At 44.8% G+C, this 109,672-nt stretch overlaps 4 protein-coding genes across 4 annotated transcripts; 3 read left to right on the plus strand and 1 right to left on the minus strand.

Annotated features, from left to right (window-relative positions):
* The first annotated feature begins 46,247 nt into the window (after positions 1-46,247).
* Positions 46,248-51,454, plus strand: ttll9 (tubulin tyrosine ligase-like family, member 9). The gene is made up of 14 exons (XM_056275115.1): positions 46,248-46,262; positions 46,553-46,599; positions 46,723-46,815; positions 47,153-47,264; positions 47,409-47,594; positions 47,841-47,909; positions 48,219-48,309; positions 48,579-48,619; positions 48,796-48,883; positions 49,379-49,437; positions 49,568-49,764; positions 50,488-50,601; positions 51,054-51,178; positions 51,384-51,454. Exons 1-14 carry the CDS (start codon positions 46,248-46,250, stop codon positions 51,452-51,454), a joined length of 1,308 nt encoding a protein of 435 aa, XP_056131090.1.
* An 87-nt stretch (positions 51,455-51,541) lies between these two features.
* Positions 51,542-55,305, minus strand: fam217ba (family with sequence similarity 217 member Ba). The gene is made up of 4 exons (XM_056274710.1): positions 55,208-55,305; positions 55,002-55,101; positions 54,795-54,859; positions 51,542-54,702 (listed from the first exon to the last, which is right to left on the minus strand). The coding sequence occupies exons 1-4, from the start codon at positions 55,300-55,302 to the stop codon at positions 53,268-53,270; spliced, it is 1,695 nt and encodes a 564-aa protein (XP_056130685.1). The 5' UTR covers positions 55,303-55,305; the 3' UTR covers positions 51,542-53,267.
* Positions 55,306-55,911: 606 nt separating this feature from the next.
* ppp1r3da (protein phosphatase 1, regulatory subunit 3Da) lies at positions 55,912-58,785 on the plus strand. Its single transcript, XM_056274727.1, has 2 exons — positions 55,912-56,214; positions 56,567-58,785. The coding sequence occupies exon 2, from the start codon at positions 56,595-56,597 to the stop codon at positions 57,516-57,518; it is 924 nt and encodes a 307-aa protein (XP_056130702.1). The 5' UTR covers positions 55,912-56,214; positions 56,567-56,594; the 3' UTR covers positions 57,519-58,785.
* A 499-nt stretch (positions 58,786-59,284) lies between these two features.
* Positions 59,285-108,766, plus strand: sycp2 (synaptonemal complex protein 2). Its single transcript, XM_056299195.1, is given in 38 exon segments — positions 59,285-59,332; positions 59,499-59,639; positions 59,741-59,869; positions 59,982-60,086; positions 60,198-60,222; positions 69,358-69,443; positions 69,549-69,643; positions 69,807-69,841; positions 69,925-70,067; positions 70,193-70,245; positions 74,022-74,067; positions 74,303-74,407; positions 75,372-75,432; positions 75,800-75,948; positions 76,322-76,393; positions 76,601-76,661; positions 78,563-78,697; positions 81,239-81,396; positions 81,593-81,661; positions 82,294-82,360; positions 83,259-83,545; positions 83,633-83,757; positions 85,461-85,497; positions 86,707-86,811; positions 87,399-87,560; positions 87,902-88,073; positions 88,399-88,700; positions 89,127-89,408; positions 89,538-89,571; positions 89,868-90,002; positions 90,120-90,254; positions 98,939-99,120; positions 99,962-100,056; positions 101,571-101,670; positions 101,888-101,946; positions 105,590-105,668; positions 106,068-106,124; positions 108,671-108,766. Coding segments are annotated over 38 exon segments (4,179 nt in total). The 5' UTR covers positions 59,285-59,308; the 3' UTR covers positions 108,743-108,766.
* The last annotated feature ends 906 nt before the right edge of the window (positions 108,767-109,672 follow it).

Raw genomic sequence — 109,672 nt, forward strand, 5'->3', positions numbered from 1 at the left:
ACCTGCTGAAAAAGAGACACAGTGGAAGTCTTGGAAGAACTCACTCAAGGCACTTGAGGAACTTCACATACCAAGGCCATACCTACCTGTTTCCTTGCTCTCCACACAGCACAGGGAACTATGTGTCTTCTCCGATGCGTCCACCATGGCCATCTCTGCGGTGGCCTACCTCAAAGCAGTCGATGATGAAGGACACAGTCATGTAGGATTCTGCATGGGGAAATCCAAATTAGCACCACGTGACTCTCATACTGTGACTCGTCTGGAGCCATGTGCGGCCATGCTCGCAGTCGAGCTAGCTGACATGTTAGTGGATGAACTAGATGTCAAGATCCCCACACAGTGAAGTTCTACCCAGACTCTAGAGTTGTGCTGGGCTATATCTACAATACCAACCGGAGGTTCTATGTGTACGTCGCTAACAGAGTCACACGCATTTGGAAGTCATGACAGCCAGAACAGTGGCACTTTGTCAGCACGGAACACAATCCCGCGGACCATGGTACACGATCAGTACCAGCTACACTTTTGGGAGAGACAAATTGGTTTTCAGGGCCCTCCTTTCTTAGAAAAGACTTGTATCAAGCATCATTCACAAGTGTGTCACCTGCAGGAGGTTAAGAGGAAGCATGGAAAAACAAAAAATGTCCAACTTACCTGCTGATCGGCTCACCCAAGCTCCTCCATTCACACAGGTTGGACTAGGTGTATTTGGTCCATGGACCATCTGTGCTCGACGTACCAGGGGAGGCCTCTCAGAAAGCAAGCGCTGGGCCGTCATGTTTACCCCTTTGGTCACAAGAGCAGTTCATATGGAGGTTGTGGAGTCTCTGTCTACATCGAGCTTCATAAATGCGCTTAGAAGGTTCACTGCCATCAGCGGTCCAGCAAAGCTCTTTCATTCAGACCGAGAGACGAACTTTGTTGGCGCATGCAAAGAACTTGGTAAAACACCTGAAAATGCAGAGCTTCAGTCTTACCTCAAAGACCAAGGCTGTACTTGGGACTTCAATCTTCCACACTCTTCCCACATGGGCAGAGTGTGGGAAAGAATGATAGCGGTTGCTCGGCGCATTTTAGACAGCATGTTGCTCAAGGTGCATTCCCCCAGTCTTTCTCATGAAGTTCTCAGCACGCTGATAGCAGAGGTCGCTGCCATAATGAATGCACGGCCAATAGTTCCTGTGTCATCAGATCCAGACATACCCACTGTACTCACCCCTGCCATGCTCTTAACACAAAAGGCTGACTCTGTGTCTGCTCCTTCAGGAGACCTTGACTTTAAGAATCTCTACCGGAGTCAGTGGCAGCAAGTACAGGGCCTTGCTGATTCATTCTGGAGATGATGGCGTCAAGAGTACCTGGCGACAATCCAGCCAAGAAGGAAATGGCAAGCAGACCAACCTAGTCTGCAAACTGGAGATGTTGTGCCTCTAAAGGACAGCCAGGTCAAACGGACTGAATGGCCTACAGGACTTGTTGTAAATACCTTTCCTGGTCAGGACAACAGGGTGCGTAAAGTGGAAGTGAGAGTTGTTAAAGGCGGCTCCCCAAGGGTGTATTCAAGACCCATCTCAGACGTAGTGGTGCTACTCAGAGGGACATAGTGGTATAGCACATTATACCAGGCGGGGAGTGTGCTGACCCTTTAAGAGAAGGTGAATGTTGACTGTTGTGCTGCGCTGTTTGTTCATGTGGACTTGCCGTAGTTTCCTTTACACGGAAGAAAGCCTTGAAGCAAACCGCTGTTTTTTACTCCTCATTTGTTCATTTTTCTCTGCTGAACCCTAAAGAGCATATATCTGTAAGTAATACTTACCTATTTATGTTAAGCTTACCTGTTATGGTCTTCTGAAACAGTTAATAGATGTGTGGTAAACTTAAAAACGCGAGCGATGCTAACGCGTTAGCCTGTCTATGGCGTTTTCAATGTTAAGTTAACATTAAGCTAATCGCTAGTTAGCTGTAGTGGCTAATCCATGATAATTTCAGCACGTTTGTGTATATTTGTGTTGTGCATGATAATTAATGACTCAGCGTTTGCTGATATAAAGAAAGAGTCAAATACATAACAAATTGTAACATTTTATTCATTTATGTTTTATCTCTGTATTGCAGTTTCACAGTGCTTCTGAAAGTAAACATCTAAACTTACCTGCTGACTCCTGGATGTTTATTGAGGAACCCTGTTAGCTATCTGCCAAGCTATAAATCAGCTATATCCTAGTAAGGGCAGAATAAACAGTTTTATAAACACTTTTATAAATTCTTTATTACTCGTGAATGAGCAAACCCACCAATGCTACATCACTTGCAATTCCTTTTGAGGCTTTCAGCGCGCTTCATTTTTCAAATGAGATAAGGTCAAAACCTGGTATATGGCTGGACTGTGTATGGTCAATGTTGGAAATTGTGGCCAATTTGTTTCAGGGATAGTCAGTGGTAGTGTATATAATGTGAATTCCTGGATATTAAAATGTTCATCTGCAATTTTCTGTAGTGGTCCTAGTAATATTTGTTGTTAAAATGTACTGAACTTGCATATCACATGACATGGTTAAGCTACGTTTGAGTAAAAAAAAAGAAAAGAAAAAAAGGCTAAAAATGCAGTTGCAAGAACAACAATTTCCTCTCATATCTTGGGATGTTTGATTTGAAAGAGAGCTTAATTGTAATCATACCTATTCTAATTATTTGTTAACTCCCCTTCCTTTTTCATGTTTCTATCTGCGGATGTCTCGTTTTTCTAAGACTCACTCTGTATTGAGTGTTTTGTCAGAGTGGTTGGTATTTGGGATGCCTTAACTGTGCATGCTCCCTCATGCCTCTCAGTGCATGGAGAGGTTTTCTCTCCTACTCTGCTCCATGCTGGACTGTTACAATGCGTAAACAGATGTGGAAAGAGCAGCAAACTACTCCGTACTTGGCATTTCTCATGTTTCCCAGGGAAACTGGCAGACGAGAACCACACACACAACTCACAGACAGACAAGTCACAGTGACACCCCGTTTAATAGTCAAAGGCAGGCAGGGATCAGTACACAGGAAAATCAGTCCAAACAAGCAATCAGATCCAATGAGGGGCAGGCAAGAGTCCAGAAACAGGCAAAAGACGTCAAACACGGTAAACAGGTAGCTGGTTAGCTGGATAGCTTGGCTGTACACACAAGACAATCTGGCAAAGGAACAGGAAAACCAGGGGAGGATATGTGCTAGAGCTAATCAGGGAATGGGGAACAGGTGTGGGATACACTGAGGAAAAACCAGATGCAGGAACTGACATGACAAGATGGGTGAGGACTTCCAAATAGAACAGAAAGAACAACAGACAATGACTAAGGTAATGAGCTGACTGAAGCTATTGGGGACAATGACTGCCAGAAATGACAGTGAACTAAACTAGGAGACATAGTAAAAAAATTGAACTTAACTGGGAGAGCTTAACTGGGAGAGAGATCATGACAGCGTTTCAGTAGTATCCATGAGTAGCAATAAATTCCATTCATTAGCGTGAGATATCTACCTACTGAGCAATTGTGTAACTTCAGTGACATAGCTGGTCATCTGATCCAGCGGCTCAATCATGTCAAACTGATCACTTAGTCAATGAGATTCTCAGAAACATTGTAGGGCTGGCCTGCTGGCTGGTCCAGCCAAAGAGTGCACACTGTTGGCTCAGTGCCAATTATACTATATCATGCTTCTTCTTATTCACTTGTGTTGTCACGGGACTCCATGGCTTGTTCCTTTAAGATTAGATTAGATACTACTACTACTACTACTATTTTCGGCTGCTCCCGTTAGGGGTCGCCACAGCGGATCATCCGTTTCAATTTCTTCCTGTCTTCTGCGTCTTCCTCTGTCACACCAGACACCTGCATGTCTTCCCTCACCACATCCATAAACCTCCTCTTTGGCCTTCCTCTTCTCCTCTTCCCTGGCAGCTCAATATTCAGCATCCTTCTCCCAATATACTCAGCATCTCTCCTCCACACATGTCCAAGCCATCTCAATCTTGCCTCTCTTGCTTTGTCTCCAAACCGTCCAACCTGAGCGGTCCCTCTAATATAATCGTTCCTAATCCTGTCCTTCTTCGTTACTCCCAGTGAAAATCTTAGCATCTTCAACTCTGCCACCTCCAGCTCCGCCTCCTGTCTTTTCGTCAGTGCCACTGTCTCCAAACCATATAACATAGCTGGTCTCACAACCATCTTGTAAACTTTCCCTTTAACTCTTGCTGATACCCTTCTGTCGCAAATCACTCCTGACACACTTCTCCACCCACTCCAACCTGCCTGCACTCTCTTTTTCACCTCTCTACTACACTCCCCGTTACTTTGGACAGTTGACCCCAAGTATTTAAACTCAAATGCCTTTGTCACCTCCACTCCTTGCATCCTGACCATTCCACTGTCCTCTCTCTCATTCACGCATAGGTATTCCGTCTTGCTCCTACTGACTTTCATTCCTTTTCTCTCCAGTGCATACCTCCACCTCTCCAGGCTCTCCTCAACCTGCACCCTACTCTCGCTACAGATCACAATGTCATCTGCGAACATCATCGTCCATGGAGACTCCTGCCTGATCTTGTCCGTCAACCTGTCCATCACCATTGCAAACAAGAAAGGGCTAAGAGCCGATCCTTGATGTAATCCCACCTCCACCTTGAACCCATCTGTCATTCCAACCGCACACCTCACCATTGTCACACTTCCCTCATACGTATCCTGCACCACTCCTACATACTTCTCTGCAACTCCTGACTTCCTCATACAATACCACACCTCCTCTCTCGGCACTCTGTCATAAGCTTTCTCTAAATCTACAAAGACACAATGTAACTCTTTCTGGCCTTCTCTATACTTCTCAATCAACATTCTCAAAGCAAACATCGCATCTGTGGTGCTCTTTCGTGGCATGAAACCATACTGCTGCTCACTGATCGTCACCTCTCCTCTTAACCTAGCTTCTATTACTCTTTCCCAAATCTTCATGCTGTGGCTGATCAACTTTATACCTCTGTAGTTGTTACAGTTCTGCACATCACCCTTGTTCTTGAAAATCGGTACCAGTATGCTTCTTCTCCACTCCTCAGGCATCCTCTCACTTTCCAGGATTGTGTTAAACAATCTAGTTAAAAACTCCACTGCCATCTCTCCTAAACATCTCCATGCCTCCACAGGTATGTCATCAGGACCAACTGTCTTTCCACTCTTCATCCTCTTCATAGCTGCCCTCACTTCGTCCTTGCTAATCCGCTGAACTTCCTGATTCACTATCCCTACATCATCCAACCTTCTCTCTCTCATTTTCTTCATTCATCAGCCCCTCAAAGTATTCCTTCCACCTTCTTAGCACACTCTCCTCGCTTGTCAGCACATTTCTATCTCTATCCTTGATCGCCTTAACTTGCTGCACATCCTTTGCAGCTTGGTCCCTCTGTCTAGCCAATCGGTACAAGTCCTTTTCTCCTTCCTTAGTGTCTAATCTGTCATACAACTCACCATACGCCTTTTCCTTTGCCTTTGCCACCTCTCTCTTTGCTTTACGCTGCATCTCCTTGTACTCCTGTCTACTTTCTTCATCTCTCTGACTATCCCACTTCTTCTTTGCCAACCTTTTCCTCTGTATACTTTGCTGTACTTCCTCATTCCACCACCAAGTCTCCTTGTCTTCCTTCCTCTGTCCTGATGACACACCAAGTACCTTCCTAGCTGTCTCCCTCACTATTTCTGCAGTGGTTTTCCAGCCATCTGGCAACTCTTCACTACCACCCAGTGCCTGTCTTAACTCCTGCCTGAACTCCACACAACAGTCTTCCTTCTTCAACTTCCACCATTTGATCTTCGGCTGTGTCTTCACTCGCTTCCTCTTCTTGGTCTCCAAAGTCATCCTACAGACCACCATCCGATGCTGCCTAGCTACGTTCTCCCCTGTCACCACCTTGCAGTCTCCAATCCCTTTTAGATGGCGCCTTCTACATAAGATATAGTCCACCTGTGTGCACTTTCCTCCACTCTTGTACGTCACCCTGTGTTCCTCCCTCTTCTTGAAATATGTATTCACCACAGCCATTTCCATCCTTTTCGCAAAATCGACCACCATCTGCCCTTCCACATTTCTCTTCTTGACTCCATACCTTCCCATCACCTCCTCATCACCTCTGTTCCCTTCACCGACATGTCCATTGAAGTCCGCTCCAATCACCACTCTCTCCTCCTTGGGTACCCTCTCCACCATGTCGTCCAACTCACTCCAGAATTCTTCTTTTTCATCCGTCTTACACCCAACTTGCGGGGCATATGCGCTGATAACATTCAGCAATAAACCTTCAATTTCCAGCTTCATACTCATCACTCTGTCTGACACTCTCTTCACCTCCAGCACGCTCTTGACATACTCTTCCTTCAGAATTACCCCTACCCCATTACTCCTCCCATTCACACCATGGTAGAAGAGTTTGAACCCACCTCCAATACTCCTGGCCTTACTCCCCTTCCACCTGGTCTCTTGCACACACAGTATGCCTACCTTTCTTCTTTCCATCATGTCAGCCAGCTCTCTCCCTTTACCAGTCATAGTGCCAACATTCAAAGTTCCAACTCTCACCTCCACATGCCTACCCTTCCTCCTCTCTAGCTGCCTCTGGACATGCTTTCCCCCTCTCCTTCTCCTTCGCCCAACAGTAGCATAGTTTCCACCGACACCCTGCTGGTTAACAGTACCGGTGGCGGTCGTTGGTAACCCGGGCCTCGACCGATCCGGTATGTAAGTCTTATTTATGATCCGCATATTTGATTTGGCAAAGATTTTACGCCGGATGCCCTTCCTGACGCAACCCTCCCCATTTGTCCGGGCTTGGGACCGGCACTAAGGATGCACTGGCTTGTGCATCCTCAGTGGCTGGGTTAAACAAGCATAACAACAACTGTATAAAAAACAAATTGAGGGCTTTTCCCCAAATTAACAGGGACTGTTCACCATACCAACAACTTTAAAGCTTGCAACCATTGGCGCAAAATATGGGGGGGGGGTCAGGGGGGACAAGACCCCCCCCCCACTTTTTGCAAGTTCGATTTTCCACCACTACTGGATACATACATATGTATAATATTAGACATACACTCCCTGTATGTGCCATCATTCATGTCATTCCCATCCCACAATATGTAAAAGTATTAGTTATTAACAAAAAAAAACACCTCCCCTTCCATGTATTTGGTACTGGCCGCAGCCCTCGCATCATTTTCATCTGATGTGACTGGCCGGAGGCACGCACAACTTTTTAACAGCATCTGGCTGAGGCACCACTGATGGCTTGTCTGTGTAATACATTTGTGTAGGGGTGATAAATCTGTGATAAATGTGTGTAGGGGTGGGGGAAAAAGGGGATAAAGGCCTGAGACCCATCAAGTGCAAAGGGGTCCTTAATGGCAGGAAAATGCTCTTAGGGGTAGGCCTATTACAAAAAATGCAAATTGCCTTGTCTTGGACCTCCCCCTAAAAACAGTCTTGAGAATATAGTTGAGGAAAAAAGTAGAAGGTGTGCAATGTAGTCTACAATATTCTCCTCAGAAGTCACCAAAATCAACTAGTTCACTACAGCTGACTCTTTAGGCTATTGATATACCTGCCATTGCTAGATCATTAGTATGGAGTACTGATAATAATTTATGGAACATTATAGAATTCATATGTATTATTCTGTTTGTAGTTTTACAATCAACTTAAGTAAACTGTATACTCTATTCAATTCAATTCAACTTTATGTATATAGCTCTAACAGTCAAAAGTTTGAGTACACCTGCAAAACCAGGTTGATTATTTAATCCATTTAATCCAAATGGATTAAATTCCTTTTTTTCCATCAATCTACATACAATACCCCATAATGACAAAGTGAAAAAGGTTTTCTAGAATTTTTTGCAAATTTATTAAAAATAAAAAAACGGAAATATTGCATGTACATAAGTATTCACACCCTTTGCTATGACACTCAAAATTGAGCTCAGGTTCATCCTGTTTCCACTGATCATCCTTGAGATGTTTCTACATCTTGATTGGAGTCCACCTGTAGTAAATTCAATGGATTGATTAAGATGATTAAGAAAGGCACACACCTGTCTATATAAGGTCCCACTGTTGACAGTGTATGTTAGAGCAGAAACCAAGCCATGAAGTCAAAGGAATTGTCTGTGGACCTCCGAGACAGGATTGTATCGAGGCACAGATCTGAGGAAGGGTACAAAAAAATTTCTATAGCTTTGAAGGTCCCGAAGAGCACAGTGGTCTCCATCATTCATAAATGGAAGAAGTTTGGATCCACCAGGACTCTTCCTAGAGCTGGCCACCCAGCCAAACTGAGCAATCAGGGGAGAAGGGCCTTGCTCAAGGAGGTGACCAAGAACCCGATGGTCACTCTGACAGAGCTCCAGCGTTCCTCTGTGGAGATAGGAGAACCTTCCAGAAGGACAACCATCTCTGCAGCACTCCACCAATCAGGCCTTTATGGTAGAGTGGCCAGGCGGAAGCCTCTGCTCAGTAAAAGGCACATGACAGCCTGCTTGGAGTTTGCCAGAAGCACCTAAAGGACTCTCAGACCATGAGAAACAAGATTCTCTGGTCTGATGAAACCAAGATTGAACCCTTTGGCCTGAATGCCAAACGTCATGTCTGGAGGCAACCAGGCACCTCTCATTACCTTGCTAATACCATCCCTACAGTGAAGCATGGTGGTGGCAGCATCATGCTGTGGGGATGTTTTTCAGCGGCAGGATCGAGGGAAAGATGAATGGAGCAAAGTACAGCGAGATCCTTGATGAAAACCTGCTCCAGAGCGCTCAGGACCTCAGACTGGGGCAAAGGTTTACCTTTCAACACGACAACGACCCTAAGCACACAGCCAAGACAACGAAGGAGTGGCTTCGGGACAAGTCTGTGAATGTCCTTGAGTGGCCCAGCCAGAGCCCAGACTTGAAGCCCATTGAACATCTCTGGGAAGACCTGAAAATGGCTGTGCAGCGACGCTCCCCATCTAACCTTACAAAGCTCGAGAGGATCTGCAGAGAAGAAAGGGAGAAATACCCCAAATATAGGTGTGCCAAGCTTGTAGCTTCATACCCAAGAAGACTTGAGGCTGTAATCGCTGCCAAGGGTGCCTCAACCAAGTACTGAGTAAAGGGTGTGAATACTTATGTACATGCAAAATTTCAGTTTTTTATTTTTAATAAATTTTCAAAAATTTCTACAAAACCTTTTTCGCTTTGTCATTATGGGGTATTGTATGTAGATTGATCAGAAAAAAAGGAATTTAATCCATTTTGGAATAAGGCTGTAACATAACAAAATGTGGGGAAAGTGAAGGGGTGTGAATACTTTCCGGATGCACTGTATATATATGCCTTTTTTCTGAGAATGACTGGCCATCGCCGACGTTGCCCCCCACCCCCACCTGTCAGACCAAATTTGCAACCCTGCTCGCAACAAAGAGCGAACTGGCAGTGCAAAAAGTAAAAACATTTGCAGAAAACTAAAGAAGTCCTCTCCGTGGGAATGACCGATATAAGATGGAAAAGTAATACACAGGTTTCGAGCAGCCACACCACTCGGACAGAAAATGTACAATGTTAATAATGTTATCTGGACAACTAGACAAATCTAATCAGCATGAGTGGGAGAACCGGATCTGTAATTAAAAAATGTTAAAGATGAGCCAACCTGTGCAATTGGTCCGTGCTCCGGGCGATTGTGATCTAGGCAGGGAGTCTAGGTAGTCGTGATGAACCTCTTCTTGGAGCCACCATGGAATACCTCTAGAATAGCTGTGACGAGCATAGTTTACGCCGTACGCTATGCTCTTCACGCTGCCGTAGCGGCTGCTTCACCGTATCATAAGCCTTGCCTTTCTTCATCACTGTCGCGGAGAAGTCGCTGTAGAATGAGAGCCTGGATCCCATGTACATTACGGCACCCTCTTGACTGGCACGATGTGCCGTTTCCATCACCCTTTGCTTATCCTGAATTTGTGAAATCGCAGCAGCAGCGACCTGGGGTTTTTATTCGGGTCCGGTTTCGGTGCTAGCTTTATTTCCAGCTTTATGCGCCCGGCTTTGGTAGTTCTGTAAACTACTAATAAGACACGCTAGCCCCTAGCTGACGGGTCTGACCCTTTAGCATAGCGGTTAGTGATGTCGCCTTGTGGTGCAGTACACCCCGTATTGAATCCCGCACCGGGCAAGAAAATAACCGGTTACATTGGGGGCAGCGGTGGGATCCGATAGTGTGCAGATCCTCAGAAGTCTCTTCGGAGCGCGGGAAGAACAAGCGCGAGGGCGCGCTTCCGGGGAGGGTGACGACTGTAAACTACTAATAAGACACGTTAGCCCCTGTAGTCCATGGGCCAGAGCCCAAAATTTCCTATTTCGGTACACTCAAGGTGGCAAAACTTACTTATAATTTTTGAAAGGATCCATGTCTGTAGATGATATTTTGGTATGATAACCATTCCTGAGTGGCAGCTGTATCACAGTTATCAGCTCATGAAGTTAACCACCCCCTAAAGTAAATTGCATTTTAGACGCTGGTGCATATCCTGGTTTAGCCTCATGGTCAGGACATTTTTCAATGTTCTATAATATTGTCTTTGGTATCATTTTAAAGGGGACCTTCTTAGCTTTCATTCAAGCCCTGTTGTGGATATTTCTCACAAATATAGAGGTCACTTGAGCTCTTCAACCCGTCAATAACACACATCTTTCTGCAATGTTCGCCTAAACTATATACTTTCTTTTAGCCCTGTGGCATCTAGGAATATCAGGGACACAAAACACAAAAACTGGAATACTCACAGGACTGTAAAGATTCAGGAAATGTATAATATACCCATACTATTTCATTGTGTGAGGTGATTGTGAACCTTAAATTAGAAGGGCATTATTACTAAGAAACTAACTAGACCAAAGCCAGTTAGTCCATGGGTCAGACCAGATATCGATATCACCCAAGGTGACACAACTTCACTGGTGCCATTTTATTTGGTACACTAACAGAAGTAAAATAATACATGATAACCTTTCCAAATGAGCAGCTATTTCATTTTTCTTTCAGGAAACCTGTTTCTGTGCCTCTCACGATTGTGTATTTGCCCAGATTTTTAAAAATATAGCATTTCAACACCCCTGGTACTGATTAGCCTTGCTTAAACTCTGGGACAGTTCTTAGTTGGCCAACAACCAAGGATAACCAGTACTGTGTACTTCCATTCATTGTGCTAAGCTAGGCTAACGTGCAGCCAGATAGCTTTCTACTAAACACATATAGAGGAAACTGGTATCTATCTTCTTGTCTCACTCTGGAGAAGATTGTAAGCTAATTTCCCATAATGTTAGCATGTTCTTTTAATGTATATGTTAATATGATTAGTTAAAGTGGCTACGAGGAACTTTCATCTTGTGTTGATTTTAGCGGCCTCATGTGGACAAAATACAGCTGTTGCATAGCAACTAGGTAATGTATCTATTTGTGGCTATGTAAGATAAATAATGGTAATATGACGCTGGTGAAGCAAAGTAAACTTTGTTTTAGTAGTGTTCATACACCTAAGTTACATGTATTTGTTTGTATGTGGCAGGTGAAAACTGACTGAATATGGCCACTGGTGAACAAGCAAGTTTTTACCCAATACCAAAGCGCCCACGGGTGGAGTGCATTATCCACTGTTCTGATGATACAGATAAGCTGGTTTCACTACAAAGTGTCGACTCATGGAGAACTCTGCTCAGGGCAGCTCAGATACGAAATCATGCACCAGTTTTGAAACTGGCAAAAGACATTCCTGAGGGACAGATTCCAGCAATCTACTACCACAGAAAGTGTCGCAGTATCTTCACTATGAAGCAAATTCTTGATGGCCTCCTTGCAAAAGAAAAGAAAAGTTGTGTCTCTGCTGAAGAGAAACAATCTAAGAGAGTAGCTCGACATGCTCCAAGTACATCTAGGACTTATGATGCAGAGTGCATATTTTGTCAGAAAAACAGCAAATATTCCAAGAGACAGAATACGAGAGAAGTACTGGTGCAGTGTTGAGAACTGCGAGCTGATGCAAAGATCAGGAGTGCAGCCACAAAGAAAAGGGACAGCAGAATCCTTGCCATTGTGAGTAGAGACCTTGTAGCAGCTGAAGGGCACTACCACAGGTCATGCTATAGACTTTACACCAAAGAAGAGGTTTCCAAAGGAGAGGTTGCCAGCAATGAAGATGATGATGCTGCAGCCCAGTATGAAGCTGCTGTGAATAAGGCATACAATGAGCTGTTCCTCTTCATCAGGATGGAGCTTTTTGGCAATCCTCAAGTGATGACAATGACTGATCTCTCTTCTAGACTGGTAGCTTCAATGAACTCTCAAGGCATTGCCCAAGTCAAGGAATCAACCAAGAAGCACATAAGGCGAAACCTGGAGAGTGAGTTTGCTGGAGCCTTGCAGATATTCCCTGATGAGAAAGGAAAATTCCTCCTCTATCCCGATAACTTGTCCATGAGGGAACTTGCCAAAGAAAATCAGTCTCTCAAAAGGGAGCTGCAGACCCTGAAAAGTGTCAGTGCACAAGATGTTATAGCCAAAGCAGCCATCAAATTGAGAGCAGACATTAAAAGTCAAGATGTTCCTCAAACCTGGCCGCCTGAAGTCAAACCAGAAGCAGAATGTCCTACCATTCCAGAGTCGCTCATTATCTTCCTGTACTCTCTACTCACAGGCTCAAATGATCCTGATCATGCATCCCAGAGAGTGCAGTGCCTTCTGCAGTCATTTGGCCATGACATAGTATATGCAGTGACATGTGGAAATACCAAGCCTTCCAAGCACATTGTTCTGCCATTCAGTGTCAAATCGTTGACAGGAAATGTAGAGTTGATAAACATCCTCAACCGACTTGGTCACAGTGTGTCCTATTCACAGATGGAAGAGATCAACACTGCCCTGTGTCTCCAGAAACTCTCATCATCAGGGAGTGGCATTGCCCTTCCAGCTAACATCCATCCTGGCATATTCACAACTTTAGCCTGGGACAATATCGACCGTCTTGAAGAAACTGTCAGTGGTGAGGGAACATCTCACAGAGTCAATGGGATTGCTGTGCAAGCAAAGCCAGTCAACCCACTTCCTGTCCAACCCATGCCCACTGTTCCCAAAACAAAGAAGAGAAGCATTGATGGACCCCCACCAATGTTACCAACTTACAATGCTGGACAACGGGTAGGGCCACCACAAAGCAAAAAGTCAGATGCCGATACTGCAGCCAATACTAAGCTTGCCAGAGAGAAAAACCTTCTTTGGGTCCTAGCACGCATGTCACAACAAGAAGAACAGTCAGTCAGCAGCTGGACAGGCTTCAACATCCTGACTCGAGGAGAGATGACGGTCATCCCCGACAATATAGGCTATCTGCCTACCATCAATGCTCCAGCGACACAAATGTCTACTGTCAACGAGGTGCTTAACCAGTCACTGAGCATCATGCAGTGCTTAGGCCTGAGGAAGATTGTCTGTGTCTTTGACCAAGCCCTGTATGCGAAGGCTGTCGAGATCACATGGAAACACCATGACAAGTTCCATGATATCATCGTTAGGCTAGGGGTATTCCACACCATCTGCACACTGCTGGCGATAATAGGAAAGCGTTTCCAAGATGCTGGACTCAAAGACCTCTGCATTGAGTCTGGCATGATTGCAGAAGGCTCAATTGCTGGTGTTATGGATGGCCAAGTACAACAGGGCAGTGCGACTACACAAGCTCCTGTATGAGGCTCTCATGCGACTGACCTTGAATGGTTTCCTGTCCTGGTTGGAAGAAACTCACAGGAATTACATGGTTCACCTGAATGAGACACTGAAGACCATTGACAGCCTTGGGAAAGAAGTCTCACAACATGCTTTGAAGGAGGTCCTCGAGAATAGCTCTTGTACACGCATCATGGATCTATTTGAAGTCTACCGTGAGTTCCTTAGAGGTGGAAATGGCAGCCTCTCGAACTTCTGGATGTCCTATTTGGACATGGTTGAAATCTTGTTGGGGCTCATCCGAGCATCCAGAGAGGGAGACTGGATGCTACACTTGGCTAGCATTCGAGCAATGATCCCATGGTGCTTTGCTTATGACAGATGAATTATGCACGCTACCTCCCCTACTACTACGCCCAGATGTCTGAGCTGCCCATCACACACCCAGATGTGTACACAGAATTCATGGAAGGAGGCTTCTCAGTCCAACTGGGCTCCACCAATCCCTTTGGCCGAATCCCTGTTGACCAAGCTATAGAAGAAACGGTGAACAAAGACACCCAAACAGCTGGAGGGACAAAGGGATTCAGCCTGAAGCCAGGAGCTGTGACCAAATATTATCTCACAGCTGAGTATAGAAGCATGTACCTCAGACAGCTGAGAGACCTGACAGGTCAAGGCAGGTGCAAATGGTCTCATCCAGATCTACAGAGTCCAAGGATCAAGAGAGATGAAGCAGATGTCCAGTCTCTCATTGACCTTATGGAGAATAACTGGCTCAATCCTATGTCCCCTGATGAGATTGATTTGGTTAGCCTCTCCACTGGCAACATGGCTCCACCTGATGTGACCATAGATCTCTTGAGAGCTCTTGAGAAAGGAGAAGAGGCCTACCAAGCATTCCAGCAAACAAGGTTAGATGCAGACCCACCACCTGTGAAATTCCACGACAAGATGACCAAGCAAAGTCTGAAAACATTCTCCAATGTCAGCACAAAACAAGCTCATGGAAAGAAAGCACAGGATGTGGTTCTGAAGGCAGATAGAAACCTTTTCAGTCACATGATCCTGGTGGCTGAAAGCAGGAAGGTGAATCTGAAGGATGTCCTTGCCTACCCATTGGGCCCACTACCATGGGCACTGGCAAATGCTGATGGGTCCTTACGAAAAACAAACAAGGCTGCACTTGCCAGAGAGCTTGAAAAGAATGTATCTCCTGCAGAAGACATCCCAATCCCATCTACTTCCATCATTGATGGGATGAGCCTGGTCCAAAAAATGAATGGCAACAACAAAACCTTTGCACAGGTGGCAGAGTCAGCCTTGACCCAGGTCCTCCATGAGGGAGCACAGAGTGGGAGGATTGATGTTGTTTTTGATGTCTATCACCAGACTTCGATCAAAGATGCTGAACGACTGAACCGGGGTGGAGACATCACTCTCCAGTACAAGAATCTTGCAGGGGGACACCACGTCCAGCAGTGGAGAAAGTTTCTGTGCAGTTCCTCCAACAAGACCAGTCTCATCAAGTTTCTGGTGGAAGAGTGGAAACTCCCACGATACAGAGCTATGCTGCATGGCAAGGTGTTGTACATGACCTGTGAGGAAACCTGCTACAAGTTGACAGAAGATGGGTGTGAGGAAGCAGCAGAACTGCACTCCACACATGAAGAAGCTGACACCCGTCTGCTCCTGCATGCATTGCATGCAGCAAATGCGGGCTCAAAGTCAGTTATCATCACAGCTGAGGACACTGATGTCATGGTGCTTTGTCTTGGCTTCCAGAAGGACATCACCTGTCCCATCTACCAGAAGTGTGGGACTCAGAACCGCACACGGTTTGTCGACATCACCAAACTGGCAAGTTCACTTGGAGACAGCATCTGTGACAGCCTAATTGGCTTACATGCCTTCACAGGCTGCGACACTGTCAGTGCATTCGCTGGTCGAGGGAAGCTGAATGCCCTGAAGATAGTGAGAAAGCACACTTCCTGCCAAGAGACTTTTAGTCAACTGGGACAGACATGGAATGTGAGTGATGAGCTGTTCCAGAAAATTGAGCAGTTCACCTGTCGGATGTATGTTGCTAATAGCAGCACTGCTGAGGTGAACAAACTGCGTTACCAGCTCTTCTGCACCAAAAGGGGAGAGGTTGAGTCCAGCCAGCTGCCACCATGTAGAGACTGTCTCTTTATGCATGTTCAACGAGCCAACTATCAGGCAGCAATATGGAAGTGCTGTCTGCAGGCTAACCCTGTGGTGCCAAGCCCTACTGAGTATGGATGGACAGACGATGAAGGCAAGCTGGCCATTTACTGGATGCGCTCCCCACCTGCACCAGATGTGGTCTTGGAAATGCTAACATGCAAGTGTGTGCATTCATGCAAAATGCCAAGCTGCATGTGCCTGTCAAATGGACTTCCATGCACAGACATGTGCAGGTTACAGACCTGCAGTAACCAAAAACAGCAGGATGGTCCAGAACTGGACTTTGAACTTGGGGAGTCAGATGATGAGAGAAACGAGCAGTTTGATGAATGACAGTGTGATGATTCTGATGGTATTACTGTGGTAGTAGTCTATTGATGCACAGGATGTTGATTCTGGACTTGGTTACCCAGAGCTTGATAACAATAATGTAACCATATTCACATATACCCATTACCCTACCCATTACCATTACATATACCCACTAATGATATGGGATTACATGTATCATTGACTAAGTATATGTAAATGTCAATGTTGTTTAAAATATTAAAATACTTCATTACCTCACTATGGTATTCCTTTTTATCATGTATTTTGATTGTGTATTTAAACAAATATATAGAGACCAGTTTGTGACCTAACTGGCTTTGGTCTAGTTCTCATTTAAGGCTCACAATCACCTCACACAATGAAATAGTATGGGTATATTATACATTTTCTGAATCTTTACAGTCCTGTGAGTATTCCAGTTTTTGTGTTTTGTGTCCCTGATATTCCTAGATGCCACAGGGCTAAAAGAAAGTATATAGTTTAGGCGAACATTGCAGAAAGATGTGTGTTATTGACGGGTTGAAGAGCTCAAGTGACCTCTATATTTGTGAGAAATATCCACAACAGGGCTTGAATGAAAGCTAAGAAGGTCCCCTTTAAAATGATACCAAAGACAATATTATAGAACATTGAAAAATGTCCTGACCATGAGGCTAAACCAGGATATGCACCAGCGTCTAAAATGCAATTTACTTTAGGGGGTGGTTAACTTCATGAGCTGATAACTGTGATACAGCTGCCACTCAGGAATGGTTATCATACCAAAATATCATCTACAGACATGGATCCTTTCAAAAATTATAAGTACGTTTTGCCACCTTGAGTGTACCGAAATATCGTCTGGCCCATGGACTACTAGCTAACGGGTCTGACCCTTTAGCCGAGCGGTTAGTGATGTCGCCTTGTGGCACAGTACACCCCGTATCGAATCCCGCACCGGGCAAGAAAATAACCGGTTACAGTTCTATTGAGAAAGCGGGGCAGCCATCCACCGGCTGCCCCGTCTCGGTGCCTTCTGCTAAGCCAACAACCCGAATATTCAGACGCCTGCTGTAGTTCTCTCTGCCATATCCAAACTCTCCGTTGGAGCGCTGATCTGCTTTTCCAGCTCGATAATTCTTGGTTCTTGTACTGTGGCGGAGTTTTCAACTGTTAGGATCCTAGCCTCCGCTTCAATTAGGCTCTTGCTAGCAGTCGGGAGCTCCGCAGAATGCTTATGAATAGTCTCAGCCAGGATACTGAGTTCCTCGTCAATTACTTTTATAATGTTAGCAGTCATCAACTTAAGGGTTTTGGCGAGGACTGGGTCGAGTTCGTCAGAGATGTCTGGTCGCCATCGTGTGTGCACTCGCCGGCAACAGACGGGGTGTCCTTTTCGTCTCTATTCTTTTGGTTTCTTCCTATTTTGTCAAAAGACTGTGGCCAGAAGTTTTCTAAGGACATAGCACGAAATGTTCATACCAAAAGTGGCTTTCAAAGCACGGTTGTTGTCAGGAGGTTCGGTGCATAAATGTCGCGCTGCGAAACTTCCGGGTGTGTCTGTTTGCATAAGAACTTCCGGTACAACCGGATGCTTACGTCCTACTGACTCGTTAGTTAGCTGGTAAATTATCCGTCCGAAATCTTAATTTTGTCCAAAAAAAAAAATCAGTGAATCAAACAGGGCAAAGGGGGGGGCGTTTAAGTATTGTAGTGGGAAATGCCTGGGGATGTACTTGGAATGTTGCACTGGGCTCGTGCAGCTAGAGGACCAATCACAGGTTAGCTCGCGCTGTCACAGACGCAACTATATTAGACACCGCGGGAGAGACAAAGCGCCAGAACTGTTTAGTAACCATATCGTAGACTGTCACCTTAGCGTGGGATAGAGCAGGGAAACCTAGCGTATCCTGGGCTGGACAGTAGATACGGTGGCTAGCAGTGGTAGTGTTAGCAGCAGACTGCCTCGGTACCTGTAGCTAGCTGACTACCCCCGAGAGCTTCCCCAGAGAGACTGAGAGAGACATTCACCCGGTCACACCGGAGCCAGAGTACAGAGAGAGAGAGAGAGACGCACCCCGGAGAGCAGCCATCCATCTCCCGCCCCGCCTAGAGCTCAGCCGCCCTGTTCCATCACCAGCCCTGGTCCCAAGGTGAGCTTGCTAACCCATTAGCACACGGCTAACTAGCTAACTAGCAGGCTAGCCCTAGCATTGGCGCAGCTATCTAGCTAACGGTGGTGAAGCCCGGTTTGTCGCACCTAAAAGTCCCCGCCTCCATCCATAGTTATCCGGGCTATAGAAAAACCGCGACAAGTGGTGTCAGAAGTGGGATAAAAGGTTGGGATTCGCCATAATCTCAACACCGGAGGATCCTGCCCCGGTCACATGGCGGCATAATTCAGCCTGCACACTGTGAGCTAACCCAGCTAGCAAGAAGCCATTTTGTGAAGCACTGTAATTTCTTCAGTAGTCACGTAAATCAGTGGAAAAATAAAAATGTCACAGGACAAAGAATATGTAAAAGAACAGTCTGAGTTGAGTCTGGATGGTGCTGGTGTGGGGACAGAAGACCCCGGAGAGCACGCCTGGATGAAGCTCCTCCTGGCGCAGATGGAAACCATGAACCAGACCCAGGTTCAGATGCAACGCCAGATGGAAAACATGGAACGCCAGACCCAGGTTAAGATGCAACGCCAGATAGAGATGCAGATGGAGGCCCTCACAGCGCGTATCGATGGACTAGCGGAAGCGGTGGCTAAGCGATCTCGTCCCCCCACACCTCCCATTCAGCGCACCGATTGGGCCCGTCATCGTTCAGATATCCAAGGTGAGCCTCCCGGTTTGTCGCCCATCGCTCAAGTAGTGAAGCAAGGGGTTTCTCCTAGTAGCCCTCAAAGCGATAGTGGTGTAGGGTCGGCAGGGGCTGTGCTCGGAGAACGAACTAGCAGAACGGTGCAAGACATGAGCCTACTCTCGCAGTTCACCCCGGCCCGGGAGAACCCAGGGGCCAGACAGCGAGACGGCGCTGATCACCTGTTGCCAGCAGCTATGGCCGCAGTGGCTAACTTGAGCGACCGGCGCAACGAGGAGACGCCAGCCAGGCCGAGCAGCAAAGCGGCCCCAGCAGCCCTGCGCTATACAGGAAATGGACCCAGTGAGCCCGCACCACTTACCAGCACTCCGATCGGTCATGGTGGAAAAAATGGAGCGACTGCAGTACCACCCCCCGGCGGGATGAAGGGTGGCCAAATGTCCCTGGACAGCAACGGCGGCCGAAACCTGCTGGATGACAGCGTTGGAGGGCAGGCAGGTTCCTCTAGAGGTCAACAGAGCCAGACAGGAGACCTTCAAAGTCGGAGCGGCAACCGAGGCTCACAAGGTCCCGACCGAGGACACGAAAATGACATCAAGCTCCTCGCCACTTTTGATGGTAAGGGCGACTGGGATAGTTTCGTTGGACCATTCGAACGGATGGCGAGAAAGAGGGGCTGGACCGACGAGACCTGTTTGGACGCCTTGTATCTCCGACTGAGGGACAACGCCATGTCTTTTGTCATCGCGCAGCCGGCTCCGATAAAAGATGACTACCACGCGCTCATCACCCAGTTACGCCGCCGCTACGGTAAAGAGCTGCCTGAGGGAACTGCGCGCCGTAAACTCAGCGAGGTTAAGCAGGCCAGAGAGATGACCCTCTATGAGTTTGGCGAGGAAGTGAGGAGACTTGTCACACTGGCATACCCGCAGGTTGGTGTTACACTGCAGGAGGCCTACGCTGCAGAAGCCTTTCTGCGCGGGCTGAAGAACCAAAACATCGCGTATGAAGTCCTGGGGGCAGAACCCAAAACACTAGCTGAAGCAATCAGGAAGGTTGAGGCACGCGAGTATGACTTTAAAGCGACGCTGGGGCGAGAGGTTGAAGGAAAAGGGAGAATCCGGCGAGTAGCATGGGAAGACGAGCGGCGTCGCGATAGCTCTCCAAGTCCTCCGCCGGTAGGAGACAGCATGAGCACCCCCGAGCTCAAGACCCTGGCCAGTGGCATCGACAACATTAACAAGGTGCTCTTAAACATCGAGCGGTACATGGCCAAAGAACAAGTAGGAGTGGAACGGGGAAGGACGCTTGAGCGGGCTACCTACGCGCACACGGGGCAACGCGCGCAGCGGTCCCCGAGCCCAAGTTGCCGCAGCAAAGGGACCTGTTACCAGTGTGGAGAGGAGGGCCATTTCAAGCGAGAGTGTAACTCACGGTCACCAAGCCCGAGGGCTCCGAGGAAGGTCAGCGAGCAGCCATCAGTCAATCTCGGCCGAGCCTCGGGGAATGGACCCAGTCTCGTCATTCCCATCACCGTGAACAGCCTGCAGCTGAAGTGCATCGTTGACACAGGGGCCGAAGCCACGGTGATGTCCCGAGACACATTCCAACGATTAAATCTGGCCGACCAGCCGAGCGTCGGAATCGCCATTCTGCGTAACGCTGAAGAGGGTAAAGACATGGCTGAAACCCCGAAGTATAGGGTGACCATCCGCTTGGGCCCCAAGACCATCGAATGGGATGTGTTCGTCGCGCCCATCCGCGACCCCTTCCTCCTGGGCCTAGATCTCATGTTGGCCGCTCATGTCACTGTATCCGGGGGAGGCCAGGTCTACGTCGAAGGGGAGCCAGTGGCCACAGTTATCGTGGGTACGTCCGTGGGGGAGTACGCCGTCTCTCGCGTACTGCTGCAGGACTCTTTGACACTATCAGCGGAGAGCGAGCAGGACGTCTGGGGTGTGGTGGAAAGCCCCAAGGCAGGTATCTCCGCCGTCCTGGAGCCTGCTGGCCTCACCGAGGGAGTTTCATCTGGCAGTGTGTTGGTCAACGTTGCCCCACACGTCCCTGTGCGACTGTGTAACCTGATGCCGAAAGAAGTTAGGCTGAAGAAAGGAGCCTGCCTCGGCGTGCTAGTGGAGGCGGAAGAGGAGCTTCAGGCCCCACAAGAGGACGACATGAGCCGAAAAAATGAACCAGCCACAGTCCGACGGATGGAGTCGTCACCAACTATGGGTCTGCCCGACCATCTGTCGTCCCTGTATGAGTCCGCCAGTGAAGGGTTGGATGAGGATCAGCGGAGGGCCCTGCAACAACTCCTGATTGAACACCAGGGCGTGTTCGCGGCCAGTGACGCGGACCTGGGGCGCTTCGATGCGGTCCAGCACCGAATCAACACTAGCGAAGGCCAACCTGTCCGACAACCGGCTCGGCGCACGCCCCTGGGCTCTCAACAAGAAGAGGAGCGGCACCTGAAGAGCATGCTAGAGGCCGGAGTGATTACACCATCCACTTCGGAATGGGCCTCTCCAGTGGTGTTAGTTAGAAAGAAGGATGGAGGTGTGCGGTGGTGCATAGATTATAGAAGACTCAACGACCTGACTCTCAAAGATGCATATCCACTGCCGCGGATCGAAGAGTGTCTGGACACCCTCGAGGGGGCCACTGTATTCTCGACTTTAGATATGCAAAGTGGATATTGGCAGATTGGAGTGCACCCGGATGATCGTGGGAAGACAGCCTTTATAACACGCTATGGGCTGTTCGAGTACACCCGAATGCCCTTCGGGCTGTGCAATGCGCCTGGCACATTTCAACGTGCGATGGAGGTGGTGTTGAGAGGGTTACAGTGGAGACACCTGCTTGTATACCTCGACGACATCATTGTGCTGGAGCGTGGAGTCGAAGAGGGTCTGCAGAGCCTGGGGAAGGTCTTGGAGCGCATCCGGGCGTACGGTCTCAAACTCAAGCCATCTAAATGCCACCTGCTGCGGAGGGAGGTCCTGTTCTTGGGGCATGTCGTGAGCGGAGACGGAGTCAGCCCGAACCCGGAGCTTGTGAAGTCTGTGAACGACTGGAGGACCCCAAGAAACCTCACTGAGCTCCAGGCTTTTCTCGGCTTGTGTAACTACTACAGACGGTTTGTGCGAGGATTTGCCCATCTGTGCAGCCCCCTCTACGAACTTCAGAAAAAGGGGGAGGAGTTTAAGTGGGGCGACACACAACAAGTAGCCTTCGAGGAGTTAAAGGCAAGACTCACCACGGCACCTCTTCTGGCATACCCCACTCGAGATGGACTGTTTCTGCTCGACACTGACGCGTCCAACACATGCGTCGGAGCTGTCCTGTCACAGATGCAAGCAGGAGAAGAAAAGGTCATAGCCTACGCCAGTGCACATCTGCAAAGCACACAGCAGCGATACTGCGTCACACGCCGAGAGCTTCTGGCTGTAGTCCGCTTCACACGGCAGTTTCGCCACTACCTGTTGGGCCGGTCGTTCATCATCCGGACGGACCATAACAGTTTGATTTGGCTGTTTCGGTTCAAGAGCCCAGAAGGCCAGCTGGCGAGGTGGATCGAGGAGCTGAGCCAGTACGACTTCAAAATCGAACACCGGCCAGGAGTCAAGCACAGCAACGCGGACGCGCTGTCCAGGTCACCCAAACCCGCCTGTGACTGCTATCATGCTGGGGAGAGTCTGGACTCGCTGCCTTGTGGAGGTTGCTCCTACTGTCACCGTGAACACCACCATTGGGCAAGGTTCAGCGACGATGTGGATGATGTGGTCCCGCTAGCGATCCGTCGAACTGACTCGGAAGAGAACACCTCCGGAGCGGCAGAAGAGGGCGTTCCACCATTGGCTCCAGGAGGAGAGGCAGGAGGCCTAACGATGTCACAACCTGTCAATGAACATCAGAATGGTGCTGAAGAGAGTGAACCACCTGCTATCAACTGGTTAGCCCAGTATTCGACCAACGAGCTAGCGGAGCGCCAGAGGGGAGACGCCGTGCTAGCGAAGTTGCACCAGTGCAAGGATGAGGGGAAGCTACCGTCACAGGAGGAGATGGCGCTGGAAGGACCTGCTGCACGGAAGTACTGGTTGGTCTGGACGCAAGTAGAAAGGTGAAATGGAGTCCTGTACTACCGCTGGGACGAAGGAGCTGACACGCCATCCATCCTCCGTCTCATTGTTCCAACAGCGCTCCAAGAAGAGGTCCTACGTTTGTGTCACTGCGCCCTGCTGTCCGGTCACTTGGGCCGTGAGAAGACCTACCATGGAGTTCGCAGAGAGTTCTACTGGGTTGGTCTGACTGACAGTGTGAACCAGTTCGTCTGACGCTGTCCTGAATGTCAGGCATGTAAATCCTCTGGAAGAACAGGCAGAGCTGCCTTGCAGATGTACCAGGCCGGCGCTCCTATGGACAGGGTTCACATCGACGTGGTTGGACCGCTCCCAGTATCCAAGATGGGGAACCGATACATCCTTGTGATGGTGGACCAGTTCACCCGCTGGGTGGAGGTGGCCCCGATCCCCGAGCAAACTGCAGAGATCACCGCTCAGAAGCTGCTACAGGAGTTCCTCTCCAGGTTTGGAGTACCCCTGGAGATCCACACAGACCAGGGACGCAACTTCGAGAGTGCCCTGTTTCGTGAGCTCTGTGAACTTCTCCAGGTGGCCAAGACCAGAACGACCCCCTACCATCCTGCGTCGAATGGTCAAGTCGAGAGGTTCAACCGAATTCTCCTGCAAATGATCCGCTGTTACGTGGGGAAACACCAGAGCGAGTGGGACCAACACCTCCACCTCCTCGCCGGGGCTTACCGAAGCTCACCCCATGCCTGTACGGGTTACACACCAAACCGGATGATGCTTGGGCGAGAAGTCAACCAGCCGCAAGGACTCACCCTGAGGGTGCAGGAAGCCAACGTTCATCGCACTTCCCCAGCCGAGTACGTTGCTGACCTGGAGGCGAACATGCGGGACACCCACGAAGTGGCGCGCCAGCATCTCCGTGCTGCCCAGCTCAGGAACAAGAAGGACCACGACCTACGTGCTCGACAACGCACATTTCACCCTGGAGATCTAGTGTATGTCCGGGACGACACCAGGAAGAAGGGTCAATCTCCAAAGTTGAAGCCACGGTGGAGAGGTCCCGGCCTCATCACAGAGAAGATGGGAGACGTCTTGTGCAGAGTCCAGGAAGGTCGTAAGGAGAGAGCCCTCCACCACGATCGACTGCTACCCTACCTCTCAGACGACGTGCCGGTCTGGATTCAGCGGAGGCGCCATGCTCTGTTGTCTGCTCCAGCACCAGCCATAGGGCTGCAGGAAACACCTGAAGGAGGTCCTCCCGCTGCTGACATGGAGGAGCCGGGGGCGCAGAGAACAGAGGAGTACGAAGGAGTGACAGAGCAGGAGGAGATCGATGAAGACCTTGATCTCCGGCTGGAGGACCTGTTCCACGCAAACGACGATGGAGGACCCAGCACACCAGGCTCCCCGGCTCGGTTCCAGCCGCTCCAACACACTGCTGCCAGCTACTCTTCAGGCGAGTCGACAATCACCCAACGTCGTGGGACAGCAGCCTGTGCTCCGGGCGGGCAGTCCAACGCCCCTGACCCAGAAGGAGACGAAGCCGACGCCGCTGAGTCCCATCTCCCGTACACCACCAGACGGGGCCGGCCAGTCCGGAGGCCCGCTTGGCTCCTAGACTAACTTTGACGGACGTGACTAGTTGACTTGGGGGTTACTAGGCTAGTCACAAGAGTCCAGTATGGATAGCGACCACCCACATTTGTTTGACGCCCTTTGTTCCGGGCCTAGTTCATTTCGCGGGTGTTCTGTCCCGTTTATCGTGTTAGATTAATCAGACTGATCTTTGTAGTCTGTTGTTCATTTATGTTGAAGGGACTCAACAGTGCTGGAGGGGGGCAGTGTAGTGGGAAATGCCTGGGGATGTACTTGGAATGTTGCACTGGGCTCGTGCAGCTAGAGGACCAATCACAGGTTAGCTCGCGCTGTCACAGACGCAACTATATTAGACACCGCGGGAGAGACAAAGCGCCAGAACTGTTTAGTAACCATATCGTAGACTGTCACCTTAGCGTGGGATAGAGCAGGGAAACCTAGCGTGTCCTGGGCTAGACAGTAGATACGGTGGCTAGCAGTGGTAGTGTTAGCAGCAGACTGCCTCGGTACCTGTAGCTAGCTGACTACCCCCGAGAGCTTCCCCAGAGAGACTGAGAGAGACATTCACCCGGTCACACCGGAGCCAGAGTACAGAGAGAGAGAGAGAGACACGCACCCCGGAGAGCAGCCATCCATCTCCCGCCCCGCCTAGAGCTCAGCCGCCCTGTTCCATCACCAGCCCTGGTCCCAAGGTGAGCTTGCTAACCCATTAGCACACGGCTAACTAGCTAACTAGCAGGCTAGCCCTAGCATTGGCGCAGCTATCTAGCTAACGGTGGTGAAGCCCGGTTTGTCGCACCTAAAAGTCCCCGCCTCCATCCATAGTTATCCGGGCTATAGAAAAACCGCGACAGTATTAACGCCGTGAATCAGGCTCCACTGAGCACTGTTGTGTGCCACAGTGTGCGAATTCGGCTCTTTTAAGTTTCCATTCATTCCCTATTTACTGCGAGTGTAACCAGGTTAAAATTAATGTTTTTATTTTATTTTGTTTGAGTATGAAATATCACCAAATCCTGTCTGTGTGCTGTTATTTGTGTTTACTAAATTTTATTTTATGTCATTATTTACTTTTATGTATGTTTTCCAACGACCGTCATATACGTGTACTGTCGCTTTAAGAGAGCGGTCTTGTGGGTACACGGAAGAGGGAACGCGGGAGAGGCCATTTTTGTTTTGTGGGAGGAGTCTCAAGCAGCAATCGAGCCGAGCCACACGTGTTTCTTACCGTGGGACAGTTTTGCTGGTTGAGGAGAACGTAACCTTGAGTATCCCTGTAAGAAGATACTGCAAGCTGTGGGATAAAATACTTGTTTATCCTTTCTTACATCGGAGTCCCGTGGACGGTTTCTCCTTCCAACGCACACGAGTGGAGTCCGGGCAGTGGTTGAACTTCGACCCCCACGTCCGTAAGAAACACCGCTCCCGCTGGAGGACTGGACGGTTGTCGAAGGGTTTGAATCCAAAATAAATGGCAAGGTGGGCCAAATAGAGTCCTGTGTGTCCCCGCTCCTTCCTTGATCATGATGATGATGATGAGAGACTGAGGGCCCCCCACAACACCTGGGGCCCCACCCAACTAGAACACAACGCAGAGCTACTGATGAGAGTGACGGGCATGCAGCAGGCTGACCAGCATAGAACAGCATAGGACTGCCCCCGTTACATTGGTGCCGTGACCCTCCTGGATCCTGAGAGTGACATCAGTTGCTCGCCGCGGGAGGCTGCTGTCGTCATCAAGCCCCAGACGTCCTCAGGTATTTCTACAGACTGTACACTCATGTTACAGTGGACTGGAGTTGAGCTGTGTGGACACTGGACAGTCATAGCTGTGGTTACCATGGACTGGGCTTGTGAACAGGACATTTGTATATACTGAAGGAAGAAAAACACACGAAAAAAAAAAGAAAAAAAAAGGTTAATGTTGATGTGATTGAAGGACTGTATTGATCTAAACTACTGGATATGTGCATATGTGAATAATCTATTGGTGAATTTGTTGATTGTGTGTGATTGTTTCAATCTCTTAGTGATTTCTAGATTCAATTATTTAAATGAATTGAGCTTTTCACTTTTTTATTTTATTTTTCATTTTATCTGAGTGTTAGAGGTAGGAACATGGCAGAGGGTGGTTCGTACGTAGGTGGGGGTAACATTGCTGATCAGGATCTTTTGGATCGCCAGTGTGCTATGGAGAGGGGGTACCAGTTAGATGTGGGTGGGGGTTTACGGCTAGGTGTAGGTAGGAGTTTCGGGCAGCTCTTAGAGGGCGGGGAACCAGACACCAGAGCACCAGGACCTAGAGACCCGACCACATTTGGCACTCCTCAGTTCACCTCCACACGCTACGTAGAACGGGCCAGGCCAGGTATCAGCGAAGGGGCTGTGCTAGGTAACAGCGAGCAGCCAGTGGGTGAGTTAGCCATGCTCATTACTCGGTTAGCAGAGAAGATAGGAGAGCCAATCACTGCTAAGCTGCAGGAAACACAAGTGCTTAGAAACACACACACAGACAGTGCTAGGTCTGCTGAACAGCGTTTGGAGACAGCTCCTAGTGTTAGAGTAGTAATGCAAACATACGCTAGGGAGCCTCCTATTTTCAGGGGCGATAGCTCTGATAAGTTTACAGTTCATGAGTGGGAGAGCCTTATGACTTTGTATTTGAGGAAGCGAGCCATTCCAGTTAGTGAGCAGTCACATGAGATTCTAGCTAAGCTTATGGGGAAAGCAAGGGACGTGGTGAGGATAAAGCTGCGCAACACATCTGTCGACCACATAGCGAACCCCCACATTATTTTTGATGTACTGAAGCAACACTTTAGTGACCTCACATACTCGAGCATGCCCCTGGCGGACTTTTACAGTACGCTGCCCAAGCCAGGTGAGGACGCTATGGAGTATTGGATTAGGCTTAATAAGACAGTGGAGGTGGCTGACGAATGCTTGAAGTGGCAGGGCCGTAGTATTGAAGAGCCAAGCCACGAGGTAAGCATGATGTTTATCAAACACTGTCCAGATCAGTCTCTTGCCAATGTTTTTAAGTTCAAGTCCGCAGGGAAATGGTCTGCTAGCGAGATCCAGGAGAGGCTTGATGAGCACATGCTGGAGAGGAAGTCCCGTGTTGCTGCAGGTGGACAACGTGAAGCAGGCGCGGTAGAGCGTAGGTTCCATTCACAGGTTCATGTCCCTGTAGTCGACATGGCTCCCGACTTGAACACGACCGTGCCGGTGGTGCCATCTCCCGTCCCGGCTCATGCGTCATCTCCTATACCATTTTTTGCAAGGTCTCCTACACCGTCTCCCGCACCGTCTCCCGCACCTGTCTCTGGCGGTGATGACTATATGAGGAGTTTGGTGAGCTTGCTAGACCGTTTGGTCACAATGCAGACTCAGGTTCCAGTTAGCGCTGCAGTCCGGACACCGACGCTGACTCAACCGCCAGCTAACGCCGTAGGGCGGGTGCCATACGCACCACAGAGGTTGTGCAGGATTTGTAAGTCTCCGGATCACTCCACATTTTCCCACTGCAGCCGGGAGAACCGATGTATAAACTGTTTGTCTCCTGGTCATTGGAAGAGGGACTGTCCTCACCCTCAGCCGCCCAACCAGCTCCGTTCTCAGCCTGGTGGAAGAGCTGGTCGTCAGTCTCGTCCGTTAAACTACTAAACCCACACCTAGAGAGGGATGGTGTGGGTAAAGTAGATGTATCCCTCACTGATGTCTCCGACCTGGCTCACTTGTATGAAGACAAGTGTGCCAAAGCACCCCAGGGTTCGCGTATGGTCATTCAGGCGACACAGAGGATTCAGGCTTTCAGTGACTTGTTCTATGCTCCTGTTCTTGTCAACCAGAGTGTGCAGCTTAATGGCATGTTGGATACTGGCTCTATGTCATGCAGTATCAGTGAAAATGCAGTAGAGAAGCTCCGCTCTGGGGGTGTTTTACCTGAGAAGCAGCAGCCTGAAGAGAACATTGTCTTGATTGGCTGCGGTGGTCTGGAGACTAGGCCTGATGGTTTTTATGACCTCAACATGCAGCTTTATGGTTTTTCCTTTGTCATACCCACTCTGGTCGTGCCCGGTCAGCATGATGATCTGATAGTCGGCACAAACGTCATTAAACATGTGGCCCATGTACTCAAGAGTGGTACTGAGTACTGGGACATCGCGTCCGGACAGGAACATTCGTCTAGTCCTGACGTTGAACAGTTCTTGTCCATGTTCACGAATGTAGAGCGCTGGAGGGGTGGTGCAGTTCCTGAGAAGATAGGTACTGTTAAGCTCACCCAGGCCGTGACACTCTTACCGAGGCACGAGCACTTAGTCTGGGGCAGACTTCCTGCTAAGGTGCCTATGTCAGCTGGAAGCACTGTTGTTGTGGAGCCGACAGACTCCAAGGCCATGCCACGCAGTGTCCTCGTAGGTCGACTTGTCACACCGCTCTGGGGTGATAGGTGGGTACCCATGACTGTTGTCAATCCATCTGACAAAGCCATCACACTGAAAAGGAACTGCAAGTTGGCTGATGTGTTTCCATGCTTGGCGATTGAGGACTTTAATGTTTTCCAGGGACTGCAATCAGTTGCAGGGAGGCATGAGTCCAACGCCACAGATAGTGCCTGTCCCCCTGTCCAGCCGGCTAGGAGTTTGTCAGAGCTCGGACTCAGTGACATTGACCTCAGCTCCTGTCAGGTTAGTGAGGCATGCAAGTCCCAGCTCACTCAGCTGCTCACCGAGTACCATGACATCTTCTCCAGGGACTCTCTGGACTGTGGCGAGGTCACAGGATACACACATCGCATCCATCTGGTGGATGAGCGCCCCTTTCGCTTGCCCTACAGGAGGGTTCCCCCAGCCCACTATCAGAAGTTGAGACAAGTTCTCACTGATATGGAGGAGAAAGGGATTATCCGGAAGTCCTCGAGCGCATACGCTTCACCGCTGGTTATGGTATGGAAGAAGGATGGCGGGCTTCGGATCTGCACTGACTTCAGATGGCTGAATGCTCGGACCTTGAAAGACGCTCATCCCTTGCCACACCAGTCGGACTGTCTTGCCGCGCTGGGTGGTAACTGCCTCTTTAGTACGATGGACCTCACCTCTGGCTTCTTCAACATCCCAATGCATGAAGATGACAAGAAGTACACTGCTTTCACGACTCCCCTTGGGTTGCATGAATACAATCGCATGCCACAGGGCCTTTGTAATAGCCCTGCAGCCTTCATGAGAATGATGATTGGGATCTTTGGGGATCTGAACTTCACGAAGCTTTTGTGCTATCTTGATGATCTTCTTGTCTTCGCGCCGTCAGAGGTTGAGGCTCTGCCGAGGCTCCGCACTGTGTTTCAGAGGTTGAGGGAGAACAACTTGAAACTGGCTCCGAAGAAGTGTCATCTGCTGCAGAAGCGGGTGCGGTTTTTGGGCCACGTGGTTGATGGCGGAGGTGTGTCTGTCGATCCCTCCAAAGTAGAGGTCATCTCCAACATGACAGTGCAGGATCTCATGGAAGGTGATGGGTGCACGCCTTCTGTTCGTAGGATCAAATCTTTCCTTGGTATGGTATTTTACTACCAGCTTTCCTCCCGAACTGCTCCTCCGTGGCTAAGCCCCTGTTCGCCCTTACAGCTGGACAAAAGAGGAGGGGGAGGTCAGCTAAGGATAAGAAGCCCCCTGGCAGCTTCCGTAAGCTTACCTCCGCAGACTGGACGGTGGAATGTGGGGAAGCATTTGATCTGTTGAAGACGATGTTACTGGAGTGTGTGGTGCTTGCCCATCCAGACTTTGAGGTGCCTTTCATTTTGTCGGTCGATGCGTCTTTGGACGGACTCGGCGCGGTGCTGTCTCAAGTGCCCCGAGGAGAGTCCAAGGCCAGACCTGTTGGTTTTGCAAGCAAGTCCCTCAGTGCCTCACAGCGTAAGTATCCAGCTCATAGACTGGAGTTCATGGCGCTGAAGTGGAGTGTTTGTGAAAAGTTCAGCCACTGGCTGAAGGGTCAAAGCTTCACCGTTTGGACAGATAATAATCCGCTGACTTATCTCCTAACGAAGCCGAAGCTTGACGCGTGTGAGATCCGCTGGGTGTCTAAGTTGGCGTCTTACACTTTCGATCTCAAACACCTGCCAGGGAAGAAAAACGTGGTGGCGGATGCCTTGAGTCGCGACCCTTTTTCCAAGCCCGTCAGTCAGAGGCTACTTAGGGAGCCCTACCCGGCCCTTGTTCAGGAAGCCGACGGGGTTGAGGGGGACTCTGTGCAGGATGTTTTCAGACTCAGTTGCCAGTCCCAAACAGTGAGTAGTGCGCGATCTGGGTTTGCTTGTGATGCAGCTGAGGTCAGGGCTTTTTGTCAAGCCAAATGTGACTGGCCTGATGCATCAGTATTCACAGCACTCAGTTTGGTCCAGCACGTTCAGCATCTGTCGGGTGGTCAGGATACACTGCCAATGTTATCCACCGAGGAGCTCAGGTTGAGTCAGGAGCAGGACCCCTGCATCTCCAAGGTGTTGCCCTTTGTCGCTGTTCGGAAGCGGCCATCAAGACGTGAGAGGCATGGTGCTGACCAGAAGGTCCTCAGGCTGCTGAAACAGTGGGAGAAGTTGGAAGTCAATGATGGTGTCTTGTACAGGGTGACAAAGGACCCAGTGTCCAAGCAGAGGAGGTCTCAGTATGTTTTACCTCTGAGTCTGAAAGACAAGGCACTGTCTGGCATCCACGATCACGCTGGTCATCAGGGCCAGGACCGTACTCTCTCTCTTGCAAGGCAGCGTTTTTATTGGCCTGACATGGAGAGGGATATCAGAGCATATGTCAGATGCTGTCGGAGATGTGTGTTTGGGAAGACCCCAGAGCCAGCTGCTTGCGCGCCCCTGGAGAGCATTAAAACCTCCGCACCGATGCAGCTTGTGTGTATGGATTTCTGGTCCGCTGAGGACAGTAAGCAGCAGTCGGTCGATGTCCTAGTGGTTACTGACCACTTCACTAAGCTTGCTCACGCGTTCCCCTGCGCCAATCAGACAGCGAAGCAGGTCGCCAAGAAACTCTGGGATCATGTATTCTGTGTTTACGGGTTTCCGGAGAGAATACATTCTGACCAGGGCACAAACTTTGAGAGCAACCTGATTGCAGAGCTTCTCAGGTTGGCGGGTGTAGCGAAGTCCCACAAGACGGCCTACCATCCTATGGGTAATGGCGGGACAGAGCGGTTTAATCGCACGATGGGGAATATGCTCCGTTCCCTTCCGCTTCAGCAGAAGCAACAATGGCCTCAGCAGATCCATTCTCTCATGCTCGCGTACAATGCCACTGTTCACGAGACCACGGGTTACGCGCCTTTCTTCCTGATGTATGGGCGTGTCCCAAGACTGCCGGTGGATGTTATGTTCAGGCAGGTTTTGCATGACCCTCACGTTGTTGATTATGACTCTTATGCTCAGTCTCTGCTTTCCTGTCTAAGGAGTGCAATGGAGATCGCTCAGAAGCACTCCACGGCTGAGCAGCAGCATCAGGCGCGACAGTACAACAGACATGCCAAGGGCACTGTCCTGTCTGTCGGGGATCGTGTTTTGGTTGCGAACCAGAGTGAGCGAGGGAAGAGAAAGTTGGCTGACAAATGGGAGAACGGAGTGTACACGGTTGTCGGTGTCAACCCCAATATCCACGTCTACAAGATTCAGGATGCAGAGGGGCACACCAGGGTGGTGCACAGGAACCGTTTGTTGGAGGTCAACTTCTTGCCCCTTCCTGAGTTAGATCAGGGTGAGGAGTCCAGTACAACCAGTCAGTTGCTTGACTGCGCAGGGTCCAATGAGGAGGACAGTGCAGATGGCCTGACGGTCTCAGGGGATGCAGTGGGGCTAGCAGTCTCATCACTCGGAGACTCACCTAGATCTGAGTGGGCAGAAGCGGAAGAGTTCATTCCGTCTAGTCTGGTAGTCAGTCCTGTGGGGGCCACTGCTCAGACTCCACCCAACACACACGAACCACACAATACACATGCACCACACATAGAGGCATCACACTCACTCGATGTAGGTGTTATATCTCACACTGATTCGCACACAGAAGCACCACACTCACTCGATACAGATGTTGCAGCTCGCACTGTCTCACGCACACAAGTAGAGAGCGATGGTCGGGTTAGGACACGCACAGGGAGGGTGGTGACGTCAGTGAACAGGTTAATAGAATCTATGGCTCAGATGCCATTTCTACGGAGTGTGAGGGTTTGAACTTTGATGGAGGTTGGAGTCATTCAAACTAGTTTAATGTGAGTTATTAGGTGTCTATCAGACAGGGTTGTTTTGGGCCAAGTGCATGGTGTGGCGTATCAGGCGTCACATTGATCTAGGGGAATACTGAGACTTGATCAACCTCATTATTTTCTGAACCTCGTAACCGAGGTAGCTCCTAAGTTGACTGGAGGACTAGGTCCTTCTTTTCACTTGTGCCAGTAGTCAGTGATGGGCTTTTCCTTTCCTCTTTCTCTTTTTATCCTGCTGTCAGGATGTTGGTGAATTTCAGGAGGGGTGAATGTAACCAGGTTAAAATTAATGTTTTTATTTTATTTTGTTTGAGTATGAAATATCACCAAATCCTGTCTGTGTGCTGTTGTTTGTGTTTACTACATTTTATTTTATGTCATTATTTACTTTTATGTATGTTTTCCAACGACCGTCATATACGTGTACTGTCGCTTTAAGAGAGCGGTCTTGTGGGTACACGGAAGAGGGAACGCGGGAGAGGCCATTTTTGTTTTGTGGGAGGAGTCTCAAGCAGCAATCGAGCCGAGCCACACGTGTTTCTTACCGTGGGACAGTTTTGCTGGTTGAGGAGAACGTAACCTTGAGTATCCCTGTAAGAAGATACTGCAAGCTGTGGGATAAAATACTTGTTTATCCTTTCTTACATCGGAGTCCCGTGGACGGTTTCTCCTTCCAACGCACACGAGTGGAGTCCGGGCAGTGGTTGAACTTCGACCCCCACGTCCGTAAGAAACACCGCTCCCGCTGGAGGACTGGACGGTTGTCGAAGGGTTTGAATCCAAAATAAATGGCAAGGTGGGCCAAATAGAGTCCTGTGTGTCCCCGCTCCTTCCTTGATCATGATGATGATGATGAGAGACTGAGGGCCCCCCACAACACCTGGGGCCCCACCCAACTAGAACACAACGCAGAGCTACTGATGAGAGTGACGGGCATGCAGCAGGCTGACCAGCATAGAACAGCATAGGACTGCCCCCGTTACACGAGGAAAGAGCTAAGTGGCTAGTGAAGATTCGGAAGGATGCATTTACCGTCGCCAAGAGTACAAAGGTGTGTAGTCGGCATTTTGAACCGGGTGATTTCGCTGTGCCAGCTACATGTGTGTTAAGGAGTGTAGCGCCGCATTATGTAATAACGCCGGAGGCTCAAGAAAGGAGCTGTCCCCGCACTCTTTGCGTGGAATGAGTACTCCAAACCCGCACCCAGACTAGGTCTGTGGGAGCGCCGGGAGCGTCCTGTTGTCGCCCCTCTGCCAGCTCTGGGCTCTGATAATGAGATGGATGTCAGCAGCTGCCTACAAGAGCATGACTATTGCGTGACTCCTAATCCTGCCGCTTTGGGTGATGCCCCGGCCCAAAACGAGTCAACGAGGAAGCAAATAGAAGTGTGATCAGAGAAGCAGAAAGCCTTACTTTCACCCCAGTGCTCCAGAGTTTGCTGAAGTCTGCCAGTAATCAGTACAACGATGCATCCTCTGAGGATCATCCAGGTATTGAGTTAAAGGCCAAATTAAATGATTTTCAATGCATCAGGTCATACACAGTACTTATGATGTGTGATGAGAACTACAGTGCCCAGCATGCTGTGTACGTAAGAGGAGGGGCACGCAACCATATATTTTAGCGCGGTTCTGTACTGGGCATTCTGGGGATTGTCCGGGTCGGGGATTGGAAGCAGATGGCTGAATAAAGCACGTTATTAATCGCGACTCCCTTGCCTGTCGTTTATGCACATGACATGGTGTCAGAAGATCTTCGAATCCACTTACCTCAATAATCGGGAACGGAGTTGGTCCGGTGAGACGAGGAATGGCAATATTTAATCCCCTCGAGGCATTTGATTTCACGCAACCGGCGGCATGGCCGATTTGGATTCAGAGGTTTTCCCGGTTTCGACTAGCAACCAAGCTAAATGCGGAGGATGGTGAGATCCAAGTCAATTCCTTGATATACGCACTGGGGAAAGATGCAGAAGCTATTTTTTATTCGTTTACGTTCGAAGAGGCTTCTCACGCTAACGATTATGGCAGGGTGGTCGGTAAGTTCAACGAGCATTTCGTACCACGGAGAAATGTCATCCACGAACGTGCATGTTTTCACCAGCGCTCGCAGAGAGCTGGAGAGACTGTCGAGGCCTTTGTGAGGAGTTTATATGAGTTGGCAGAACACTGCGAGTTCGGGGCATTAAAGGAAGTGCATATTCGTGATAGAGTTGTGATCGGAGTTGCTGACCGAGACGCGTCACAGAAGTTGCAGATGGAAGATGAGCTCACGCTAGGAAAAGCGGTGCAAATGGCCCCCGTCAGTTCGAACTGGTTAAACAGCAAAATGCGGAAGGAATTACAGCTCAACTGAATGCAGTTAGCAAAGCACAGGGCGCCAATACCAACCGTGACCGCAGCAACCACTACAATAAGGGCAACGGAAACGCACAGCGGCCCAAAACAGCCTGCCCCCGATGTAATCGCGTGCACGGGCAGCAGCAGGAATGCCCGGCACGCAACAGGCGTTGCAGGAAATGCGACAAGCTGGGACATTTTGCTGCCGTATGCAAAACCAGAGACGTGAGGGAGGTCGTTTACCAGGATGATGCGTATGAGGGCAAAGCGGAAAGTGAAAGCCGCCCCTACTTCCTCGGTTGCATAGAGGGGATGGTATTGTATTTAGAAATCACGTCAGGACACAGCGCTGTCGCTCGACACAACCGCTACGTTGCATTCTTTATTTACACTGACACAGCATCACAGGCAGACCCGATCAAACAACCCAGAGTCCGCAGGCATCACTAATCGATCCCAGCACAATAGAACAGCACCAAATCAAATGCAGCACTGTCGATGTGTGCAGACATAACAGATGGATTTTGAGAAAAAGTGGCAAGTGGAGTTACCGATCTGCGGCAAGTTGGTTAATTTTAAAATCGACACGGGGGCGGACATCACTACCATGTCACAGACTGCATATAGGTCACTGCCTGAACGGCCACAGCTGGTTAAAACATCAATCGACCTGAGAAGCCCAGGGGGAGCACTGCAGTGTGCGGGGAAATTTGTGGCGTGCACGGAGAGATGGGGGAAGATGCACAAAATTGGGATTTTTGTGATAAAAGGGCCAAATGCCAACAATCTATTGAGTTGCAGAGCTGCATGTGAAATGGGCCTAGTTTTTAGAACAGATCAGGTTAGCGAAGATGTTTTCAGGGACATTGGATTGCTTAATTGTGAACCTGTCATGATTGAGCTTAAACCCAATATACAGCCTTATGCCCTCAGCACGCCACGCAGGGTCCCTTTCCCTCTCATGCCAAAGGTGGACGACGAGCTGCAACGCATGCAGTCCTTTGGGATCATCCCAGAAGTGACCGAGCCCACAGAGTGGTGCGCACCCATGGTGCCCATAGTCAAAAAGAACGGCAAGATACGGATCTGTGTGGACCTAAAGCGGTTAAACCAGGCTGTTAAGCGTGAGCGGTTTATGCTTCCCACGCTGGAGGACATTATGCCCAAGTTAGCAGGGGCAGGGGTTTTTACAACGCTAGACGCATCGTCTGGCTTCTGGCAAATTCCGCTAGATCCCAGATGTGTAAAACTAACCACTTTCATTACTCCCAGAGGCCGGTTCTGTTTCCAGCGGCTCCCGTTGGCATCACATCGGCACCGGAGATCTTCCAGAGGGAAATGTGCATTCTGCTGAGAGACCACAAGGGCACGGTCGTCGTCATGGATGACATACTCGTGTACGGCAAGGACCAGGACGAGCACGATAGAAACTTGGAGGCGGTACTGCAGACAATCAAAACATCGGGGCTGAAGCTCAACCGGGAGAAATGCCGCTTCAGCAGGAGTGAGTTGCAATATTTCGGGCACATCATCAGCAAAGACGGCATCAAACCAGATCCAGGCAAGGTGAAGGCCATCTCAGACATGCAGAGCCCCGAGAATGTCCCTCAGGTGAGACAGTGGCTGGGTATGGTAAATTATCTGGGGAGGTTTCTACCCGAACTGTCATCAGTGCTACACCCGGTGAGTGAGCTGCTGAAGAAAGACGCAGAGTGGCAGTGGGGGGAGCCCCAACAGCAAGCCTTCACCAAGGTAAAAGCAATGTTGTCTTCCACTCCTGCCCTGGCATACTATGATGTAGCAAGGCCCACCATTGTGAGCGCAGACGCTAGTAGTTACGGGCTGGGGGCAGCACTGTTGCAGGTTCAGGGGGACAAAGTTCAGCCTGTTGCCTTCTGCTCCAGAACTCTCACAGATGCAAAGAAGAGATACTCTCAGTTAGAGAGGGAATGCCTTGCAGGGGTGGGGGCCTGTGAGCGGTTTTCCCGTTATCTGTTAGGCTTAGCTGAGTTTAGCTTACAGACAGACCACAAGCCCCTGGCCCCCCTCATTAATGCATATGATCTGGACAAAGTGCCGCCGAGATGCCAGCGGCTTCTAATTCGTCTAATGCGTTTTAACCCCAGAGCAGTGTATGTTCTGGGTTCACAGCTGGTGGTGGCCGACGCCCTTTCCAGGAACCCACTCCAGGACGGCCGCGGGGCAGACACAGACGGGGATATGCGTGCGCATGTCGAAGCTGTGATCGAAACCAAACCGGTGTCGAGCACGAAGCTGGACATACTAAAGCAGGCCACGCGTCAGGACGACACAATGCAGAGGGTGATCGGGTACACCAGAGAGGGATGGCCGAGGCACGTGCCCTTTTATCTGCATGGCTACCATGCTGCGAGGGCATCGCTGTCCAAGGCAGACAGGCTGCTCCTGTACCAAGACAGGATTGTAATTCCCCCCGCGTATCAGGAAGACATCCTACACAGGATTCACGAAGGGCACCAAGGCCTTACAAAGTGTCGTGAAAGAGCCAGGATGTCTGTCTGGTGGCCCAGCATCGGATCGGACATTTACCGGAAAGTTACACAGTGCACATTCTGCCAAATCAATAAGCCCTCACAGTACAAAGAGCCCCTACGTACAACACCACTGCCGCCCGGCCCATGGCACAAGATTGGGGCAGACCTTTGCGAGCAGGATGGAAAAAACTACCTGGTAGTGGTTGATTATTATTCCAGGGACATTGAGATCGCCCAGCTACGGACCACCTCCAGTCTACAGGTGATTGAGCAGCTGAAAGGTATGTTCGCACGATGGGGCGTCCCTGGGGAACTCATTAGTGACAATGCCACACAGTTTACGTCAGCCGAATTTAGGCAGTTTTGTAGGAACTATGATTTCCGCCACACAACCTGCAGCCCCCACTTCCCCCAGGCAAATGGAGCTGCCGAAAAGGCCGTCGGGACGGCCAAAAGAATTTTGCAGCAGCCTGACCCTCACCTAGCGCTGATGTGCTACCGCGCCACACCAATTGCTGCCACAGGTGCGAGCCCCGCGCAGCTCATGACCGGCCGCCAGATCCGGACCAACATGCCTGTGCTGGAGAGGAAACTCCAGCCACAGCTCTTCGACCACAAGGAGGTGGAGAAGAATGACAGAAGGACAAAAGAGGCTTATAAGTTTTTCTTCGACAGGAGACACTCTGCACGTGCCCTAACCGAACTGCACTCAGGTGAGAGGGTACGAGTCAAACTAGACGGGCAAAAGGGGTGGAACATGCCCGCAGTCGTGGTGAATCCCTCAGGGGAACCACGCTCCTACACGGTGCGTACGGAAGATGGGGCTGTCTTCAGACAGAACCGCAGGCACCTGCAATCCGTGCCTGCCCGTGCAACTGTTGCAACCCAACCAGCCAGAGACAGCAATGACTTGCAGCAGGAACAACTCAGCCCACCGGTTGCCACCTCATCGGGCACTCCAACGGAGCCGGACGTGCCAGCAAGACCCTCTGGGTTCACCATCACCTCCAGTGGCAGAGTTGTAAAACCCCCGAAGCGGTATGATGTTTAGATACTGAGTGAACAATGGGGCAGAATAATCCCCACACTCAGTCGAAGGGCTGGGCAGTCTACCCCAGCCTTCAGATTAATTTTTGAATTTTGAAGTGCATGTCTTCATTGTTAGCTGGTTATGCTGTTAATTAGCAAATTGCTAATATGGTATTGCTGTTGCTATGTTTTATAATCTAGCAATGTTATTGTTTCCATTGGAACATACATGTTCTTTAAAAGGAGGGAGATGTGATGAGAACTACAGTGCCCAGCATGCTGTGTACGTAAGAGGAGGGGCACGCAACCATATGTTTTAGCGCGGTTCTGTACTGGGGCATTCTGGGGATTGTCCGGGTCGGGGACTGGAAGCAGATGGCTGAATAAAGCACGTTATTAATCGCGACTCCCTTGCCTGTCGTTTATGCACATGACATGATGTAACTTAAAGTCCCCATGAAATCAAATCACGTCTTGCACTGATCGTCACCTATACGGCAGTATCTGGCCCAACATTGACACCAAAAAAGTTGTTTTGTAGGTATTTTAGAGTTTGTTATTTCCTAGAAAATGATAATAAAATGTTAATGACTTATCCTGCACTCGGGAGCATTTACTAATTTTGCATCCAATGAAGCACTTTTTGAGTTTTTATGTCCCTCCCTGTGGCGGAGCCAGAGTGAGGGCATGGGGGCGGTCGCCCCAGGGCCCACAAGGTCGGGGGCCCCGTTTGGAGCTCTGTTGCCGAGTTTACGAGCGCCCGTGAACGCACTGGGTCTCGGGACTCTGACGCATTCAGTGACACACTCGTAAAGTCGGCTAATGATAAAAAATACAGTGCAAGCATTTTTACACTTGACAGAACTGGACAGTTTTATGAATAAATTTGAGGGAACTTCAAAATGGAGAAGAAAAAACATGAACCAGGCTCATTCAAACGCAAGAAGCAAGAAAGTAAGAAGAAGCTAATTGCATTGTGTCCGCTCCGCCCCCTTTGTGCTGAGACCCACGCTCTGCCGCTGGTCCCTTCCCATGACTATGAAGCGTGCCATTTACCGACCAGCGCACAGGATCTATGAGCTAGCTAGAAGTTATAGGTTGTTACTGTGTTTTTGGTTGTGCTAGCTCCTGCAACCCCCCAGTGGGTTGATTCAGCTAGGAAGATCTGCGAGAGGGGCCCGGTGTACATCCAGAGTCAATGCTGCCCACCTGCCTTCCGGCACAGCGTCAAACACCATCTCATGCCCCCCCCTCCATCTGTGGTACATCACGCACTATTGCTATTGTAAATGCCAAATATCTGTGACAAGTTCCTCCCTAGCTTCCTGTTTTTACAGGAAACACGTCAATTTGCGGAATCAAATAGCACTCTGCTAGCCGTTTCATGGGGTCTTTAACACAGGCCAGAAAGCCTGAAGATGTCATGGGCAGAAAGTTAAATTGAGGTTTTAATAAAAAACATAATTGTGGTTCAAATAAAGCTGAAGCTGGACTTTTTTGCTTCTTACAGGGTGGGACAGTCATATGGCATCTTTCCTACTGCTCTTGCAAATCCTACCACCTCAGTCCATGAAAAAGAAAGCAACGAAGATAAGCACATCCCAAGCTATGGGCCACCGAGCTGTGTTTCACATGGTATGTAGTGGGCCACAGTATGTGCTTTAAGCAGAAAATGTTGGTTAGACTAAAAGAACACATTACAACGTAACTGTAATTTTCCCCCCTCAGTCCTGCAGGAGCCTAGAAAAACACCAAGGGAACCAGGAGAGGCATCAGCAGCCATACCTCCTTGCTTCTGGGGCCAGGAAGTAGGCCATCAGCACTCTCTGCATCATGATGGATAAAAAGCTCATCCCCTGCCAGGGAACCACTTCATTGGCAGCCTTTGATCAACTCTTTAAAGTGCACTTCATTTTCAGTGTAAGCTATGAAAACGCTCTCAGCAACCTGTACACATTCCTCCAGACAACAATCTACAGTATCGATGTCAACACCACTAAAGAAAGCCCAAAGGTAAAAGAATTAAGGGCCAAGTTCATCAACAGGAGCTAAGAGCCAAGTTCATGAACAATGTATAGGTGTCATGTTTGTGGATCGTTGCATGATGCACCTACTGCATTAATTCAGCACCTTAAGTTTTTATACTGATCAAATCCTGGCAAAAATGTTGTTCTTTTTTATGCTCAAGAAGGCTGTTCATTGCAGGTTTTTGAAAGTATCTAAATAGTTGTCATAGTAGTGTTAACATGGGCTCAAGCAATGCAAACATTACATCAGTCAGACACATTCAACACTCGGCTGCAAACGGAGAGAGACTAATCTTCGGTGATGTTGTCCCAGAAGGTGACAGACACTGGCATCTATTGATAGTATTGTTGCATATCATTAACATTGTACTTTCCGTATATATTACAGAGGGAATGACATTATTTTTAAAAAAATTTATTGACAAGCATCATCGGTTATTTAGAGATTTGTACCCTAAACATAAATTGATCCTAAAACATCACTTTATGGTCCACTATCCTGAATGTATACTCAAAATTGGTCCTTTACATGTTTTGAGTATGAGGTATTTCAAGAACATAACAAAGTCCCTTGCCAAGAAACACCAAATAGCTGTTGCCTATAATTGGGAATCACTGTCTGCCAAAGGTATCGAGTCTGGGCCAGTCAAAACAAAAATACTGACTGATGTTGAAAATAATGATTTGATTTCAGAACACTTTCAAATTTATATGTCAAGTGAAATAAGTTCACAACTTGGGATACCATAATGGTACTGAATATCACACAGGTCTTGTTGTTTTCACAGATTTTGTTCATGAGATGCCAATGTTCAGAAAGATCGTTTACATTTTTCTGAGAAATTAAGTCTATTTTTTGGTATCAGAAATTGAGACTACATTTTTAGAGCGTTTTCGTGCTTTAAATGTTGACCAAGTGCATAATATTTCAATCATTCCACCTCATCCGATACTTTAAGCCCTCTGATGTCCCTTATAGTACAGACCAATTTTTATATGTTGCGCCCGAAAGCTGCATGTATAGAGCAATCAACTGTTATGAGCTACCTCGTGTTTTTGGCAGTATTTTATTGTACAAGGTCACTACAGGTTGTTTTTTTTACATGAGTGCCCTGTTTGTCAAATATGATGTGAAGCCCATGTTACAGTAAAATATAAATTTTCTTTCATTGCGTACCTATTTGGAGTGATTATTGCACATGGGTGGTGGGAGGGCTAAACTTACAGAATGTACATTTTAACACTATTCTAGACCATCTACCCTGTATAAGTACATTATTCAACAATAGTTTAGTGTAAATTTTAAGTGATAAATTAAAGGACTGTAACAGTCTACAGTATCAATGTCAACACTACTAAAGAAAGCCCAAAGGTAAAAGAATTAAGAGCCAAGTTCATGAACAGGCACTAAGAGCCAAGTTCTTGAACAATGTATAGGTGCCATGTTTGTTGATCGTTGCAGCATGATGCCCCTAGTGCATTAATTCAGCACCTTAAATTTTTGTATGGATTAAATCCTGGCAAAAAGCGGCACAGTGGTGCAGCGGTTAGCACGGTCGCCTCACAGCAAGAAGGTCCTGGGTTCGAACCCCAGGGTTGTCCAACCATGGGGGATCATCCCAGGTCGTCCTCTGTGTGGAGTTTGCATGTTCTCCCCGTGTCTGCGTGGGTTTCCTTCGGGTGCTCCGGTTTTCTCCCCCAGTCCAAAGACATGTAGGTAAGGTGAATCAGCCATACTAAATTGTCCCTAGGTGTGAATGTGCCGGCCCTGTGGTGGACTGGTGGCCTGTCCAGGGTGTCTCCCCGCCTGCTGCCCAGTGACTGCTGAGATTGGCTCCAGCATCTCGTGACCCTGAGTAGGATAAGCAGCTTGGATAATGGATGGATGGATGGATGGATGGAAATTAAAGGACTGTCACCCCTAAATGTTAGATGAACGCTGGTGTAGTGTTGGTCAGTTACTCCCTGAGTGTCTCTAATGAGTGAATTTTTAACACTGACCAGTGGTGTTGTTATCCATTATGGTGTTAATAATTTACACTGTAAAAGTTTGTTAAGTAACACTGTCATAGAGTTTATAATGTTCACATCTTTTAGAAGGGTTAATCTGACACTTTCAAGGTGGTTCCCATATAAACATTAGGTCAGTGTTAATTTTAACTCTGAGGCTGTTAAATTGCAATTTCAAATTTGTAGTGTGTGTGTGTGTGTGTGTGTGTGTGTGTGTGGTTACTGAGTCTCTCTCAGTTTATGTGTATATGTGTTTAGTAGGAGAGAGAGACCATGTGCATGTGTTGATATGAGTAAAGCAGTTGGGGGGGGCATTCACTGGACCTTTTCAGGGGCCCAGCCATTTCTGTGGTTGGGCCTGAATGAATGTACACATAATACTATACATATCACAGGATATGGATAGAGAACAAGGAGACAACAATATGTTAACACAAGCATTTAGAGCAGGGGTGGGCAATCTTATCTAGAAAGGGCCAGTGTGGATGAAGGTTTTTGTTCCAACCAAGCAGTTAAACACCTGATCTCACTAATCAACCAGTAGAGTCTTTGCTGAGGAACTTGGTTAGGAGACACAGGTGTGGAATTGCTTGGTTGGTACAAAAACCTTCACCCACACTGGCCCTTTCTGGATAAGATTGCCCAATTCTGATTTAGAGGTTCCGTGAGTTTAAAACTTCAATGGCAGAAGGAACAAAACTTATTTTAAAGCAACCCATCTCCAGGTGAGGGACCTGTACCTGCAACCAAATGGAAGCAATGTGAAGAATGTTTTAAAACAACTGGGATTTCACTCCTACCTAAAACGATCATGGGCAGTCAAAATGACTAACGGTTTTTAAACTCTATATTCTGTCAAGATAAATGCCCAATTGAGATATTAATACATTGCCACAGACCCTGCCCAAAGGTGAAGGTGGTCTTTGGTCTTGCATTGGGGGCCAGCTCCACCTTCCAATAGCCACTGTGCAGGAAGAGGGAGCTGAACCAGCTGGACCCCGCGATGTGGTTGAGGGCGTCATCGATTTGAAAAATTCATTTTTTTGTGACGGCATTAAGGCGTCGATAGTTCACACATAACCACCAGCCACCGTCCTTCTTCCTCACCAAGACAGCCAGAACAGTCCATGGACAGTCGAAGGGCTTAAGGGGGTGAGTGGGAACCTGAGTTATTGTTAGTGCTCTACCTAGCATCCTATCATTGCTTTGCTATTGAGGTGTGATAGGTGGGGGGTTGCAAACTGTTGGTCAGACGAAATGACTCAAAAATGTCCCTACCAATGTTGAAATCAAACCTATGCCCTTGACCAATTTCCCCAGCTGAGAGGCCCGGCCTGTGTTATGCAACTGAGGGGGTTTGCCATTCACACCATCTGTTTGGGGCGTAAGCCATGCTGCACATCAAAACTCAATTTTAAGTGGTCTTAATTCTTGCGTGTCCACATTATTTATGTCCAGGCGTAACGTACAGCTTGGTGTTTTATTAGTGGTGGGTGGCGGAGAAACATCTTGGGAGGCAGTAGTGCAGACGTTTATTTGTCTTTACTCAGGAATTTGACATAGCTGTTATCTCATCATTAATCACCTCACGCGGTAATGGCAACAATAATATCCGAAGCTTGAAAGAGGCTGTTGATGTAGAAAGCTAAGACGATAAGTGCATAGACTGACGAGGGCTCTGGCGATGTCTTTTAACAGGGATGAGTAAGACTAGGACATTTCAATGCCGCTGAAAGGAATTTTTGTCTAACTTCATACTTTTCATGAGGTCAAGGTGGCAGAAACCAGTAGATAAAACAGTGAACCGTAAAGATCGCCTCACTAAATATTGATTGTAAAAGAAACGGGGTCACTGAGATGTTTTTAAGAGATGTAATGTCCCTCTTTTTAAAGGAAATGTCCAAATGAGAGTATGCTGTAGTCTCCAGACAAGTGTGACGTTGTCACCAAATTGACCCATGAGGTATTAATTAGCCATGACGAAAGGAAAGGTGCCTGTTACACCCCAGTGCAGAAGGCTACACTTCAAGCACACTTCAGCTTTAGACTGTTTCCTAACACGAACACACACCTGAGACGCAATCATTCTCGCCAGACAAACTTTTTGTTGCCCCCATGTGGTGATCTTCATTATGAAAGTTACCACACTGGCGTCATCCATTCATTTTTTTTCAAGACATTTTTTATTTGCAACAAACAGGTATACAATTGTCAATCAGAGAGAGAGAAAACAACAACAAACAAACAAGCAAAACACATTTGTACAGACAAGGGGAGTTCAAAGTCCTCTCGTTTTAAGTGGGGTAATCCATAGGTGCCTGTTGTCTTGTAGCGTCGTGACATCAGTTGTGCGGTATGCACAAGAAGTCTCCAGTCATGGAAATTATGGTTTTATAAGACAGATAGACCTGATAAGACAGATGGGATTTCTGATGTAACGCGCACCACGTATCGGGCTATTCACTCACATTTCTGAACATTAACAGTAGATCATTTAGGTGTCTCGGGGTTGCAACCCAATCATGGGAAATCCCCTTTCTGTAGGCAAATTAAACCCACGAGATCTTTGACCGCTGTGACAACTGGGATTGTCAACTGAACCCTGTCATACTTAGAAAGAAATATTTTGGAGCTCAAAATATAATATGGAAATGCCTACGGATATGAATTGCCAGTGGCCACACTCCACACATAAAGAACATACGTACACTTAATGTAAAAAAACAAAAGCAAAAAACAAACAAACTATTGAAAATATCTATGTATAAGTGGCCTACAAAACATTTTGTACCACTACTAAATATTAAGAAAATATAAATTTAAACTTTAACTGAAACATAATTCAAACATATGATTGTATCACAGCGATTGGACGCATGCCTAAATATAATAGTGTACTTTATTGGGTCTTTGCTATTCATATTTAGCGATTTGATATCTTTTACAGCATATTATTCTTTAAATTTAAACTGTGAGGAAAAATGTAATGCAAATTGTTTCAATATGGTTGTGAGTCACGCGTTTGCGGTACCGATACAGCGGCTTCTTATTCATGCACAGAATATGTCCCCCGCCCGACTGTTTCTACGGAAAGCAACAGAGGTCATTCTGATTGTCGGCGCTCTGTAGTTACCATGACGACACGTGTTGTCAAACACAAGTGAGGACATGCGCTAACCTCTCTAGCCCTACCAGCAGCCTTCTACTGGTGTGACTGTGCCTGTCATTTAGCTAGTATGTGGTTATTTGGCCTTAACTGAGCTGTCCCCAGAAATGTCAAAGAACAAGGTAAACGGTGATTGTGATTTGGCGATTGGGTTAAGAATGTCAGATTGTTTGCCTGGAATGACGCTAATTTTATAATCCTATTATAAATTGTTGCTGTCGAGGTAACGGTAGCTACCTGACGCAAACTCCATCTTAGAATTTTTATTAGCGTTAGCTAGTAAATGTCTTATTTACTGATTATCAGCAGGACCGTTGTTTAACTAATAGGATGAGAAGACTTAATAATTAACTGCCTCCTTTGTTGAGACCTCAGTGGTTTAGCCTGTGCCTTGCTTTATTCACCTTTGCAGACTTCAGGACACAAAGGTGCATATGGCTATCAGAAGAAAGTGGAGCGGTAAAGATGGTTTGCGGTGTAAATAGCTAACCTAGTTGTTTAGCTTTATATGTTACCTGAGAATATATATCAAATAGTAACAGTAAAGGTGAGAAATAACAAACATGTCCAATTTCGATTCAGGGAAGGTCGAAGCTGTGTGCGGTATAAATGTGGCCTGCTAAACACCATCCAGGAAGTTCTCCGCCACAGACCAGGCTGGATGGAAGTGAAGGAGTGAGTGAGACGTGTGTGGAAAAATTGCAACGTTACGCTTATTGTATCTTGTGTGGATGGTTACAAGAGAGGTATTTAACAATGTAAAATTTTGAGAATGTTAAAAGAGGAATCACAGAAAAGGAGGAAATTTGCTAAAGAGGAATTTGCAGTACATTACAGCGGCATTCTTCTACTTGTGGGATGAGGAATGTTTGAAGGAATAATTCATACCGGAATATTTTACTACACTGAATCCAAATAATCTAAAAAGAGGTGCTTCTGTTATAATTTTGGCTAATTGTTGAAGAAGAAGAGTTCTCATTGTATGTTTTTTTTTCATTTTGCTTTGTAATAGTGAGGGAGAGTGGGACTTCAACTGGTGTGATGTGGGATGGTTGAGAGAAAATTTTGATCATTCCTACATGGAGGAACATGTAAGGATATGCCACTTTCGCAATCATTATGAGGTGGGTAAATAATGTGTACATGTTATGCGATAACAACCAGGAGTTGCTATATGTATGCCATAGCCAAGGAATTATTTATGTTAAATGAAAGACATTATTCAAAAACAACTTACACCGTGTTTTCAACTTTGTTTTATGAATTAGCTTACCCGCAAAAACCTCATGGTGAAAAATTTGAAAAGGTATCGCAAAAACCTCGAAAGGGAAGCTGGTCGCATAGAAGCAACCAAGTGTGACTTTTTCCCCCGCACCTTTGAACTGCCCAGTGAGTATCATCTCTTTGTAGAGGAGTTCAAAAGAAGTCCTGGCAGCACCTGGATCATGAAACCGGTGAGCTGGAGTAGACTGCAGATTTCATGCAAGTACAACATCCATCCAGCCATCATTTATTATCTATACCAGCTTTAGTCATGGTGAGGAAATCACTATAAAATAAAAAAGTCATTCAGATTTAGGGATGTTAGTGCAGCTGTCTGTGTACTAACCTTGTGCTACTGTGGCACTTTATGAAACGAAAGGAATGTTCCACTGAACCTATATATACATTTAAGATTTCATTGTGGTATGTTTGTTTAGGTGGCAAGATCTCAAGGAAAAGGTATTTTCCTGTTCAGAAAACTAAAGGACATCATGGATTGGAAAAAGGTAATAGACTCAATTCTTTCAGTTAAAACAATGATGTTGATTTGATGAAGGCAGTGAATGAATAAAGGAATGACATTTGTTAGTAAAATGTTTTTATTTATTCTGCATGAAGATGATTTTGCAGAAGATTGAGGAGATGGTGGAAAGAACTGAGTGAGCCTAAAAAAATTCACAAGCACTCTCTCTCTCTCTCTCTCTCTCTCTCTCTCTCTCTCTCTCTCTCTCTCTCTCTCTCTCTCTCTCTCACACACACACACACACACACACATACTCTCATCTCTCATTACTAATATTAATGTGTTTACACAGGATGGAACACGCTCAGAAGATCAGAAAAATGAAACTCAAGTGGAAAGCTACGTAGCACAGCGTTACATAGAGAACCCCTACCTCATTAGTGGTAATTATTGACAATAATAAATGTGTATTGATAAACCACTTTAAAACTAAGACATGAAGAGCTGGACAAGCAATAAAACAAAATTAAACAAACAATGAAATTAGACAAACAATAAAAATGTCAGACATGAATTTAAAAATATGGCTTCAGGACAATAAATCGGGTAAATAGAATGAGCATTAAATTAGTACTTAGCACACCGTGTCAGTGTAGATTTATTAAGCAGGCTGCCCATCCCACAATTTTTCATGTGTTTTTATTTCCCACAGGCAGAAAATTTGATCTGAGAGTTTATGTGCTGGTAACATCAGTAAGTATGGAACTTTATTTTGTATGATGAGTCATACTTTTCTCTTGTTCCCTGGGGCAAATTGTAACTCTGTGTGTTTATGTGTGCATTCATGCACATGCATGAGTGTGTGTGTGTGTGTGTGTGTGTGTGTGTGTGTGTGTGTGTGTGTGTGTGTGTGTGTATGTGTCTTTCAGTATATCCCATTAAAGGCCTGGTTATATAGAGATGGCTTTGCCCGCTTCTCCAGCACCCGCTTCTCTCTCAGCAGTATTGATGACCAGTGTATCCCTCTCATAATCTCATTCAAACTCTTACATAAAGCACCATTAATTTTAGTGCACGCTTTGTACTTACCTCACAGTCTGGTCCTGAATTTTATTTCAAAATATTTGTTTTTGTCATTTTCAACTCTTTATTAGAGAGGATAGTAGAGACGGACAGGAAAAACAGTGTGACAAGAGAAGAAGACATGTAACAAAGGTGCCTTGGCAGGATTCACTCCAGGACTCTGCAATCAGACCTAAGCCTACATAGTTTGCGCATAACTGCCTGAGTCAACAGGTTGCCCTGGTCCTGAATTTTACATTGGAATAGCAACAATATTGCTTTTAACAAGTCAAGATATCTTTTTTGGCATATTCAACAAAGGCCATTGTAGCCCACATTTGACCCAATTTCAGAGTCTCTTGTTCTTGATAGCTTCTCCTCCATCCCTATTCTCAAGGAAGACTTGATCACAGTTATTGTCTCCATATTCTCCTTAATTCCTTTATTCAGATGTGCACCTCACTAATGTAGCTGTTCAGAAAACAGCACCTGACTATGATCCTGAAAAGGTGTGTAGTTTAAACCCCCTAGCTCTTGTCAAGGGTAAAAATCATTTTCTGGAATTGTCTTGTAAATCTCTTTTTCAAATGCTGGCTCCCTCTTTACATTCATTTTATTCCTCTGCCCACCTTTAAATAGGGGTGTAAGTGGCAGATGCAGCAGCTTCGTAGGTACCTGACTGCCAAGCATGGGACAGACAGAGTGCAGACCCTGTTTAAGGACATGGACAACATTTTTGTCCGCAGTCTCCAGAGTGTACAAAAGGTCATAATTAATGACAAGCACTGCTTTGAGCTCTACGGCTACGACATTCTGCTGGACCAGGAGCTTAAACCGTAAGACCTTATACGCACTTGCATATATATATATATGTGTGTGTGTGTGTGTGTGTGTGTGTGTGTGTGTGTGTGTGTGTGTGTGTGTGTGTGTGCATATAGACATAGATACTTTCACATACCCACTGTACACATAGACAGAAACACAAGTGTGATGTCACCTGCACACAGAAGTGCATATTCACATGAGCATGAGCATGCATGTTCGCACACGTACACACGCACACGCGTGCACGCGCGCGCGCACACACACACACACACACACACACACACACACAGAAAAGCACATGCACAGACATGCATATCCACATACACATACAGACATGCACTCCACACATCTCAATCAACGCTTGTGTCACATTCCAATCGACACTTGTGTTGCCTTCCTAGATGGTGCAAAACAAAGCAGTAAATCTGTCAGTGTCAAGTCTCAGAATTTACTCCAGACTTTCAATTACTACATAAATCCATATTGTACTGGAAAAAAATCTGGCAGGTATGCTGTGATCATGTCATAAATAATATCACCCTTATGATTAGGCGCAAATGTCTCAATTTTTTTCAAGCAAATTTGTTTTGAAAGGGCCATTCAGTTTCATGTGCTACACTCACAGTGTCAATGACAGATGCCCGTTGTTATGGATTGGTTTAGCGCTGGGTAACCAAAGGTTCTGTTAAATGTTAGGTGAATGTCATCATCCTCTATTTTTCATCTTCCTGTAGGTGGCTAATCGAAGTAAATGCCTCTCCGTCACTCACAGCTAGTAGCCAAGAGGATTATGAGATGAAGTGTCGGCTCCTGGAAGACACACTACATATAGTTGACATGGAGGGAAGGTAAAGGAACTTCAAAATCAAATTCTGTTCATATTTGCCGAATAAGTTTATACATACAAGTAATTTGACTTGGTGGGGTTTTCCCATGAAATGTGCAAGGTTAAGGTTTGTTAGTGTTCAAATTGTAGATTGAACTTCTACATGTGGAAGAGTTATTAGCTCTCAAATTTAAGGTAGGGATGCCCTCTTTTCTGCATCATGACATCATTGCTTGTATTTAGGCTACAGACATGATGGGGGGACCCAAGAGAAACATTACTTAACTTGCCACCTTCATTCCCTTTCTTTCCATTAATCAGTTGGTGAAAATAATGTGACAGAAACAAGTGACCCAGCATTGTTCTTTCATTCATCTGTTTACCAAGAGCCCAAGAGGATATAAGGAGCAAACCATGAACGAGCATTGGGCCGTGCTATCCTGTGTCCTAATTAGTTTTGGTTTGTTTCATCAGACTGACCGGCAGAGAGAAGAGAATTGGTGGCTTTGACCTTATGTGGAATGGTGGAACGGTCTTCAAAGAAGATGTCAATCTTGAGACAATGGGCAGTTCTTGTTTCACCACCAATACTCATTTAGGTAACCTGGCTGACAAGTTTGCAATAGCAGTGCTGTTGCACCCAACTTAAGACATTTCAGGGAGCTCAGAGATGTTCTAATGTTTATGTAAAATGTGATTACTATGGTTCTTATGCAAATTCACTGGCTATTCTAATATGGTCTTACTGTGTTTTTACCTACATATATCTTAAGCTTTTGTGTTTGCTCTTGTTCTGTGTTCAAGGTTGTGTGAATGACAGGGAGGAGCAGCTCCGACAGCTTCTAAAACCATTTCCCAGCCAGAAGAGGATATGATCCATATCCCATACACATTTATATGCATTAATGTATCCACTGTCATTTCATTTCAGCTCCTCATTCAAAGCAGCAAAAAAATTCAAATGAGTGCAAAACATATTTATTTTTATGCTTTACAAATACTCGCATTCAACACTGAGAAAATACATACCACAATCTTTCCACGTGCATGTTAGGATTATATACACATCAATAATGAAGACTGCCACCCGTTTCCCCTGATCTATGGCTTTGATACTTACATGAATAGTTGGAGAACAGGTGCAATGTGAATACACATCACAATATTTACAATGATGCATTGTTAACATGAATCAAATTCATATGGTAAATTACAAGAAATGGGTAAGACATTCTAATGTAAACACAGTATTTTTGAGACTGTTTAAGAATGCAGCCTGATATTCAATACATTTCCTGTGTTACAGCATAACTGCTATGATGTGGACTACATTGGAAAGTCCATTGAATCACATGATTGACCAACGCTGCAGCACAGGAATACTGGAAAATATACATTCAGCTCTTTAGCTAAATCTTTTTCATCTTGCACATTAAAATGTAAACACAGCAATGATAATGACCAAGACATGTTTAACACGTCACTTATCATAAATAGAACTATGTTATACAAAAGTTGAAAAAATATGCATTTACATTCGTAGCAAACATTACACTGTCTCGCTTGAACAACAGAAAGAGCTCAGCTTGAGGCAAAATACATTGTCATAGACCATTCCAGCCTATTCAAACATGATAAGCCCTTATAACCAAACTTCCCAAACCACTGCGCAGATATATCTGAAAGAAATTACATTAGTTACAATACAACACCATATATTGCCCATCTTTCTTTTCAGCCAATGATAACTTAATTGAACGCACATCTTAAAACATGAGGCACCAAAGAGTAGATGAAAAGCAACGTCAAGAAAAAAAGTAAGGTCAATCAAGTACAAATTCATTCCAACATCAAAAACTATACTGAAAATGGCAGAGGTCTTATTCAATGACAAAAATTCCATGATGATTGAACTACACTTAAAATGACTACTGTTGAGAACTGTTAAAAGATAGATGCTAATTTCATACCTATTTCAACATTAATAGCATATACTAACAAAAATAACTGCACAGTCCAACGATGTCCTGCTATGCAATACAAAACCTAGTATTGTGTAGAATCACAGTAAGTTTTCTATGTCAAAATCGATTTGTTACAGTGCAACTTTATGACTATAGAAGTACTATGCATCTTAATGAGTTCTGCATAATTTTGTTCTATAAAAGAGTTGTGTTATGCGCTGAAATCATAGCTAATTTATCACTACCGTATTTCCTGGTCTATAAATTGCTGCTTTTTTTCCATTCACTAGGCTGGTCCTGCGACTTATATTCCAGAGCGACTTATACAATGTTATTTTGTTGGAAAATGTATTGCATTTCAAATTTCAAATGCTGCATTTCAAGTGAGGCCACTATATGGTATTGTTTAATCTTGTGACTCAATTGAAAATACTGTACCACCAAATAAATGCGACTTATACAGCAAAGTGACTTAACATTGTGTTTTTTGTTCCTCACAACAGCGCATTTTTTGCTGAGTGTGACTTACCCTCTGGTGCGACTTGTAGTCCGGGAAATACGGTATTTATTTTTACCTTTTACGAGTCTGCAAACAACTGGCTGGTTTAGACTGCCATAGAATAGTTACATAATGTTAGCAATACACTAATACACGTTAAGCAAGCATAGATTTGAGCACTTCTACCCAGTAAATATTAAGTAAAACGTTTTGGGTATAGGTGGATTACTTTGTGACAAAGTGCACATTTTTTGCTTTGCCATTTTGCTTACTGCCAAGGGGGGCTTTGGAGAGAGATTGTTGATCTTTAGCTACTTTTTTCATGCCAGTTTTAGAAACCTGACCTCCAGCATCTGCCCTCTGCCATTCCCTCTCTACTCCTTTGGAGCCACTGACCTCTCGCTTACTTCCAGAGTAAACTCGTTTCTCTGTGCTAGCTGCTTTAGCACCACTGGGCTCCTTTTTAACATCTGTCTCTGAGTTTGCTCTGATGCGGCCTTTCTTCACCTGACCTTTGCTGTTAGTACTAGCTCCTGGTTCCAGAGAGGGCTTGCGGACATTGCCTGCAGCCTGCATGTGCCTAAGATGACTCTTTCCCGCCGAGGGGCTAACCGGGGTCTGGACGCCTCCTCCAATTCCTGCTTGTCCTCCTGTTGCCCTACCTTCTGAGGAGGTGGCCCGGCTCTCACTGCTGCTCCTCTTGGCCGGAGCTCCAGGCCTGGCTCTGCGCTCCATCAGCGGGCTGAGCCGCGAGTGCCGCTGGTAGGCGTAGGCTGAGCAGCTGCCATTGCAGAGCGGATAACGGATGTGACAGTGAGGACAGACTGGGAAGCGGGAGGGCTGCTGCTGGGCAGAGGCAGGTGATAGAGGGTTGTTGACGGGGATAAATGGGAAGGCTCGTGGGCTTTGTCGCAGTCCTTTGGGGGAGTTGAGTCTACTGGGTGGGGCTGTGTGGGGCCTTGGTGTGTGGACAGTAGTGGCAGAGGGAAAACCTTGTGGCCTGGGACGGCTTCCAGGCAGGCGACTACTCTCAGCCTGCACGGTCTGGATCTGGAGCCACTCCAGCTGAAGCAGCCTCTCCAGGTATTTCTCTAGGGGCCCTACAGGCTTGGGCCTGGGGGCTCCGCGACCTTCTGTGTGGAGGAACACTGCCAGCTGGCGCAGGCTCCAGCTGTTGAATGGAGGTGGAAGGAAGTCTGGATAGCTGTAGCCTGGCTTCTCACTCTCATCCCCATCACTCAAGGCCCCATGTGGTCCTGGGAATTCTGGTGGGAAGTCATTGGTGTTGATGACCTCAGCTCTGAGATTGAGGTGAGGAGGGGTGCAGGGAGTACAGGGGGAGGGGAGTATAGGCAGCCTCTCAGAGTCTGATAGGTCACTGGCGCTGTCAGTATCATCTTCCCTCTGGTTGTAGTGCTGTTGTAGTGTGTCTGGGATAGGGCCGTGGGACTGAATTTGAGGATGTGTTGGCACCTGACTTAGCCCAGCAATTGTGGAGAGAGGTAGGGAGAGGTCTCGCCGATTTCTGCCCATTCCCCCACGATTCTGATCCACTTCACTGTAGCAAGGTGACATCCGCTGTATTTCTCGTTTTTCTTCTTTCCTTTGTGTGGATGAGTGTTTCCAGAGTTGTGGTTTCAGGACTTCTTCCTCTTTAGGACTGTAGAAAGTAAAGAGTGTGAGGCTTTAAGTCTCAACTAGTTTTTTTTTTTTGTGGTAATGTAAATTAAGCAAATATTGAGATCCACACACCTGGATAGTTTGCTTGTATTTCGTATGGTGCCAGATTTGACTCTACCGCCTCTTGATTGAGTTCCCTGTAAACAATCAACATCATGTAACAGAGTGGATCAGGGAAATATATTTTTTATTTCACAAAGTCATATTAAATTTCTGATTCATATTAAATATATAACATGTAGGACATTACTGCAGGTCACCCATCAACCAATAACTCACCCTCTGGCCAGTAGGCTCTGTATCCTTATCCTGACCTGGCCCTGGGAGGCCATTTTTCACCTGTCCCCCTGCTCTCTTCACCTTGTTACTTTTCTTTGAACTATACAAACAGGAAAGTGGTTAGTCAAGCTCACCTCTGAGACAAAGTAAAAAAAAATGCAATTCCGTCTTAAACGTGTCAGCAGATTATTAGAGATGAGGCCTACCTTGTTACTGGTCCAGTATTTTCTGCGTTTTTACCCCGAATCTTTTCCTTGGAAGCGACGCGTTTCAGTGTCGTGGATGCTGTGCGCTCCTGCATGGGTCCCATACTGCGGGTCGCAGGAGTGCTGTTGTTTTCAGTCCGGTGTAAAAAATACAACACTTTAGCTAGAGAACCCAACCTACATCTCGAAACACAGATTCTGTTCTTACAACAACGCTAAAAAAATGCATTTTCTCACAAGTGCTGCAGTGCATCATGCGCAGGTCGATTTTGCACTGCAATAAGCCCTACTCGTTCTTGGGGGTGGTGGTATTTGTCGTCGAGTCGCGTCTCTCTATTCAACAGTGACGGAACCTATTTTCAGTGAAATTGAGATTGTAAACGTGCCAGTTTTTCGACTGGCATCCTCATCGACATTAATAATACAATGAGGTCGTACCGTGAAAACGCTTTGTTTGCCTATCCGTGCCTGTCAAAAAGGTTTGTTTACCTGCCGCTGACTGGTTCCCTGCCTGTTTCTGTAGACTCGTCGTAGCAGCAGACGAGCATTGTGGGACTTGAAGTGCAAACTATTTTGATGCATTTTAAACACGAAATATCTAAACGCCATTCGGTATATGTCATGACGTGTTTTTCACAACAATATCTCATAAAAGGAACAGGGGATTAGTGTGCTCCGAAAGGGCCCGATAGTTGAAAGAAACACCATTGATAGATAATAACCAACTCATTTTCCCATTTAACTTCCTCGAAGCAGATCCGTTGGTACGGTCCTAGTCGCTGCGCGGATACACGCTGATTTATAAAGAAAACGATGTCAGCACAAGCGCTATGGTAAGCACGCATGAGCGCTATTATTTAATATATCTCAGGTCTCCACGAAGGCCGACGATACAGGCTACATGACGCACGATAGTGCGCAGCTGTATTAAAATATTGTTTATGGAAGGTCAGGTTTCGGCTTCACCCTGTAAATTGTATCGGATAATCGCTTCTTATCGTTCAGTGGTGAGCTGTTGTAATGTTAACTACTGTGCGAGAACAAAATATAGTGTTATCTCAGATGTAATTTCAGATATGGATGAAAATATGGTCGTGCATTTTTGCACGTAACGTAGTTAGTCTGTGTACAGTACACGCCCACTCGCTTCCCCACTGCAAGTTCGAGCAAATAAACAAAAAAACAACCCTGATATAATGGTTAAAGAAAGATTTATGTATGGAGGGGGGGGTGTGAACTTGTCTTTTCAGTATTCCGACAAGACCTATAGCCTCTACTTTTAGTGTGAATACAATTTTGACTTATCTGCTTCGTTGGGGGCGTGAATTGTTCATCATGCCACGTCTAATTTCTTCCTAGGTGAGCAGGGTTCCAGTTATCACAGAACATGGATAGAGGGTGGTTTATCGGACAGGAGAGAATTCCCTATCAGAAATGTGAGCAGGAGCTCTCTCGACCCTGCAGCAATGTCTCAAGGCCCTGCCGGACTATCAACTTGACTGAAATGCTCCACGCTAGTACGCCTGATGCAAAAAAGAAGAATGTTCCAATTCGACCCCCAAGCCCCAGAATTTCTCGGCCCAAGAATCTAGAGTTCAGCCATGGTCTCTCCTGTGAACCCATGCCCAAATCGATCATCCGAAGACGGTCCCACTCTTTGCCCTCCGCCACAGAGAGGAAGAAGCATACTAGTAGTGTTGGTGTGCGTTTTATAGACTCTCTGGGGCTTGACCTTGAAGACGTCAAACTCTTCACAGCCAGAGAGGATCCGTTTGTCCCTTATCATGTCGCCTTTAGATTGTTGATGAGTGCAGAGTTAACAGATGGAAGGCACTTGGAAATCTCTTTGCCATACCTGAAGCCAATTTTTGCCCACCAGCCTGGCGACCAGCCTGAGTTTTTAGATCAGCTCCACTTTCAGAAAGTTTGCCTTGAAAGAGTCCTCTGTTTTGAGCTGGGCGTCGTTGGAATCACCCAAGTCCTCAATTTGGACTTTGAGAAAGAAGTCAGTGTACGCTATACTTTCACAGAGTGGAAGAGTTATACGGAGACCAAAGCCTCCTGGGTAACCGGAAGCACCAAGCCCTTGGATGGGAGTGAAGGCCATCTCAGTTTTGACACTTTTCGTTTCCACCTGCCAGTCCCACCATTCCTGCAGCCAGGAGCAGCGTTGGAGTTTGCCATCCAATATAAAGTCTGTGGGGCTGAATACTGGGACAACAATGGTGGCCAAAACTATAAGTTAGTTTGCCATAATCACAAGCTGACAGTGCCCAAAGAATGTGAGGGTAGTCTGGTGCACTTCATTTAGGATGCTTGAAAAAATACAGAAAAGGAACAGCAAGCTCTTTCCTTGCAGCATTAGAATTTGTTTACATGCTGAGTAATATTTCACATAGCAGCAACTTGTCTCACTAGGTTGCTCACTCGGGACACTTGGACGTTGAAAATTAGCCATTTTCAATTGCTATAAGATAATGTTAATTGTAATTGTTAACATGTTTGTAGTTTATTATGGGCAGGCTTCTGTTAAAGCAATAATATTTAAAGTTTACATTCAAACATTTCGTTTTTAATACTCTATAACCACTACTGAATTTTAGATAATAGCTGATCCATGAATATCCAAAGTATAAATACTTTTGTAGTTGCTCATTTTAATCACTGCCATTGGGCAGTTCCTCCTAGTAAAAATGATATTAGCACATAGCATCGTCCCCATTGTAGCCACATTTAGAAAAAAAAGATAGCAATCAGCAAGTTCAAAATAGAAGTTGTGACTAACAACTAGGCCAATGGCAGACACCAACCTTATAGAGGACCTTTACTACATCTGGGATTTAGAGTGGTCACACTCTTATCAGTATCACCAATGTTTTCAGTAAATTAAACAAAACATGACAGTCTTCAGGATTGTAGCTTCACCAAGGGATTTATTTGAATCAAATTATTGTAGGCTCAGGGTAAATATGTTTGGACTACTCTTCTTCTACATAGATGAAGCCAAAGTACTAACTACAGAAGAAATGTCCATTAAGTAATATCTGACTCTTATCTTAGTGCCATTGTTTAAAGTGAGCATTTGTTACTGAGATCACACAATCCATCCGAGTCCATTTTATTACAACAAAAGGGTACTTTATTAACCCGGCATCTATGAAGTTGACACAACTCTGAACAAAGTCACTCACTGTTAAATGTTCAGTAATAATTCTAATCCAAGCACTTTCGCCCCCTGGTTTCTACCAGTCGGGTCTTTTATATGGAAAATGTGTACAATGTAGGAGCTCACCTTTCTTAATTGCCTTACATCCAGAGTACTATATTTTAAACGGAAATTTTCGAGCCAAATGTTTACATTATGTAATACATGTTACAATAATGTCATTGCAAATCACGGATGCTTTCACTGTTTATACCTTTTAGAATTAAAGCACAGTGATTCCTGTTAAAGCGTTTTTATTAGGGAGTTGTTCCTTATCCGATGCGAGGTCTAGGACAGGATGTTGTGTTGCTGTAAAGCCCCTTGAGGAAAATTTGTAATTTCTGATTTTGGGCTACACAAATAAAATTGACTTGACGAGAGCTGGATTTGTAAATTTTCCTGATTCTTGTGCGCCTGCGCCTTTGACGCGCGCGCGTGCGTAAATGTGACGATTTCGCGGTCATCTAAGAAACACGGCAGATTAAACCGTTGCTGGCGTCATAAAACTCGGAAGTAAGTGTTATGTTCAGTACACACATATGAGCGAACTATTTAATCATAGACGTTTTTATTCTTCTAAAATACCAGCAACTGGTAAATTAAAGTTAGGCTTTGAGTTCGCGCGTTAAAGCTAACGTTTCAGTTGACCCTAAGCTAACAGGTTAGCTAGCTGTGCCCCCCCCCCCAACTAATTGTTAAGTAACGCTCAAATTCTGAGTAAAATATAGTATTTTAACTGCTAGGTTACAGACTCGATGAATGGCTATGGCGATGGTTGAGATCTTGGCACTGAAATGCCGTTTCTCCAACTGGTGATTTATGTTGGCCGTTAATTCCTTCATCATGGCGTACTGGAGTCTGAACACGTTGTCAAATCCTGTTTTTCAGTGAGAGGCATGGCACCTGGTCAGGACCAGCGGGTAAGAAGCTTGGTAAAACAATTTTACTCTGATAGAATATAATTATGTAGGACTGCACAATATTTAACTAGACTTATTAACTATTACCTTGGCGTTTGGGTATTCTAGAATTTGATGTTAAGATAATCTATAAAGAAGATTTTGATAAACCCCTTTTCACGCGAAGCTAGAGAAGCTGATCGATGAGGTGCTTGGAGATGGCAATTTCCAGGCAATGGATGTGTTCTTAAAAGGGGGTATTCAGGACGGCGCCACATTAAAATGTTCGAGACGTTTTCTCACTAAATTGGACAAACTTGTCAACAGGGTAAGATCTATCCCAGCATACTCACTTGTATGCCACACTAATTTTCCCTTTGTTGTTGTTGTCTATAATAAAGTGAAATTGTGCATTTATTATTGAACCAGAGTTTGGATCACAATGAAGCCAAACCTGCCAGTATAGGTATCGCCATCCTCTACAAGTGTGGAAAAAATCTTTCGCTATTTGGAGTTCAGGGGCTATCAGGAATCGTAGCCCAGGGCCTCGTCAGAAAGATAAGTCTTCCAAGACATCAACAGCCGCTCACTATTTACTTGAGGCACACAAATCATGAGTAGACACATCTTCTCTGGCAAGTTGTTGATAGAATCCTGTTTCTTTGTGCACATGGTGAATTGGTTTGAAAAATGCAGGCAACTTTGGGTCCAGGGCGGCCCACAGAGGGATGAGACCTTGCTGAACCTTGCTGAAGACTTTTTTGAGTCATTGATGGTGAGCTAATCAGAAATTAGTAAAGTACAATTTTAAATGGTGAAACAGTGGAAATTTACATGACAAGGTAAATTAATGTTGTAACACAGTGTACTCCCTATTCTGTCATAGGTTGTCCATGAAGCAAGCAATGAGGGTATGTCTATATTTTCTTGAATCCTACACATTTATTTGTGGTTCTTCCCCTGATACATCATGAGCATTATGTTCTCTATAAATGAACCTTTAGAAGCCCTTTAACCACCCAGTGTTCAGTAGTTGAATTCTTGAAAAACAAAATTCAAAGAGCACAAATTATTCATAGGTTATGGAAGACCTCATTGTAGGATAACCTAGAGCATTTCACCTTAGTGTATTCCAGTTCATTTTCATCAAGTCTGGTAATTCCTGTGTCAACAGTTTCTAAGAAGCACTTTCAACACCATAGAAATAAAATAAAAAACATTGAGCCAAGAGGGGCATGGAATCGGTGCATTTCTCTTCCTACTGGTTTGAAAATTTGCACTTCAGACGCCAGTGATTTTATTTTAAGCTCAAATGTTACCTTATAAGTTTGGTTAAATACACTGCTCAAAAAAATAAAGGGAACACATAAGCAATGCAATGTAGCTCCAAGTCAATCACACTTTTGAGATATCAACCTGTCCAGTTAGGAAGCAACACTGATTTGTGAATCAATTTCACCTGTTGGTAAATTGTCTAACTTTCACCAGGTGGAAATTAGACAATTTGCAAGACAACCCCTATAAAAGGAATGGATTTACAGGTGGTGGCCACAGACCATTTGCCTGTCCTCATCTTTTCTGGCCGATCTTTGGTTAGTTTTTCATTTTGCTAGTGCCCTCACCACTAGAGGTGGCATGAGGCGGTATCTGCAACCTACAAAAGTTGCTCAGGTAGTGCAGCTCATCCAGGATGGCACATCAATGCGTGCTGTGGCAAGAAGATTTGATGTGTCTCCCAGCACAGTGTCCAGAGCATGGAGGAGGTACCAGGAGACAGGCCAGTACACCAGGAGACGTGGAGGGGGCCGCAGGAGGACAACAACCCCGCAGCAGGACCGCTATCTGGTCCTTTGTGCAAGGAGGAACAGGAGGAGCACTGCCGGAGCCCTACAAAACGACCTTCAACAGGCCACTAATGTGCAGGTTTCTGCTCAAACAGTGAGAAACAGAATGCATGAGGATGGTATGAGGGCCCGACATCCACAATTGGGGCCTGTGCTCACAGCCCAACACCGTGCAGCCCGATTGACCCTTGCCAGAGAACATCTTGGTTGGCAGATTCGCCATTGGCGCCCTGTGCTCTTCACAGATGAGAGCAGGTTCACACTGAACACATGTGACAGACGTGAGAGAGTCTGGAGATGCTGTGGAGAACGTTCTGCTGCCTGCAACATCCTCCAGCATGACCGGTTTGGCGGTGGGTCAGTGATGGTCTGGGGAGGCATATCCTTGGAGGGCCGCACAGACCTCTACGTGCTAGCCAGAGGTACCATGACTGCCATTAGGTACCGGGATGAGATCCTCAGACCCATTGTCAGACCATATGCTGGTGCAGTGGGCCCTGGGTTCCTGCTCATGCATGACAATGCTCGTCCTCATGTGGCCAGAGTGTGTCAGCAGTTCCTGTATGTCGAGGGCATTGATGCTATGGACTGGCCTGCACGTTCCCCAGACCTGAATCCAATCGAGCACCTCTGGGACATCATGTCTCGTACCATCCGCCAACGCGATGTCGCACCACAGACTGTCCAGGAGTTGACCGATGCCCTGATCCAGGTCTGGGAGGAGATCCCTCAGGAGACCATCCGTCGTCTCATCAGGAGCATGCCCAGACGTTGTAGGGAGTGCATACAGGCACGTGGAGGCCACACACACTACTGAGCCTCATTTTGAATCGTCTTGAAGAATTTCCACAGAAGTTGGATCAGCCTATGTTCTCATTTTCCACTTTGATTTTGAGTATGATTCTGAATCCAGACCTTAATGGGCTAATGATTTTGATTTCCATTGATCATTCGTAGGTTATTTTGCTCTAAACACATTCCTCTGTCTAATAAATAAAGATTTTCAGCTGAAATATTTCATTCATCGAGGTCTATATTGTGTTTTTAGGTGTTCCCTTTATTTTTTTGAGCAGTACATTGCCAAGTAAGAGTTTGCTGTTCAACACTTTTTAGTGGTGAATATTTCCATTTCACATTGCAGAATCTTTTTTTTTTAAAACAATATATTTATTGAGGCGGCGACACGGTGGCGCAGTGGTTAGCGTGGTCGCCTCACAGCAAGAAGGTCCTGAGTTCGAGCCCCGGGGTAGTCCAGTCTTGGGGGTTGTTCCGGGTAATCCTCAGTGTGGAGTTTGCATGTTCTCCCCGTGTCTGCGGGGGTTTCATCCAGGTGCTCTGGTTTCCTCCCACAGTCCAAAGCCATGTAGGTCAGGTGAATCGGCCATACTAAATTGTCCCTAGGTGTGAATGTAAACCGGGCCCCTGTAATGGCCTGGCAGCCTGTCCAGGGTGTCTCCCTGCCTGCCCCCCCCAGTGACTGCTGGGATAGGCTCCAGCATCCCCGCGATCCTGAGAGAAGGATAAGTGGTTTGGATAATGGGTATCCAAAACCCAACCCCAGAGACACCCACAGGTATGAATCCAGTCCCATCCCCACAGATGCCCCCAAAACCGGGCCCCAGAGAACAGCCGCGCCCCCTGCCCCCAACAACCCGAGCCATCCCAAGCACAACCAGCAGCCCCAGGGAGCACCCAAGACCCCCGCAGAGAACTGCAGTATAGCTTCAAGTCTGACCATGGACATCATAATTAAGAGAAACGTTAAGTTTTATCTTGTAAAAAAGGTTACAAAGCCTCCACATTGCAGAATCTTAAGAACAGTGTTGGGGTAATTAACTGTGAATTGATAACAAGAATTTTCACTGATTAATACTATCAGTTAAACGGTTTAAAAAAATAATATATATATATATATACACTACCGTTCAAAAGTTTGGGATCACCCAAACAATTTTGTGTTTTCCATGAAAAGTCACACTTATTCACCACCATATGTTGTGAAATGAATAGAAAATAGAGTCAAGACATTGACAAGGTTAGAAATAATGATTTGTATTTGAAATAAGATTTTTTTTACATCAAACTTTGCTTTCGTCAAAGAATCCTCCATTTGCAGCAATTACAGCATTGCAGACCTTTGGCATTCTAGCTGTTAATTTGTTGAGGTAATCTGGAGAAATTGCACCCCACGCTTCCAGAAGCAGCTCCCACAAGTTGGATTGGTTGGATGGGCACTTCTTTGAGCAGATTGAGTTTCTGGAGCATCACATTTGTGGGGTCAATTAAACGCTCAAAATGGCCAGAAAAAGAGAACTTTCATCTGAAACTCGACAGTCTATTCTTGTTCTTAGAAATGAAGGCTATTCCATGCGAGAAATTGCTAAGAAATTGAAGATTTCCTACACCGGTGTGTACTACTCCCTTCAGAGGACAGCACAAACAGGCTCTAACAGGTACTATTTAATGAAGATGCCAGTTGGGGACCTGTGAGGCGTCTGTTTCTCAAACTAGAGACTCTAATGTACTTATCTTCTTGCTCAGTTGTGCAACGCGGCCTCCCACTTCTTTTTCTACTCTGGTTAGAGCCTGTTTGTGCTGTCCTCTGAAGGGAGTAGTACACACCGGTGTAGGAAATCTTCAATTTCTTAGCAATTTCTCGCATGGAATAGCCTTCATTTCTAAGAACAAGAATAGACTGTAGAGTTTCAGATGAAAGTTCTCTTTTTCTGGCCATTTTGAGCATTTAATTGACCCCACAAATGTGATGCTCCAGAAACTCAATCTGCTCAAAGAAGTGCCCATCCAACCAATCCAACTTGTGGGAGCTGCTTCTGGAAGCGTGGGGTGCAATTTCTCCAGATTACCTCAACAAATTAACAGCTAGAATGCCAAAGGTCTGCAATGCTGTAATTGCTGCAAATGGAGGATTCTTTGACGAAAGCAAAGTTTGATGTAAAAAAAATCTTATTTCAAATACAAATCATTATTTCTAACCTTGTCAATGTCTTGACTCTATTTTCTATTCATTTCACAACATATGGTGGTGAATAAGTGTGACTTTTCATGGAAAACACAAAATTGTTTGGGTGATCCCAAACTTTTGAACGGTAGTGTATATATTTAAAAAATTAAGAAAAGTTTGCTGCATAGTAAAAGAAAAATAGGCTATACATATCAATCAATGAAGCGAGGAAAAAGAAGTACTGTGGGACCATCTCGACCAGAAGGACGATGAGGTTATTTGTGAAATATGCAGTGCAGTACTGGATATAGGGGTACTACAAGCACAATTTAATATACCACTTGTGAAGCAAACATCCACAAGCATCGGGTGTTGGAGGACAACAAACTCTGGCCTCCAGGTTAGCAGGGAGAAGATGTGATGCACTGCGGTCGGAGGAGATAACTTGAGAGAATGTGTTCAATGGTGGAGAAAGACATTTTGCCCATCAGCGTGGTCTGTAGTGAGGGTTTTTAAGAGGTACTGGGCTATATCGAGCCTAAATACCAAATCCCATCAAGACTGACTATTACCCGTCGAACTGGAGCCCGTTTTGCAGAAGAAGAAAAAAAAACAGCTTAAAATGCAACTTGCTAGCACTACGTTTGTGGCACTTACGACCGACTGCTGGACGGCGCTCACAACGGAGAGCTGCGTGACAGTTACATGCCACTATATCGATGGGAACTAGCAGGTTAAATCGGCAGTCCTATTAACACAGAGTATGCCAAGCAGACACACGGCTAACAACCTCACAGCTAAACTAACTTGATGTGGTGGAGACTTGGGGACGTACTGGGAAAGTGTCTGCATGTGTCCACGACAATGCACTTAACATCATTGCCGCTAACTCTCCCGGACGGGTGAACTGGGACTCACGTTGCCTGTTTTGCGCATACACTGCAGCTGGTGGCAAATGATGGATTTAACGTGTATGTGCATCGAGTTACCGTTGGAGCCGGGCGGCTTATGCGACATGTTCGCAAGACTTCTTGAAAAAAAGGTGGGCCGTTACAGCGGTTCTGTCTGACCGAACAGTAAAAAAGCTAACAAAGCTAAGTAACAAAAATGCGACTACAAGTTTTCGTTTTGATAATCTGTTGGCTGTTTTTCTAATTAGCCAGAGGATTCAATGTGTGTTTTCGTATTGTTAATCTGTTTAAACATTAGAAAGTCTAGCTACTAGCTCTTTATTCCAATAAATTGTGAAGTACTTTTCTTCAGATGTCATGTATTGCGTTTGGATTTGACCCGTGTGGGTACCCGTAAGGAGTGATGTCATACCCGGAAATGTAACAAGGGAATTCACTCAGTAAAGTGTTGAAATGCGAGTATGCGTTTGTCGTTTGTTTTGATTCAATTCAGTGAATATTGTGATGGTCTAATTTCAAGTATTAAGACGTAAACACAACAATGGCGACGAGGATATAGCGAGCATATTCGCTTTAACTGGCAGTGATTAGGTTTGAATTGTTAACATGGAGAAATCCGGGATTCAGAACATTGCATGCTTTGGCGAACCAGCCACGCTTGGTCCGAGATGGGCAAGATGGTTGACGTCGTTCGAACTCTATGCTGATGGCAAATGACTAATTTTAACTAACGACGCTACGGACGCCATAAATCAGAGAAGAAGGGCTCTGCTCTTACACCTTGCCGGATCAGTTGTACAAGACATCTTCTCAACGTTAGCCAACACAGGGGGAGGTGACGGATTATGCGGCGGCAGTCCGCGCTTTGAATCAGTACTTTGTACCCCAAGTTAATGCAGCGTTTGCTCGGCAAACTTTTCACAAGTTATCTCAGAATACTGGTGAGACCATACAGCAGTTTACTACTTGGCTACGACAGGCTGCCAGAGATTGTGACTTTGGGGGGGATGCTGATAATCAGATAAGGTACGCTGTCCTGAGCAGGTGTACGTCGATGTACGTGAGAAGGGAACTGTTGTAGGAAGGGCCAGGTTTAACACTCGCCCGCACATTGTAACTGGCCTCGCAGTGCGAGAACGTGGAGGAACAGCTATCAGCCATGACGAGCGTGACGAAGGCGGAAACAGAGACTGTCCATCATGTTGCACAAAAAGGAGGGAGACACGTGAAACATTCCAGAGGGAAGCCAAAGACCAAAAGCGATGAAAATGAAAGGAAGTGTTACAGATGTGGACATACAGATCACCTGGGCAGGGACCCGAAATGCCCAGCATGCGGACAGACATGTCATAAGTGCAATGGAATGGACCACTTTTTATGTCGCACCAAGCCTAAAGGTGCAAAACAACGTGTGAGTAATGTTGAGGAACAAGGTGACTATGTATTCATTGTTAAAGAGAATAACACAACTGAGAGACTTACCTTTTCTTTGGGGGGAGTAAAACTGCAGATGTTAGTTGATTCAGGGGCGACCCGTAATGTGATGGGTGAAAACACATGGGAGAGACTGAAATCACAATGTATAAAGTGTCATTCATACATTCCCAAGACGGAGAGAAAGCTGTTCTTTTATGGTGCTAGCCAACCACTATCTGTTAAAGGTGCATTCTCATGTGAGATTGCAGTTGGAAATAAAACTGAGCAGGCAGAATTCATTGTGGTTAATGGCATTGGAGAGGCATTGCTAGGAAAGGAGACAGCCATGAGACTTGGGATTTTTGAAAATAGGAGCCGATGTTGCAGCTGTATTGAACATAAAACAGTCACTTGAATAGCAGTATCCAAAGCTATTCCAAGGGGTTGGAAAACTGAACTCCAAGCAGGTTAGCTTACACATCAACCCAGACGTGAAGCCTTTCGCCCAGCCTCTTAGGCGCATACCGTTCAACCTCAGAATGGCAGTAGAGACCAAAATGAAGCAAAATATCACAGACCCACTGTCACGATTGCTGGGTGAGACAGCACAACGTGAGAGACACAATCACGGCTCGGACGAAGACATGAGGTTTGTTGCTGTCAGCGCCACGCCAAAGGCACTCATGACCAGAGTGGTGGAGGAGGCTTCTGCGACCGACCCAGAGCTGATCGAGGTACGAAAGCCAATCACAAATGAGCGGTTTGAGAACTGCAAAGTATTTGCAGCCATAGCAAATGAACTGTGCATAGTGGGATATTTGGTCCTCCGTGTGACATGTATTGTGCTACCCCGTGTCCTACATGCACAAGCACTGGCTTTAGCACATGAGTGACATCTTGGGATAGTGGGGACAAAACAGCACCTGAGAATCAAGGTTTGGTGGCTGGGGATGGATCGAGCGGCTGAAAAACACTGCAAAGCAGACTGCCACGATTGCCAGATAGTAGCCAGACCCGACCCACCAGAACCACTGAGACCCACACCCCTTCCGGACGGGCCTTGGCAGCATGTGGCCGTAGACTTGCTTGGACCCCTGCCATCCAACCATTACATTCTTGTAGTATCTTGACATCTACAACAACAGAGGTTATTGATCACCTAAAGTCAATATTTAGCCGTCACGGCTTACCAGTCACCTGTAAATCAGATAATGGCCCACAGTTCAAGTCTGAGCTATTCAGAGAATATTGTGAAAATAATGGCATCACACAACTGAAGACAACAGCTAAATGGGCTCAGGCCAACGGAGAGGTCGAGCGCCGGAATGCATCACTAATGAAGAGAATCAGGATTGCTCATTCAGAAGGACTGGATTGGAAAACGGAGCTGAGAAAATATGTGAATGTGTACAGGAGCATCGACCATACCACGACAGTGAAGAGCCCGGCAGAATTGCTCTTTAATCATAAAGTGAGAGGAAAACTGCCAGACATCACAGAGTCACGCACAGACATGGAAGTGCATGATCGGGACAGTGAGGAAAAGGGCAAATCCAAACTGTACACAGATGAAAACTGGAGAGCACAGTGCTCAGAGATCTAAGTCGGGGACACCGTGCTTGTAAGGCAAGACAAAGTGGATACGTTTACCACTCCCTTTAACGCTACACCACACAAAGTTGTGAGTAAAACAGGGAGTCATGTGATTGTAGAATCCCCAGCGGGAGCACGGTACGCAAGGAACAGTACTTTCGTGAAAAAGTACAGGACCACTGGACCAGAGGAGACAACCCATGAGCAGGATGACACACAAGGGGTTGAGGACATCACAGGGTACTCTGATAAGGACACAGTGACCTCGCCAACACCCACTGGAACCAGCGTGGCACACGTGCCTAATGCAGGCAGGCCTCAGCAGGCCAAACGAGCGCCTCAGAGACTGTCTGATTATGACTTAACTTGATTATGTAAGGGCACGGGTGACGTGAGGATTGAGGACTTTTTAGTTTTATTGTCAGACACACGTTTGTAAGATGTCTGGATGCAAAGTAATTACAGAATTCAATTATCAGACACAGGTTTGTAAGATGTCTAGATTTTCAAGGAAAAAAGGGATGTCATGTATTGCATTAGCATTTGACACCTGTGGGATACCCATAAGGAGTGATGTCATACCCGGAAATGTTGTAACAAGGGAATTCACTCAGTAAAGTGTTGAAATGTGAGTATGCATTTGTTGTTTGTTTTGATTCAATTCAGTGAATATTGTGATGGTCTAATTTCAAGTATTACGACGTAAACACAACAACACGGGAGATCTAGGCTATTATACCGATTATACAGCGCACTTGGCGCTGCAGGATTCAGTGTGTGTTTTTGTTTTGTTAATCTGTTTTTGTTCTTTAGAAAGTCTGGCTACTATTTGGAATTTACTTAAACATTTAAGTTAAGTATTTTTCATGTAGGACTGCTGGTTTATTTTATTCAGTCTGTTTTATTTTGTTCACAGCAGAACTGCAGGTGTGTGATGCTGTGACAGTGTTCTCATGTTCTGTTGTTGTTTATGCTGCTATTTGCACAAGTAAAAATAAAGCCCTTCGTGTGAAAAAAAACATTTGTTGTATTGTTTTTATTTATTTCACAGACATTAGTCCATTGTAAATAGTACATTTTAATCTTGTCGGTTAACTGTTAATGATCAGTTAATAAGTGTTGGTTATCGGTCAGGAAAAAAATTCAAAATGAGCATCCCTGGAACAACGTATTGAATGCATCATAAATTAGATGAGACTAGATTCTTACAACCATCTCAGAGCTTGAATTTCAGTAGTGACATAATAAATGAGGGCCATTTTGTCTGTTTTCAGTAGTTTTGTCTCCGTGCATGGTATTAAGTTACCATATCTTTCACAGGAACATATCAGATCACCGAATCTCTTCTCTATCCCATTGGCAAATTGGCTGCAGACCCTAGAATCTACATTATGATCCAAAAAGAGGTGTGGGGCAGTTTAATCAATCGTTCATCTTATTGTGTTGAAGTAACAATATGCTGCGATGGGTCATATATTTGCTCACAGACTAACATATTAATGTCCTCATAGGCAATTCGCAAATTCAACATTATTCTTGACAAAATACCTGTGCAGCTGAAAAAAGGGAAGAATATTTTGTCATCGCAGGAAGCAAAGGATGTAATGTATGTCATTGGAAGCGTTTTGTCAACAAACATTCTTTAATGGATATACGTATATGGTTATGTCTCCCAGGGGTTATTTTCAAACAGAACTGTGTTTTGATAAAGTATCCACACATTCTCTTTGAGTTCCCTTTGGTACTTTTTGTTTGTCATGCTTCTGCAGGACCAAGTTGGCTGGAAGGATTTTGGATGGTGGTGGTGAGTTATGAATCCTATACTGTCTGTAACGCAAACCACACTTGAACCCAAGCACATACTAATGCAGCCCTTTTGTGTATTAGATTATGACCTGCAGACTGCCCTGATTGAAGCACTTTGCAGAATGGCCACGTCTGAACAAAGGAAAGAATTGGCTGACCAGTGGTTCACGCTGGGATATGTGGCCAGCGCTTTCATCAAGATCCACGACTCTGAGTTTGAGACGGTAAATCTATACAGTTAAGCCAATAGCACTGCCTACATTTTTATTTGCTTAAGCAAGAATGGTATAATAGAAAATAATATCTCTTGATCAATTAAATAGTATTTGATATAAAAATGTGATTTCAGGACTGCCGCAAGTTTCTGAACCTGGTGAACGGGATCCAGGGAGACAGAAGAAGGTATACACACTACTATAGTTTGTTGGTTCCCAGAGGGACAAACGTTAGTGATCTTGCGGAGGGAATTCCAGAGTGTTACCAAGGAAAGTAGAGAATAGTTTAATTTAAATGTTTTTTTTACATTTTATTTTATAGATGTTGGTACAAAGAGAGACTATAGGAATTGTTTCACACTCTGATCAACTAGGGGTCTAGGGTTTAAAGAGTAACTAAACCCTAGATGATTTTACTGATCTCTATAAGTTAAAAAGACTAGGTCAAAACCTAGTATATGGCTGGACTATATGGTCAATGTTTGACGTTGTGGCCAGTTTGTTTCAGGGATAGTCAGTGGTAGTGTCTACAATGTGAATTCCTGGATATTTAAATGTCCATCTGCAATTTTCTGCGGTGGTCCCAGTAATATTTGTTGTTGAAGTGTACTGAACTAGCATATTACATGACATGGTTAAGCTACGTTCAAGTAGGGCGGTGTGGTGGTCCATTCCGTTGCCTACCAACATGGGAATCAATGGTTCAAATCCCAGTGTTACCTCCGGCTTGGTCGGGTGTCCCTACAAACACAATTGACCATGTCTGTGGGTGAGAAGTCGGATGTGGGTGTGTCCTGGTTGCTGCACTAGCACCTCCTGATTGGTTGGGGCACCTGTTTGAGGGGGAGGGGGAACTGGGGGGAATAGCATGATCCTCCCACGCACTACATCCCCCTGATGAAGCATTGTTCAGGGACCCATTCTCAAGGACCACGACCCTGCCCAGAGCTGTGACTGAAGAGGAAACACCATAATCACCAAAAACTCCACTGCCATCTCCTAAACACTTCCATGCTTCCACAGGTGTCATCTGGACCAACTGCCTTTCCACTCTTCATCTTCTTCATAGCTGCCCTCACTTCTTCCTTGTTAATCCACCGCACTTTCTGGTTCATTATCCCCACATCATCCAGCCTTCTTTCTCTCTAATTTTCTTCATTCATCAGCCCCTCAAAGTACTCCTTCTGCCTTCTCAACACACTCCCCTCACTTGTCAGCACATTTCCATCTCTATCCTTGATCTCCTTAACCTGCTGCACTTCCTTCCCAGCTTGGTCCCTCTGTCTAGCCAATTGGTACAAGTCCTTTTCTCCCTCCTTAGTGTCTAACCTCATACAACTCACCATACACCTTTTCCTTTACCTTCACCACCTCTCTCCACTGTATGCCACATCTTGTACGCCTGTCTACTTCATCTCTCTGATTATCCCACTTCTTCTTTGCCGGCCTCTTTCTTTGTATACTTGGCTGTACTTCCTCATTCCACCACCAAGTCTCCTTGTCTTCCTTCCTTTGTCCAGATGACACACCAAGTACTGTCTCCCTCACTATCTCAATTCAATTCATCCATCCATCCATTATCCGAACCACTTATCCTGCTCTCAGGGTCGTGGGGATGCTGGAGCCTGTCTCAGCAGTCATTGGGTGGCAGGCGGGGGGACAACCCTGGACAGGCCGCCAGGCCATCACAGGACCGACATACACACACGCACACATTCATACCTAGGGGCAATTTAATATGGCTGATTCACCTAACCTACATGTCTCTGGAATGCAGGAGGAAACCGGAGCTCCCGGTTTCATATCACATCCTTGATAGGGAAGAACACTGGTTTGAACGGTGAGTCAACGGGGCAATCTATGTTAAGAGGGAACGACCATCCCTGAACCGAGGGGGGGGGGGGCTGAGAGTACATCTGTCACCAGCTTTCAATGCTGTCATCGCAAACATTCCCAAATCCTCTGAATAGTACACATGGCCATTGAAACTCTAGTTAATGGTCAAAGAAGGTTGAATCATTTCATCTGGATACAACGTTTAGATCAATGGTCACACCCATATTTGCATATGAAACTGGTCATTTGTGTTGGTCATTATGCACCTGTTGCCATCCTACATTGCTGTGATTGCAAACATTCCCTAATCCTCTGAATAGTACAGTTAATGGTTAATAGTACAGTTAATGGTCATACCCATATTTGCATATGAAACTGGTCATCGGTTTTGATCGTTATGCAACTATATTGTTTATAAGGGGTGGGGATACCTGCAGTCAGTTTAGACTGAATATGTCACTTAGTTAAGTGATGCAACGTGTCTGTCAATAAAAGTTGTATCCAGATGAACTGATTCAACCTTCTTTGATTGACAGTGAGGAATTTCGCCAGGGGGACATAGTGCGTGGGAAGATCACGCTATCAGTTCCCCCTTCCCCCTGAACAGGCGCACCGACCGACCAGAGGAGGTGCTAGTGCAGCGACCAGGACACATGCCCACATCCGGCTTCCCACCTGCAGACACGACCAATTGTGTCTGTAGGGACACCCGACCAAGCCGGAGGTAACACAGGGATTCAAACCGATGATCCCCATGTTGGTAGGCGACGGAATAGACCGCTACGCTACCCAGACACCCTCCCTCACTATTTCTGCAGTGATTGCCCAGTCATCTGGCAACTCTTCACTACCACCCAGTCAGTGCCTGTCTTAACTCCTCCCTGAACTCCCACACAAAAGTCTTCCTTCTTCAACTTTCACCATATAATCCTTGGCTCTGCCTTCATTTTCTTCCTCTTCTTGGTCTCCAAAGTCATCCTACAGACCACCATCCGATGCTGCCTAGCTACATTCTCCCCTGTCACCATCTTGCAGTCTCCAATCCCTTTCAGATTGCGCCTCTTACGTAAGGTATAGTCCACTTGTGTGCACTTTCCTCCCCTCTTATACATCACCATGTGTTCCTCCCTGTTCTTGAAATATGCATTCACAACAGCCATTTCCATCCTTTTCGCAAAATCCACCACCGTCTTTCCTTCCACTTACCTCTCCTTGACACCATACTAGCCCTTCACCTCTGCTCCCTTCACCAACATGCCCATTGAAGTCTGTTCCAATCACCACTTTCTCCTCCTTGGTTACACTCGCCACCACTTTATCCAACTCACTCCAGAATTCTTCTTTCTCTTCCATCTCACACCCAACTTGCGGGGCATATGTGCTGGTAACATTCACCCCCACACCTTTGATTTCCAGCTTCATACTCATCACTCTGTCTGACACTTTTCTCCTCCAAAACACTCTTGACATACTCTTCCTTCAGAATTACCCCTACCCAATTTCTCCTCCAGTTTGCACCATGGTAAAAGAGTTTCAATGTTTTTAGCCTTTAGATGGGTCCCCCCCTCCCCTTTTCTCCCCAATTGTACCTGGCCAATTACCAAACTCTTCTGAGCTGTCCTGGTCGCTGCTCCACCCCCTCTGCCAATGCGGGGAGGGCTGCAGACTACCACATGCCTCCTCCGATACATGTGGACTCGCCAGCCGCTTCTTTTCACCTAACAGTGAGGAGTTTTGCCAGGGGGTGTGGGAGGATCACGCTATTCCCCCCCCCTCCCCCAAACAGGCGCCTTGACTGACCAGAGGGGGCGCTGGTGCAGCGACCAGGACACATACAAACACCTGGTTTCCCACCCGGGACCCGCAGACACGGCCAATTGTGTCTGTAGGGAAGCCCGACCAAGCCGGAGGTAACATGGGGATTTGAACCGGCGATCCCCATGTTGGTTAGGCAGTGGAATAGACCACTATGCTACCTGGACGCCCCCCATTTTAGATGGTTTTTAATCTGTAATGTCAGTGAGCTCACTAAAATGATCTTGGGTATCTATTAATGGGGCCTCTGGGATGTTTTTGATGTGCTCTTGTCAAATGTACATAATAACACCCTTGTTTCTCTGCCTCCAGAGTCTATTCCTACCCTTGTATGGATGTATTTCTGGATAAACATGAGGTCAGAATCAACAGTTGCTACAGTAATCAAAACTGGAAAAATCTTGAAATTGTATAATTGGGAGATTTTGTAGAACTTAAAAAATAACAATAAAAACTAACTTGCTGATTAAGAGGAGTAGCAAAGAAGGGATCCGTTTGTACTTACCAACATCACAAAAAATAATCATGAACCTGGCTTTTGCATGTGGAACTCAGATGTCCCAGCATGTGTTTAAGTGTGGTTGTGTTTTCAGTTACTCATGCCCTCTGATGAGAAGCTAGAGGAGTTCTGGATTGACTTTAACTTGGGCAGCCAGAGCATCTCTTTCTACTTCACTTTGGCTGATGGGGAGGCACAGGTATGACTTGAGGGCAAATACTCGAATCTGAAAATCAGAAGGACTAACATTTCTTGGTATTACTTTTATTTTCAATAAGTACGTCAATGGCACAGCTTTGTCTGGTGCTACGTAATGTTGGAACACAAAAATATATCTTAACTTCAGATCTATGTTCAGATGTAAAGATAAGGTTTAAAAATAAAGTTATTTGTCAGCATAGTACACACCCACTCTTCGTTATTGTGGGGATGAGCAACAAACAAGCCAGATACTAAAAAAGTTTTGTTGGGGCACAAGTGGGAATTTTTCTTTTTGAATTCTGGCCAATATGCTTCTTGTGAAAATGCATTTTTGAATAAATTATTGTGAAATGCTACTGATTTGTATTATGTTACTTAGACTGACACTCCCACATGTGCGCCTGGTACACTCTGTGAACACCTTAAGTTCCAGACATTAATTCTTTTTACCATTAAATAATTAAAGTTAAATAAAAAATGTGATTGCCCATAAAAAGTTGATCACTGCCTAATTCCTTGCATTGCATTTGCCACCTTCATTATATGTTTCAGGGTGAAAAAAAATATTTGAAATGTAAGCAGCTTCTATGCATGGCAATGGCAAGTTGGATATCCTAGTGTGGGAAATATGGCAAGAGTGCTATAAACATCACATCTGCCAGAGCAAAGCGACTATATTCTGACCTATTTGCTGTTAACTTGCTTAATCAATAATACGGTGTTTGTCATTAAATAGATGATATTAGATAAGTACAACAGTCATCACTTGAATATGATCAGCCAATCCATAAAGACGTCTGTACAAATAAGTGGAATGAGCAACTGCCACCACCATGATATAATTACATAATGAATGTTGGTGTAGTTCTGTGCATTATATATTTTGACAGACTACTTTCTGTTCTGATGGACAACTGTTGAGTTCTGCTGGTAAATACCCCGCTTATTTTTTCCCCACTTAGGATGGGCAATGGGACACAATCTGCATCACTGAGAATGAAGTCCAGAGCTACACAGTTACAGGTAATTGATGCACTGTGATCATCAATGTGAAATGTATTTTTGTCTTTCAGCTCATTTGCTGTAAGATAAGCTCCAAGTAGTCAACCCTTGTAATTTTTCAATAGGCACAGAAAATAAGGTTTTACTGTGAAACCCACAGCTGTTTTTTTCCAACTTAAGAAAAAATCTAATTCCTTCTGAAATTGGTTTCACAAAGACTTAAAAAAGGTAAAAATCAGGTCTATTAGCCTTGACCGCTTAACAACATAGCATGCCCTAATGATTACTCACCTGTGTGTGTGTGTGTCTGTGTGTGTGTGTATGTGTGTGTGTGTGCGCGCGCGCGTGCGTGCGTGTGCGTGTGTGCCCATGTTTTTTTCTCTCCCAGACATGGGCAGTCAGCGTGTCTTGAGGCTGAAGCTGTCAGAGTTGGTGTGTGTGGGTGTAGTGGAGGGGGCCAACCTCACCATCCACTTCAGCTCCACCCTGGACATCCTTCAAGCTGCCCTCGCTGTCTACGGACACATCAAGAACAAAGTAGGGAGGCCATGGCTTCCATCACTTTAATACTAATAAAACACAACACCTGTCAAGATTTTTTAGATATCTTTATCCTCTGTAAATTAGTCATAAAGAAACAGTAGTAGTATAAAGGGGAAAAAAACTTGGCAGGATTTGAAATGAAAAAAGAAATTTTGGCACAATATAATTAGATTTAATGAATTTGTCAATCTTAAAGATTTGTGCAATCTGTAGCTTGTATCATCTTGCATTACTTGAACTGTGCGGCATTCCTGCTACTGCTTCAGGCATTCAAGAGTTTGTTCATGTTCCTGTTTACCTCCAACTTGCAGTAGGACTTTATCTGCTGGTAAAGGGTTTTGATTTTCATCAACATGCTTCTCCTCAGAGCTTTGTGGGCAAGAGCAGCACATCTGTAGCGAAGACAGCCATTAAGCTTATAATGGATGATAGCTCCCAGGTAAACAATGGCCTCATGCAACCATTTATGTATTGTTTGCAAGAGACAGTTACCTGGGAAGAAAAGTAGCCATCCTTTCAATAAGTGTGATTATATTATATTTATAGAGCTTGAAATTTCTAATCCAGTAATGCAATTACATTTGAGAGACAGACAGACAGAGCCAGAACTTAAAGGTTACGTTAAGCCACTCTCATCACTGTACAGGATGTTGTTCCAGAGAGCCAGGTCAGACTTGGTAATGAAAGGGAGAACAACAATGCCCTCTGCTGGCAGCCTCCTCCACCTGCACCTTTAAAAGTAAGCCACTAAGAATTTATATTCTGTTCTTGATCATTGTATTTAATGTCATATTTTGGTGTTTGGGCGGCACGGTGGCACAGTGGTTAGCGCGGTCGCCTCACAGCAAGAAGGTACTGGGTTTGAGCCCCGGGGTAGTCCAACCTTGGGGGTCATCATGGGTCGTCCTCTGTGTGGAGTTTGCATGTTCTCCCCATGTCTGCATGGGTTTCCTCCGGGGGCTCCGGTTTCCTCCCACAGTCCAAAGACATGTAAGTCAGGTGAATTGGCCATACTAAATTGTCCCTAGGTATGGATGTGTGTGTGTGTGTGTGTGTGGGGGGGGGGGGGGGGCCTGTGATGGCCTGGCGGCCTGTCGGGGTGTCTTCCTGCCTGCCACCCAATGACTGCCGGAATAGGCTCCAGCATCACCGCGACCCTGAGAGCAGGATAAGTGGTTCAGAGAATTGATAGATGGATTTTGGTGTTGAAAACAACAAATAGTTCTGCTAGTCTCTCTGTATTGGTCATTATGCAGTCCTATGGTATCGTATGGATAACTAGTATAATTGAGATACATTTTGGTGTACAACAGCAGTGGTAATTTATTTCATTTTGTCTGGATTCAAGTTTCAAGTTTTTATTTATCAAATAAACAATACAGTGGTGGCAGACATTGCTAGCAATGAAATGCTTTGGCATCAGGCTGACCTCAAAAAAGCTAAAAAATATAACATTTAAATTTAAAGTCAAAACTAAAATCTGAAATCTAAAATTTTTACAGTATTTACAGACTAAACGACATAGAAATATAGAAGTGGAAAAAATGAATAATGGTAAAAGAATAGTACAGTGGCTGTGGTAAATATGGTTGTGTATAAATATGTAAATAAATGTGGAATATACGTATATACTTAGCACAAAAAGTAAGGAAATTTGTGTTTGGTAGATTATTTCTTTGTTGTAACAATGCTTCTTGGCAATACATTTTATACCATTGGAAAGCCTGTTTATTTCCCTTTTAAATGGTGCCACATTTGAAAGGAACATGCAATTGTGGGATGAGCAGCAGAGCTGAGTATGTGGGTTGCGCCCATTAAAAATTTGCCAAATCTTCACTGCCAGTGCCAAACAGCTTATTTTGTTGTTGCTTTTGACTCTTGTTTTGAGCTTCTGGTACCCCAGGTGCTGACAATCAGGTGCCTGATATAAGATTTATTGCAAAGAAGCATTGTTACAACAAAAAAATAATCTACCAAACACAAATCTCTTTACTTTTTGTTCTAAGTGTGTGTGTGTGTGTGTGTGTGTGTGTGTGTGTGTGTGTGTGTGTGTGTGTGTGTGTGTGTGTGTGTGTGTGTGTGTCTGTGTACATACGGGTACAGCAGAGAAAGGGAGAAAAGGGTCCAGAGTCTGGATCCAAATTAAAGCACAGAATTCAATGCTGGCAATTGTTCTATAAGCTGTAAGAAGGGAACACCTATTTTGCTAACAGAACTCTGATGTTTTTTGATAATCTTATACAGTTCAATGAATACTTTACATGTGAATACATACAGGCTTCTAAATAGATGTGTCATTGAAGGTAATTAAAAGGCTGTCCTTGTAGAGTTTTATTTGCAAAGTGTTTGAGCTTTTTAAGATCAAAGTAGCTGTTTCTGCCCTGAAAGGAGAATCTTGGAACTATCATGGTGCCCACAAAGTACAACGTCTCCCACATATTGTCTGTGAAACAACACTAATTGGTGATGGTGATATCATATATAAAAACTTGTTCTGAGGTCAGACACATGTGGCTGCCCTCTCCCAAAATTTCTTCACTTTAAAGGATTACCTCACTAGATTGTCTAGCTCACAAGGCTACACACACACCTGTCATGTATTGTATAGACTTCCATACATTGTGATTATCCCTCCAGGTCATTACGCCAGCCAAGAGGAAGATCTCGGAGTCCACCACCTTTATTACCAGCAGTGCTGGAAGCAGCGTGTGTGGCGCCAGTCCCTTCTCTGTTATGCCAGCAAGTATGTGATGCTAGAAATGACCTTAAAAAGAGTGCTGTAAGGCCAGGATTTGATGTTCATCGTGGTACTGAATGCTGCACATAGAGTATTCATATAAAAATTGCAGACAAGGGTAGAGCTGTGGTGATTCAAGACTATGAGGAAATTCTTAGACAACTATCAGATCACAACTCGTATGTTAAACTGAGATAGGACCCTAACCATCAGGTGCAGCTACCTATTGAGATAGTGTTGAAGGAGGGTCTGGACCAAGGGGAGACTAACAATAAGGAATTCTGTTTTCTACTGCACCCACATGTCGGCCCCCATTAGATTCACATTACTTAAGACTCATAAAGGCACATTTCCTACACCGGGATGCCCTACGGTATCTGGCAACAACTCTTTACTTGAGCCTTTATCTAAGTTTGTTGATGCTTACATTATTAACACATGCATACATACAGTCACAACCATTTTCTATCAGGGATTCTATAGATTTAATCACAAAGCTTCAACCTTTAGAGGGTGTCATACGTAAATTATACTATATTAGTCACATTCAACATGGAGCACTTACTTACCGACATTCCCCAGTCTGAAGCAATTGAGGTCATGAATCAGGTCCTACTCACCAACAGACATACAGCCCCTCCCTCCAATGAATTCATTTCCAAATTGGCAGCTATTGTCTTGTACAATCATTTTTTTTCCCGGTTTGATGAAAACTACAAACAAATTGAGGGTGTTGCGATGGGTGCAGCACTGGTACCCTCTATAGCCAATATTTATGTGGCCAAGTTTCAAGTTGACTTTGTCTGCAACCCTATTATTAATCCTTTTCTACCTCACATACGAGGTTGGTAACACTACATAGATGATGTACTCATCTTAATCCACATACCTCCAGACAGGCTCCTTGAGTTCCATTCCCTTTTAAACCAAATTTGAGGTTCAGTATGAGCTATGACCCCAAGAAGGCTATTTGTGTTATTTGTTACCTTAGACATTTCCTCATTCACTACCTTTACCTGTATGATGTTTTAACTGCCTCTAAGTTACATAGTTTGTGCAATGTAACAGTTTCTCCAATGTTGCCTGAAGAGGAGAGCTTGGTCTCAAAATGCGTTGCTCACAGTTAGACACAGCAGTACATATATAGCCTCACTTCCTTCACAGCCATGTATTAGTTTTTTGCTTAATAGAACCAAGTGCAAATTAGTGCTGCATGAGTAATCTAATTGCAATGTCAGCCTGTGCAATTATATAACCGCAAAAGGCTGTGATTTGATTAAATAATAAAATGTACGTATGTGAACGTCTGTTTGTGTGCAGTCTGCATATCTACGCCCATAATTAAGAGATGACCAATACGTCTCTGGTTAGACAGAGAAGCGTGTGCAGTCTATGGTCACACGACTATCCGATGTGCTGTGTGCAGACCAGAAAGAGGGAAAAAAATGGATACCAATGACAACGAGCAGATTAATGCAGATGAACTGGTGGCAAAAAATAAAAATAAATGCGACCTCTGTTATATGGCGATATTTTGGAATCAAGCTCAGTGACATTGAGCAGAAAGAGGTACTGTGTAAAACATACAAAATGAAAGTCACTATATGTTGTGGCAACACAACAAATTTGTATTATTTGTTTATGTATAAATTTGTTTATTATATCGCAAATCGCAATATTGTCCACAATAATCACAATATGACTTTTTCACCAAATCGTGCAGCACAAGTGCAAACTCTTGATTTGATAACAAGTAGTTACTCAGCCTGTGTGTTTTTTGCCTATTTAACCTTAAGGAGCTGTCAGGTAGCTAGCTAGGAGGAATGAGAACCCCCCCCCGACACACACACGCACACGCACTCCAACCTTCAAAGTGACACAAATAAATCAACATGTTCATTTCATGCATGCTGTGTTCCTCTGTTCTCAGACATTGCAATTACAGTTTATTCATTTTCGCATTTCCGAGCTAGTCCTCATTTTTGTTGTAATTGTTAAAGGTCCAATGGAAAAATATTTAATTTTTTCTCTAATCCATATCACACTTGACATCTCAGCTTTAATGGACTTGAATGTTCAAAGCGTGGAGAAGAGAACAGGAAGGGCTGGAGGCTGAAGCACAGACAGACCCCTCACTGTCTGTTTTAAATTTACTGAGCTTGTGTCTGTGCAATGTGTTTTTTTCCCATTTGCTAAATTCAGAGTGTTGTGTACAGAATGTCTGTTATCTAGATTATCTTTGTAGATGAGACCTATCATATGATTCTTGCGCACATTAGTTGTAGATTAAGGTTGTTGTTTTTTTGTTTTTGTTTTTTTATTCCATCAATTTGTCGAAAAACATTCCCCCGGGCAAATAAAATTCCCCATCAAATTTTAAAGTGGATCCAACTCTACAACTCTACATAGGTCTCACACCTGGGCTTTTCTTCTACAATGTGTTTATATGTGGTTGTGGGGAAGGGCGGTGTTTGTCTTAAGCAGATTTTCTTCCCTTTTTCCATTTGCTTAAACCTAAACCCATCTCCAATATTTTATTGTTGTCAGACACTCCAAGCAAGGGAAAGGTCAAGCCAGCTCTGGAAATGGTCCATTCATGTAAAAGACAGGGCCAGTCGAGCCTGGGAGAGCTGAACGTTACTGAGAAGACCACTCGTCATGGCATGATCCCAAGCAGCACAACAATGAAAAGCAGGACAGAGCTGGTACCACTCACACATGTATACACAAACATAAATACATTAAAACATACTACATAAGCAAATGTTGAAAAAAAAACTCAATTTAATTCCTTTAATTACTAAAAGCTGTTCAATTTAGACTGTTAATGTGTTCTGTTTTTGTTCTTTTTTTGAGCATAGATAGTGCTTCTAATAACTTTTATTTCACATAATCTGTCAGGTTGACACCTCCCTGAAGAGCAAAGCCTCCAAGGTGGTCACCAAAAATATGGCCAAAAAATACCATAAGGTAATCTCAACAAACCAAAAGTTTTAATGTTATTCGATGTCAAGGTAAGTAGTATCTGCGGCTTCTCTCAAAGGCATTTTTGGTGTCAGATATTCCTAATATGAGATGTAGTTAAAAGTGCCTTGTATAACATTCCAGCTTTCCTGAAGCATGATATGGCAAAAAAAAAAAAAAAACAACATCAGTAACGGTTGCTGAATGATAGTAATTGAAACAAAGTAAACTACTCACCTACTTGTCTCCCCCCTGGCAAACTGTACAGTGGTCACAGCAGTTTGAAAATGGTGGATTTTTCCAAATGTGCTGTGTATCTGCTACCTAATAATAATAACAACAATAATAATAATGGATTACATTTATATAGCTCTTTATCTTGATAGCCAGAATGCTTCACAGTGAAGGGGAGAAACTCACGTCAACCACCACCAATGTGTAGCACCCACCTGGGTGATACCTTTCTATATGAATCTGTTTGTCATGCTTTTGTTGACTCATTGTTATTCACATAGCTAAATGATAGTGGTCAGGATTAATGTAGAAGTATGCATAGCATCTTCAGGTTTTAGCAACTGGTTGTTTTCAAGGCTGTGTTTTTCTGATTCAGTCTGTTTGTTACTGCGCTTGTCCTGTAGCACATTCCACTGGAGAAAGCGGTTGAGATGGTGCAAGCTGAACAGGGGGAAGAACAGGATCCCCTGGGTAAGGTTTTGCTTGCTGGACTTTGACTACAACCCACCATGTTTTTTGAAACATAATTATAATATTACTATCCTTTAACCCTTGATCCTATCACTTTCCTTTTGCTTTCAGTACTTGGCTATATCCCCGATACCCAACCCACAATGAAGACTGCGAGAAGCATGTAGGCAGAGTTGTACCTGTGCGCCACTCACAGATTTACAGACATCACAGAACCGTTTTCTGACTTGTGTGTGTGTGTGTGTGTGTGTGTGTGTAGACCCTCTCGCCTGAACAAAGTGTCTATAGCTGAGATGTTGATGATGTCCACACAGAGAAATGATACACTGCTGAAACCTGGTAAGTGAAGGCCACAAATCTATGGGCTTAGCACCTACAGAGATTTCATCCTTACTGGAAGGTGTCCTGTCAAAATTTTCCTTGAAAGCAAGATACTTGGCAAGATGCTGAACCTGCTCACTCAAAGGAAGTCATGCTGGACACGTGTGTCATCTGAATGAGTAAAGTGTTGAAAAAAGACATTGAAATGAGTTACCCCGTTCAATGTGAAGCACTTTGGGTGTCTAGAAACACGCTATATAAATGTAATGATTATTATTGTTCACCTTCTGTAAAATGTCATTATCTAGATTTACATTGCATAGATGGGGATAACATGGAAAGCTGGTTGACTGTTAATAAAAATGTTGTTGTGTACGGTTTTGCTTTCTATCTCTTTTTTCTGTTCATAATTCAATTTTTTTTCATTCTTCCATTTGCTTTTTGTTGTTTTTTTCTTTTGTATTTGTGTTCTTTTTCGTATAATTTTCTTTGCCGCATTTCCTTTCCTTTCCTTTTCTTCCCTTTAATTTCCTTTCCCCTTTTCCTTCTCTTCCTTATTCCCTCTTTTCCTCTGTAGAGCTTCAACCAAATTTGGAGCAGCAGCAGGAGTGCCCATCCTCAGCCCAGAGAGCCTCAGTTCTTGGCTCAGGCCCAATCAGCCACAAGCAGCTGCATGCACAGCTCACCCAGCGTCTGGAGGAGGTCATCAAGGATATGAACCAAGGCCCGGAGCCTCAGGAATTAAGTAGATCCCAAGGAAAACAGCCTAAGCACAAAGGGGGAATCAAAGGCCCATTGACGCCCATCCCAGCTCCACAGAAACCCAATCTCAAAGCTAAGGCAACGGCTTCTAGTAAGGAGAAGGTACAAGTCTTATGAGGTTTAAGAGAAAAGAGGTTTATAATGTTGTATGAGGATTTCTGTTGTCTCATGCCTCTCGTCTGTACTCAGAGAGATGCAGAGGCGACAGGCAGCATGGTGAAGCTCATCTCAAGTCATTACAAGAATAATACTTCCACCACAAAAGCCAGAAAAGAAAACATTCCTCTTTGCTGGGTTCCTCCTCTTATTAACAAGTAAGTGCAAGGAAAGTCCTTGGAACATGTAAAATTATGCTGTAGTAACAACTCGTCCTACCTGAACATTGTTCATGACCAGAGGGAAAATGGCAGTAGTGTGGTTTTGTAACATCAGTTTACTGATGGAACATTTTCCTTGCTGTGGCTGCTCTTTCTCCATTACTGGCTTCTACAAATTATAAACAAGAATTCCACTGACCGCATCTGCTATTTGCATAGGGGTACAAGAAATCAACATTTTTTTGTAATTGAATACACGTTGGAATTCCTCAACGAGTACATTTGTGTGCTTTTTTTTCCCTCCTCCATTCCCCATAGTCTGTATGAACCTCATGACATATACCTCACAGTGCCAGCAGATGTCATTATAATTCTTCAAACTTCAGCACTGGACTTACTGTAGGCTACTTGGCCAGATTCAGAGTCCCCCAATAGCTTATAAATGTTGAATATATTAACCCCTGAATAAAACAAAATACCCAAAACACATCGATCTGATTCTAATTCTACTGACATGTAAAAATAGCTCTATATGACACTTTGTTTTGACTGACATTGTACCTTGTGGCTGATGGCAGTAAGGTAATAGTGATTTATTTTAAAGATGTAACAGCATCAAGAAGAGGATAACTTCTACAGCCTGGCTTCCCTCCCAAAAAACATGTAGACTCTATAATCTTTAAACAAAATGCATACTCAAAAGAAAACAGGTGGCTATTTTATTTTTCATAAATACTGTTATGAGCAAGTAGCCTACAAGCGAAAATATCTGGCCTAGAGCTTATTCCCTCCTACTCCTCCTGTGATTTAGGCTACATTTTAAGCACACACAAAAAATAAATAAATAAAAAAACAGCTGTCCAGGGTGTCTCCCCGCCTGCCGCCCAATGACGGATGAGATAGGCTCCAGCATCCCCGTGACCCTGAGAGCAGGATAAGTGGTTTGTATAATGGATGGATGGATAGTTGGGCATATTGTACAACAAAGTGAATAATAGATGGCTAAGAAAAATCAGCCTAGATGGGTGGATTAACAACAAAATTGAATGAAACTAAATCAATAACAATCACAAAGTCTCTGGTGAAAATATAAGAAAAAGCTCAGTTATAGTTTCCCACATGAGCCCGAACATAGAATAAGATAATAAAACATGAACGTGAGTCTTTTAATGGTGGCGTATGGAATGATTGCAGCCATGACTTTGTTGATAGCTAATTGTCGGTGAAGTGAAGCATTTGTGAGGTTGGTTTCACATGCATGCAGAACAGCACTCTGCGTGTGAGCAGTTATCCACGCCGCATCCGTTCAGCATGCAATGTGAAACAGGCCCTGCAGCCACAGCTGACTGCATAATGGTACGGGTTTAATTCAGTATATGGAAAGCTTTTCAAAAATACCAATACCCATAATAAAGCCTTATATGCTTTTAAAATTCCTCAAAAAAATTGCTTTTTTGTTTGTTTGTTATTGAGGGTTTTTTCCTGTTTTAAAAAAAATGTTTGGTAATATTTGTGGTTTGTTGGATGATTACTCTTGAATACATGTTTGCACCACTATTGTATACTGAATACAAGGATGCAGGTATTATTAAGCTTCTAATTTATACTGTATATTCTTATGATATATGAAAATTGAAATAATGGATTATACAAATTTTGATGCTTACTCTAATACCGCTTTCCTTTTTCTTCTGTTACAGGTCAATCTTTGCTAAGAGTTGGTTGCCTACCACTAAAGTGAGTGGTAATAAATGTTCTTGGGTATGTTATTAACTAAAGGTAATTCTCTTGATTTACTAAAGGCAAAGCACTATAAAATGTCTTGTATGCTCCTGCAGAAAGAAGTGTCTAAATCGACAAGCTTTATTAAATCCTACTGCAATACCAGGAAAAAATCTACAGCGCAGAGGTAATCTGTTTTTTTCCCAAGTGATTCAAGGCTTGTTTGGACTTTTCAATTGCTCTCAATGCATTAAAGAGTTTATCTCATGCCTTTAATTTGTTATTGTACAGAGAAGACATTTTTGCATTCCATGCTGATCCACCACCGAGTATTGGGGTAAATAATGCTAATATTAATACTTTATCCAGACATATACCACTGAAGCCCAGCTGTTGGGCCTTCTGTTGTAGGTGTTTATAAGGGCTTTCTTTTTACTCTGCAGGGAAAGGGGGAAAAAAATACAGAATCCTTTGCCACAGTGACCAGGTAAGCCTGATATTTAAGAGTGGTTGACAACATTACATTTGACTGTTTTGAAACAGCATTTAGTGGAATCAAAAGTCTTATTTAACACTGTTTTCATTATTTAGCAGTGGAGGCCATAGTTCCTGGGCAGTACCCAGCACCACCAAGAAAGGACAGCCTACGGCAAAAGTATACTTTTGTTGAAGTGATCTCATTGGCAGAGGGTGGCTTAGACTTTGCGTGCGTGTGTGTGTGTGTGTGTGTGTGTGTGTGTGTGTGTGTGTGCACGCGCGCGCACATATGTATGTATACGTGTATTCTATTTCTACCTTTTGTGAGGGCCAAATATCTAAATTTGATTAGAATTTGAATGTTTGCTGATATAAACCTCAATTGCAGTGTTTTGGAACTGCTGCTGGCAAGCACAAAAATCAGCCATTTATGCTTGACCGTCATAGAAAAACGTTAACCAATGCATGCTGTGTTGTGCCAGTAAGTTGGAGTTCAAACACAGTCATTGCGCACTTCAGCATTTCCACTTCATGTGGGCAACACTGTCTACATTTAGAAACCAAAGAAATTATTGGGAAAGTTGCTCTATTCTGGTTGGTCTTTATGCAAGCCGCCTTTAGGTTTAGGTATAGTTATATAAAGGGTTGGGATTAGGCATGTAGTGATTGTAGTTTATATTTTGCTGCGAGGTAATGGAAGTACGTTATGGTGGTCCTAACCTATATCTTCTTACTTGTGTGTAGCAGGGGAGGAGATGTGTGAAGAAACACTTATTTAGTGACACAGACACTGACAGCGCCTTGACAGAGACAAGCTGGCTGAGGGAGTCGAGCACAAAAGTTAAACCCATAGTAAATGACTACATGAGGCATGCACCCACAAAGACCAAGGCTCCTGCTGCTGATCGCACATGTAGGCTTTACAACCCACAGTCTCTTAATGTACATTTTCTGTAAGAAATCACCACAAAGACCTATTGGTGAGACCACAGTATGTTATATTTTCATAAAGGAAGTGGAGACTGTAAATAGCCTGTAAGTTTGAATATGAGTGAAAATGTGTTGGTGTCCTGCGATGGACTTTAACAGGATATTTTCCTGCCTTGTGGCCAGTCCTGCTGGTAGGGCCTCCAGCCCATTACATTGAATAGGATAAAGCCGGTAGAGATAATGACGGAGCAACAATGGATATTTTCATAAAAAAAAATTGGTCTTGGCCATTGCAGATGAATCCCCAGATTTACCCCTTCCAACTACCAAACCTGGAAAAGGAAACTCCAAAACTGATAAGGTAGTGTGGTTTAGATACACTATAATGTTGTCTGTGATTATCATTTTAACATACAGTATGTGCATTAATGTAAAATGTAATTGTACTTAGTTCAATCCTCTGATGTACTACCCCAGTAAGCCACAGCATGTCATTGTTGTGTTACTAGAAGAGACCCAGAGTAAAGAAGGCAGTGGAGCAGCCAAAGGAGCGAGTGAAGTTGGCAGCAAGAAGTAGGCCCCAGAGAACCGCAGCCACCGCTATGAAGAGCTACAGAGAGCCAGACACTGATGGAAGCCAGTCAGAATCAGAGAACCCTCCTGTTCCCAAAGTGAGAGCTCTTCCCCTTTATTATGTCACCTATATCTACATTTACAAAAGCACAAAGTCAGGGCACTGAGAACCTATTTTATTTTTCCAAGTGCAATTTGTACCCAAGGAGTTTGACCTGCTTTATTGGTGCTAATAAATAAGATGGTTACACAATACTGTATTTTCACACCAGATGCAAGAAAAAAAAATACATCAGGACCTTTGAAGTGCAGACTCCATATGCTGTGTTGAAATATTGGAGATAATATTTGAAAATTTAATTTTAATACCCGACCAGAACCAACAAATTCCAAGGCTATAGCTTTAGCATAATGCCACATTTTCTTTGCTCCTTAATAGAGGCACTCCTCTACTGGCCTGCAGCAGAAAAGTGAGAGGCCTTGTCAAGGAACTGCTGAGTTGAAGAAGAAGAAGATCCCCCCTACCAAAGTATATACGGGTTTACACAATTCCCGGACCACCCGCCTGGCCTCCTTCACTCCCTCCCCTTCTCCCATTGAGAGGATGAGATGTAAGGCTGCCTGAGGGAAAAATGTATACCCTCACACCAGTACCAGTTTAGATACTTATTTGACCCGTTTGATATCTGGTCAATTTGCAATCAGTAGGGCATCTTTTAATTAGTTATATGGTTTGGTTTTGGATCACAGTGTCTTCAGACGTAATTAAATAGTGTTTGTATCTGTTAATATGTTAGAAAAAAAACTTTAAATGAACTGATTGCTCTTTACTGTAAGTGATATTAAGAAAAGCATGTGTATAGATTGACCTTTACTCCCTCTCTCAACCTCCTGGGGACAGCTGTCCTAACATCTGTGCTTGCTTTGGCCCCTCAGCTGCTGAGAGGCCAGCACCAACGACCTCTTCCCCTCTGTTCACCCCGCTGAGAACCCCTCCCTCTAACTCCCCCAACCCTCAAAGCAAGTACACTCCTGCAACCATTCTGGGGCTACCCAAACCTGTGCACTCTGCAGTCAGCAATAAACTTAACTTCCAGCACTCATCATTCTACAGCAAAAAGGGGAAGTGTAACTCATCCAAGACTCCATCCCTCTTCACTCTCCCTTCTTGCCCTTTGCTCACCCAAATGAGTCAAACCCCTGCACCCCATCCCACCAAAAGACCCAGTCTTGCCCAGGTAAAATGGCATCATAACCAAACCTGCCTAATGACATCAAGTGGGACAGACATCATCATTATTCAAACCCTTACTGTAAATGAATAGTTCACCATGTAATACACTTACTTTTGATTGCTCCACCTAAATGTACATATGCATATGATGTTGGAAAAGAATTACAAATTACCTCAGGAAATAATAAGTAGCTTTAGTTTGATTGGAGTGACCTATTTAACAGCAGACAGAGCAGAAAATAGCTGACGACTCTCCTTCTCTTCCATTTAATGCATTGTAGAAAGTATCACAATCATTTAAAACATTACTAATCAGTGACAGCTTTGGTGATTAGATAATAGCTAATGGTTTGCTACATTTCTCCCTGTCCATCATTCTCTCATCACTCATTCTGTCTCTTTCCATGTCTACTCCCCCCTCTGTCTCTAGCTGAGCCCAATCCAGCAGACCCTGTCAACCAGTCCCCAGTCTCCCTTATCCGAGTTCTCTCAACCCCTGTTGGAGTTGGAGCTAAACAAGTCCTCCATGCTCTCCCCTCCCCAGTTGCAACTCCCTCAGACTCCAAGGGAATGTCTCAGCCAAGGCCTCAATTGGGGCTACAAGAAAGGGTCAGTAGTATCATTAAGCCAGTCTTCCAGCAAATCGTCAGTCCCCATCACCAAGCTGAAAGTTCAGTCCGCTGCTGCACTGGCTCTTGCTAATAAATATAAGGTAGGAATGCATTCCTTGCAGTGATACTTTGAGCTCAAGTTGAAAAAAGGTTGATTGCTTGGTGAATTGGTTTGTTCTAAAGCAGCTTAAGCAATGAACAAAGTATCTGATTCATTATTGTCTGTACAGAAAACACCATCAGACAAAGATCATCAAATGTCAGGTAATAGGCCTTTTCATCCTCATATGAGCTAGTGCAGATGAGACCTTGCCTGTTTATCCAAAGACAGGGTCATACCTACTTTTTTCAGAAATAATAATAATGTCCTATTTTATTATCGCTTTCACTATTTTTATTCTTATACTACTTTTTATTACACTGGTACATTTTCTTTTGTCTACTAAGTACATTGTAAACCCTCAATTGAAAAGTAATATAGATTAATTTTATAATAATAATAAAGTAATGATACTATTTTTTTTCTGTTATGACTTTAGTTAAGTTGTTGATTGTTACAGGGCCTAGCCGTAAACGTCACATCTCACACCCCTCATCCAGTAACTCAGAGGAAGATGAGAAGGAGGAAAGTCCTAAGGACATGGGGAAAAGGCATTATTCTGCCAGAATGAGGCCCAGGAAACTGTTCAAATCCTGTAAGATAGAATTGATAAAGTATATTTAGCAAACTACAAAATCCTGTAAAAATAGGATATCTATTAAGGATAGAAAACTTTATCCATAGTAATATGCATACTTTTGTATAATTTCAGCAAGCAAAAGACTGTCAAAAGCAGAAAGCTATGAAGAGCAGAGCAGCTTGGAAAAGGAGGAGGAGGAGAAGGTAGAAAGCTGGCCAAAGGATGGTGCTCTCATAGCTGCCACGAAAGGCTATAAGCACATCAAGAGTAAGAATACAAGCAAGACAATGTATGGGACAGATAGTCATTAACCGAGTTTTTACTTTACAGGTAGTCCCTGGGTTACGACCGTGTTCCGTTTTTGAGTCTGTTCTTATGTCGAATTTGTATGTAAGTCGGAACAGTTACGTACAGTTCACGTCGGAACAGTTACGTACAGTTCACATCTAGTGTCAATTAGTCAAAACTTTGGTCTCTCCATCTGGTCTCTCCATCTTTTCCTTGGTCTTCCTCATTTTCTTTTGCCAGGTATTTCCAGGTCCAATACCTTCTTTCCTATATAGTTTATGCCTCCTCTCTGTGCATGTCCAAACCATCTCAATCTTGTCTCTCTCAACTTCTCATCCATTGCTCTGATCTTGAACGTAGCTCTCACTTATTCATTCTCTTCCGGTCTTTTCTAGTCACTCCCAAGGACCAACGTAGCATGTTCATCTTTGCTACTTGTAATGTAGATTCTAGCCTATCTTTTGTTGTCACTGCTTCCATACCATAGAGCATGGCAGGCCTAACCATTGATTTGTATACTTGCCCTTTACCCTCAACAGCATTCTTTTGTCACAAAGTACTCCAGCTACCTTTCTCCATGAATTCCACCCAGATTGTGTCCTTTTCTTTACTTCCTTCTTACCACCACCTTCTTCTGCCTGTATTATCAATTTTAAGTACTTGAATTTGTTAAGTTCTGGGACATCTCCTCCTAAGGTTAATCCTGGACTTTCTATTTGACTATTTATACACAGGTACTCAGTCTTTGTTCTGCTGATCTTTAGTCCTCTAATCTTGCACTTCTCTCCAATCTTCAAGATCTCTCTCCAACCTTTCCTTGTCCTCGTTTGCTAGCACGGTGTCATCAGCAAACATCATGCTCCATGGTGGCTCTTTCTTAAGATGTTCTGTGAGGCTGTCCATCAATATCACAAACAGGAAAGGGCTCAACACCGATCCTTGATGCAGTCCTACCTTTACCTCAAATTCGCTTGTTGTTCCCACTGCAGATTGAACTACAATGTCTTACAATCCCTGTGCATGTCCTGAACTATGCTGATGTAATTTTCTGCCACTCCCTTCGCTCTCAGGCAATACCATAACTCCTCTCTCGGTACTCTGTCATATGCCTTCCCCAAATCAATAAATACACAGTGCAATTCTTCTGTCCTTAAATGTATTTTTCAGCTAAGTTCCTGAGTATAAATATCACATCTGTGGTACTTCTTCCAGGTATGAATCCAAATTGTTCTTTCCCTATAGTCGCTTCCTTTCTAATGCCCCTTTTCCACTACATGGTACCGGCTCAACTCAACTCGACTTGCAGTGTCATTTTCCATTACCGTAACAGTACCCCCTCAGTGTAGCTGGTCTGCATTGATGTTAGTACCCGCTCCAGTTTTTTGGGAACCTCGTGGTGCCAGAAAAGAGGTAACAGTTACCAAAATGCCGGTACTTTCCAGTAATAGAAAACGAAAAAGTTGAGTTGAGCCGGTACCATGTAGTGGAAAAGGGGCATAAGTCTCGCTTCAATCACTCTCTCCCATTACTTCATTGTATGTCCCATCAATTTTATCCCTCTGTAGTGTTGCAACTTTAAGCATCACCTTTTTTCTTGTAAATTGGTACCACTATTCTCTCCATTCATCTGGCATTTTCCCAGTCTGTATTATGTTGTTGAAGAGTCTAGTCAGGAAATCTATGCCAGTATTGCTTAAGTATTTCCAGACTTCTGCTGGTTTAATTGTCCGGCCCCACAGCTTTTCCATTTTTCATTCACTGCAATGCTTTTATCACCTCATCCCTTGTAATCTCCCCCATGTCCTCTTCATTCCTTGGTGGTTCATCTGTCCTTCTTTTTCTGTTATTCTCTTCATTCATTTGGTGACTGAAATAATCCCTCCATCTCTGTAAAATATCCTCAACTTTTGACAGTACTCTTCCATCTGCATCCTTGATCAGTTTTACTTGTTCAACATCCTTGCTTGCTCTCTGTTTGGCTATTCTCTCTCTCTCTCTCTCTCTCTCTCTCTCTCTCTCTCTCTCTCTGTCTCTCTCTCTCTCTATATATATATATATATATATATATATATATATATACATACACACACACACACACACATATATATATATATATATATATATATATATACATACATACATACACACACACACACACATATATTATTGTAACATGCACAGATAAATAGACTCGCTAGCCCTTGGCTAACAGGTCGGACCCTTTAGTCGACTGGTTAACGTTGTCACCTGTGGTGCGGGACATCTGGGTTCGCGTCTTGGCTGCAGCAGTTCCCAGACTGCCCCCCAAATTTGCTACAATATTATAGACAAATAAAGGCTTTCAATCTAATTGGCACAAAACATAGCAACTCGTTCCAAACGTATGCTGCTTTATAGTACAACCACTTCCCAGACAGAAAAGGTAGGCCCTATATCCATCAGTCCACATTCACTACGGTGAGTGGCAATAATATCTCTTGCGCATTCTCAAATAACTCACTCACAAATAGGGTGGCGTGGCAGCCAGCCACACAACTTTAAATGGCACAGCAGATACCCTCCACAATAATTTTGCTAAATAGAACAGATTATTGAACTCACCGATTAGTAGAGTTGAAGGCGGCATTTCCGCTGTGAGTTGAATCTCCGCATGGCATCATCTTTCCTCTCATTGTGAAATCTTGCTGTCAAGTCCGTTTCAAAAGACAACTGTACCAAGGGCACCTTCTGTTCATTTTCATTCATTCATCATCAGCCGCTTTTCCGAGGTCGAGTCGCAGTGGCAGCAAGCTAAGTAGGGCACTCCAGACGTTCCTCTCCCCAGCAACGCCCTCCAGCTCCTCCTGGGAGATCCCAAGGCGTTCCCAGGCCAGATTGGACATGTAGTCCCTCGGTCTACCCCGGGGTCTCCTTCCAGTTGTCCGTGCCTGGCGAACCTCCAAAGGAAGGCGCCCAGGAGGCATCCTAATCAGATACCCGAACCATCTCAACTGGCTCTTTTTGATGCGAAGGGGCAGCGGCTCTACTCCAAGCTCCCACTGGATGTCCGAGCTCCTCACCCTATCTCTAAGGCTGAGCCCAGACACCCTACAGAGAAAACTCATTTCAGCCGCTTGTATCAGTGATCTCACCCTTTTGGTCACTACCCAAAGCTCATGACCATAGGTGAGGGTTGGAACGAAGATTGACTCGTAAATTGAGAGCTTTGCCTTCCAGCTCAGCTCCTTCTTCACCACAACGGTCCGGTACAACGTCCGCATTACTGCTGATGCTACACCAATCCGCCTGTCAATCTCACGCTCCATCCTACCCTCATTCGTGAACAAGACCCCGAGATACTTGAACTCCTTCACTCGAAGCAACAACTCATCCCCAACCCGGATGGAGAAATCCACCATTTTCTGGTAGAGAACCATTGCCTCAGACTTAGAGGTGCTGACTCTCATCCCAGCCATTTCACACTCAGCTGCAAACCGCCCCAGTGCACGCTGGAGGTCGCGTTCTGATGAAGCCAACAAAACCACATCATCTGCGAAGAGCAGAGATGCAATTCTGAGGTTCCCAAAATTGACACACTCCTCACATTGGCTGCACCTTGAGATCCTGTCCATGAATATCACAAACAGAATCGGAGACAAGGGACAACCTTGGCGGAGTCCGACACCCACTGAAAACGTGTTTGACTTTGTGCTAAGAATGCGGACACAGCTCTCGCTTTGGTTATACAAGGACCGGATGGCTTGTAGCAACTGCCCTGGTACCCCATACTCCCACAGAGTGCCCCGGGATACACGGTTGTAAGCCTTCTCCAAGTGCACAAAACACATGTAGACTGGCTGGACAAACTCCCATGCCCCCCTCAGCACTTCCGCAAGGGTAAAGAGTTGGTCCGTTGTTCCACGGCCAGGACGGAATCTGCATTGTTCCTCCTGGATCCGAGGTTCGACAATCGGTTGGAGCCTCCTTTCGAGCACCCTAGAGTAGACTTTCCCAGGGAGGCTAAGCAATGTGATGCCCCGATAAATCCAAGGCTATAGCTTTAGCATAATGCCACATTTTGGAGCACACCCTCTGGTCCCCCTTTTTGAATATGGGAACCACCACCCCAGTCTGCCACTTCACAGGTACTGTCCCTGACCTCCACGTGACACTGAAGAGGCATTTCAATCAAGACTGCCCAACAATGTCCAGAGTTTTCAGCATCTCAGGGTGAATCTCATCCACACCCGGCGCCTTGCCACCGAGGAGCTTTTTAACTACATCAGAGACCTCTGCCAGGGATATGGGTGGGGCTTCGCCTGAGATTTCAGACTACCTCCACTGAGGATGTGTTGGTCGGGTTCAGGAGCTCCTCAAAGTGTTCTTTCCACTGCTCGACAACATCCCCAGTCCGGGTCAACAGTTCCCCTCCCCGGCTGAACACAGCCTGAGTCAAGCCCTGCTTCCCCTTCCTGAGTCGCTGGATGGTTTGCCAGAACTTCCTTGAGGCCAACCAAAAGTCCTCCTCCATAGCCTCACCGAACTCCTCCCTCACCCAAGTTTTTGCTTCCGCAACCACCGAAGCGGCAGCCCTTCTAGCCTCCTGGTACCTGTCCACTGCTTCAGGAGACCCCTGGGCCAACCAAGTCTGAAAGGCCTCCTTCTTCAGCCTGACGGCTTCCCTCACTGCCGGTGTCCACCAGTGGGTTCCTAGGTTGCCGCCTTGACAGGCACGATGACCTTATGACCACAGCTCCTGGCTGCCGCATCTACAATAGAGGCGTTGAACAAGGCCCACTCAGACTTCATGTCCCCAGCCTCCCTCGGGATACACGAGAACTTCTTCCGGAGGTTGGAGTTGAAGACCTCATGGACAGGGGCCTCCGCCATTCGTTCCCAGTTCACCCTCACTACACATTTGGGTTTGCCAGGTCTGTCCGGTAGCCTTCCAACCAACTGATCCAAGTCACCACCAGGTGGTGCTCAGTTGACAGCTCTGTTCCTCTCTTCACCCGAGTGTCCAAAACATACGGCTGCAGATCTGATGATACAGCCACAAAGTCTATCATCGGTCTTAGGCCTAAGGTGTTCTGGTACCAAGTACACTTATGAACTACCTTATGGTCGAACATGGTGTTATTGCCAATCCATGACTTGCACAGAAGTCCAATAACAAGGCACCGCTCCGGTTCAAATCGGGGAGGCTGTTCCTCCCAATTACGCCCCTCCAGGTTTCTACATCATTGCCCACATGAGTGTTGAAATCCCCCCCTTTAGAACTATGGAGTCTGGAGGCGGAGCCCTATCCAGGACACCACCCAGAGACTCCAAGAAGGCCGGATACTCCAAACTGCTTTCGGTGCATAAGCACATGCAACAGTCAGAGCCTTTCCTCCAGCGACTTGCAGTCATATAGAGGCAACCCTCTCATTCCCCGGGGAGAACTCCAACATGGCGGCACTCAACCGGGGACTTGTGAGTATCCCCACACCTGCCCGGCGCTTGTCACCTTGGCCAACTCCAGAAAAGTAATGAGTCCAGCCCCACTCCAGGTGTTTGGTTCCAGAGCCCATGCTATGTGTGGAGGTGAGTCCAACTATATCTAGTTGGTACCACTCCACCTCCCGCACCAGCTCAGGCTCCTTCCCTGCCAGAGAGGTGACATTCCACGTCCCGAGAACCAATCTGTGATGCCGGAAGTCGGCACGCCCCAGTCCCTTTCAATTCATGCAACATGGTTAGCCTTTTGTCTGTAAAGGTAAGCTTTTTGTCTGTAAAGACGTGCCGACTTCCGGCAGTCCCCTTCCGTTCATGCAACATGGTTAGCCTTTTGTCTGTAAAGACATTTTTCAACGCTGAGAATGAGTTTTGACACATGGCGGTTGATGCGCCAAAAGTGAGTGCATCAATATTTTCTGTAATTCTGGATCTTTCCTTAGAGTGGATTCAAATAAAGAGAGAAACAGACCACAACTGTCCTCCTCTCGTGACTGAAACGCATCTTTGCGCCCCCAAAAAGCTAACTGGTTTGACGCTAGAAATGATAGCAGAGAGAAAATAATGATTTCTCGCTAACTGCTCTGTGTTGACCATTGTCGATACCTCTTTGCCAGTGTTTCCTCATCTCTCCCTCTTTCCATCGTGTCTCATTCTCCATGTGTTCTTTTGATGCATGTTTAATCAGGCCTCTGTCTCTCTTGATTGCATGCTTCCAGTGAGAGAATCCCATTTCGGTGAACACAGTCAACTACAAACTTTTGACAAGCGAAACAAAATGTCAATCTTCGTTCCAACCCTCACCTATGGTCATGAGCTTTGGGTAGTGACCGAAAGGGGGAGATTGTCTGGGCTCAGCCTTAGAGATAGGGTGAGGAGCTCGGACATCCATTGGGAGCTCGGAGTAGAGCCGCTGCTCCTTCACATCGAAAGGAGCCAGTTGAAGTGCTTCGAGCATATGATTAGGAAGCCTCCTTTGCACCTTCCTTTGGAGGGTTACCGGGCACAGCCAACTGGGAGGAGACCCCGGGGTAGACCCAGAACTCGCTGGAGGGACTACATGTCTAATCTGGCCAGGAATGCCTTGGGATCCCCCAGGAGGAGCTGGAGGGCGTTGCTGGGGAGAGGGACATCTGGAGTGCCCTACTTAGCTTGCTGCCACCGTGACCCGACCCCAGAGAAGCAGCTGAAGATGAATGAATAAATGAACAAAACACTGCATCAGCTGTGATGCTGTATTCCAACCACTCCCTGCGGTTATACCACTGGGTTACGAAAGACCGTTTCTGACCCTTGGGAATTTGCTCAAGGTGGGCTGAGCAGGCATATCAACCCCCAAATCGTCCGGCATAAAGCTGCCAGTTGGAGAGCTACTGTGAGGATTGTTTGAGGGAATGTTGGCACTTTCCACGTTGTTCCTTATCCGATGTGAGGGTCTAAGAACAGGATGTTGTGTTGCTGTAAAGCCCCTTAAGGCAAATTTGTAATTTGTTACATTGGGCTATACAAATAAAATTGACTTGACTTTCCTCACTGTTAGCTATGGCTAATGATGGCTGTTGCTCCTCGCTTCATGCCTCTGCTACTTTGGAAGCAGTTCCCTGTTGCTCCTCACTCCGTGAACTAGCCTCAGTAATGCCAGGTGTGGTTTCCTCTCCTCCTTCTTCGCTTCAATCATTTTGAGTTGGTAATTTGCTTTTGTGAACTTTGAAAAATCTTCTTACATCCATTTCGAGGTTTGGTCAGTTCGCGCACAGCAAAAACAGTGTACCGACTGAGTGTACCTTACCCTACTGAAACTCGCGAGACACCTGCTGACGCAACACGTGAAGGAAACGTGCAAAACCGATATGATTTGGATTGGATAGCCGCCTAACATAAAAAGAAATCTTTCTTAAATTGAATTAAAAATTATAATTTTGTAAGTAGCGCACTGACATGAAATAATGCAATAACAATTCTGATTTACTTAGAGGATTTAAACATCTTGAAATAATTTGGGAGGGGGGCATTGAATGTCGTTGGGGGAGGGCTAAGCCTCACTACAGCGCCCGCTGGAGCCGGGCCTGATTCATTTGTAATTTGTAATATCTACTCTGAGCTAATGCCTGGCCTGTGTCTGCTCAATTTCTTGAAGTGCTTTCAATTTGAAATTAGCTAGACCTTGAAAACAGGTCATGGTTTTGTGATCAGTGTCTTGGTTCAGTTTTAGCATTGGTTTTTTTATGCCTTTGGAAATTTAGAAATGAGTTAAGTTATTGGCATTCAGATGATTTCTTCAAATTCTCCTAGTTTAATTTCAAGTATCTCATAAGATTTAGGAATTTACTGGGATAAATGAACGATAACTTGATGTCTTAGAAGACTTGAACTTTTTTGAGTGTTAATGATCTTTTTAACATGAAACTTCTTCAAAATATACAGTAAAATCCATAATTGAAGGATGGTATTGGGCTTAAATAAGGGTTTGTGTAAAATTAGGGTAGCAGATATATTACTACATACCCTCCCGGGATCAATGAAGCTCTAATGCATAGCTACATTAAAAAGTAAACATTTGAACCGCACACTCCACCAAATGTAGCCAGGTAGTTTCACCTTTCAAAAAAATTCTTTCAATCGTGCCATACATAGATTTACCCATCTCCAAGCAACACAAATGAACAACTGAAATTGCAGTAATGCTTGGGAAAAACATTGCAGCCCAGTTATGTCTGAGTTGTGGGGACGCTGCCCATCTGAGGTATGTCAAAAGACTTAAAACCACGTGTCAAATTTCAGATTACCGTGGGACCAGCAATATTGATATGAACGAAGTGACCTTGAATTCACAGATCTCACCAAAGCTTGATGACACAAGGAAGCGGGATTGATTCCATGGATTTGATTTAGATCTGTTTTAAGGGAGTTTTATTGATCATATCACAAGATTTAAACTTTTAATGTGATTGTTGTGAAGTATCGTGTGCTCAAATGGAGGTGAATGTCATTGTTGAGATTTTCTGTATGTAAAATTGGGAATTTGTAAAATTGGGGTTTGTAAATGAGGGGTCAGACTGAGCTGACTTCAAGAATGGGCTCATTGTCTTCTGAAGATGTTTTAATCATCAAAACGCTTCACAATGTGAGGCGCTTTGGATGTCTAGAAAAGCGCTATATAAATGTAATTATTATTATTATTATTAAAGTGTCATCTGAGGGTGCGGTGAACGGGGAGGTGGCCACCTCCCATACAGCGAACTCCAACCAATGGGCTGAAGACGATGTGGACATGGACAATTACTCAGAGCTGCCAAACATCACTGTTGCCACCAATGAGCTGGGCTCTATGTGCCATCAGTTCAGTTCTGAGCTGCAGTGGAAGGTCCAGGTAGGAACACCCAAACACACTGTTGGTCATACACGGAGAAGCTGGCAGGCTGGCTGATACAGAGGATTAGGCAAAGTTACTTGCTGAAGTCAAAATAGTATTTGACTAATTATTTTGCAACTCTGCAGTCAATTTAAAACAAATTGAGAGGCAATTATTATGATAAAATATTACCTTTTTAATTGCTATTAGGTTTGAAAATTTTACCCCAACCCCCAGTTAAAAAAAAAGGAAAGGAATTGGCCTATTTTACACATTTTTAGACTATCATTTATCTATTATTTAGATTATATTTATGCTTTTTGAATTTAAATCAATTACTTTGATTTTTTTATTATTATTTTTTGGGGTTATACACAAAAAAATATGAGGTCACATTGTTAGAAGCAATGATCCACAATTGTTTTCTTGTGCCATTTAAGTGACCTGAAACAGAATTTGGGAATCACAATCAACTAAAACAGTATGTCAAGTCAATTTTATTTGTATAGCCCAATATCACAAATTACAAATTTCCCTCAGGGGATGTTACAGCAATACAACGTCCTTACCTTAGAACCTCGCATCAGATAAGGAGCAAATGTAACCAGTTACTTTCAAAGGGCAGTTATCTTCACTAAAAATTATTTTTCTCATAGCATATTGCATGTGTTTGAATTAGCAGTTTAAGTTGTTCTTTTTCTCGAGACTCACTCTGTTACCTCCTGACCCTTTCTTCATCACTAACCTCTTACCACATATGTTAACTTTTCTTTTTTTTACTTTTCTTTTGTATCGTTCAGGCATGAAAATATGATAAAAGTATGTCCTTGCAGAACATGTTTTGTGTGCTTGTATTCAGAACCGCTCCAGGAGGATGGAAGTTTATACCAAGCAGTCTCTGAAGACAGTACAACAGCATGTGTCCTCTCTCAGCTTGCATGTTGGCAAATACAGGTCAACAAACATGACAGTGTTGCGAACAGAACAAAAATATCTTTATGCATGTTTAATAATCCAGGTAAGGTAATCGTAGAAATTTGAATCAGTTCATCTGGGCACAACGTTTATTGGGAGAAACATGTCATCACTCATCTCATCATCTTCAGTCTTAACTGACTGCATGTATCCCCACCCTTATAAACAGCACGGTGGCATAATGACCAAAAACAACGGTCAGTTTCCTATGCAATTTACCGTGACCATTAACTAGAGTTACAATGGCCAATGCAACTCTCCCCAATCCTCTGTGAATAGTACACATGGCACACATGTATTAGATTATTGTGATTCACACATTTAGGAGAGGAGAGCTTGGGAGCAATACAACAGGGTAGGGAGATGGTCTCAATGTTATAGACCAAGCTGTCAATCTATACTATGAAAAATTCCCTGACTTAAACATGTCAACTTAAACTTGACTCCACAGCCGCACTAGATTTAAACCTAGCAGGCTCTCTAATCACCTACAACCTGCTGAATGATAAGTCCCTAGTGTCAAAGTAAACGTAGACAGCAATCCCCAGTGTCAAACTAAATGTAGATCGCTATCTATATTGCTAGACAAAAGAGCGGCACTGTCCCCAGTAGGGTGAATGCTGTCCACTTTCAGCAGGTAAGGGTGGCCCCAGAAAGAAGGCCAGTTATCAACAAAGCCAAATCCCTGCTCATTACAGTAATGAGCCAGCCAACAGTTCATTAAAGTGAGCCTGCTGTACTTCTCATCGTTAACCCTCATGGGTAAGGGACCAGAGACAATCAATCGATGCCGACATCTTTCTGGTAAAGCCAGTCAGGTTACACTATTATAGCCATAAACTTACAACCTATGAAATATGTCTGTTATGATACATGTAACCTGCCAACCATCATCAAGATTAAAGTGAATTTGTGTAGTGGCTGGTGTTTATTTATTATGCCCATGGTACATGTTTTATAGTGTCTTCCTTAGAAAGCCAAAGACTGTTGACCACTGTGAAGTGTGACTGAGAAAAATCACAGCTTATCAATAGTTTTTCAGCATCATTGATATAGGACTGCTGGTTCAGAGCTTGACCGAATACAATTTAATGTCAACAAGTTAGCTAAGTTAATTTGCAAAAAGACAGAATTGAAAATGCGCGGCGCTTCATCATATTGGAAAAAAGTGTTTAAATAATGTAAATTCTTTAATTTAATTAACTATTTAGTGCTGTTTGTTTTTCAGGATATATTTTTAGTATCATGTAAGTGCTCTTTTTGTTTGTTCTGATGTAATCTGTCTGCCATCTTTTTTGTACAGTCCATCTTATTTTCATCCTTATTTAGTTTATTTTCTCTCCTGTCAGTCTTTGTATCCATCTTTTTTTCTGTTTGTGTATGTGTGTGGTGTGAGAGTGTGTCTGTGTCAATTTGTGAGTCTGTGTCCATCTGTCCGTCTATCTGTCTATTTCTATACATCTGTTTATACCCATTTGTCTCTGCCTTTGCAGGAATGAGAGGCTGGAGAACGTCTGCAAGGTCTTCATGGAAGAGATCAACAACTTGGAACAGGATAACAACTCACTGGTGGACATGGAGAAAAACTTGACTGTATGGAAACTGGACCCCCCCCCCCATGTTTTCCTCATATTCATACACACAGTCATCTCTACCACTCCCAACTTATGAGTGAATGTCCTTTAATACACAGTGCCCTCCTAGACACTATCCTAAATATCAGTTAAGAATATGACTCAACATGCTACCCTACAAAGAGATATGGATGTTGTCAGTGTCTTATAAGGGCTTTCTCTCCACATTCCCACAGTCATACTGGAAAAAGCAGAGCATGGCTTTGCGTTCCTACCATAATCAGAGAACCAGGAGGTAAGATTTAGAATGGTGTGTTTTCATGTTTGTGTGCATGTGTGGGATTGTGAACAAGCACAGTTTTGTTGTACTGCAAAGACTGTATTGTTGGTGTTAGATGCTATCCTTTTGCCACACTCTGATCAACACAATCAGTACTGTCCCCCTAAAGGCCAAACCCAAATACTCTGAAAAGGTTCTGTCACACGCTGTTATCTTATTAGACAGGGTTTGAAAAAAGCAATACCGGAAAGTTGTGACTTAGGCCTGCTGTTATAAGTTTTATATGCAGATATGCTTCCAGAGCACAAGATGTTTTTTTGTTTTTTTTACTGTTTAATAAGGATGTGCTCAATGCTTGCCTTATGGTGAGTTTTGTCACAGGGTTCTCTGGAAACCAGAGTGATTTTTTTTTTGTACTAAGTAGATCTCCATATACTGCACAAGGACTTTGACTTGGTGGGTTATTAACATGGCTAAGGAGATAAACCACTTGACTGTCTCTGTAAGCCTTCATCTGTTTCTTCACATTTTATTTGACCTATTCATTTTCAAAAATACAAACTAAGAATGCTGTAAACTGTGAACCAGGGAACCCAGTGAGAACCCAAAAGATGTTCAACATAGAAACTGGCACCCAGTAAAATACAAATATAAATAAAACACACACACACACACACACATTGAATACAGTCTAGCCAGTAGTGAACCGTGACTCTTAAACCTTGGTCCTCTGACCCCCCCCCTTCCCTCGTCAAGGAAAAAAAAAAAAAGAAAACTACCTGCCTAGCCTGCTGTGTCCTCTCCTGTAGTAATGCAAAAGTTACCAGTGACAATTCCAGCTCTGAAACAAAAATTAAGACACAAGTCAAGCTTTAGCAATGCAATGAGCAAACAGCATGGAGAGAGTGAACGTTATCACCAAAACAGCTAATTCCTAAGCAAAATGCAAATCCTCCTTGCAAATATTCACATCATCACACAAGCTGTGTGTGCACTTCAGCAGAATGTGGTGACAATGGGCCGAGGTGCAAAACGCATGACAGCCACCCCCTCCTACCACACAAAACTAACAAAATTTCATGTAAGCCTACACATCATGACAGCACGCACAGCCAAGCAACCATTAGCGACTCACACTTAAGAACCATGGACAGTGAACAGCAATCATGGCATTTTGGAGCCATCCATCCGTTATCCAAACCACTTTTCTTGCTCTCAGGGTCGTGGGGATGCTGGAGCCTATCCCAGCAGTCACTGGGCAGCAGGCAGGGAGACACCCTGGACAGGCTGCCTGGCCATCACAGGGCTGACACACACAGACAGTCACACCTAGGGATAATTTAGTACAGCCTGACCTACATGCCTTTGGACTGTGGGAGGAAACCGGAGCACCCGGAGGAAACCCACACAGACACTTTTTCTTTTCAATTCAATTTATTGTCATTAAAAATAATGTGCAGACGTGTAAAATCGAAATGAGGGCTGTGGCTTCGCCAAACAGTGCAAGACAGACATAGACAAACATAGTATAAGATATAGTATATACAGATGAAGACTAAAAGCTAAAGATAATCCAGCCATTATCTGAACCGCTTATCCTGATCTCTGGGTCGCGGGGATGCTGGAGCCTATCCTAGAAGTCATTGGGCGGCAGGTGGGGGGCGACAGGCTGCCAGGCCATCACACATTCATACCTAGGGGGCAATTTAGTGTGGCCGATTCACCTGACCTACATGTCTTTAAACTACGGGAGGAAACTGGAGCACCCGGAGGAAACCCACGCAGACACGGGGAGAACATGCAAACTCCACACAAAGGACAACCCAGGATGACAAAGGACAACCCCCCCCAAGGTTGGACTACCGCGGGGCTCGAACCTAGAACCTTCTTGCTGTGAGGTGACCGTGCTAACCACTGTGCCGCCAGCAAAAGATAAAGTTAAAAAAAAAAGCACAAACAAGTAATATTGTTAATATTATTAGATTGGCACAGCAGCCTATTAAATATATATGTTATGATAAATGTGCATAATGACCGCTGAGTAAGTAAATTTACAGACTGACTGGCAATTCTGCATAATGACCTATTGTAAATATACTATACAGTGGGACTCTGATTAAGAAGTGGACATGGAAGCAGATAATAGTTTACAAACTTTATCTAAGCACTTGGAGAGAGAGGTACAAAGTATATGGATGTATTGTTTCTGAAAATATAAACAAATAAATAACCATGTATGGTTTCACTTTGGCCTATGATTTTATAACTAAATAATTCCTTAATGTACTCCACTAGCACATTAACAGATATGACGATATCACACATTTGGGAAACAAGGCTTGAAGATAACCACAATCTCTTTCCTTTATACACAGCACTGCAATATACATAAAACATTAGTTGCATAAAGTTAGCTGCGTTCCACCTCATCCACCTCACTACATTTCCTGCTAGCTTAACGAGCCACTAAGGGCAGAAACGTTAACTTGCTGAACGCATCATAAAATTCTCTCTAATCATGTCGATATCTCTTAACAAAAATGACATGGTCAACTTAGCATAAACAACTGAAAAGATATGCTTACATTTGTCACAGACACACAGTATGTCTACAGCGATATCCTTGCACTGGATATTTGTGCATCAGGAACTACAATGCAATATCCTATTGCATTGTAGTTCCTGATGCACAAAAGCTATCACCTCATTCAAGTCAGTATGTTGTTTTCTTCTGAATCAGCCCAGTTCACGGCAATGTCTCTTCAAAGTCCAGATGTTTATGATAATATGGTGATTCTGGGCTAAAATCACGAGTATTAACGTATTGCTAAATCCGATTGCAAAGTATAATTTGATTAGGTCATCCACTGCAGGCATAATACATGATAAGCGGCGACGTCCGATTTGATGAGATTGATCCAACCTTGCAAAGTGAAGTGATGTGCTTACTTGGCAAAAAAAAAAAAATCATAATTTTAATTTTTTTCTCGTAAATTTGTGACTTTAATCTCAGAGAATTTCCGAGTTTTTTCTCACAAATTTATAACTTTATAATCTCAGAGAATATCTGAGTTTTTCTCCCTTAAATTTGAGTTTGTTCTTATAAATTTACGACTTTAATTTCAGAAATTGAGTTTTTTCTTGGAATATTCCCCCCCCTCCTCTGTCTCTATAATTTATTTATTTTTACCTACAATGGTCCTAATATGGCATTGTAGTAATTGGCTCAGAAAAATGTAAAAAAAAATATTTGATAGGTAGAAAAAGCAATATTTATCTTAATGTTAAAAGGTGACATTCAAGTTTCACAAACACTGAACAAAGCATGAAAGAAACTATGGCAAAAAAGGAGTCAAGGAAACTCTCAAAACAGTTCAATAACACTACAAACTTATGTTTCATTAACTTTTAGGGTCGACTTTCAAGTGGCATCTGCAAGTTTGATACATTTTAACTGAATAACTGCTTCAATTAGGTATCAAAATCATGGTATTCTAAAGTAATATACTATATTTAATGTTGATATCATACTGTGGTTTTTAAAGTCACAAATGAACACAGTGTATTTTCTTCCCCTTTATCTTTTGGCATGTTTGCTATTAATTTCTGTGCCTTTTCTCTGCTTAATTGTTTGTCTGCCGCTGTTTTTAACCTCCAGGCTTGAGACCGTGAAAAATGCCCTCCAAAGCCATGTATGTCACAGCCTGGAGTATGAGGGGAAGATATTCACCTCCCAGGTCTGACCAGAGAGCTTTAACTTCACAGCTAACATCCAATATGCACTCTAGTATGTCAGTTATGTGTTAAACCTCTTGAGTTGTGCAAACTGACAATTATTTAGAGGAATGACAAAGAACATGACATTTTATCTTTTGCTTATGATGCGCATTCCTAATTTGGCTCATTGGTTAGTCAGTACCGCCGGATTCGTCCAGTTTTTTTTAATAGAACACATCATTGCTTCCTGTCAACCTGTCTGTTTCTTTATTTATGCTGAGTGGCCTTTGAAAACATTCTGCTTATCTCATTGTATCTTGTGTAAATTCTCCACTCCAATTCCCCTAATTGTTGCCCTGACTGTGGCATATTCTAAGTTCCAATGCCTTAAACTCTGCTGTATTGCCTGCCGTTTTCAGATGTGCTTGATGAGTGAAGACATGAGGTCGCTCCAGGACAGGCTCTTCAAAGAGATGGTGCGTTGACATGACACCAGTCACCCCTTAGCAGTGCTTAAAGCAAAAGGATCTGAAATATATAGATATCTATTTAGTTTTTTTTTTATTTTAGTGTAATTCATTGTTTCAGCTAAGCAGAGCCCATTTTGAAAGCTCCCACACTAAGTGCAGACTTTGGAGGATGAAGGTCCCTTAGGGGTGGGATGCCCCGTAGGGCTGAGGTTTAATAATAAAAATAATAATGATAATAATAATAATAATAATGCATTTTATTTATACAGTGCTTTTTAAAATACTCAAAAGATGCTTTACATGTGCTAAAATAAACATAAAAGCAACCTACCGAAAGCATAAAACACACAATTACACATTAAAAGCAATTCTAAAAAGGTGGGTTTTGATTAATGGTTTGAATATGGACAGATCGGTGCAGTCTCTGATGTATTTGGGGACGGACTTCCAGGGCGTTATGGAGAAGGCTCTGTTGCCCCAGGTCCATTGCATGGTCCTGTGGTGTAGACAGGAGGTTGAAATCGAAGGAGCAAAGGCTGCAGGGAGGAGTATAGTAATGGAGCAGATCAGTAAGGTAATAGGTGATGTTATGGAGAGATTTGTGAGTGAGGAGAAGGACTTTGGATTGGATCCATTGTGGGACAGGGAGCCGGTGGAGGTTCTGGAGGACAGGGGTGATGTGGTCATAGGAACCGGGTGGGAGTAGGTGAGCAGACGGGCAGCAGAGTTTTAGATGTACTGGAGTTTGTTTAGGACTTTAAATGGTGAGCCATAGAGAATGCTGTTGCAGTAGTCAAGTTTGAATGTGATGAAGGCATGGATCAAGGCTTCAGCAGCAGAGAATGAGAGTGATGGGCAGAAATGAGCTATGCTCTTTTAGGTGGGGGAAAAAGGCACTTATGGTCATTTGATTGACAAGGTGTTCAAAGGAGAGCAGGCAGAAGTTGTGAGGGGTTTTGGTAAGAGATTTGGGACTGATGATGATCATGTTAGATTTATCACAATTTAGTTTCGAGGAATTTGGCTTGCATCCATGATTTAATTTCAGCGAGGCAGTTGTTCAGACTGGAGTAAGTTGTAGTGGTGATGGATTTAGTGAAGATGTTGAGCTGGAGGTCATCAGTGTAACAGTGAAAGTGGAGACCATGATGATGTATGTATGTATGATGCTCCCAAGGGAGAGCATGTAAAGGGTGAACAGGAGAGGACCAAGCACCAAACCCTGCGGGAGGCCTTGGGACAGTAGCAGTGAAGGAGATGCAGTTGATGATGCTGATGAACTGTTGTCTGTTTGTGAGATATGACTTTAGTCAGGAGAGGGTAGTACTGGTGATGTTGAGGGAGGAGTCAAGGTGGGAGAGAAGAATGGTGTGGTTGATGGTGTCAAAAGCTTCAGTGAGGTCCAGGAGAGTAAAAATACTGAAGTGGTCAGTCTGCGAAGAGGAGGTCTCTAGTGACTTTAAGGAAGGCTGTTTCTGTGTTGTGCTGTGAGCGGAAACCAGATTGAAATGGTTTGAACAGGTCGTTGGAGATGAGGTGAGCTTTGAGTTGGGAGGTGACAACACGTTCCAGTATTTTTGACAGAAGGGGGAGATTGGAGATAGGCCCGAAATTGCTCATGATATCAGGGATGAGTCCAGGTTTTTTTTTAGGGTGAGGGTGACAGCAGCCAGTTTAAGTGTATGTAGGACTGAACCAGAGCTGAAGGAGGAGTTAATGATTTCTGTGATGAGTGAAGAGATAGACAGGAGACAGTTCTTAACAAGATTGGATGGGATCCAGAACTCAAGTGGAGCTTCTCATTCCTACCATAAAGTTGGACAGCTCCATTTGGGACACGGGGGAGAACTTTGACAGGGGGCTGAATGGTAAAGGGGGGGGGGCAGATTGATATGGATAGTGTCAATTTTAGATTGGAAAAATTAAAAGAAAGTAGCAATTGTTAACTGTGAAGGAACTGGAGGTATTGTCACTAGGTTTGAGTGTATGAGGTGTGAGTAGTAGTTTTCTTGCAAAGTTTTTCAAGCTGTTGCTTAAGGGATTTCATTTGATGGGGTTCAGGAGTATACCAGGGAGCTGAGTGTGTGAATGAGACCATTTTGGTTTTGATGGGGCCAAATGATCAAGACAGAAGCAGAATGTGTCATTATAACAATTGACAATATCGGAGGATTATCAAACAGCGGGGTAGGGGAGGCAGACATTTTACTGGTAAGAGAGGCAGAAAGAGCTGGGGGGGGGGGTAGATAAGATTTGTGAAGGAAATTATGCGTTTGACTTTTGGGACAGGGATAGGGATGTCAGTGTCTATGGTGATTGCCAGGTGGTCAGATATATTGAGGTTGAGGCTGGAGTTGATGTATTGTGAGACCAGTGGCGCAGACCAAATCCAGGATGTGACCATAGCTGAGTGGGGAAGTTGATATATTGTGTGAAATTGAAGCATTGTTGCAGTTCCAGTAATTTTATGGCAGATTTACAATCAGTGTCATCAATGTTTAAAAGGATGTGTGTTAACTGTATTTTCCCTTTGCTTGCATGCCTTCTTTTAGCGAGAGGAGGAGCTTCAGAGTGTGAGGAGAGGATTACAGGCTTTGTTTCTGACTGATGGAGTAAGATTCTGACTCCATCAAACAAATTGCACTGACATCAGTAGAGATAAGGTTATAGTTTTAACTGCACATGCTGTGTAGGTTAGACTATGCTGCTGGTAACTATTTTGCTCCATTTTAAAGTATTTAACAGATAGGTTTATATTTTCAAGTTCTGCCTTCGTTGCATGTACATTTTGTCAAATTCATGTATGGTGAAGTAATGCATGTTCAGTTATTTTTGTATCTTCATGTTTTATTCAGATATAATTTACTTTATTATAACGTATTACAGCACTTTTGGTGATGTTTGACACCAGGAGTGGTTATGCTTTAATTGTCTTGGCTTTGTAATATCTTTAATATAAATGACAGTAAAGCACTGAAAATGTAATACTAATGAAACATTTTATAATATATATTGAAAGCCATCTCTTGACCTGACAAACATTTGCAAGATATAAAAGGAAAACGGTCTAAAAAATTCTTTAGCATCAACTCCGACGTCAATTCCATGTTTGTCAGCAGGATGCCTTGACAAAAATAAAAAATAACTATTAAAAGAAAATAGAGACACGTGCCATTCTTTAAAAAAGACCTTGTATTTTGAAGACAAGTAGTGCTTACAAAGGTATTTTTCTCTTTTCCGTGAAGACATTGACAGTCCCATTCAGAATGACTTACTGTATATACAGTTAATATCAAATTCAGCCCCACACCCCCCTCCCAGTCTGCACCTTCCCACAGAGTCCAAGTGACAGATTATTCGTCAAATAAGAAAAGGTGAAGCTGGTCACATGCACAACTTCCTCCCACTATATGGGTTCACACCACCTTGTCAAAGGAGTCCATGAAGTAATGATAATAAAAAATAACCAACACTGACTGAATGACAACATTGTTTTTCCTCCGCTCTCATCCTGAGAGTCAGAGGTTCCACCATAAGTCCTCTTCTTCCAGGTA

Source organism: Lampris incognitus, chromosome 2 (assembly GCF_029633865.1).
Source record: "Lampris incognitus isolate fLamInc1 chromosome 2, fLamInc1.hap2, whole genome shotgun sequence".
Classification (NCBI taxonomy): Eukaryota; Metazoa; Chordata; class Actinopteri; order Lampriformes; family Lampridae; genus Lampris; species Lampris incognitus.

Bases quoted from the DNA above. Each gene is read 5' to 3' on its own strand.
- ttll9 (XM_056275115.1), top strand. The intron at 47,595-47,840 runs GTGAGCTGGAGT...ATGTTTGTTTAG, and splicing joins GCACCTGGATCATGAAACCG to GTGGCAAGATCTCAAGGAAA. The intron at 50,602-51,053 runs GTAAAGGAACTT...TTGTTTCATCAG, and splicing joins ATAGTTGACATGGAGGGAAG to ACTGACCGGCAGAGAGAAGA.
- fam217ba (XM_056274710.1), bottom strand. From the start codon at position 55,302: ATGCAGGAGCGCACAGCATCCACGACACTGAAACGCGTCGCTTCCAAG. The intron at 55,102-55,207 runs GTAGGCCTCATC...CTGTTTGTATAG, and splicing joins AATACTGGACCAGTAACAAG to TTCAAAGAAAAGTAACAAGG. The intron at 54,860-55,001 runs GTGAGTTATTGG...GATTGTTTACAG, and splicing joins CAGAGCCTACTGGCCAGAGG to GGAACTCAATCAAGAGGCGG.
- ppp1r3da (XM_056274727.1), top strand. From the start codon at position 56,595: ATGGATAGAGGGTGGTTTATCGGACAGGAGAGAATTCCCTATCAGAAA.